The following is a 132,428-nucleotide window of genomic DNA, read 5'->3' on the forward strand; positions in this document are numbered from 1 at the left end:
GAGAAGTTAGAGGCTTTGGAGAAGTTAGTTCAGGAACAGCTAGATGCTGGACATATTGAGGAATCAACTAGTGCGTGGAATTCGCCTGTTTTTGTTGTCAAGAAGAAGTCTGGTAAGTGGAGAATGGTTACTGATCTTAGAGCCATCAACAAGGTAATTCAGCCTATGGGGTCTCTACAACCTGGGATGCCATTACCTTCTCTAATTCCTAAGGATTGGCCAATTATAGTTATAGACTTAAAAGATTGTTTCTTCACCATACCGTTACAAGAAAACGACAGAGAAAAGTTTGCCTTCACAGTACCTACCTATAATAATTCCCGTCCGGTACAGAGATTCCAGTGGAAGGTACTACCTCAAGGTATTTTAAACAGTCCAACTTTGTGTCAATATTTTGTGAATAAACCTCTAGAAATAATTCGTAAAAAATTTCCACATTCGTTAATATATCATTATATGGATGACATATTATTGTCTGATTCAAATAAGGATACTTTGGAAAAGATGTTTGAGGCAGTAAAGGAAATTTTGCCTCGCTGGGGATTACAAATTGCTCCAGAAAAAATACAAAGAGGAGATTCTATTAACTATTTAGGTTATAAAATAGATGCTCAGAAAATTAGACCACAGAAAGTACAGATCAGAAGAGATCGTTACCGGACTCTTAATGATCTTCAAAAACTATTAGGAGAAATCTCTCAATTACAGACGATTATTGGTGTAGAAGGGCATGATTTAAAACACCTGAAAATGGCTTTAAAAGGAGATAAAGACCTAAACAGCCCACGAGTACTATCAGCTGAGGCTGAAAAAGAATTAGAATGGGTAGAAAAGAGAATATTAGAAGCACATGTGGACCGTGTGGATCCAAATCTGGACTGTATTCTGGTTATTTTACCATCTAGAGAATACCCCTCAGGAATATTAATGCAGAGGGATGACATCATTCTAGAATGGGTATTTCTGCCACATAAACAGAATAAAAAATTGAAAACCTATATAGAAAAGGTCTCAGATTTGATATTAAAAGGTAAATTAAGGCTTCGTCAACTGACTGGGAAAGACCCAGCTGAAATTATTGTACCGTTAACGAATGAGGAAATTTCCTCCTTATGGAAGGATAATGAGTATTGGCAAATAGCTTGCAGTGACTTTTTGGGAAGTATTAGTAATAACTATCTCAAAACAGAGAGAATCAAATTCATAAAGAAAACAATTTGGATTCTTCCACGTATCGTGAGGCAAACACCTATTTCTGGAGTTCTTACCTTCTACACGGATGCAAACAAATCAGGTAAAGCAGGGTATAAATCAGGAAATATAAGTAAAGTAGTTCAAAGCCCTTACAACTCCGTACAAAAGGCAGAGTTATATGCCATTCTCATGGCACTTAAAGACTTTACAGAGCCTCTCAATATAGTCACGGATTCTCAGTATGCAGAAAGAGTTGTCCTGCATATTGAGACTGCAGAATTTGTTCCTGATAATACAGAATTAACCTCATTGTTTTTACAATTGCAGGAAATCATCAGAAACAGGACTCATCCTATATATATAACACACATCAGATCCCATACAGGTCTGCCAGGTCCTCTGGCACAAGGCAATGATGAAATTGATCGTTTATTAGTAGGTAATGTGTTGGAAGCTTCAGAATTTCATAAGAAACACCATGTTAACAGCAAAGGTTTAAAGAAGGATTTTTCTATCACCTGGCAACAAGCCAAAGAAATAGTAAGAAATTGTCCCAGTTGCTCATTGTACACTCAAACTCCATTACCAGCAGGTTGTAATCCTAAAGGTGTTCACAGAAATGAACTTTTGCAAATGGATGTATTTCACTTCCCAGAATTTGGCAGTTTGAAATATGTACACCATACTATAGACACGTACTCAGGCTTCCAATGGGCTACTGCCCTCAGCTCTGAAAAAGCTGACTCTGTTATTACACACCTCTTAGAGGTAATGGCTGTTATGGGTATACCTAAAACAATAAAAACTGACAATGGTCCAGCATATGTCTCCAGTAAATTGGAACAATTCTTCAAATATTATAATATAAAACATGTAACTGGTATACCTTACAATCCCACAGGACAAGCAATAATTGAAAGGTCTAACCGAACCTTAAAAGAGATGCTTCATAAACAGCCAGGGAAAACAAAGACACCTAGACACAGGTTACACAATGCTTTACTAACGTTGAATTTTCTTAATGCTGATGAAAAAGGACAAACTGCAGCGGAAAGACACTGGACTACAGAGAAGACTTCTGAACTGAACCAACCGGTGTATTTTAAGGATGTTATGACCTCAGTCTGGAAACCAGGATATGTGTTACGTTGGGGAAGGGGTTATGCTTTTGTTTCCACAGGAGAAGAAAAGATTTGGGTTCCATCAAAATTAATTAAAATTCGATCAGAACAGAAAACATCTCAGGAGGAGGAAGATAACAGCCCATCTACAAATTCATAGTCCACCATGGGTAAAGTGACCTCCTAAAAGGAAAGAGAAGTGTTTTGTTTTTGTCCTCACAGGTAAACTCAGCAAAGAATACTGGACATATGGATTCCTGTAGAAGAATGAATAGCTACCCTGAGGACCATCAAACACACACTGTGTGGTATCAAAGTCTAAATCTCTCTATATTGCTTTTTCATAGTACACCTTTATCTTTATTTCTTCACATACCTCAGTTCCCATTCATCAAACTGAAGCTGGCTTTGGAGTTGGATTGGCTCTCCTACTCTAAACCCAAGCATATTATTTAAATACAATTCAGAATTTCTGTATTATATCAAAGAGCCATTGATATAAGACAGAAGAAATAAAATGAGGGACTGTTATCTATGGATTTCTTTTTCTGAACAGTCTAATTTCCTCCAGGTTTTCCATCTTACCTATTGTCACCTCTTCTGTATGCATACATATGAAAGTTAAAATATTTCTTTGTTAACATTAATGTTTGAGTTTTCCAGAGAACAAGGGATTTCCTGACAGCAATCTTGAACTGCTTCCGAAAGAGAATGAGGATCCACTTCCTTGACTTCACCTGATTCGACTGGAGGCATCTGAACTGCCCCACATCATTGACTCCACCTGACAAGCACTATCCTGAAACTGGCTTGAAACTACATCACTCGACACAACTCCAGACCAAGGAACGGAAATAGCACATCTTCTACAATCTGACCAGAGCTTCAAGATAAGAGCTTCAATCAATACTAGAACCCCAGTCAGGAACTTCAATCAAGCATCTCCTGCCATACTGAGACTGTCTGATCTACTCAGATTTTGTTATACTAACATTTTCTTTTCACAGGTCCCCATGAGATTATCATCGTCCCATCTCAGCAGGAAGTAGTTTTGAGAATTCCACGCCCCTCTCCCTACTATTGATATTATAAGTTTACACCTGTTAGTGTTAGTTTTCAATTATTTTAGAGTTGGGATTGGAAGGAGGTGTTCATATTTGGGTGTTTCTTTAAGATAAGTTTAGGTTTAGATAGAATAGATGTTTGATACATTTTGTTCATGGACACAAGTTAGTTGTCCTTTTTTAGACTAAAAGGGGAATTGTAGGAGGAAGTCTGATGCCGCCATTAAACATGTGACTTACTAAGTCTATGCCGCCATTAAACATGTGACTTACTAGAGGCGCATACAGATGAGGTAATAAAAGGGCGGTTTACCACACTGCTAACCACACCCACTTTAGGCAGGACTAAAGACGTATACGGCTGGACGTAAAGACGTATACGTACGTAGGCGGAACTACGTCACTAGCCAAGCCCACTTTTGGGCATGGCTAGGGGCGTTACGGGGGGAAGGCATAAAAGACAGCGCACAGGAAGTCTCGCTCTCTTTTCCTGGAGTTCGGCTTCCGGTCCAGTCGCTAGCTGAGATCTGCTGGGCTTCTCGGGGTTTGGTATCTTGTGAGTAATTTTCTACATTAAATACTTAGCTTCACTTTCCGTAATTGTGTGTCGCGTATCGTTACAGCGTCCGTAAAGCCAACAGTCCTGGAACTTGCTCTGTAGACCAGGCTGGCCTCGAACTCACAGAGATCCGCCTGCCTCTGCCTCCCGAGGGCTGGGATTAAAGGCGTGCGCCACCAATGCCCAGCTCCTTAAAGTATTTTTATTATTTTAAACTATGTATGTAGCCGGGTGGTGGCAGCTGAGGCACACGCCTTTTTTTCCCAGCACTAGGGAGGCAGAGGCAGGTGGATCTCTGTGAGTTCGAGGCCAGTCTGATCTATTAGAGCTAGTTGCAAGGAAGGATACACCAAGAAACCCTGTCTTGAAAAACAAAAATTGCGCTGGGACTAATCTCTGCTTTGGTTGCTTCCTACTTCCCCAGAACTAGGCTCTTGGTCAACACTGAATCAGCTGCAAAATAAACTCCTGAATTCTCCTCTTGTAACAGGAGCCAGAAATCAGGCGCCCACTTGCCTTCTTGCAGGACTTTTTCCGAGTGCCCACCATTCCAGATTGAAGTAGAGACAGCAGTGGCAGACACTGGGGAGGCCGTAACGAAAACAGGAAGCTAATGCACCCTGGGAATAGTCTGGAAATGAAGTTTCAAAACTTGCTTCATGTTCAGCTGGACACGGGCTCACTCCCAGGTTGACTCATACATGTAAATACTCCTGACTGTGTCCACACTGCTTCTGTCTGGCCACCCCCTCTCCTTTCCAAAATGCCAAGTGTACAGTGTGAGCGAGTCACCCTTGGACTCAGAGCCCAGGGTCGTCCTCCTTAACCTGGACACTTGTCTTTCTCCAGCAGCCTCTGACACCCCCCACCCCGTTTCCTCCATCAGAAAGTCTGAGTGTACTCGCTGCTGATCCACCGCTTGTCTCCCTGAAGATCTAACTTCTGACCCGGGAAGATGGCTAAGGTTATAAAGCGTTTGGCATGAGGACAGGAACTTGGTCTTAAGAACTGGAGCAGGGGGCAAACAGAGTTGGATGTGGCAGCGTGCACCTGTAATCCCAGGGCTGGCGAGGTAGAGACGGATGGGTGCCCGGGCCTCACTGGCTAGTCAGCCAGCCTACCTGAATTGAGGAATTCCAAATCCTACCGAAAAACCTTTATCAAACAAACAAATAAAAAAAACAAAAACAAAACAATCCCACACAAGATGGGTGGCTCTAGGCTCACCCAAACCCAAAGCTTGCCAAGGCTGTTCTCTGGCCTAAATGTGTGTGTGTGGGGGGGGGACAGAGACAGAGACAGAGAGACAGAGAGAGACAGAGAAGGACATGACTTCCTGTACGGTGTGCTCTAGGCCATCAGGAACTTGCCTGTCTCTCTCTCTGTCTGGCACAGCCAGAGAGCACCAGCACCCAGCAGGTGCACACACCTCCCTCCGTGGTTCTTGAACAAACACAGGTGCATTGGTCTGTCTATTGTCTTGTAGTAAGTTCTTGCAGATGTATGCCTGAAAACAACATTGTTCTGGTTTTATTTCTACTGTTGTGATAAAGACCATGGATGGCCAGAAGCCACTGGGGAAGGGAGGGTGGATTCCATCTTAGTACCCAGGTAACACTCTGTCACCTGGGAAGTCAGGGCAGGAACTCAAGGAAGCAGCTGAGGCAGAGGCAAATGCAGGAACAGGGCCTCCTGGCTTGCTCCCATGGTTTGCTCGGCCGGCTTTCTGCAAGCCCTTCTCCTCCTGTTGGCATGCCTGACGTGAACAGCATTTGAAAGGCTCTCGAATGTTGCTTCCAAAGAAGGCTTCCGGATCTTGCTTATTAAATCGGACTATGTTTCACTGTGTATTATCTTTCTGATGTCTGTCTGTCTGTCTGCCTGCCTTCCTGCCAGCCTATCTGTCTGTCTGTCTATCTATCTATCTATCTATCTATCTATCATCTATCTATCTATTTTTGGACCTATCATTCAGTCATCTAACTAGCTATCATCTATCATTTATTTATTTGTTTGTTTACTTACTTTTTTTTTTTTTTTTTGGTTTTTCGAGACAGGGTTTCTCTGTGGCTTTGGAGGCTGTCCTGGAACTCACTCTGTAGACCAGGCTGGCCTCGAACTCACAGAGATCCGTCTGCCTCTGCCTCCCGAGTGCTGGGATTAAAGGCGTGCGCCACCAATGCCCGACTACTTTTTTTTTTTTTTTTGAGACAGGATTTCTCTGTGTAACAGCCTGGGTTGTCCTGGAAGTCATTCTGTAGACCATGCTGTCCTTGAACTCACAGAGATCCAACTGCCTCTGCCTCTCTAGTGCTGGGATTAAAGGTGTGCGCCACCAATGCTCCGCTGTATTATCTATCTATGTACTTATTATTCAATCATCTATCTGCCATCTGGCTATCCATCATCTATCTTTCTATCATCCATTCATCCATCCATCTATCATCTATTGATCATCTATCATCTATTGATAATCTATCATCTATTGATCCATCTATCATTTAATTATCTATCATCTATCCACCAGGGACAATCTTTTTATGAAGTTCAGTCTGACCACTCTGCCTTTCAAATTTGAGGATTTCAGAGTGTCACCAAGCCTGATTTATCTGCCTTGTTTTTGGTAGTTCCTCCTCCTTTTCTTTTTTGTTATGTTCCCAATAAATGTATTTAAATATAAACATTTACTTTGTTTTGTGTTTGGAGACAGGGTTTTTCTGTGTATCCCTGGCTGTCCTGGAACTCATTCTGTAGACCAGGCTAGTCTCAAACTCAGAGATCTGCCTGCCTCTGTCTTCCAAGTGGTGGGATTAAAGATGTGCACCATCACTTTCTGGCAAAAAAAAAAAAAAAAGATTGCTTTTAAGTATGTCTTTAGGTGAATCTTTGTTTTGATATGATAAAGGTTCACTTAGTCAAATGCTTGTGTGTGTACACCATGGTTCATGTATGGAGGTCAGAGGGTAATCTTGGGTGTTAGCCCTTGACCTCACTTTGTTTGAGACAGGGTCTTATTGCAGCTGCATACAGCAGGCTAGCTGGCCTGCATGCTTCCGGTGTTGTTCAGGAAGGCCTTCTGGGTAAGTTGTGAAGTCTCAGAAAAGCCTGCACCACTCAGACCCACAGTTAGCCTGAGTTGGATGGGAACGGGCTAGAACCTTTTCAACATTCCCAGGACTTGTTTTCCCACGTGTCCTCCCAGATGATTGGTCTGTGGATCTCTTTAGTTAATGTGACCCTAGTGCAGTCCTGCCTCTGTCTGCCATCTCGCTGTAGGAGTGAGGATTGCAGACACAAACTAGCTTTATGTGGGCTCTGGGTTTGCACATCAAATGCATTTTCTACCGAGCCACATGCTGTGCCCGTGAAATGGTTTCTGTTTGCCGTTGGGATTTGGTTTGAAGCTGTGAGTTTTCAGAATTATTTCCCTTCATTTCCAACTACTTGGACATCTTCTCTTCTGCTGTTGGTGTCCGGCTAATTCCACCGTGGTCAGGAAACATACCGAGTTTGTGTTTATTCTTTGAAGTTTCCTGAGGTCAAGTATACAGGGAGTTGATCCGGATTCTTCATTCTTTTCAGCTTTTGTCTTGTTACCAGTTACAGATAGTGTTGAAGAGCCTGCCACTGTGTGCGGATTTCTTGACTCTACCTTTTAGATTTGGCAGCTTCTGCTCCTTGCTTGTTGAGGCAGTGTTTCTAGGTACAAATAGAACTGATTTGTCTTTCCAGAGGGCATGATGAATTGTTTTTTTGCTATTATGAAATATTTATTTCTATTTATATTGCTTCTTTCCTTAAAATCTACTTCACTTGGTACTAAAATAGCTAAGGCAGCTTTCTTTAGGTTGATGCATTCATGTAATGTGTTTTCAAATTTAAAAAATACTTATTTTATTCTGTTTGTATGTGTGTAGGGGGGTGTACATGAACCACACCACTACGTGGACATCAGAGTATAATTTTCAGGAACTGGTTTTCTCCTTCCACCATGTGGGTCCCAGGGGTCAAGTTCAGGGGTCATGAGGGTTGGTAGCAAGTTTCTTAACCAGTTGAGTCATTTTGCAGGCTTGGGCTAGCCTCAGACTCATTTTAAAAATTAACTTATTTTTATGTGCAGTGACATTTCAGTCTGCATGAATGTCTGTGGAAGAGTGCCAGATCACAGACAGTTGTGAGCTGCCGTGGGGGTGCTGGGAATTGAACCCTGATCCTCTGGAAGAGCAACCAGTGCTGAGCCATTTCTCCAGTCCCCTGGCCTCAGGCTCGTGAGCATATCTTACTGACACATGTCAACTACCAAGAACAGTCTCATCTTTTAACTTCCATCCTTTCTGAGAGTTTTGTTCAGATGCCTCATAGACTATAGTTGGTTTTTTCCCCCTTTCAGTATGAAATCCCTTCTATTGATTGGCTGATTGATTTTTCAAGACACAGTTTCTCTGTGTAGCCCTGGATGCCCAGGAACCTGCTTTATAGACCAGGCTAGCCTCAAAACCACAGAGATTCATCTGCCTCTACCATCTAAGTGCCCCAGCATTAAAGGGTTAAAGGCATGTGGTGTGCCACCCTGCCTGGCGGATGGCGGAGGCTTCTTCTTCTTCTTCTTCTTCTTCTTCTTCTTCTTCTTCTTCTTCTTCTTCTTCTTCTTCTTCTTCTTCTTCTTCTTCTTCTTCTTCTCCTCCTCCTCCTCCTTCTCCTTCTTCTCCCTCTTCCTCCTCCTTTTCCTTCTCTTCCTCCATCTGTGTGTGTGTGTGTGTGTAATCTGTGAACATGAGTGCAGGTGTCTGAAGAAGCCTGTGGTGTCAGATCCCTTTGGAGCTGGAGTCCCAGGCAGTCACCAGTCACATGGTGTGCCCTGGGAACAGAACCCAGGTCCTCTGCAGCAGCAGCAGCAGCAGCGAGTCCTCTTTACCACTGAAGCGTCTCACCAGCCCCTGGGATGAAAGCTTTGAGCTGAAGCATCTAGTCGTTTATACCTATTGTAATTATTACTGTATTAGTTACACAATGCTAATGTATTATTAGCTGTTTTCAATTAGTTTTACTTGTTAGGAGTCCAAGTCTTGACAACACCCCCCCTCCCCTTGTGGTTACGGAGGCTCCCTATGCAGCCCAGGGTGGCTTCCAATTTTAGATCCTCTGTCTTAGTCTCCCAAGTGTTTGGATTGCAAGTGACGGCTGCTTGTTCAGCTCGGTTCCTTATTTGTTCTCTCCTTCCTTTTTAAGTTAAGGAGACTTTATTATCTCTTTTGTGGTATGTGTATTTTGATCATTCAGTGTCTCCTTTTATCTTGCTATTGCTACATTGTCTTGTCTTTCTCATTGCCTCGTGGATTGTGGTGATTATCCCTGATCATCGGAAAACTGATAAAATTAGTGCACTTACTATTTCTCCTAGATCGTGCAATGGGAGAACACATTTCACTCCATCTTTCCTATCATGTATGCATGCTATGACTGCCATACATTAATGCTGTATGTATCTTTTGATGTCCATGAGACATTATTATCTTTTTTGCAGTTTTTTTTCTTTTTTGATTTTTCAAGACAGGTTTCTTTCTTTATTTTTTAAAAAGACTTTATTTATCAGTCATATATACAGTGGTCTGCCTGCATTCATGCCTGTGCACCATAAGTCACCAGCTCTGTTTACAAATGGTTGTGAGCCACCATGTGGTTGCTGGAAATTGAACTCAAGACCTCTGGAAGAGCAGTCAGTGCTCTTATCCTCTGAGTCATCTCTCCAGCCCATAAGAAACCTTTTTGTTTTGCTTTGTTTTTTTGAGGCAGGGTTTCTCTTTATTGCTTTGGATGTTGTCCTGGAATTCGCTCTGTAGACCAGGCTGGCTTCAAACTCACAGAAATCCGCCTGCTTCTGCCTCCCAAGCACTGGGATTAAAGGTGTGCGCCACCTACGCCAGAGACGTTATTATTTTTAACCTAGTTAACACTAATTTAAATTTAGTGATACTTTAACCTTGCTGCTCTTTATCTTCCCTGCATTTATAGTGGTCTCGTCAAGATCATTGCTTCCTCTCATGTACACACGTACACACAGACACATACACACCACATACATGCACACATACACACACCCATTCATACTTACACACAAGCCACACATGCGTACATACACACACATAATACTTACACACACACACCCCTGTTGGTAGTATATTAATTTTGTTCTTGTCTTTCTGAAAGCATATTTTGTCTTCAATTCTGATAAGTGCATTATTTATGACGCAGAATTTTTCAACTGTCCTCCCCCTCCATCTTTCTCCCCTCCCTTCATGGTGTTTTGCTTTTGCTTTGAGATGGGGTCTCACTGTCTTCCCTGGGCAGTGCTCTCCAGCTCCACCAGTTCTGCTAAAAGTGCATTGTCAGACTGGTTGCTTTCCGTTGCCCTTATTACCAGGTCCTAAGATGCTTCTGACAGCTTTTGGGGTGTTTATTTTTTTATTTTTTATAGTTGTATTCAGAAGGGGAAGGGATTTTACACATTAGCTGACTTTGGTTTCCCCCAGGCCATGGCGGGGAATGGAGGATGGAGGGAAGGCTTGCGTGCAGGGTGGGGGAGGGGCTCTGCTTAAGAGGAGAGACCCTCGAGCCCAGCCTGGTAGCACACTGGCTCTAATTCCAGCACTTGGGGGTCTGACACTATAAGAGTTTTGAAACTGACAGCAGTAGGGTTACACAGCCAAGCTCCATGTTAGAACAAACCGAAGGGGGGGGGGTGACAGACTAGCAGCAGCAGGGAACTCAGGTGGGTGACACTCTCCAAGCAGCACACTTGGGAGATGGTGATCTGTGGGGGCCATGTGACTTCTTCTGGGGAGAAGGCCTGAGGACACTGTTTTTCCTGCTTGCCAGGGAGACACTTCATGAAGGAGGCAGGGAACTATCCTCTGGGACTGAAGAGAAAGGCCTGGAATGCTGACTTCTTAGGCAATAGTTTCCCGGAACTGCCACGCAAAGCTCCTCCACTGCAGACAGATTACATAAAGCTGCCCCACACTCTAGATGTCCTGTCTTGTGGTTGACTTAAACCACGCTACCACTGACCCAGCTCTTTCTCATCAAGCCTGCTGTTCGGCTCAAGCAGCCTATGCTTGCAATATCCACCATTAAACAACCCCGAGACCTTGGCACGGGACCTGGTTTTTCAAGCCCCAAATTTATGGGAACTGAAGACATCTGTCCCTCAGAAGGATTTTGTGCATGGGATTTGGGCGGAGGGCCTAATTTCCTGCTTTTGTATTCTCAGAGTCATGGCGTACTTGTGAGGACTGGCCAGCAGAGGTACCTAGATGGTGGGCAAGTGGGCGGGGCATGTGAAATGGACACTCGGGTGACTGTGGGTCAAGCCGGAGAAGCAGGGCTCTTGAGTTCCAGCTCTGACCCAACTTCCAAAAAGGAAATATTTTCGTAAAACTGTAGTCAGAGTTTCTGTCCCGCCTGGTCCTGCAGCCATTTAGTCCCAAATAAACACACAGAGGCTTATATTAATTATAAACTGTTAGGCCGATGGCTTAGGCTTCTTGCTGGCTAGCTGTCTCTTAATTATTAACCCATAACTATTTATATGTATATCTTACCAGAGAATGCCTGGCATCCTATCTTCCCAGTAGCTACATAGCGTCTCTCCAATAGTTTGTCTTCCCAAGTTCCTCACATATCACTTAATACAATGATCTTCAGTCCCAGCCATTTTCTTGAAAACGTCATAATTCCATTTTTATTACAGATGAATCGGACTATTATGTATGGACAGCATGTGCTCTTTACTTACTCCCCTGTTGATGGGCGTCTCCGCTGCTTCTGTAGCTTGTGAATAATACACTGACAAGCGTGGGTACCCAGGTATCTCTGTGGCATGGTGACATGGATTGCCTGTGCGTGTTCCCAGCACTAACTTTGCTTGTCCTAAAGATAACACATTAGGCGTGTCATCCTGACCATTTCATCCATCTTCCCTTCCTTAGACCCACATAAGGACTAGGAACCTCACTCTAGCTGCAACCAGGTCTCTGATGACGCAGTGGTGTCTCTTGGATCTCTTCCTAACCTCCTGTTCCAATTGCCTCTCCCCAATTCCATTGCCGACAGTTTCTGGGTCTGTTTGGCCAGGGAGGTCACTGATGGGTGTGTACCTTCGCCGTCTCTTCCTGCCCCAGAAAGACCACACTTGTCGAGTCACCCTGGCCCCCAGCTGTCCTTAGCAACCTCCTGGCATTGTTTCCCCCAGGCACAGCCTCTCCTACCACAGTAACACCTCCTCCATCCATCCGTCTCTAGCTTCCTTCTCTGAACCTCTCTGCTGCAGGCTAGCCTTCTCTTAGTCCTCCAGCCCATGAAAACCACTGCCCATACCCAGCTTTCAACACTGAATTATTGGCGTGGTGTCAGCCTTCCTGAGATGCCTAATATAGGCACAGTCCCTGCCACGGGAAGGCCAGAAGCTAGAGGTTTATTTGCAGAGTGATGGCGGTGGGCAATGTGTAGCCATGAGAACGCCCCTCACTACTGTGGGTACCTGCTGAGGACGCTGCAGGAATGTGAAGAGGACATCTCAAAGTTGTCCCACAGACAGATGGGAGGTTTACACACCATCCTCCCCCCCCCTCACTGGGGAGAGTTGGCCCTGGAGACAAATTCTCAGACATTTCCAGAACACTCCGAAGGTAGGTTGGCCAAGCTCTGACAGCGCCTGCAGAAGGCCACCAAGAAGAGGAGCAGAGGGTGAGGAACTTCTGAGACGGGAGGTCATTCGTACTTCCTGGGAACTCCTAGGTGGGCTGAAGAGATGGGGCTGGCTGGGCATCTGTTGCCATGGAAACCTCATATTGTTGCAACCAAGCAAAGTCAAACGCAGATAGATTTCTTCTCCCCCCAGAGAAACGGCTATATACTTCTGAATGGGATGTGACCCTGGAGCTCTCCCTCCTCCCATCCCTCTCCCCCTCCCCCTCCCCCCACCCTCTCTAGTGAGGTCGGGATGGGACAAGGCATCCCAAAGACCGAATGTGCTCTCCCCAGGCCATCTGCAATTGATAACTCTTCCTGTACGCTGGTTACCTGGCCACTGGACTTGCATGCCCTAGGTGGCTTCTCATTTGTTCTGTTCTCAACCTCCCAACCATGATCATGCAGAACAAATGGAGGAAGCTCTCCGGCTTGTCCATGCTCTCCAAGCCTTGCATTGCGGCTACGGATCACCTGGGTGAATGGCTGGTCCCGCGTCTAGTCAACATTGACACTTAGAAATGAATGTTTCAGTGGGTGTCTTTTTAATGGTTAGTCATTAAATTAATAGGTTTTATCTAAGTGAATTTTCTCATATAAAAAGATTCTATTTTTAGTTACGTGCCTATGTGTGTTTGTATATGTGTATGTGAGTACAGTGCCCCCAGAGGACAGAACAGGACTTGCAATCCCCTGGAGCTGTAGCTACAGGCAATTGTGATCCACCTGGTCCCTCCCCGCCGCCCCCTCCTGGATGTTTGGGTGCTGGAAACCAGACTCTCCTCCGCCAGAACAGTATGCACTCTTAAACATTGAACCATCTCTCCAGCCCCTAAGTGGATATTTCTTATAGTCATTGCCTAAGCTTAAAAAGAAATGATTTTGTAATATCTGCTGGATAGTCATTCATGTGGTGGATATTGGCTGAATTGTTGTATTAGGCCCTACTTGAAACCAAAATGCCAATTCAATTATGTCACTCCCTCCAACTCATGTCTCTTCTATGGCTGCCTATTGAGAGAGGGAGGGAGGGGGAGGAGGGATGGAGAGAAGGAACCAGAGGGAGAGAGGGAGGGAGGAAGGGGGAGAATGTACGTGTGTTGGGGATCAGAGTCCTGCTCATGCTAAGCACATCGTCTGCCACAGAAAGGACGCTCCCTGCTTATAGATAGCTTCAGATTCTTGCAGTGGACCCTACACACTCCGAAGATCAGTACCGAGCTGACTCCTGGCCTCTGGCCTCTGCCACAAGACAGCTGCATTGAAGTACTTATGTTCACTCTGGGAGCCTACACCCTGGCACTTCCTGTTCCTCTGGGAACCCTTGGCCAAGCCTTCCTCATTCTTCTTGCGTTAGCTCAACTGTCTCCTCTGTCAAAGGCCACCCTCCATCCAAGTGGCCTTGCAGCAGTCCTTTCTCTCAGCCCCACAAGGTCACGTCCTCAGACAATCGTCACTATCTTTTCCCTTCCCCTGTCTTCCACAGAGCTTGTCGGCAGGGCCGGGGTTGGTAGCTCAGCTGGTAGAAGGCTTTGCTGCCACGCGTGAAGCCCCACATTTGATCCTGGGTACCACACAAACCAGGTGTGGTGGTGAACACAGCAATCCCGACCTCAGGAGGCAGGGCTGGGGAGATCAGAAGTTTAAACTCATCCTTGACTACATGATGAGTTCAAGGTCAGCCCGGCACACAGGAGACCTGCCTCTAAAGCATACAATTGATAGTTTAGGTTGGGTTTCAGCCTTGGGCAACAGTGTTTTTGCTCTCTGTAGGCTCAGAGAGGTTTTCCTCCATAAAATGGGGAGTAAACAAGGCCGTTTGCATGCTGCACAGTGCCTGGTTTCTAGTGAAATTCAGATATATATATATATCTGAATTTCACTGATATATATATATCAGAACTTCTGTCTCTCTCTCTGTCTCTGTCTCTCTCTGCCTCTCTCTCTCTCCCTGTCTCTGTCTCTGTCTGTCTCTCTCTTTCTCTCTCCATATATATATATATATATATATATATATATATATATCAGAACTTCTCCCTCCCTCCCTCTCCCTCTCCCTCCCTCTCCCTCCCTCTCCCTCTCTCCCTCCCTCTTCTCCCTCCCTCCCTCCCTCCCTCCCTCCCTCCCTCCCTCTCTCTCTCTCTCTCTCTCTCTCTCTCTCTCTCTCTCTCTCTCTCTCTCTCTCTCTCTCCAGGGCCGGTCTTCGAAGCACATACTCTGCAGGTCTCTCAGGGCTTTCAGATTTCCTTCTACATTGGAATGGCCTGAAGGCTAAGGGAGGACACGGATGGCTGGGTCCCACTCTGGGAATTTCTGCTCAGAGTGTCTGCCTTAGACTGTGAGGACCCTGTATCCCTGTCAAGCTCTTAATCGATGCTGGGGCCACTGGTTCAGGGCCATCCACAGAGCGCCACTGAGCTGGCCACCTGGCAGGTAGATCTGATTAGAGCGCACACACATTTGGAGCTAATTGAAGCTCAGTCTAGACGTATGATGATCTGTTCTCAGGACTAGTGGCTGTGGAATATCTGCCCATCAATCTAGCAGCTCAAGAGACATTTACTGAGTGTCTGCCATGCCCAGGCATCATACCAGGCTGCCTGACAGTGTCCACGAAATACAAAAACCTCCTGATCTGGAGAAGCCACAGCCCAGTGACTACGCTTTGGGGGCCAGGCTTCGGCTCGAACAGGCCCTATGGATAACAGAGACTTTATTGGAGTGGGTGGTTTGGGGATGTTGACTACTGCAGTCTTTGTAGCTGCGTTCTCTAGGCTGAGTTCACTCAAACACCCAGGTGAAACTGATTGCAATAATCCTCTAATCCCCCTGCCTGCAATGGCACTTATCACCTGTCACTAGTTTTAGTGCAAAGTTAACCCACAGAACAAGGCAGAGCAAAGCCTCTCGGGACCAGAGCCAAGCTGTGGCACACCTGTTATATGTAAGGGCGTCTTTCATTATCAGCCAGAAGTTTCCAACAACCAAAGCGGAGGCTGTCTCGTAACGCCTGGTAAATATCCGTATTGCTAGTATTGGTAGGTGATGTGAGTAGGGGCTTCCGTTACTTACTGCTACAGGTTCCCACGCTGGAGAGGCTGTTGTTAAAGAGCTCTGATTGTGTGTCAGCCACTGCACTGTGGGCTGTGACGTTGCTATCCCTTTATTGCTGGAGGAAATAGAGACTGGGATCCGTTCACTCTCTAAGCTGTTGTGTCGGGGGAGGGAAGTCAGTAAGCGGGAAAGCCAAGCTGTGGAGCATGATCATGATAGACGCTACAAAGTTGTCTGAGTGCTTGGCAATCCCACGATCTTCCCGAAGCTTTCTGCGGGTGGTGCAAAAGGAAGAGAAAACCTACCCTGCTCATCTTTGTTCGGAAGGCTGTGGGGATCATGGACAGTAACTGGCCAGTTTGTTTTAATCCTTCCAGTTCTCCTAATGAAACCTGACTGTATTCTAGAAGTTAATCAACAGACTCCTAATGTTTCTTTCTTTGGTCCAATTTCCTGGGTAGGCAATAGAAGAAAGCGCCTTGATCAGTTTGCAGAACTTAGGTCCTGGAGCGCACCCGTGTGGTCGGATTAGGTAAAAGTCGCCTAAATGATAGTCGGTTTCAAAGGCAACAGTTGCCAGATGTGCAGCTGGGGCCATTTTGTCAAGACATTGCAACAAACCCATACAGGTTCCTGCCTAAGAAAACGTAACGAAGCAGTTAAATTCGAGGGGGGGGTGACACAGCTCTAAGTTAGATAATGTTTAGAAAGGCTGCGTGTGAGATCCTGTGAAGCAGCAGGGGCCACTACCCTTGTTTCTGTTAAATCACGTGGTTTGCTTCTGCTAAGCAGGTTAGGGACTTCAGGGTGCAGAGGAGCCAGGGGTAGCTTTATGGGTGGCGCCGCGAAGGCCAAAAAAGTCCAACTTCCTGAGAAGCAATCCCTAGCCCTGGCCCATGTCTCTGCCTTCAGCAAAGACCCCAGTAATCAATGTTTGGAAGTTTGCTGTCATTTTGCTTTCCTCTTCTTGTTAATGGGCAGTCATTTTTAGGGGACCATGCTGCTCCGTTTTCAACAGAGCGAACATAGTCATGACCAGGGAAGAACCCGACTCTATTCATTGTGCAAAATGCTTACTTAAAGGGTTCCCAAGAGGACTTGCCGAGGGTGGCTAAAGCGAGCCCTGCCAGCGCCCGTCCCTAATCTCGGGGTTTGCTCCGTGGGAAAGTGGGTAACATGCCCTTTCCCCTTCCCCAGGCAGGCCGGGGAAGGGTTTTCTCTCCCATCTGTGTTAATGACCACGCTGCTGCCCGCTCCACCCCCACAACGCTGGGAGCGGAGCACAAGGCCTCGTTTGTGCTGGCCCAATCCTGTGCCACGGAGCTGCACCCCAGGCTCTAATTTTATTGCTTTAGGTCCAAGACTGGTTTGGGGCTCTGGGACAGAAGAGACCACACCCGCAGGTCCTGGATGAAGAGACCTAGCCTTCCTCTGCATCTTTGATGGGGAGCCAGAGGGCATATTCTGGACTTTGGAATTTAATGAGACCTCAGCTGCCTACTGTTTGGCATGGTGTTGGGGGGATGGGGGAGGGAGGGAGGGAGGGAGAGAGGGAGGGAGGGAGGGAGGGAGGGAGGGAGAGAGAGAGAGAGAGAGAGAGAGAGAGAGAGAGAGACCTGTGTTTAAAGAGCTACAAACAACAACAGTACCCTGTCTGACTTTCTCTTTTCCCTCATATTTTTTGGCAGCTCCTTAGGTCTGTGGTTCATTCCCAGAAAGGATGAATCCAGGAGTGGCTCCGGCTGCTGGAGACAACTGCTCCTTTGAGTGAATTCTTTTATGGGTATCAGTCAAAAAGTTTCTGTCAGCAGGAACAGGAAGGCATCATCGCTTAGAGTGTGCATGCATGTGTGTGTGAGCCTGTGTATATGTGTGTGTGTACACTTGAACATGCACAGGAGTGTGTGTGTGTGTATATGTGTGTGTATATGTACACTTGAACATGCACAGGAGTGTGTGTGTGAGTGTGTGTGTGTGTGTGTATACACTTGAACACACAGTGGTGGACATTTCATCTCACTAGCTCCATTCTTGGAAAAGCCACGTCTTCTTGGCAAGGGAGAGGAGACACTTCCCTGTGCACCTACAAATAAATCAGTAAATCATTAAATGACTCATCGTGACACACCCGGCACCTTTGTCCCCTCTCCTCCCGAACGTCTTAATCTTGCTTTCTTTGGGGAGAGTATTCTGAAATGCTTTCTTTGGGGAGAGTATTCTGAAATGCTTTCTTTGGGGAGAGTATTCTGAAATGCTTTCTTTGGGAGAGTATTCTGAAATGCTTTCTTTGGGGAGAGTATTCTGAAATGCTTTCTTTGGGGAGAGTATTCTGAAATGCTTTCTTTGGGGAGAGTATTCTGAAATGCTTTCTTTGGGGAGAGTATTCTGAAATGCTTTCTTTGGGGAGAGTATTCTGAAATGCTTTCTTTGGGGAGAGTATTCTGAAATGCTTTCTTTGGGGAGAGTATTCTGAAATGCTTTCTTTGGGGAGAGTATTCTGAAATGCTTTCTTTGGGGAGAGTATTCTGAAATGCTTTCTTTGGGGAGAGTATTCTGAAATGCTTTCTTTGGGGAGAGTATTCTGAAATGCTTTCTTTGGGGAGAGTATTCTGAAATGCTTTCTTTGGGGAGAGTATTCTGAAATGCTTTCTTTGGGGAGAGTATTCTGAAATGCTTTCTTTGGGGAGAGTATTCTGAAATGCTTTCTTTGGGGAGAGTATTCTGAAATGCTTTGCTGCCTGTCAGGTTTGCTTCCCCACTCTACTTGCCAGAGCTTGGTTTGGCTCTGTGGGGTTGAGTTTGCAACTCCTTTCTGCACACATTCGTGGAGTGCCTGCTCTTTCCCTCACTACTGCAGCGTGAGGTGTGGCAGTTAGTGTCTGCTGTGAATTCATCAGAAATGGGATTACAACTGAAAACACACAACTTTCACACAAAACACAAAACTTCCTTCTCCAACTACAGCTGGGCTTGGGGTCCTGGCAGTAAATCATTGTTCTAGTTTGTGGCTTAAATTCCCTGACCTTCATAAAAACAAAAGCAAAACCACAATCTCACTTAAGAGTTCCTTCTTCTTGGGCCTAAGAGAAGGGAGGGACCAGGAATAAAGGTCAGGGAGGGGCTTTGCAGAGCTTCCATACAGAGAGCCCCTCCCCCACCCGACCTGGGTTTGGTTTCCAGGAAGTAGGAGGGTGCTATTGCCTGCCTGGTGGCTTGAGTCACTCTTCACTGCATCTGGACCTCCCTCTCCTGCCTGGAAACATTTCTCCTCTGAGCCCAGAGCGCTGGTGTCCTGTAAGGTGAAACTGGCCAAGAGACTGTCACCTTCCTCTGTGGGCTTCACTAGCTAGCGGAGAGGCTGGCCAAAGGTCACAGCGGGCAGCACCCCCAGGGCTTTGCACAGACAGCTGGCTGGTTTCCTTGGTGGCATCTTGGAGAGACTGGGTTGAGTGGCCACTTCCCTGACTCTTCCAGCTTTCCCAAGGTGTTTTTAGCCCTCCGCCCCCATCAAGGAACAGACAGTGATTTCTAACTCAGGTCAGGACAGGAGGACCCAGGAAGCAAATTTAGCTTACAGGAAACCAGTTCTGGTCCATATTTGGAACCCAGAATCCAGTCAGTCAGTTTGTTGGCAGCCCACAGGCCGTGCTCGCATTCCTCCTCCACATCTGGGGGCTTACAAACATGGCTCTTTTTCGGACACATCTACCCATGTTTTAGTCTGCCTTAGCATGGCGCCACCCACCCCATCCATGCCAGTACTGGATATTCTATGTTTATTTCTGACCCCTGTGAGATAGTTCTCATGTGCAGTGGGTACGTGTGAACCAGGGTGTAGGTGGTGGTTGTGAATGTGTGGATAGGAGTGTGTGTGTGTGTGTGTGTGTGTGTGTGTGTGTGTGTGTGTGTGTGTAAAACCTGTCTGGCTCCAGGAATCAATATATTCTAAAGGGACACCTGGGATCCTCTTTGACTATCAGACTATTAAAACAAATTAAAATTTCCCCAGGAATCTCCAGATGGAAAGGAAAAGGCTCAAGCCCTGGGGCTGCCAGAGGTGAGTGTGTGCTGGAGGAAGTCTTAGTTTGTAGGGCAGACTGGGGGCTGAGATAAACGGAGGCCTGGGAGCCACACCTGGGCTGGACTGCCTGGTCTAGCAGTTCTAGCTTCTATTTGGATCTTACCCTCTTGTCAGGACTCTGAAGATGGGCTGTAGCCCACGGAGTAAATCTCCCTCTTTTGGTTTTCACTACTAATGTGGCACTTTTAATTGCCTTATGGAGGGCTGGTGGCCAAACCTGGTTTGTTGGGGTAGCGTCTGCGACCTTAAGGTCCAGTCACATGTGTGCACCAATCTATTCCTGTATATATCAGGTTTGTAAAAAAGACTTTATGCCAGAAGAGGGCATCAGATCCCACCATAGGTGTGTGTGGGCCACCACATGGTTGCTGGGAATTGAACTCAGGACCTCTGGAAGAGCAGCCAGTGCTCTTAACCACTGAGCCAACTCTCCAGCCCCGTATATATCAATCTGTAAGTATGAATGTTCATGCAGGCAAAGGCATGTGTAAAGGGATGTCTGAACGTGTATGTGGGCGTCTCTAGTGGACGTGGTTTTTCACCTGCTTAGGAAGACTCGCTCTTGTAGAGAGCACCAGAGAGCTGCATTTAAAGTTTAGAATAAGAAGATTTTCTAAAATTAATTTTTTTATTAAATAAGAAAAAGAAAGGTACAATATACATGACCATCAGTCAATCATAAGCTACTTTGCATTCCACCTTAATGGACTCATGATTCAATTTAGTTCTCTATACAAGAATTTAAATAAAACACCTCAAGTATTTGAATAACCTCCTGCAGATTTTTATTAACTGGGTTAGGGGAAGGGTTTTTTTTTTTTATCAGAGAGCATCCTGAACACATTAGGAAATTACAGACAGGCGCGAGATGAGCGTCAGACGGAACAGATGAAGCAAGCCCCTCAACCATCTGAGAAACATTAATAACGGAATACGGCAGAGACAAACCTTTGTTAGGGTACTGGATGCAAAGGGAAAGTGGGGGTCGTGGCGCCCCTTTGTGTTGCGAAATAAATCTGCAACTTAATTTCATTTTACTCTTGGCTTTTCTTTTGAGGTTGGTAATTCAGGCCCTTGTCCCTACACCTCAGAAATAATTGTTTCCCCAAATCATTGCAACCCCTCTCCAGTCCACCGCTTCCCTTCACCAAAAACTTCCAAGGACCCTATTTGAAAACCTACTGTTACCCATTCCTCTTTACACCCCACACATTCCATTGCAGAAAGCTAACAGATGCCCAGCCTGCCCAGAGTCCTCCTTCCCCCATCTAAAACAAGTGGGTCTTCCCTTACCCACTCAGGCTTAGGGGGATGAGGCGACATTTGCTACAAAGCAGAATATTCTTTTTCTCCTTTTTCTCATGTTTGCATTTTTCCTCTGCAACTTACTGGATACTGCCATCTTTTCATAACTTAACCCAAATGCCTTCATCTGCCTCCTCCATCCCACTCTCCAGCTTCCCTGGATTAACTAGTTAACCTGCTAACCCATTTTTACAGTTACATTGCCAGGAAAGACCAGACCAGAGACGTAAATAATACACCTCGATCTACAACCACTCAGGTTGAAGTTGTAGGCAGAATTTCATTGGCTGGCCAGGAGAAAAACAAATATATACACAGAGTGAGTCTGGGTGGGAGACAGAGTGGGAGGAGGACCCGGTGGGAACTGAGTGGTTTGTTTACTTGGATTTTCCAACTGGTCCGATGGATACGGGGTCCGTTTGCACTTGAGCATCCAACATCCGTTTTGGTCCCTGGAGAAAAACATAAATCGGTCCCTATAAACCCAACAGCAGCAACGTGTACTTACAATATACTTATTCTGAGCTAGGTGGTAGGCTAAGTAAAGATGCCCTTATCACAGGTAGACGTCCAGCTTCAACACCCAGTGACATTGCTTTCTGGTTTTGTGAAATCTTAGCTACACTATGATTTCATTTCTTTGCCTTTAAGATGAGAATGTCTAAACATCGCAGAGGGCTGTTCCAGAGATAAAGTGGGCTCATACTGTGACACACTTCGGGCAGTCCTGGGGTGGGGACTTCCTATTCTGGCTCATCCTAGACGCCTCATCTCTTGTCACCATCAAACAACTCATTCGTTCACTGTCTCACAAAATGGTGCTCCAATTTATTCCTCATCACTGGGCGTGGGATGTCCTTCTGTGTATGCTGCTGATATGTGTTGCTTTTATTGGTGGATGAATAAGGCTCCTTTGGCCTATGGCAGGGCAGAATGTAGCTAGGCAGGAAATCCAGATGGAGATACAGAGAGAAAGAAAGCGGAGTCAGGGAGATACCTTGTAGCCACCAGAGGGGTAAAACTCCAGAGCACTACTGGTAAGCCACTGCCATGTGGTAATACATAGGTTAATAGAAACGGGTTAATTTAAATGTGAGAGCTAGTTAGTAATATGCCTGAGCCATTGGCCAAACAATTAAAATTAATATAAAACCTCAGAGTGATTATTCAGGAACTGGCAGGCGGGAGCAAAACTTCCAGCCACATCACAATCTGACGTGGTCTTTCAGTCTTTTATCTGGCCATCTTCCTCCTCTGTGGATTCTGTCTGCGGCATCCTCAAGGCCATGCAAGTGCCTGGTGTGTGGAGGGTGCACCTCACTACTGTACCGGTGTGGCAGGTGGACCTGTGCAGGCGGGTGCTGTTACGACTGTACTACTGTACTTTCTGTCAAGTGTAACTGAGACTCACTCAAACTAGGCCTCCCTGCATACAGTTCTATGAGCTCAGATCAATTACAAATGCTCATGTTAGCACCATCTAAATCAAAATACATACCTCCCTTGTCTCTGTCCATCTCCCAACTAATAGACCCACTAAGACCTTCATGACATCTGACCTTTCCACATCCTACAGTTTTTTTTTTCTCTAGGACCCTTCTTTTTTGTTTCATTTTCCAGATAGCATCTCAATGGGTAGCCTAGGCTTTCCTAGAACTCACTATTTAGTGAAAGTTGGCCCTGGTCTCATAGCAATCTTCCTGAGAGCTTGCACCATTACGCCTATTTTCTAGGATTTCATACCAAGGAACAACAGAATCCCTAGCCTTTGAACGCAGTTTCTTCCCTGTCATACGTGAGTCAAGATTTATACATGTTACATGGATTGAAGGCAGTTACTGCCGGCTCTTTCTTCAGTATGGAGTGGAACTTTACAACCCAGGATTGTGAACAGAGTACATAAAGGTATATAGAGCACAGTTTAGTACTATAGTGTAGTATGTCATATAAAGAGAAAAGTGTGATATACTATATATAACATAGGATAGTGTATATTACATAATATATACACACTATCTGCCACAAAGTGTAGGAAGTATTACACAGTATAGTTTTTAAGTGTGTGTGTGCATGTATGCTCACATGTGTATGAGGCACATGTGAAGGCCACAGGTGGATGCCAGGCATTTCCCCAATTGCTCTCTACCTCATATACCAAGGCAGGGTCTCTTACTTGGACCAAGAACACACACTAGCCATCTTCCACCAGAAAAATCCTGTTTCTGCCTCCTTAAGTACTGGGATTACACGGTTGTAGCCCCACCCTCTCAGCATTTACGTGGGTCTTGGGGATACCAGCTCTGATGCTTTTATGGGGTGGAGATGGAACAAATCTGGGTATCTTGGCCACTCTGCCTAAAACTGCAGTCACCCAACCAAGAATTCTGCAGTGACCCAACCAAGAATTTATTAAAGATTAAAGGCAAGCTGGTGGAGTGGCTTGGGAACACAGACTTTTGACCTCACTCTCCGCTACTGTCCCCTATGCTATTTAGATCTTCCCATCCCTGCCCGCCCAGCATCCTCATCCTTCTTGCCCCAACCTCAAGCTTGTCTGCACAGTGCAGTGCCTGGTACCCAGTAGGTGCACAAGAATCATTTATTTAGTATGTATGTATGTATGTATGTATGTATGTATGTATGTATGTGCCAGCTTTACAGCCACTTTGGGGACTAATACCTCATCCCTTTGCTAAGGACCAAGAAAGAAGACCGCATCCACTTACCAGCCCCTTCAGGAAGCCCCCGAGGGACTGTCGCCGCTTCTCGGACCTCTTTGGGGTCTTGTCCCCATTCTGCAGTGAGTTTGCCTCCACCATGGGCTGCTGCACGCATTGCACAGGTTCTCTGGCTTCCTGTTTGCTGCTCTTCTGCTTGTTGGTCTCGGCCACTGACTTCTTGTCCTTCGAGGAGTTCTCCTTGCTTTTCTGGGCTATTGCCGCGGGCTCTGGCTCTGGGGGCGCAGGTGTCTTCTCCGCGGAGTTTGACGTCTACAGTAATTTCAAACAGAGCCCTTGCTTAGTGTCTGAAAGATTATTCTAAGTAGCAGAGGGGTAAATGTGCTAAATGTTGGAAATGAGTTTGGGTAATGTGTGGAAAAATAACTTTTCAAGGTCATGCATAGCAGGGGTACATTTATTTAATAATAGCTACCCCATGAAATCTAGGCAAACTAATTCTACGCCCAGATAAGAGCATGTGGTCCAGGCCTGTGTGTGTGTGTGTGTGTGTGTGTGTGTGTGTGTGTGTGTGTGTGTGTGAGACAGGGCACTGTACAGCTATGATTGGTTCAGGAGAGCTGAAGACAGCTCTGATTGGTTCAGAATAGGTGAAGACAGCTCTGATTGGGTCAAGATAGCTGAAGATAGTTCTGATTGGTTCAAGGTAGCTGAAGACAGCTCTGATTGGCTCAGGATAACTGAAGACAGCTCTGATTGGTTTAAGATAGCTGCGGACAGAAGCTGATCTGATATTAGAGCTCTACTAGAATAATCAAGAGGTCTGGATTTACTCCACTGAATTTGAAGGTATGAACCTTCAAGAGTTTGTTTCAAGAGAAAAAATATGCCTGGATAAGAAGTCAACATGGGAAAAAGCAGAGCCGTGAACATTCATTTGAAAGAAATCAGTATGGATGTCATCATCTGTGACCTTGGATCCAGCCATTCCTGAAGCCCAGTGTTGAGAGGGTGTCCTATAATTAGCCTAAGTGACTTATTTCTTGAGGGTGCTCATTTTGAGATTCATAATTATATATGCCTTATATTTTTATGTGAAACTGACCTTTTATTTCATGAAATGGTAGTTTTTAAAAAGAAAAAAAAAACCTGGTGGCTATTTTTAGTTTTGAATCAGCACTTTTCAATGCCAAAATGAGGCACCCTACATGGTACCTACAATGAAGAGGCTGTAAAAACCCCAGTCCTAGACGGTCTGGGAAAGCTGTAGCTACACAGAAGAACAAAAAGAAACAAACAAACTTCCACACTAAAACAAACAAACAAAAAACCCCAAATCAAAATCTGGCAGGAAGTTCAAATCTTTTTGTCATCTTATTTCTTGACCTCAATTAGCTACCGGTACAGACCATAGAAAAGCAGAGAGAAGGGAGACCAAACAACCCCAGAGGGGTCTCACTCCCCAGGGGTAAGCAAACAGAGGTCCAAGTGAACTCTCTCTGCCAGACGCAGGACTCAGCAACTCTGGCTTTGGTGCAGAGGAGGCAAATGGGAGTAACAGGAGAAATTTGACAAACTCAATGTCACACGTACCGTCCCATGGACTAGCAGCTGCCCAGATCCTAGCTGGGAGACATCATGTCTATACATGGCCATCATGGGCCTCAAACTTGTCATCCTCCTGCCTCTGCCTCCCAAGTGCTAGTGGTCCCATGGCCCCACATGAGGCTTCTGAGACCTTGGACAAAGAACTCTTCTGAAGTGCGATGATCAGTAAGTATCAGCTTTGAAAGTCACAGCAAACAATGGAAGTAGAACTGCTGCCCTATGAGCCACATTTGACCCACTGACACAGGTCTCTAGACTCTGGTTCACGAAGGCTGTCATGTGTCCAGGCAGGAAGTCCCATGGCAGTGCTGACCGAGAATAAAGGCTGGCGTTGTGCAGCAGTGAACCCAGCACAGCTCTGAGAAAGAAGCCAAACCACAAGAGGACAGGCCACTCTGGTACAGAGCTCAGGGTGACTGCAGCTCTCAGGGAATTAGACGTCCCTGAGGTAGTCAACACTCTTCAAATTATTCTGCAGGCACACGTCCCTAATCCTGTCATTTCCCAACAGCCAAAGCTGCAGCAAGTGCTGAGACACGGAGAAGCCCTAAGCAGCAGAGGAAGCCCAGAGCAACTGTCTCCGCCCAATGAAGGGGACCCCACCCCGATGTTCCTTGGGAAGGCCAGGAACCTGTGATGCTGTGAGAACCCCCGAATCTCCACAAATTGTGTGGAAGATGCCAGCATCTGGCAGTGACTCAAAACAGTTCAGTGGAATCAGAGACCTGGCTTGGGTATAATTCCATCATGTCCTTGTGGTGTGGCCAGGAGTCCCTTCACACCCTCACCTGACGGTTTGCGTCACCTGAGGGTCAAATTGCCACATCTGGCCACGAGGAATGCCAAACACAGGGTGAGGATCATCTTGGGTTTTCTTAGAGGGACATAACTGACAGCTTGACATTTAGGAAAGTCCCCAGCCAACAGGCGAACAGAGGAGCCGGACACCCTCTTATCCGTGCCTGCAGTTCCTCTTTTCAAAAAAGGCGAGGCTCTGAGTGCGCAGTGCCCACGAGGCACTGGGAAACAAGGACGCAGGGTGACACACTGGTGGCCCACCGCTCGCACTGGCCAGATGCAGGGGCTCCCCCTCCCCCGCTTCCCCGGAAAAAGTCCATCTGGGAACTGAGCTTTTCCTTGTTCCTTCTGTCTACAGAAATAGAAACTTTAGACTGTATTCTGAAGTATGCTGTAGGTTCATGGGATATGATTACAGGATGGCCATTCCCTACCAACCGTTTAATAATAATGTCAGATAGCACTTGCAGGTGGCTGGGTCATGCATCCCCAACTCATGGCCGAAATGGCGACTGCCCTTTGTGGTTGAGTTTGGAGTAAATGAGGCTGTACTGATGGGGCTCTGTTCCAAAGGCTCAGCACTATTATAGGAAGAGACACGAGGGGGCACTCTTCTTCCCTCACTCCTCCTATCCCCCTATTTCCTCTGCAAGGCAAGAGACAGCCATTTGCAAGCAAGGGAGAGAGCCTCCACTGGAGACTGAACTATGTAAATACTTTGAATTTTTAGCCTTTCCGGCAAGAGAAACGTGGGAAAAGAAACTTCGGTGGTTTAAGGCACTCAGTGTACGCTGCTTTGTTGTGGGAGCCTACACTGGTATAAACCAGCTTATTGAGCCCTCCGTGCCAGCAAGGCTCTCAATGCCTCCTCAGTACTCATTCATCTAGCTGGCTGCCCTATCAAGTCTGCTTCCCCTACATCCTCCTAGGTGTGGAAACAGAGGCACTGGGAGGTTCTGCCAAAATACCTACAGCAATAAAACAATAAAAAACAAAAAGACCTTGGCTAAGCCAGGATCTGATCCAGGCCCTTTGAGTCTAAAATCCAGGCTGTTAAGTGCTCCTTTATATTATTAAAATTAATACAGGGGTATTTGATATTTTTATAGAGGTATCTATTTAAATGAAAAGAAGCGCCATATTATAACCCAGAGGGTCATTAGATGATGATGAACACCTAACTTTCCTCCCTCTGGCCCTCAAGTGCAGGGATTGCAGGCACGAGCTACCACACCTGGGCTTCTGCGGTGCTGGGATGGAATGCAGGGCTTTGTGTATGTGAGGCCAGCTTTCTACTAAGCGAGCTGCATCCCCAGCCCAGTGATCCATTTTTAAAGAGAGATCCCGTGCAGATATAAAACATTCTGTTAGGAATGAAGCAACCACCCATGTGTTTTAGGATGGTCCCTACTACTATGTGCCAGGCACCGCACACGGGGATAGAGCAACAGAGGCACCGCTTGCTCCACAGTGCTCCGGACATGCGTGGGAGAGGCGGGCAGGAGAAGCAGACAGTGTCATGGAGTGAACAAACAAGATGGCAGTGGTGACCAGGTATAGGGTCTCCTTGAGGAGGTGACATTTCTGCTAAGACTTGAAGGCTGCTAAGGAGCTTTCCACACGAAGAGAGAGGAGAGAGGCGAGACACAGCTGAAGACTTGTTTATACCATGTCTGCAGAGCCAGCAGCATACAGCAGGTGCTTAGTCAGGAAATGACTTGCGGATTGCATTGAAAATGAGGCTGGAGAGAAGTGAGAAGGCACCAGCTAAACCCACCACCAGAGTGAGGTCAAGGTCACTTACTTGGCAGGTGGCGTCTTTCCCATTACTCTCTTCCGAGCGGGTGGTCCCTCCATCCCCTTTCACTGACTACAATAACAAACAGACAGTGGCCTTTGAGTGACCGGAACACAGCAACCACAACAGACACAAGCCCTTCCAAAAACCCATGACCCCCACCGTTTATCACTGAGATTTAGGGTCAAGGCACTAAAAGAACAACCAGGAAGGGGTCCCTCACAGAGGTGTGGACCCGCGGGTCATCAGAGTCCCGACGGAATTCAAGTGTTGGCTTCCCAGAGGAGCAACATGAGCGCCCCCCCCCAGTCCCTGGGGTTATGCAATTCTGGGATGAACAGCTCGTGAGGAAAGCAACAGAAGCCTTGAGGTTGGCTCTGGTGGGAACAGCTGCTGTTGCAGAGTGTGACCCATGGAGCAGCTGTGACTGCCATGGGAGACCCTCCAAATCAGAGAGGAGGGGCGTCATTAGAGCCGCACCTGAGATCCCAGCCACTCTTTCCCCCCCCTCCCCTCCCCAGCTGTACGTGACTCTGTTTGCGGTCTCAGGAAGGACTAGGACATCCAGGTGTAGGAGGCTAATTGGGGAGAAGGGTAGCGCTCCATTAGCTAGCTCTAGCTGGCTATGGGGAAGTCATTATCCTCGCTGGGGTGAGACCTTCCAATGCTGCAGCTGCTTCGGGGTCACCGGAGTTCCTATGAGTCACCCCTCACTCGTACTCTGGAAGCAAGGCCAATAAACTCATTAGTTTACCATGTGAGACCTCGGTGGAGTTGCTACTCTGCTCAGATGCTGGCACCCTATCTGGGGTGAATAGGTATTTGTTCCTGTCTCCCAAGGAAAATGCATGGAATCCCAGCACTTACGGATTGAGGCAGCAGGAACACAGGGTAGCCTGGGCTAAATGAGATCCTTTTACAGATGGGGGAGGAGGAGAAGTCAGAAAGTAATGTTGGAAGGAGGAGGCGATTAAACATGAATGAATGAAAGAATGACCATCAGGGCGTTGTAGCCTTCCGCTGGTACCACCTGGCTGCCAGCTCTTCACTATTTTCACCCTGCGGAGCACTGGATTGGTGAGCATTCCATTCTCCATCCTTTAGCGCCCCCTAGAGCCAGTGGCTTCCCTGACAGGCTGCATCTAGTTGACTGTGCACCTTGGATTCAGTCAACCAGGTGAGCTGGCCTTGTGGTTGCAAATGTGTGGCCACAGGCTCAGAGGCATCAGCCTCACCTGGGGACTTGTTAGAGCGATGCAAATTCTTCACACCTGCTTAGATGCAGCTCGGCCGACTCAGACTCTGGGGGCTAGGGCTCAGCCACCTGTGTTTAACAAGCCCCTCAGGGGGTTCTGAGCATATTAATGCGTGAACTGGCCCCGGTCACACTCAGACTCACCCTGAGTTCTGTAGTTTAACTGTGCACACAGTAGTGCCCAGTGCTCGATGCAATCAGATATCCACAGGATGTGACGACGAGCGCTCAGGCCTCATCAGCCTCAGAAGAGCTGCTAGTCATTACCTCCCATCGTGGGCTGAAGGCGAGACTCCCACCTGCACTGTCATCAACTGGGCTGTTCTTTTAGAAGACAGCTTGCGCTCACTATGCACAGCCAAGACCAGTTGACCCTGATCACGTTAAGAGCAGGCAGGGGTCTGGCTCAGCACCTTCTGTGAAAGCAGCAGGTGTGAGGACAGACCCCGGGAAGTTGGGTGGGCCCGGTGACCATTTGTAATCCCAGTACACGGGAGGAAGAAACAGGATTCCTGAGGTATGATGCTCAAGATACTGGAGATGAGTACAAGGTCAACTCTGAGTGGCCAGGCAGCTGAGTGCAGGCACTATGCCTAAAGAGAAAAAAGTGCTTCCAGAACAACCTCAAAAGCTACACTGAGACCCTGTCTCAAAAATCCAAAAAATAAAAAAATAAAAAAAGTGCTTCCAGAATAACCTCCAAAGCTACACAGAGACCCTGTCTCAAAAATCCAAAAAATAAAAAATAAAAAATGTGCTTCCAGAACAACCTCCAAAGCTACACAGAGACCCTGTCTCAAAAAAAAAAAAAAAGTGCACGATTTATTCACCAAGCAGAACCTTAACAGAGGGGAATTGTTGCTTTTCTCATTTTACTATCCAACAAAATGAAAGCTCAGAGATGCTAGGCTGGGCTGTGGACCTAGCTGGCTAGAGACAGTGTTAACAGAGTGTGGGCATCCCTATCCTAGAGCCACATCTCCAGAGCATCCCAAGTACAGGGTACACCCTCGGTGTATGTCTCTTGATTGGCTAGGGATGGAGGGTGGGGCGCTGCCCAGTTCTATGAACTTCCTTTTCCTTTGTTCTTTGAGACAGGCAGGCCTTGAACTTGTCATCTTTTGGTCCACCACATGTGTGTTGGTATTTTGCAACTCAACATTTCCCTGGGAGGGGGTGGGTGGCTCACTTGGTGAACTGTTTGATTTCCAAGTATGAGGACCTATGCTTCACCCCTAGAGCTCATATTGAAAAGGCCAGGCATGATAGAACATGCTTGTAACCCCAGCACTCGGAAGCAGAAACAGGTAGCCCTCTGGGGTTTGCTGGTCAGCCAGCCTAGCTAAATTGGTGAATTCCAGGTTCAGTGGGAGACTCTTCTTCAAAAATAACAGGTGGGTGCTTCTAGGGGGATGTCACTCAGTGTTGACATTCACATGCACACTGCCACACAAGAACACCTCCCCACCCACAAACACACACAGTAGTCCCTCCCTCCCCAGGCTAACTGCTATGGACAGAGCTGTGTCCCGAAGGCCACTCCGAGGTGTGAGTCAGCAGAAGACTCTTGCTGCTGAACCCAGGGGGCCCAGCGAGATCCCAAAGTGTCAGTATTCCAGCAGATGGTAGGAGGGCTGGCCTCAGTAGCCAGAGAAGTTGATTCCCTTTTCTCAGCGCTCTCGGGCTTGAGCCGGAGGAAGGAAGAGCCACTCTTCATGACCTGGGGTCTAAATTCCAAGTTGAGGACACAAGGGATGGTCCCCACAGGCTTTGGCTTTTGAGCACTTGGTCCCCACTTGGTGACATTGCTTGGGGAGGCTTCCAAAGTGTGAGCTTGTGAGAGGCGGGCTTTGAGGGGTTAAAGACTTTCACCTTTGCTGTTTCTCTGCTTCCTGCTTTCTGTTCAAGACCTAACTCTCAGCTTCCGGCTCCAACCACCATAAACCCTCTTTTATACACTGCATTGGGCATGGTGCTTTATCACAGCAATAGAAAGGTAACCGCTGTAACATGCACACACGAAATGGCTTTTAATCAAAAACCAAACAACAAAAACAATGGCCCTTCACAGCCTCTTGACAAAAGAACTTTGGCGTTCTGAGAGAGTGCCCTTGAACTGGATGTTCTTTAAGTTGGTGTTCTACGGGTGCTTTTCCAGGTCAAGGGGTGGGATATGCTTTGATTCCTCTGTCTCTTTGGTAGTCTTGGAGAACTGGGTCAGATCAGCTGGCATACCACGCTGTGTTGGCATTCTGTGTGAGAGCAGAGCTCCAGGACCTCAGGAAGACCACTGTCAATTCCATCCTTCTTGAGGGAAAACGGGACAGTCTCTCGCGCCTTCTGATGGCTCTCCTCTGCTCATTTCAGCCACAAGAAGCTGTGTGTATGCCAAGCTAACTGACTTCTGGTGCCAGACAAAGGTGTCATTAAGTTCATCTGAGGCCACTTCCTTAATCAGCCCTGTCATGCATAACGACGCCTCCCACCTGCACTCCCCAGACCCTAACTCCTCCACAGAGCCAGCCCTCATCAGTGACAACTCAGATAATTGGTGTTGGGCTTGGCCATCCAAACAACTGTAACTACCGAGGCTTTATTTTTTCCAGCTGTCAAAAATAGTAACCTTATGGGCTGAGGATACTAAAATTCTTTCAGAGAGGATTCAGTGTCCTGTAGAAAAAGTTTAGAGGCTCGGAAGCAATTCTGCAGATTTTTCTGCTCTCTGCCGAGGAACTTGTTTCACCCGTGGTTTTATTCATGAGACAAAGGAGAAGCAGCTCAGGGCTCCAGCTTGCAGTTTAGAGACAGAATCTCATTGTGGTGTCTGAGCCTTGCCTGTTAACGGTGCCCGTTTTTACTGCTTGCACGGTGTCATGCATTTTGATAACTTGATACTCCGAGGAATATTGGAGCCGCTTCCAATATGGGTCTACTTAGATGGCCAACATTAGAGAAGAAACATTTGGTGGACGGTTCACATTTTGTTTGGAAAGGAAGACAAATGCCAAAACTGACAGCTAAAAGAGGTGAAATGGGTGTGGTGACTCAGGCCTTTAATTCCAGCACTGGGGAAGCAAAGGCGTGGAGGATGTATTAGTCAGGGTTCTCTAGAGTAACAGAACTATGCGATGAATCTCTCTCTCTCTCTCTGTCTCCATATATATATATACATATATATACATATATATATATATATATATAATTTATTGGAATGATTTATAGGCTGCAGTTCAGCTAATCTAACAATGACTGGCTGGGAATAGAAAATCCAAGAATCTAGTAGTTTCTTAGTCCCCAAGCCTGGATTTCTGGGTTGGTCTTCAGTATACACAGGAATCCCAAAGAAGTAAGCTCTAATGCCATTGAAGGAATGGACTGGCTAGCGCCCTGGGGGGGGGCGGCAAAGAGCAGAAGCCTCCTCGCTCGTCCTTATACAGACTTTCAGCAGAAGGCGTGGCCCTGGCTGTGTCTTCCCACCTCTGGATCCAGATCAGAGCTGTGGATCGTCCCACCTCAAAGGCCGGGACTAGAAGTGGATGCACCCAGGCAAAAATGATCTCTCATAGGTCTGCCCTCCGTTTCTGGATCCTAGTTCATTCCCGATGTAGACAAGCTGACAACCAAGAATAGCCGTCACAGTAGATCTCTGTGAGTTCAAGGCCAGCCTGATGTACATGATGAGCTCCAGGACAGCCAGGGCTACAAGGAGATACCAATCTCAAACCACAAACAAATAGACAAACAAATAAAGCACCACCTCCAAGGCGGAGAAGAAGCAGGGTGGTTATTTATTTGCTTATTTATTGGATACAGGGTCTCATGTAGCCCAGGTTGGCCTAGAACCTAATGTGTACCCAAGGATGACCTTGACTTCTGATCCTCCTGCCTCCCTGTTATGAAGGCTGGGGTTACAGATGTAGGCCACCACTCTCAGCTTGGGGGTAAAATTTTAATACAGCGTAAGAATATTAGCGTTTCCTAACTCAACTGTATTAACTTAGATCCAAGGAAATGGATCCTCATTAGGTGTCCAGGTCCACAAGGTAATAAGCCCAGTTTTCTTCTCACTGAGATGCTCATCTGAAGTAGGACTGGGTCAGCCATACAAATGAGCTATCTGAAGGAACTTCCATTATAAGAACAAGTATACTCAAGAACCTATACCCGAGCTTAACAGAAGCCATGCATTAACTTTCCTCTTTTTCCTTGCAATTTTAAGACCAATAGCCCAACATATAGACAACATTTGCAGAGAAAACTGTCAAAGAGAACCCTCAAATGGGTTCAGCTCAGCGTCATACTACCTCCATAAACTCCAGAAACCAATGGACTGCTCAGGAAGCAGCAGTAACATCCGGGTCAAAGGGCAGCTCTAGAAATGACAAAAATGGAATGAACGGGAACACCTGACTTGGACCTCTAAGTCTGCTCCAGGGTTTGGGTGAGTTGCTCAACCCCACTCCAGACTCAGTTGTGATGATCACTCGGAAGAATAATAGCATTTATTATGGCTGGGGAGGTCTGGCTTTAGGAATCTTTTTCTATTTTCACTTATTTATTTGCGTGTTTATGTGTGTGTAGGTGTTCTCAGGACCCAGAAGAGGGTGTCAGAGTCCCCGGGTTGTGAGCTGCCTGACATTCGTGCTGGGAACCAGCTTGGTGTCTTAAGGACTCTGAACCACTAAGCAGTAGCCTCACCACCCGTTATTAATATTGTACTAACCGAGGGGGAATTTGAGATCCAGAACTTTGACCTAACGACTTCTGTATTTTGTTTATAATTTTGCTTTCAAACCATCTTCCTTTCCCCCTGCAAATACTACTTTTTAAAGATTTATGAGCCTATTAGATTGAATGTAATTAACAGGGAACTAGATTTCTTGGCTGTCTCCTTTAGCTGACCTGCTATTAAACCTCAAAGTCTTCCCCTCAGCCCCAGGACATCACACTGACCAAGATTTTCTTATAAGTCCAGTGGGCCAGAGAAAGACCCCCAAGGAGGATTAAATGGGACAATGTAGTTTAAATCGGTGTGGAGGGAAAGTGGGCTTTCCGAAAGCAGGGTGTTATTATACTGACAGATTAGAAATCTGAAATCCACACATTTCCAACTCCCGCATTTCTGGTTTTGAATTTGCCTGTATTTGGTGATTAGGCACCTGAACACAGCCCTCTGTCTACGCATGCTATAAAAATACACTAGCATCTCAGTCAATTTCTTGACATTAGCTGATTAGTACATGTAAGGATCCATTTCTCTTTTCTGACGGGCTGATGTCTTAGATGTCCCTTGCAACTATTTTGGAGTCCTGAATGAGCCCGTGGGACTTTGGTGGTTTAGTCAACTATCTGTGTCGATATGTCATGGGAGGGTTTATAGAACTCTACTTTCTTTTACCTTAAATATGGTTACATTAGAAATGAAGATCTTCCAATTTGTGAAAGGTTGATTTCTGGAAACAAAAAATGGTTTCTTAAGAAATAAACTGCCAAGTGGGGCACGGAGCCGCACATCTGTAATCACAGCACTTGGTAAGGTGGGACAGGAGGATTGCCATGAGTTTGAGGCCAGATTGGGCCACGCTGTGAATTTCAAGCATTGTAGTAAAAGCCTGTCTCAAAAAGCCAAAGAAACATGATTAAAGCAATGAAATGAACAGCACAGTGCATTTGTTTGAAAAAAAAAAAGTCAACAAAGAATTCCTCTGCCACAAAGCACTAAGATGTGTCATCAGAAAGGAAGAGACAGGAAACAGAGGCTGGCAGTCACCTCTTTGGCTACTGGAGTTGGATGCTGTTGGCTCTTCCATGAAATCAATTATCTTAAATAAAATTATGATTTTCTAATTATGGAAAACTGTGTTTGAAGCTTCCAGTTACTTGGCTTTAGAAGGTTGCTCAGACCCTTAGGGGAAGTCACACGGTCTTTTTCCAATCCCTTAGGGCAGGCCCCTGCCTTGATTCAAATGTTTTTAAGTCAACTTATAGGCCAGGAATACACTACACTACAAAAAAAAAGTTTCCTGAAAGTAGCCATGGGCTCCACCTTCCAGGGATCTCCCCTGCGGGGACATTAACACACAGTCAAGTCCAGTCTAGGGTGTGGCTCAGCGGGTATAGGCGCCTGCCACCCAGTTTGACAACCTGAATTTGGTTCCTAGGACCCACAGGATGGAAGGAAGGAGCTGACTTCTTTCTCCAAGCTGCCTTCTGACCCCCACATGTGTCCACCATCCCCAGCATACAAAATAAATTGACATAAAAGGAAAAATAAAGGTTTTTTTGAGTGCATGCACATCCTTCACGAAGGCAAAAGAAGGGATCAGACTGCGTGGGGATTACTGAGCTACTCACTGGGTGTGAGCAGGTCAAGCAAGACGGTCTTGCCCCTTTCACTGGGTTTTATTCCCCGAGGGGATGGGACAATCTGTGTTAACTGTCCCCTCCCCTGGGCTGGGCCTACGGCTCCACACTCAGGGACTCTTTGTTGAACAGTAAATGAATAAAATGGAAAAATTGGACTCAACGATCATTATCAGAGAGTAGTGGCCGCTCTGAGGGTGATAAGTCATTCACTCTAAGTCAAGGAGGCCGTGAAACTGGTGAGGTGGTACTGTCTCGGGACTGTCACCTCCAATACCCACAGGGACAGGATGTAACCGGAGTGAGCCAAGATGCCTGGAGTCTCGGGGAGTGTTGCAACGCCAGAAAAGCTCATCTCCTGTATCAGAGTCCATCACAGCGGTGATCACCATGCTGATAGCATACTTTAAGGAAAACAAAACAGGAGTCTTGGGGGTGAATCCAGCAATCACCAGAGCTCGGATTGGGTTTAAACAAAAGGATAGTTGAAGTTTGTGGGTGATAAGAGCAAGGAACACACTGGTCGCTAAGGGCCGCCTGGGGAGGGCCAGCTCCAAAGGCTTCCTCTGCCTCCAGTTTTCACCAACCACTCAGAAAACAGTAGACAGCACTGAGGCATGAAGTCACACGGTGTGAACCTCTCCCTGGGTAAGGCTTTGCTGGAGGTGGACTATGGCTTTGGAGTTTGGAGTTTCTTGTCTCTTTCTCCTTTCTTCAGTGAAGTGAGCCACACTGGAGATTTGGAAGAGGAGCTAATTCTATTTGCTGGTTCTTCTGTGTTGCCCTGCTTTATCCAGAGACACGGATACATCACATTACGATGAAGAATTTGGGAATCCCATTTATCACTTAGATCAGTCACCAGCAATGGACCAAATATGTTTACTGGTGTCATGTAAAAGTCTCAGTTGTTTTTTTTCTCCAAAAATTGTTATGTAATCTATTTATTTATGTGTGTGTGTGTGTGTGTGTGTGTGGTGGGAGCAGCAGCCTCTCTCATGCAATGGCACACAATTTTTGGGAGTCTATTATCGCCATCTACTGTGCTGTCTCTGCTGCTGATGGGGCCACCAGGCCAGCCGGCTCGTGAATCTTGAATTCTGTCTCCACTTTGCATCGCCCCATAGGAGGACTAGCAAGGCAGACGTGTGGCACTGCATTGGCGTTTCACACAAATTCTGGGGCTGCAGCCGGGTCATCAGCCTTGGGCAGGAGGTGAGTTTATCTACCGAGACTGCCCCTTGGCCCAAAGCTCTCAAATCTTATTATTATTTTTTAATCACACTGGTTTTGTGTTGCATGCACATGTATGTATGCTCTCATGCACATGTATGTATACTCTCATGCACATGCATGTATGCTCTCATGCACATGTGCACGAATGCCACAGGGCACATATGGAGGTCAGAGGGCAAAGGCAGTCCTTTCCTTCCACCATGTAGGTTTGGGAACTTGACCTCAGGTTGCCAAGCCCTGTAGCTGGTGCCCTGGCCTGCTGAGCCTTCTCACTGGCCTAAAAGTCTTAAATCTTGACCCCATTTTTAGAGCAAGTGGGCAGTGAGAGGGGAGGCACTCAGCCTCAGGCTGTCCGCTGCCTCTATACCCTCCATTCTAGGAGCCACGAGAAAAGAGCGCCCCCTGCTGATAGCTTCCAAGTCTCAGTTCCCACCACAGGGCTTTAGCTGGCTTTTATTTTGTCTGCACTCTTGAGTTTTTTTTTTTTTTTTTTTTTTTTTTTTTGGTTTTCCGAGACAGGGTTTCTCTGTGTAGCTTTGGAGGCTGTCCTGGAACTCACTCTGTAGACCAGGCTGGCCTCGAACTCATAGAGATCCGCCTGCCTCTGCCTCCCGAGTGCTGGGATTAAAGGCGTGCGCCAGCCAACGCCCAGCTGCACTCTTGTTAACAGGCTTCTGAAACTGGGGAGTTTTTTTCCAAACCGATTAGACTCCCAAATATGGAAATGGAGGAGGCCAAGGATGAAAGTCTTGTTCTTCATTAAAGAGAATTAAACTGAAGACCTTTCTCTCAGGCTTTGTCTCTGTCACCCGGCTGGTGTTAGTTTTCTTGTAGTCACAGGACCCAAAGGTGTCTTCCCACATTCTTCCTGTTCCACACGGATGTAGACTGTGACCAATTCATCAACCAAACTGTGCAGCTGTATATGTCCACTGTAGGACTACTAGGCAACCATTACTGCATTTGAGTGACCTAGACTGATCATATCTCATCTGTCACCCTCAGAACTTCTGCATTTCAGTAGATAGTTCTGGCCTTTTTTGTTTTGCAGACTGAGTCTCACTGTGTAGCACAGTTTGGCTTTGAACTTGGAATCCACCCCAGCCTGTTGAGTGCTAGGATTAAAGATATAAACCTCTATGCCTGTCTATAAGTCATATTATTCAGTATTTAATCCAGGAAATGCCTTATATTGTTTTTAAAGTTCCGTTTTAATTTATCTATATGTTCTTTAAAATTATTTTTAAAATGTGTATGTGCACCCTGTGTGTGCAGTATTCTAAGAGGCCAGAAGAGGGCACTGGATCTCTGGGAACTGGAGTTACAGAGGGCTGTGAGCCACTTGAAGGGGGCACTGGGAACAGGACCCTGGCCCTCCACAAGGGCAACATGTGCTCTTAAGCAGCAAACCATCTTCATCTCCACATATTCTTATTTTCTTTACGCAAACAACTCGTTTGAAAAATGAGAAAGCACTATCATTTACCAACAACTGAAGCAAACAGCAAACGTATGATGCAAAGCCAGTGATTAAATCAACTTGTGGGTGGATACTGCTGTCAACATTTACAAGCAAAAGCCTCCTAATTTACTAAAAAGGGGATTAGCGCAAGTTGAAGGGCAGTAGCAAGAAGCAGTCCTTAGGACCAAAGGGACCCGCCTCCTACTATCAGAAGATGAGATGCTTGTCGGTTCTGTACAGACAGACGGATGGACGGAAAGTGGCTTACCATTTGTCTGAGAAACGCCATCAGAGGGGTCCTCCGGGGTTTGTTTTCTTCCTTAACTTTTCCGTCTGTGGGTTCGGGACGGGCTGCTTCTTCATTGAGATCCACAGTTTGTAAAGGCGGCTCTACTTCCTCAGACCTTACAGTCTCTACTGCTGGCTCACACACCGCCTGGATTGTTTTGCCAGGTAATAAGGAAGTAGAATAAAACAAAAACAATGCCCCCACCTAAATATTCCCCCATAGCATGTTTTATGAAGAAGTCTTGGTTCTCCCGTCTGCAGAGTTGCTGTGGGTTTGAACCTGTGACTAGATTCTATGCAGGCGAATCTTCAAGAGGTAATATTCAGGATGTATTTAATGAGCTCACAGACAGATGATTGCTGATCATTGGACAGACAGACAGGCAGACAGACAAACAGGAGTGGGGTTGGCAAATTCCTTTCCCATGAAGGTACAAGACATAGATAGAAGTCCCTTCCACTCTTCTATTCCAGTAAGTCTCTCTTTGTCCTGACCCTAGAACAATTGCACCCAGCCTGTGTAGAGATCCTGTAGTAGTTTGAATGATAATGGCCCCCAGAGGCTCAAATTTTTTAATGCTTGGCCCCCCAGTTGGTAGAACTGTTTGGGAAGGATTAGGAGGTGTGGCCTTGTTGGAGGAGGTGTGTCACTGGGGGTGGGCTGTGAGGCTCTCTTTCTGTGTCTCCAGAGTGTGGATCAGATGTGAATTCTTGGCTAAGTCCCACCACCATGCCTGCCTGCCTGTTGCCATGCTTCCTACCATGACGGTAATGTACTAATCCACTGAAATGATAAACCAGCCCCTGACTAAATGCTTTCTTTTGTAAGTTGCCTTGGTCATGGCATTTTGTCATGGCAATAAGATAGTGACTAAGGCAGATTAGTAACAATCAGGCAACACACGTCAAGTTCTTACTGTGCCAGGCACCATAACATTTAGCTAATGTTACTGGTTCTTACTGGTGTTAACATTAAACCACGAATGACCTGGAGCATCCAGTGTCTTACAGGGTCCATTTAGATGTTTATATCAGTTACGACTTCTTTCTATGTCTATTGTACAATGTACTTTTTTTGACTTATCTTTTTTTTGTTTATTTATTATGTATACAGCATCTGTCTGTATGCCCACAGGCCAGAAGAAGGCCTCAGATCTCATTACAGATGGCTGTGAGCCACCATGTGGTGCTGGGAATTGAACTCAGGACCTCTGGAAGAACAGCCAATGCTCTTAACCTCTGAGCCATCTCTCCAGCCCCCTACAATGTACTTCTTATATATGACCTTGGGACATAGGTACAAAGGTAACATAATCCCCATTTACAAATGAGGATAAATATATAAAATGGTAAATTTTAGAAGATGGTCTAAACTTTCATGGTCTCAAAGGCCCTGTTTTGCTTTTCATGAAAACTCGACGTTGATGTCACTCCTGCCTTTAGCTCAGGGAATCACAGTGGGCTGTGTATTGGCTGTCAGATAGTTTTTTGAAAAGGTGTGGGTAGAGAAATTAGACAAGACAAGGCAGTTCATCCACATTCCTCCAGATGTCACTAGTGGCAAGGCCATTGTGACAAGGTTAGTGGCTTCTAGCTGTCCTACAGCAAGGGTTTAGGGTACTGGACACTGCAGTGATTAACACTGTTGCTTCTCCAGGGAGGAAGAAATAAAGTGAACTTCTATTTTACATACTCCTTCACTCCACCTGGATGCCTAGTCACGGGGGAAAGCATAATTTCCCTTTGAACCAGCACACTCATGGTAGGACCAGGATTCACTATGCTACCCGCCACTCACCTGCTACTGGGGGCATCCAGCTTTCCCTGCAAAAGCTATTGCCTGTCTTGGTCCATTGGGCAAACACCCAGAGACAATGCAAAAAGGGATATGTGACCCGGTTCTAATAAAACTTTGTCAACACTGACATTTGAATTTATGTGATTTCTATATGTCATGATATTATTTTTCTTCCATTTGTTTGCAGCCATTTAAATATACAGAAAACCACTTTTAACTTGTGGGTCAGATTTAAAAAGGTGGTGGACTGAATTTGGTCTGTGAACTGTAGTTTACTAATGCCCAAATTACCACCTCATTTAATTCTCACCGGAGCCACAAACTGGTTCCATCAACATCCCCATGTAACAGATAAGTAAACAGGTTCAGGGGAAATGTGACCTGGAGGTAATGGTGCCCACATCATAGCTGTTTAGCTCCATTTTCTGCAAGTTATGGGAAGCTAGAAGATAAATGTGGAGTCTTAGAATTGGAAATGTAAGGTATAGGGAGGGCTAAGAAAGAAAAAAATGCAATGTATAAAACATTACTTCATTTCGTTAGAAATGTCTTACTTTCCTTCACATTCCTGCTAGCTTTGTGTTACCTTTTGATATTAGGAATATATCTATTAATTCAGCCATATTCCTGTTTTAAGCATATGGTACAAAGTGAAATGCTCTTGGCTGTTTCAGATCAATTCCATATTTTAACACTGAGCTGCAGTGAATACATGGATTCTAAAATGAATGGAAACACTAAATTTTTTCTCTGCCAAAAAGTTTCTCTTCAGAGAACTCAGAATCTCCAAGCCTACTTGAGCTTTTCAGGTTGACTGGAGAGAAGATTCTGGGTTTGTAGAAAACACCAGGTAAATTCACAAGAACTTTCTAGAATCAAGAGAGGCCTGAGCTTTGCTGAGCTATTAACTTTGACTCAAGAAAGAAAAGAAGCAAGGATACAACAAAAGACAGAGTGAATGAATGGACAAAAGAATGTATGAAGGAATGGAGGGAGCAATAAATAGCAAAACCAAAAGATTGTCAGGATTTTTCTCCTAATAAGAATAATAACACATCCAAAGGAACAATGGGAACTAACTGGACAGGGGAATGAGAAGAAAGAGGAGGGACAGGAGGATGGGGGTAACACACTCAGAGTATACCATATACTTGTATGAAAATGCCCTTATGTAATTCAATACCATGTGAAGTGATTATATGCCAACGAAAATAAAATATATAAAAGGAATCATATAGCCATGTGGTCAAAAAAAAAAGGAGTCATACACAGCTATTCCAGTGTTCACCTGCTATCATGACTAGCTAATGTTTGAATTTCCAACATCTATTTGGCTCCAATAACTAAAGAAAAATGAAAGCATCCACACCGTTCATGGTAAGTGAACAAGAGACTCCAGAGGATGCCAGCACATTTTGCTTTGGCAAAGTGATGGCATCCTTTTGTCATTTTAAGAAGCTGTGCATTCACTTATCCCTATCACAAAAATGTCCAAAGTCTGCACCGCTTTCAGCATGAGCATGATGAGCTGCTGTCTTTGGCCTGAAGCTACCAAGGCTCCCTTTATTGATCTCTTAGGATAAGATTTTCAAAAGATACATTGTGTGTGTGTGTGTGTGTGTGTGTGTGTGTGTGTGTGTGTATGAGAGAGAGTGAGAGACAGACAGACAGATAGACAGAGAGACAGAGACAGAGATCTCATGCAACACCATCCCATTGGACATGAATGAACTGTTTTAAATTTTTTGGTTATCTCTAAAATATTAAAGTCCAGAAATATCTGGCCATCAGTCTACCAGGTGCAGACCCCTGGGTCAGCTCTCTAGTGGAAACAGTCTAGATTATTGCTGCAAGTCATTCTCATCCATGACACAAATGGTTGGACCTGAGTACCACCCAGAGTTAGTGAGAATCTGGATAACCATGGAAACGAAGGTGAAGGAGCAATCAAAGCAGAATGAAGCGGAAGATGCAACCCCATCCCTTAAGGATGTGCAAAGTCATTGCTACATGCCGTAGACTCGTTCAGCCCCTAAAGGATGACAACCTAGAAAAGGGGATGCTCTGATTTTAGATCTACTTTCGCATAGATTCAATGGGAATGACAAAGAATTGATCCAATGTTGGTCCCCCATCTTGGTCCCTGATCATGAGAAGGGATGAAAGAGTCTACAGTGGATGTATAATACAGGACATGCAAAACAAGTGATCCCCAAGCTGAATGCCCAATGGCCCGGCACACCAAAGATGACAGTGGAGTGATTTAAGATGGCACTGAGTCACTTACATTCTCCTCTGCACCTGTGGAGAGTGAATCCTCTTTAACTGACTAGAGGAAGATAAAAACAAAAGCAAGAGTCAAGATGTTGCCAAAATAAGTCACGTGAAGGCAAAGGGTTATCTGGTCTACCAGTTCAATAAGGTAGTTCTCAGATACTGAATTGTTAGTGTGGACCTTGTTCAATCAAGCTTTTGATGGAAGGCTTCCACAAAGGCAAACATATAGCAAGATAATACAAGTTGTATATTTCAAAATGCAATGAGCAAAGAATAAACACAGTATCACAGATATAGTATACACGGAAGAGGAATGGTTGTCATAGAAAACACAAGCCACAGAGTTGTGGCTGTGGGAAAGAACATATCTGCTTCACATTTTCTAGTAGCCAATAAAAGCAGAACAATAATAATAACTATATGATAATATGTAACATTACTTATTATTGTTATTTTGTTGTTTTCTTTTTTTCAAGACAGGTTTTCTCTGTGGCTTTAGAGGCTGTCCTGGAACTAGCTCTTATAGACCAGGCTGGTCTCAAATTCACAGAGATCCACCTGTTTCTGCCTCCAGAGTGTTGGGATTAAAGGCGTGCGCCACCAACGCCCGGCTTAGTTATTACTATTAATATTGTTGTTGTTGGATGCCATACATTTCAGGCTAGCTTTGAATTAACTCTGTAGTCAAAGACGACTCTGAATTTCTGATCCTCCTGCCTCCACTTTCTCAGGACTGTGGTTCCAAGTGGGCACTACCTCATGCATTACTATACTCACTTATGTGGTTCTGGGGAACAAACCCGGGGCTTCCTGCATGTTGGGCAAACATTCTACCAGCTGAGCTACATTCTTAGGCCAAGAGGGAAATATAGTCCTTCAACATACAGCTACTGTTAGGCAAAAACAGGTAACTTCTTAGGGAAATTCTATAAGAGAACAGAGAGATCCATCTTCCCAGGTCTTTATGGAGCAAGCAGACACCCCCACTTCACAAGAGGATCCCCATCCTTATCTGACTGTAGGCCTTGGGCTGCTCCCTATACTAGCCCTCAGTCTGAGCCAACTCTGTCTTGCTCAAGCTCAACCTGAGTAGAGTAATCCACAAAAGGCCAGGGCTTGGGGTTCCACACATTCTAATCCAGATACTGTTTTATCCCCCCCCCCCGGAGTCACCTGGCTCTATAGTCCTGTCCTAAAGAGGAGAGGGGGCATCCCAAATCTTCCAAAGGTTAATGCTACACTCTGTCGGTTGGCTCTGACTCTGGAGGCCATCTTGACAGCTTTCCTTCAGTGGTTCTTCAGCCTTGGTGCGTGGGTACTTGTGGATACTCACTGCCTTGAGAATTGCCTAGAAGCAAAATACTTTGCAAATGATACCAGGATACTCACAGACCTTCTGTGTCTTTTTCTTGGATTCCAGGTTAAAACCACTTCCCTAGACCCATTTTAGTACTGCTTAGTAACAGCGACAAGAAGAGATGGGATATTTACACATCTGTCTCTCAGGTCCCTGCTATGCCTTATTGCCTTTAATATGTCTCAAACATCAAGTATATGACCACCATTTATAGTGTAAGAAACAACACAGGCAGGTCAAGTCACTTGCTCAGGTTATGTAGCTAGAGAGTGGAGCATACTGTTCTGAAAGCAAGTCCCAGTTTGGTGACTGTCTTCCTAGCTAGGATCATTGACTTGGACTGTTTCTTTCTGCTCATGTTATTTCCATATGGATGACATCCTGGGCACAGAAGAACCCCAACATTTCTGAAAGCTTCTGTTGATGAGGAAATGATGCCACCCTCAAAACAATTTATAAGGACTACTGCTTTCCTGGGGTGTGTGCTGCCTGGGGTTCGTCAACTTGGCAAAAAGCTAGACATATCTGGGAAGAGGGGATTTTTAACTGGGAAAATGCCTCCATAACCTTGGCCTGTAGGCAAATCTGTGGAATACTGTCTTGATTAGTGATCAATGTGGTAGGGCCCAGGCCTCTATGGGTGGTGCCACTTCTGGGCAGGAGGTCCAGGATTGTATAAGAGCATGCACTTAGCAAGCCATGGGGGGCAAGCCAGTAAGCAGCACCCTCCATGGCGTCTGCATCAGCTCCTGCCTCCAGGTTCCTACCTTGAGTTATTGCCCTGACTTTCCTCGATGATGATAGACTGTGACCCAACAGTTGTAAACTAAAACAAACTCTTTCAACCCCAGATTGCTTTTGGTCATAGTGTTTTACCACAGCAATAGAAAAGTAAGACAGAGCCAACCACTCTTTCTAGGCCACTGGGAAGCTATTCAATATTACACACAGGTAAATACTCAAGGGATTGCTGGGTAGGGGTGGTGCACGCCTTTAATTCCAACACTTGGGAGGAAGAGGCAGGCAGATTTCTGTGAGTTTGAGGCCAGTCTGGTCTACAGAATGACTTCCAGGAAAGGCTCCAAAACTACACAGAGAAACTCTGTCTCGAAAAACAAAAATAAACAAACAAAAAGACTCAAGGAATACTTTTAAAAACCAGACATCCTCAAGCCCAACCCACAATAGCTTCAGGAATCACAATACTGTTTATGTTAGGTTGAGGAACACCCACCCCTACACACACACACACACACACACACACACACACACACACACACACACACACACACACAATTTAAAAGCACAGCTCACAGGGTTTCCGGCCTCTTTCCTTTCCCAGCTCTCTGTAAAGAGACCAGTCTTATTTGGATGTTCCTGTCTGTAAAGTTCCTAGCTTGTCTGTTGCTCACTGTTCCAGAAGGCACTGTCAGCTTGGTGTAGGTGACAGACGGGGATAGAAGGGATTCATTCTGAACACCAGAGTGTTCTTTGATCTTCACTGTGGCTTTAGATTCCCAGACCCTTCTGCCTGCTGTGGGGTTTGGGGAGTAGCTCAGTTGATAGCATGCCTGCTTAGCATGCACAGACCCGAGTTCGGTCCTCAGGGCCACATGAACCAGCATGGTGTCACATGCCCGTAAGATCCCAGCACTTGGGAGGTAGAAGGGAAAGGTAAGATCAGCTACCTGGTGGGTTCATGGCCAGTCTGAGATCGCTGTGTTACACTTTTAAAACCATACTACTCAGACAAACACTCCCCCACAGACTTTTAAAGTGTTTTATTTGTGTCTCTGTGTGTGCTACAGCATGCGTAGGGAGGTCAGAGATCAACTTTCTCTCCGTTTATCGTGTGAGTCCCAGGGATAGAACTCAGGTCATCAGGCTTGGCTGCAAGCACCTTCTTCACCCACTGAGTCATCTACTTAAACTTCTTATTTTGAGAGTTCATGAGCATCCCTCGTAGTTGAGCAATGTCCACAGTGCCTTTGATTTCAAGACTGTCTTGTGCTACGTGAATTCACTTTCCATGTTTCTCTAAACCGACTACAGTCTTGCTTAGGTCAGTCAGACAGTGGGCTACCAGCATCTTTGTGTGTCAACAGCAGCACAGATGAAAGCAAAGAAAGGGAACAAAGCTCTCAAGTCTGAATGTAGTTTGTGCTCACATCTAGCTGGCTGTTGTGGTCCATGCAAACTGACTCCTGTCTCCTGCCCCAACCTCAAAGGGAAGGATGTCAAGAGACCATCTGAGGCCCTCACTCAGCTCCTCTGGAACCCCGTGTTTCCACCAATGTACTTCAGAGGCTTGGTGACTTATGACTTTCTCTGTTCTGTTAAGATGAAAACTTCATGAAACTGTTACCGTTGGGATTCAGTCTGAATCTGTGTTTCTGAGCCATGGCCACCAATAATAATTAACTTCAGAGTAAACTCTTACTCCCTTTGACATGAGAGCTGTGTTTTTAGTGTCAAGAGCAACTTAGTCAAGACCCTGACTCAAATGTAAAAACAGTCGGTGGGGGAGGGGTGGAGGAGGGAGTGGGGACATTCAGCAGTTCAGTGGTAGAGTACTTGCTTGCCTAGGTTCATGTATATATGGATTTTCTGTTTGTTTTGCTTTTTATACTAAAGTGGTGACACAGTAAAAAAAATCCTATTAACCAAGAAGAGATTTCCTCCTACTGTCACCCGAAGGGGTAGATTGAAATGGAAAAGAGAACTAGCCATGCACCGTGTAATGTTAATTGTTTTTAGGACTGTACCCAAGAACCATCAAATCTGAACTTTGTAGATGTTAACAAACTTGCCTGTAGGTGAAGCCTCCCAACAACGAGCCGCTGAAACATCCAGTTAACAAAGATTCAGAAAGGCCAAGAGGCCAGCCCCAGTCACCCTTTCACATCCAGTGTAAGAGAAAATCCACCCAGAACCTGAGTCCTGGACATTGTGACGGCGGAGGCAGGCTCAGGTTTAGTGTTCGGCTATGCAACCTTGCTCAAGTTCATGCACCCCAAGGTTGTGTGGCAAGCACGGTGGTGTTTCGAGGAATTTGTAAGATAAAGCGTGGGCTGGGAGATGGGACTGAAGCAGAGCTGAGCTCACTGAAGCTGGTGCCTAGGCTACTGTCCCCAGGGTTCCTCTGGCTAATCCTAGGAAGACCCCTGTTTTGGGGGGAGCCTGGAAGGTGGACACAGGTGGAGGAAACAAGTGGAATAAAGTCTGTAGTTAGGTCCAGTTGTCCGTAGACTCTTGGAGAAACTGGGGTATGGAAAGCAAAGCTGAGCTGGTCCCAGTCGACCTACCAGCCACCAGCAGGCTGCGTTTCTCACTTGGCAGAATGACGGATGGGCGGGAATAAGACTCCTGCGGAGTCTGCTGCCTCTGCAGTCAGTGTCCTGGCTCTACACTGCCTGCTGGTGGCTGGTAGGTCGACTCGGACCAGCTCAGCTGCCCTTAAACTGCCTATGTTCTATGGAGAGAAGAGACTTTGTGGGTGCTGAGGATAAACCATATTAAATGATTCACCCAGGAGCCCAAGACGTGACCTTGGATTCTGCCTCAGAGAGCCAATCCAGGTCGGCAGCTTTCTCCCTGGGACATTGCAAGTGGAAGATGAACTATGTGGAGTCCAAGAGTTGGGACAGGCGGAGTGAACGGCCTGGGTCTCCCTTTCAATGACTTCGGTGACAGTTCTGTGGTTTGGGTTGATCCTAGAGACATACGGAAGCCAAGAACAATTTATAATCACCTGTCTTAGCTTCCTAGAGCCACACAGACAGGCCAAGTGGGGGTGGGACATGGATTTGTTTATATAATTAGTTCAAGGTGAGTGATGCAGTTCATTTGCATATGGTGAAGTATTTAATGCAGCGATGAGCTCATGATGGGCAGGACCACATCTTGAGCAAGACAGTTTAGCTGTGCATACCGTCTTCTCTCTATTCAACCATAAACCTCAAGTCAGGTTTGGGTAGAGCTGGAGGTCAGTGAACCTCTTTATTTGTTCCTTTTCCAAATGTGGCCACATTAAGTTCCTACCCCCCTTTCTCATAATTGGTAGACTGAGCATGAGTGGCTGAGCCTAGCTTTTAAGAGTTACCAGGACCCAGGCTCTGACCCTAAAAAGTCTAGTAACAAAGAGACATTGTAAACACTGCTTCAATTGCACTGGCTCCAAAGTTGGAACGGGGGAGGCAGGGTATGTTGTGAGGCTCACTCTGTGTAGTTACGGGGTACACTGACTTTGGCAAAAGAGAGTTCTAGGTCAGATCAACCTCAGCTCGTCGTGCCCGTTTCTTGAAGCCTTTACAGTCCGCTGCTGAGACTGCATTAATGAACTCACCCAGCTGGTGAGCTCGATGAGTGTGCTTTTACGTCATTGCACACTGGTAAATAAAACAAGACTCAGACTGGATTCCAGAGGCTTCCCTGAAGAGAGCAGCCATGTGGGGTAGTTTGCACTCTCCCACTGTGTTCAAACATATCAGATGCAGTCACGGAGCTCAAAATAAGCAAGACCTACACTGATAAAAGATCCGAATTGTGCTAACAGCTCACACCACAGGGCTGCCTGTCAGGCTGTTAAGCGCTTCCTCTTGTCCTACGTCATTTGTCACTTCCGAGCATTGGCATCGTCATTTGTGAGCTTTGCTGCTGTGTAAACGCCGGGTCTTTCTACGCAGGGGTGGGGCATGCCTTGCTCTTCTCTGAAAGCCTGGCATTGCCCATGATGAAGCCAGTCTAGATCTTGTCTAGATCTGTATTTGCCCATGGCCTGGTTTCCCAGCTCGGTGCACAGGGGCAGATGAAAGTCTTAGGCAGCCGCCTGCCCACCTTCTCTATCCTTAGGAGAAGTCTATGGCTGAGAGACCGGGAGCACCAGGTGGCAGTTTGCTACCTTCCACAGCCAGTGAGGAGATGTGTCAGAGAACACGTGAACAAGGGCAGAGAAGACTTGATTACCCAGCCTGGGAATGTGTTCCGCGAGGGCACCGCAGAGGCGAGAAGGAACCCTGGACAGAGTGGCCGAGAAAGAGGCTCACTTGGAAGCAAAGGAAGAGTGTGCAGCGTTTGGAAGGAGGTGCTTAGGCATTCAGACTGAAGATGGAATAAGCAGGACCGAGACCAGACCCCAGAGGCTCCCTGAGAGGGAGCAGCAGCCTAGTGATTTAATGGCCCATTGAATTTGAATTTCAGATCAGCAAATACTAACTTTACTAGCATAAGTATGTCTCAAGTATTCCATGGAACACACTTAACGTATACTAAAATGACTTCTTTTTTAACTAATAATTTTAATAACATGAGTGTTTTTCAGTTGTCTGATCTCTTTGTCATCTGGAATGTCCAGTATGAGAGAATCTTTCAAACCTCAAGAACAGAGTCATGCTTGCCTCCTCCAGAAGCACTTGGCTCTTAACTGGTGTATCAAAGAATAGCCTGGTCCCGTTAACAACAATAAACCCTGATAAACACACCGACAGGATCCTATTCAAGATTTGTATGTTGCTAAGAGCAAGGAGCGACAAGCCAGGCCAAGTTCCAGCATGGGCAGGGGAGGTGGACAGGAAGTCCCACCCCTAGACCGGGTACTATTGGTAACTGACAGCTGCTGGGAGAGCGAGAGTTGGTTGTCTTTACAAGAGTAGCCCCTGGCAAGTTGGCCACACCCTAGTGGGAGGCCACATACCCAAGAATAAATGGGCTGCACAAATTAGACTTGATGGGTGAAGTTGAAAAAAAAAAAGAGGACATACTGGGTGAGCGGGGACGAGTGAACTGGGGAGGAGCGAGGGGAGAGATGAGCACTACCAAACACATCGCACGGAATTCTCAGGCTCTAATGAAAGCATGAAAAACCATATAAAGAGCTACGCAGCATGTAACTTAGCCATGTCAGCTCCATCTACAAGGGCTCTCTTGTTTCAGCTCTTGAAAGAGATTTTTTTCTTTAAGACAGGAGATGGCCCATTTTGATCATGTGATGACAACTGGTCTGAGCTCATAGATATCACATGTCACAAGACATCACAGAAAGTCAACCCTTTCCACAAATCCTGAACATCGTCTCTAGTTTTCTGGGAGAGTCTACTCTTTCTCGGGCTTCTTTACCTAGTTTCCACACAGAGACAGGAAAGCCGGTCAGCGAGTCAAACAGCCCAGATGGCTCAGCACGAGATGTCTTGGAGGTGGGTCAGACTTACTGCGGGGCAGATTCCACCTGTCACACCTTAAGCATGCTACTGTGCTTTCACTGATGACTCTGTCACTGGCAGAGCATGAAGGAGTCCTAGGTCATGTTTTCCTGTCCAGCGTGGGATTCTTACCATGAGCAATCTGCTGTAGCACCTCTGCCTCTCCCTCCTCTGCCTCTGCCTCTGCCTCTGCCGGCACCAGCTGCAGACCAAGCCCTTCTTCCTTTCTTCTCGTTTGTCTGTCTTCCTCTGTCTATCTGTCTGTTTGCCTCTGCCTGTCTGTCTCTCTGTCTGTCTATTTGCCTCTGTGACTGTCTGTCTGTCTGCCTGCCTCTGTCTGTCTCTCTGTGTCTGTCTGTCTGCCTCTGTCTCTCTGTCTGTCTCTCTGTGTCTGTCTGTGTGTCTGTCTGTCTGCCTCTGTCTGTCTGCCTTTCTCTGTCTGTCTGCCTCTCTCTGTCTGTCTGTCTCTCTGTGTCTGTTTTTCTGTCTCTGTCCCCCTCACACACCCGACACCGTGGCCTCAGCACTGGTTTCCGGTCTCCACTCCTTGCGGTTCACAGGAACTTCCCCCATAACCAATCCTGCATCACTTCTGTTTGGTGTGTGCGTCCTGGAGAATCCGAATTCGCCATCGCACCAGGACCACTTTTCTCACCGGATTCCTTTCTAAGCTCAATGCACTTTGCCTCACCTTGAGCAATAAATCTGCTTTCAAAAAGGGTTTGTGTGCGTGCATGCATGCGTGCATTCGTGTGTGTGTGTGTGTGTGTGTGTGTCTCGCACACATCCACAGAAGCCAGAGGTGTCAGGTCCCCTGGAGTTGGAGTTGTAGGCAGTTGTGAGCCCCCATAGGGACCCTGGAACTGAACCTGGGTTCTCCACAAGAGCAGTACTTGCTCTGAACCACTGAGCCATCTCTCCAGCCTGCAAAAATCTATTGATCTCAAGTTTCATATGTTAATATTCTTTGAAGATATGTACAACTCTTTTTTTTTTTTTGAGACCATGTGTCTCTATTTGGTCCTGCTGTCCTGGACTTGCTATATAGACCAGGCTGGTCTCCAAATGACAGAGATCCTCTTGCCTCTACCTCATGAATAGTGGGGATTAAAGGCATGCACCACCAAGCCTGGCTGAGTATATGTATAACAACCATATGTACTTGTATATATGGTATATAGCTATATAGATGACAAATATATATATATATGTATAAATAATACATGTAAGTCTCATACATATTCACAAATAAGCATTCTTTACATGTGACTATTCAAATATGGGTCACCAAAGTTATCTCCTGTACCACCTGTATGTGCACAGAAATCATTTGGAAATTGTTTCCTATACTGAACTGCTGGCAAAAGACTTCTAAATTAGTATGCAGGCAGAAAGAGAATTAAAATAGTATCAGTTAACATGTTCCAATGTGTGCATGAATGGTTGGAATCAATGTCCTGGGAAAAGTCTAGAAGAAAAACTTTCTGTACAACAAGAAACAAACCAGAAAGTGGCTCGGAGGTCCAGCTGGATTCTCGACAAAGCGTGACACCGACAGGGCCTGAGCCACTGTTTCACACAGCCTGTCTGGCGGCAGGGGTTTTGAGGAAGCCTCACAGCCAGACTTACCTTCTTCCAAAACAGCTTTCCCAGAGGCAAGGAGGTGGGCCCAGACTTCTCCTTGCCTCCTTCTTTTCCTGTGTCACTGGCTGTTGCGGGTGGCACATGACTTGGTGGGCTGCAGCCTTTTGAGCTCTTGGTGGCCCCTGGGGTCTCCTGGGCGGTGAAGTTGGCTTGGTCTGACTTGAGACTGGCTGAAGTAGCCGGTGAATTTTCAGCATCCTATAAAGTTTTGTTTGTAAAAAGAAAAGTGAAAAATTCAAAATAATTTCACGGCTTCAAGAGTAAAAGATTCTCTGTTAAAATAAGCATGGGCTAGGGTCATGCATGAGGTTAACTTTTTTCTTTCTAATTTTTTGCTTTATGCAAATTTCCACTGTGAACGTAACTTTGTATGTGTATACACACACACATACACATATATATACATATGTATATATATAATTTTCCAGATATTTTCCTTTTGGGAAAGGAAAAAAGGGGGAGACTTGTTAGTAATGATGGTTACATGTGTAACTATGTGGGGGTGGGCTTCAGGGAGAGGGGTTAAGTTATTAGAAGGTGGAGTTCTGGGCTGGCTCTTGGCTCAGTGGGTAAAGGGGCTTGCCTCTAAGTCTGATGACCTGAGTTCAATCCCTGAAGCCCACATAGTGGAAGGAGAGAACTGACTCCTGCAAGTTGTTCTCTGACCTGCACATGTGTCTACATGTATGTGCTCACATATGTATACATACATGCTTGCTTGAGCTCATGCACACCCACACAAAATCAATCAGTGTAAAAAAGAAGAAAGGAACGAAAAACAGAAGACAGAAAAAGATGTCAAGATGTTGGATTTTGTTTGTTTTTTCGGGGGGGGGTTGGTTTCTTGGTGGCTTTGGAGGCTGTCCTGGAACTAACTCTTGTAGACCAGGCTGGTCTTGAACTTACAGAGATCTGCCTGCCTCTGCCTCCCTAGTGCTGGGATTAAAGGCAGGCGCCATCACCACCTGGCTTTGTTTTTGCTTTATCCAGGCCCTTTGTCTTTAAATACTTTTGACCAGGCTCCCATCCATGGAAATATTCTGAATATGCACAATGGCTTGCATTTATTTATTTTACCAAGCCAAATTGGAAATTAAGGAAGGGTAGAGATAAATATGAAGGCCACAGGAGTTCTGAAATTCTTCTCCCACACCCTGCTTTGGAGATCCAGGCCATGGAGAAGGCAGAGAGCAGGGTACGTGCTGATGGAATCCCAAAGACCCCACTCCTACACTCTAGACAACCTCCACACCCCACACATGACCTCTTCCAACATAACCATCTGCTCCTGCCCCCCACCCCCTTCCTTCCTGTACCCCCACCCTACCCCGTCTCACTGCCCCCACAGGCTGGGCTGAAGTCCACTTCCAAAGTGTCTGATGTTTCTTACCCGTTTCTCACCGTTTCCTTTCTTTTCTCCTTCCTTTCCTCTCTATTTTTCTTTCTCTTTCCCCACCCCCAAAGGGCCTCATGTAGCCCAGGCTGGCCTCAGCAATCTAAGCAGCTGAGGACGACCTTGATCATCTTGCTTCTAACACTCTTCCCCCACACACCCCCCTCTCGCCCAAGTGCTGGGAGCACAGCTAAGCAGCAACTCACTTCCTGTAATGCATCATTTACTCCTTCGGTGAATCCCTGTCAATTCCTAGTCTGCTTTCCCCCAGCCACTGGATAAAGACTCACAAAGTCCAAATTCACCTAGGCACGAGTGAATACTGACATTCAAGTTTTAGCATCAGGCTCTTCCAACCCGATTTTGTTATCTTAAGCATCTTCGTTTTCTTTCCTTTGCTCTCTGGATGCAATGACAAATCAATCCCTTTAAATTCTCAGATGATGATCTCTGACCAAACGGAAAAAAATCTACCTGACAATAAAAATGGACCAAAATATATTAATATAAAATATTTTTGGTTCTTGGTTCTTTTTGGTTGTTGGGTTGCTTTAAAAGGTCTTTGATAATAGCGCTGACTGGGCTACAGTCTGTTAATTGCCCTCCCCGGCCTCCAGAGTTCTGGGATGGCAGGTGTGCACCAAGGCACTGTCGATGACCTGAGTCCTGCAAGCCAACGTTTACATTTTCAGATAAGGAAACTGGGGCCAGCGATCCGGCTAACCCCTAAACTGAGACGGGATGGAGAGAGAGTGTGAGAGGGGAGGCAGGACCAGATCCTGCCATGGGCGGCTTCCATCCCCTCAGTCGACTCCTGGGGCAGAATCCCAGCAAAGCTGCCCCTGCATTTCTACTCCCTGCCAGGCCACCGTCTCACTTCCCAGAGAAAGCCCACAAATGGCGCTCTGCACCCCTCCCCCGTTAGATAATTTCATATCCTTTCTCTGGATGCTGTAGTCTGACTCAGAGGCAAGCTACTCTAGAGGGTTACCAGACTGCAACGGAAAATGACGATGTAGGAAGGGTGGCTCAGTGGTTAGGGGAGCATCCTGCTTTTGCAAAGGATCGAAATTTGGCTCTGGGCATCCATAAGAGGGAGCTCAGAACCACCTGTAACTCCAGCTCCAGGGGACCGATGCCCCCTTTCTGGACTCCCCAGGCACCTGCTCTCACATGTGTACACACACACGGACATGTAATTTTTAAAACAGGAATGTCCCATTAAGTTTGAATTTCAAATTAGCAAATAATAATTTTCTAGCATAAGTATGTCCCAAATATTGCAAGAAACATACTTAAATTTATACTAAAATGAATGACGTCTTTTTCTTAATAATTTACTATACAAAGAATGGATTTCTAGACAACATACAATTATTTGTTGTGTATCTGAAGTCTGAATTTTAGTGTTCATGCTCTACTCTACCTGGTGACCCTACCCATGGGATTATAACAGTTCCGGGGACTATTGTCTTAATAAGTTTTATTTCTGGATGTGGGACACAGGAGTTCTTAGTAAGGCACAAACAAGAACCAGAACAAGAACCCAAAGCAATGGCTATGTGAAAAGTATAAGAGCCCATTGGCTGGCTTCTTATTAAAACAAACAGACAGACAGACAGACAGACAGACAAAAAAAAACCCTGAAGCTGCCTCACTGAGATGATGGGTGTTGGCCAAACCCTTCAAAGCAATGCCTGGCCTCGGGTATGTAGTGTTGTCACTGAATAAAGCTTTGTTGGAGTGGCCTTGTTGGAGGAAGTATGTCTCTATGGGGATAGGTTTTGAGGTCTCATCTATGTCCAAGCCACATTGGAATTGGTAGTTTTGGATGTGCACTGTGTCTTCATGCACAAGAGTCTGTCTCCAAAGCTGAGCTCATGTCATCCATTGGGATTGGCTCTGCCATGCACTGTGATTGGCTGTGCCATGCACTCTGATTGGCTCTGCCATCATTCACTGCTTTTCTTCTGCTTGGCATCTATGTGGGCTCCGTATAAACTCAGTCAACAGAGGGAACAGGGAAGGCAGGTGGCAGCAAGGTAATATTATTATCTTGAGGTTAGAAGAGGATTTCCCAAGGAGTCTGTGGCACACCACAACTTTACAATTAGGATACAAAGCCAAACTCAAATAGCATACTTTCATACTTTCCCTTCTCTAACTCCTGAGTCATTTAATAATGTTCAGGCCCGTCTGCTGCTGGGATGGCTTTATCAGTCTCCACCACTTAACCAATCCCTTGCTAAGAAAAGCCTGGAGGACACTGGATTCCAAGCTCTACAGACATGAGCAAGAGCGCCACTTTTAATTAGCCACATTAATGGCCATTTTTCTGTTAGGAAGACTCATTCTGGTTTCCACGTATGATGGAATTTGAAGCCTTTTTTTTTGTACAGGCACGTTTAAATAGGAATAATCAATTTTAGTATAAAATATTAAATGATTAATAGTATATTTAAAGCAGTGAAGGTGTATGCCATTGACTGCCATTTGGGAAACACTGGGCGAGCATTTCAGAACCCTGGTCCACACTTGGAAGGAACCAATCTGAAATGTTTACAGCTATGGGAACACAAATGCCTGGAGTTCAGGCCTTAGCATCATCAAATTCCCCCTTGGTGAACACAGCCACCCAAGGCTCAGGATTCCCTGACTCGGAGCTGGTGGGCACTGGACCCCAGGCATCCGAGGTGAGGAGCAGGGGTCCCTTTTCCTCCTAGCAGAGGAGATACAGACCTTATGCCTAAAGAACTTCCTAAAGGCCAGTCCCAGCCTGGGGCTGTCCAGGCGTTTCTTCTTGCTCTTAGCCTGCGTCTCCACCATCTTCTGGCCAGCGTGGCCATCGCAGACACTGTCTGCCTTGGCTGCCTTCTGGACAACAGCAGGCACAGCTTAGACATTTCCTTTTAAACAAACCCTCTTGTTCTTTTCTGTTTCAAAGGATATTCAGACACTGTGACAGCTAATTACCGGCATGTCACTCATCCCCCAACCACAAAGCACCATGGGAATACTTATCTTTTAAAGGTTCTCAAAAATGATTCACTAATCGGTATTTTCACAGTCAATTCCAGGCACACATTGGTTTTTAGCGGGGTCACCTATGCAAATGACCCAAATCAATGCATCTCAGAACCTCATCCCCAATCCAGCAAAAACAAGCCCCCTCATTCCTGTTCGCTTAAGACGGGGACAGGCCGTGTAAGCTCTGACTTTGTGACTTAAAACATGGAATGAAACATAACCAAATCCAAAAGGACAACACTGGAGTCTTGACTAACAGCTTTAAATACGTAAATACCGCCATCGCCTGGGAAAGGAAAGCAATAAACCACCTGTTGACAAGTGATGTCTCTGTGCCCTGATTTTGTTTTCTGGGCTGCATGTCACCACCAAATGACTTCCATCCTCACACCAACTTCCTTTGAATCTGAAGTTGACCCTTCACGGAAATAATATCACCCACAGCGTTTCGAGTGACTTCTATATGGGCAGATTTTCCAGACAAAGGAAGTTTCTGGTGTGAACCAATTCATTGAGCCAATGGGAGGAGATAGGAATAAAAATAACTCTACTACAATCACTACAAACTGTTGACCCAAGTTTTTCAGGAAGCGTGTAGAGCAGGAACAATCACCCAGCGTGCTGGAGAGATGGCTCAGTGGCTGAGAGCACTGGCTGCCCTTCCAGAGGACCCAGGTTCGGTTCCCAGCACCCACATGGCGGCTGATGACCTCCTATACCTCCCATTCCAGAGGATCAGATGACCTCTTCCAACCTCCATGGACACTGTATGCACGTGGTGCATTTACACACAGTAATGCAGACAAAACACCCACACACATAAAATAAATATATAAAAATAAGGAAATAAAAGTAGATATAAAAAAGACTCAGGGTCAAGTGTGATAGAGATGGAGACCTTTCAAAAGTACTTTGTAAACTTCAGGAAAAAAAAGATGCCCCAAAGACAAATATAGAACAATATTCATAACCCCTGATCTGAAACACCAGTGCCCAGTAGGGACTTCTCAGCCCACTGGATGTTTCAATGAGATTTTATCAACAAGGTATGCCCAGCGAGGACCACATCTGCTTTGGGGATGGGTCTTGGTACATGGACCAGCTAACTAGAAAGAGCGAATCAGGCCACTTGGGAAGCCACCCAACACACCCACATCCTCCACTGTTGACAGTGCAGTGTGCTGAGCATGGGGCTCCAAGAATTGAAAAACACAGAAACAAACATCTTGACCCAACCATTCACTGAAGTTGACCTTTGCTGCCTCTGTGCAAATGAGTAATTTAAGGGATCTGTATTTCAGCGGGAGAAGAAAACCCTAGAAGGCTCGGTCAATCCACTATGTGATCGAGGTAACAGGGTTGACTGCATTCAAACAGAGCTCCGCGGTTTGCAAGGCGTTACATTCCCTGCCCTCCACCCCAGTTTTACAGGCGTGGAGATTTTAAGTTAGGATCTCACAGCCACCACAGCATTGACCCGAAGCTCAAACACAAGCTCCCTGGGATGAGGTAAAGGGTGCTCCCCCGCCTCTGCTCTGCTGTCACTCCTTCAAACCTAAGCAGCAGAGGAGTGGGGCTGGTGAAGCCGTCTGTGGCACCCCCATCCCTGCCATGGCACCCCCATCCCTGCCAAAGCACTTCCAGCCGACACCTATCTCTCTCCAGCTCAAACTGTCTCAAAGTTCCCGAAGGAGATTTAAACCACGTGTCCCGTCACAGGCCATCAGTCCTGTCACGTGGAAGGAAAAGCGCCCTCAGGAAGGTGACAGTTTCATCCCAAGTATACCTGGAGGGGAGTGGTCTACACTTCTAGCCTGTAAGCCTCCAGGCTCAGCAGGGTCCACACGCCACCTAGCGTTTCCCTGGGCCATGGGTGTCCCATGGCAACCATTTTAGCTCAGCATCGCTTTGCAGGGAGATCTACTTCTCAAACGATATGAAAATGGAAAACGCATTCACACCCCCAGGGCTGCAGCTTCTGCCTCCTACTTCAGAGGAAGTCTTCCTTTTTTTTTTTATGAATTCCCTCCATTTCTTTTCAGAACACAATGAAAAAAGCCAATGATGGGGTAGCTATTAGCAATTTGTATCTATTGTATATTCAGCAACTGGGTGTTGTGACATTCTTTAGCCAGAGCTAGCAACCTTTCAAGCATAACACTGAAATGTTTATTAACACACCATAAACCAGGGCAGGGGATTGGAGCTAAGTGGGTAGAGGGATCGTCCACCAGGCAGGAGGCTCTGGATCTAGTGCCCAGCACTGCAGGATCCAACCAAACAAAACCACAATCTTAACCTAAACACCATGAGGACAATCTAACAGCACTATTAGATTTCTAAGTAGATTCATATAGTGCATATGTAACATGTGGTATTCATGATATGTACATCATTCAAGACACATATGCAAATCAAAACCAAATTCTTTGTGTAAACCCAGACATATATGCACTTCAGGGCACCTACCGTGTCTTCTGGATCCTTTTTTGTTTCAGTTTTGTTAGGCGAAACCTGAAGAGTGAGATTAATGCAAATGTTAAAAATCAACTCTATCAGGGTGGTAGTGGTGGCTTACACCTTTAATGCCAGCACTCGGGAGGCAGAGGCAGACTGATCTCTGTGAGTTTGAGGCCAACCTGGTCTACAGAGTGAGATCTAGGACAGCCAGGGTTGTTACACAGAAAAACCCTGTCTTGACACCACCCCCCCAAAGAAATCATCTCTAGAGAGTGACTTGTACTTCATTGAGACATGACTTTTATTTCACAGAGACATTTCTTTGGCGTGGTCTAGTTTATCACACCAAAAATTGAGAAATGAAAAGTACCTTTGACCAAATAGAGACATGAACACCTCTAGGTAATAAGCAATTTACGAAATCAGTATTTTATTCTGAAATATATTAGCTCTTACACATCCACCAAGAGTTTGATCACATTCAAAAGTCACCTCCCAGAAGGCCATTAGGTGTCCCCTCAAATCTATGATTACTACTTGAAACACAATACCTGTGACACATCTTATTGTTTTTTTTTTCTTCACTTTACCTGTTGAAGTCAGACTGACATTTGAACACAACCCAAACACAGTTACTGATGGATTCCATTACACCCTGGCTCATACCCCACAGTTAAGACCCCCCCATTGTTGTTATAATGGTTTCCTGCTCTGAAGCTTTGTCACTGAAGGCCAGGCAAACAGTTTCCTTAGAAAGAACATTCACATGGCCCCGATGATAATCTTGTTATCACAACATTCAAGTACCCTTGGACACCAGGGCAATGAAATTAAGGAAGAGAAACAGAGAACACTACTTACGAGGGTCTTGAAGAAGCTCATGATGGTGTTACTATTCTCTGTGGTTTCTACCACTTGGGGGTCCTCCCTCTTGGTCCCCAGCACCTCTGGTTCCCCGGGGACGGAATAACTCAGAGTGTCAACTTCTTGTCCTCTCCCCTCGCTGTCGGCTATGTCCTGGGAACAAAACAGAGTTTTCACAGTTGCAGCTCCTTGGACGTGGACTCTGAGAGTCTTCCTTTTAGTCCACACCCCTCTCTTCCTTATCCCCTAATTCCAGCCATAGCTCTTCTGCCCACGGCCTTGCAGGACAATGGGGAGTTTATGAGAGCCCCTTTTCTCCTCCCTTCCCCCTCCTGCCAGCACATTCATCGCATTTGGTAGGAGGGACATTGTTTAGGGCCAGAGGGTAACAAACCAAGCGGTGCATATCGCGTTCAAAACAAAACGGCTTTTCTCTCACATCTGCAAGGAGGTTGTCAGAGAAGCCAAGGTTTTTCCATCATCTTTATGCTCTCTGTGTGATGATCTGAGCGCTAGGCTAGCGACGGCTCTGTGGGATTTCTCAGAGCAAATCATCAACAGCAATAACAAGTCATTTCCCAGTAACTACTCTGGGAGTTTGTTGGTACCTGGGATGTGACTCGGGAACGGATTTCTTTCCTAGTCCCATTTTTACGATGACAGTCTTGATTAGGGTTTCTATTGCTGTGAAGAGATGCCATGGCCATGGAAACTCTTATAAAGGGAAACATTTGACTGTGGTGGCTTATCGTTCAGAGGTTCAGTCCATTATCATTATGGTAGGGCACAGTCACATGCAGGGAGATATGGTCCTGGAGAGGTATCTGAGAGTCCTACATCTCGTGCAGACAACAGGAAGCAGTCTGAGGCACTGGGTGGTATCTTCAACATATAAGGGACCTCAAAATCCATCTCCACAGTGACATATTTCCTCCAGCAAGATCATACCTACTACGATACGTCCACACCTCCTCGTAGCACCATTCTCTTTGAGGACCATTTTTTTTTTCAAATGAGACCACAAAAGGCATCTAATAACTCTGTACTGTTTAAATACTGAGTAGATGAACAGAGGGAAGAAAAACTTCAAATGGGAACTGGAGAGGATCTTGGTTCAGTTCCTAGCCCACACATGAGGTATCTCAAAAGAGCCTGTAACTCTAGTTGCAGGGGATCCAACACCTTTTTCTGTGGGCACCTGCATGCATGTAGTATACATAAACACACACCATCATGTACACACATGCATATAAATAAATACATAAAAATTTTTTGAAAACTGTGAGACAAGGGTATCTGTCTTAACTCACTTTTCTTGCATAAGAAGAGGACAGACAGAAGTGGTTTCTCATAACCAAGCGGCTAGACCCTGCCATTCTGTGTGCCTCCCGTGATATTTATTCTGTTTTTCCAATGTATTTTATTGTCCAGCATCCTTACTCATGGGTAACCATGGTGTTTGTGGCTTTACATTTCGTACATTATAATAAGTACCTCACATTTTCAGTTTTGAGTGTGTGTGGGCTGTGGGTCTGGGTGTGAGTGTGTTTGTGCATGTGCCTGGGTTTGCATGTGGGAGTCAGAGGACCGCTCTCAGGAAGTGGTCCTTGCATTCCACCTTGCCTTTGAGACCGGATCTCTTGCTGTTACCATGGCGGCACACTCCAGGCGGGCTAGCCCAGGAATTCGTGAGCAATTCTCCTGTCGTCCCCCCCCCCTGTCTCTCACAGGATGTGATATTACAGATGCACGCTACCCAATTCAGCTTTTACACGGATCCAGGAATTGAATTTGGTCGTTAGGCTCCCGTGGAAGGCCCTTTGTCCTCTGAGTGGTCTCTCCAGCCCACACATTTATTTTTAAGCTATCCCATGTGGCTCCTTTTCCTCTGGCAAATTACCAGAGTGAAATTTACAGGTCAAGGGTTAAGCAGATTTTATAAACTGATATTCCTGCCTGACAGAGGGGGCTATCTAGGCTCCCTGCAGCTCTGATCATGCAGGAATCTCTGTGTACCTGCCTGGTATGTTGGTAGAGTGGGCAATACCTGTTAACGGGCCCAGGACAGGTAGGGGAAGCGGATGTGGCCAGGGACTGACAGCCAGAAGCTTCGTGCACCTCGGCAAGATAAGATGAGTCCCGCTCCATACTCTCCTGGCCTTGGCATCATCTCCCTTTGCCACCATCTTTTATACACATGCACGGGCGGGCACACACACACACTGTAAATCAACCCAGGGGCTGAGAAGCCAATAGATTCACAAGGCACGTCTGTAAACGTACACTTAATTCTGAAATTCCCCAACAGCTTCCCATAGCTGAAACCCTTAAGCACTGCCCGTAGAATCTGTCTAAGTTCTTGGGTACCACTTTTTTATGCTGTAGATAGTGTCTCAGTTATCAGGACTTTCACAAACCCATCACCTCAGCCATGCAGAAATGGCCCAAAGCATTTTACATCAGAGGAGACTGAGGCCCAAGAGGCCCCTTCCTGTTCTAGGCCACACAGTGACCAAGTATTCAAACCAGCACCGTCTGGCCTGTTGGGTATCCCCGTCTCCTTGTGATGAAGGGTCCCAAACACCCCTCATGCCTTCTGTCCTCAGTTCTCTTCCGACCGCTCATGCTTTAGTATCTTCCCCTGAAGTTTCTCGTTGCAGCCTTAGCGGTCTTTTTGAAGCTCCTGGAACACAGCAGGCAGCTTCCTGACCCAGGCTGCCGCTCTTGCTTGCCGGGGGATATTCCTTCAAGTCTTGGCCAACAGTTACATTTTCACCGAAACCTTTCCTTGCTGCCCTGCTTTAAACTGCCACAGCTCCATCCAGTATGCCCCGTGTCCTAATCGCCTTCTTCATCCGGGACGTTTCACTCGAACACTGGGCCTTCCTCCTCCCACTGGGGACTTGCAGTAGTGATAGTTTCTGGAGATAGTTTTGATTTTCATGACGTAGGGTCCAACTGACATCTGGTAGGCAGACTCTGGGAATAATGCCAAGAACATCCTGCAATACACAGGACGGAGAATTTTCCAGCCTAGGCATCAAGCAAGAGCAAGGAGACGGAGGACTCCCTTGTTGTATTAAAAATATCACCCATTCATTCCTCTGTGCCTCTCTTCCCTCTAGAATGGGAAGCTTTGTTCTTTTCTCTCCAGTGTCCGTCTCTTACACCTGGACTTGTGCCCATCACAGATGCCCCAAAACAATGAATGGGTGAACAAATGAATGATTTGATCCGAGTGAGACTAGCATCGTTCGTTTTATTGAGGAGCGTGCTGGCTAGTTTCCAAAATCACAACCTATATCTCAGGCTTCACCAAGATTAAAAGAGCTCACCTTAGTTTCTTTTCCTGCAGCTGTGACAAAATATGCTGACTAAAGCAACTTAAGGGAGACAGGGCCTCTTTTAGCTGACAGTTCCTGGCCATAGTCTATCACAGCAGGGCGGTCAAGGCACCGGGAGTCTGAAGCAGCTGATTCCATTAAATGTGATGTCAGAAGAAGACAATAATGAATGCATACACACTGGAGCTCGCCTGGCTCACCTGCCTAGGGAATGGTGTCACCCATACTGGGCAGGTCTTTCCCACATGAACTAGCAAATGAAGGTAATTCCTATCAGGCATGCCCAGAGGCATATCTCCCAAGTGATTCTAACTTTTGCCACGTTGACACTGTCTTAGCCAGTGTTCAGTTGTTGCGTAGAGACACATGACCAAGTCAACTCTTACAAAAGAAAGCATTTAGTTGGAGCTTGCTTACAGTGTCAGAGGCTAGTCCATTATCATCATGGAGGGGAGCATGGTGGCATGCAGGCAGACATGGTGCTGGAGAAGGAGCTGAGAGTTCTATATCCAGATCCACAGGCAGCAGAAAGAGACACTGACTGGGTCTGGCTTGGGCTCTTGAAACCTCAAAGCCCACCTGTAGCAGGATTTTTCTTTTGGGCTTACCAACCAGCTCCTAAATCATGGCATTGAGACTTACTTGCAGTTATGAATGCTCAGCTCCTAAATCATGACACTGAGACTTACTTGTAGTTATGAATGCTCACCCTTGTCTTATGCTTGTCCACTTGGCTCTTGTAACTTAATTTAACTGATTTCTCTTCATCCACATCTTGTCTCAGGGTTTCCTCCCTTCCTTCCTTCCTTCCTTCCCCCCTCCCTTCCTTCCTTCCTCCCTCCCTTCTTTCCTCCCTTCCTTCCTCTCTTCCTCCCTCCCTTCCTTCCTTCCTTCCTTCCTTTCTTCCTTCCTTCCTTCCTCCCTCCCTCCCTCCCTTCCTTCCTCCCTCCCTCCCTTCCTGTCTGTGTGTACTACTTTCACAGCTTCCTCTGTGTCTGTCTGTCTGGCAGCTGCCTGTCTGGTCCCAGGCATCTCTCTCTTTTTCTCCCTGGTTCTCTCTCTCCTCTTTCTTCTTGAGCCTAGATTCCTCTTACTTATTCTGTCTGCCTACGAACCCTGCCTATCCCTCTGCTGCCTAGTTATTGGTCATTCAGCTTTTTATTAGATCAGTCAGGTAGGTGCCTTAGGCAGGCAAGGTAAAACATCTTTACATAGTTAAGCAAATGCAGCATAAACAAATGTAACAGATCTTTACATAGTTAAAGTAATAATATTCCACAACACCCACCCCCAGTGACATAACTTCTCCATCAAGGCCACACCCACTCCAACAAGGCCACACCTCCTAATCCTTATAATCCTTTCAAACAGCTCCGTTCTCTGGTGATCAAGATTTCAAATACACGAATCTAGGGGGAGCATCTTATTCAAACCGCCACAGACACTATCACAATTTTGTCCGATGAAATACCTAGAATACATAAGGAACTCAACATGGTTAAGAGCTCTTGCTGCTCTTCCAAAGGACCTGGATTTGGTTCCCAGCACCCATGTGATGGGTCACGGCCATCTTCAACTCCAGTTTCAGGGGATTTGATGCCCTCTTCTGGCCTCTGAGGCAAAACACTCATAGAATAAAACACATAGAATAAAAATATGAGTCAAACAAACAGATGCTTCAGCAGGTAAAAACACTTGCTGCTAAGCCCAGTGACTTTGGGACATACATGGTAGAAGGAGAGAAATGATTCCCATAAATTCACATAAATAAATGCAATTTTAAAAATAATATCTTTTATTTAGTCTTTGACAATTTCATACATCCATACATTGTATCTTGAATATATCCAGCCCAGGGCTCCCATTCACCCCCAGGCTCCCCAATACAGGCCCCTTCCATCCTCATGCCCTCTCTTTTATTTTGAGATTCACTTAGTCTAGTTGCCTGCTGGGACGTTCACTGATGGCGTGATTTGATGTCCTGAAGGTGCGCTGCTTCTGTGACAGTAATCACAGCTTCTGTGAGTTTGTGAGGGTGACAGTTGCATCATGTCCAGAACACGGCATTTCACAGGACTTCTCCCATCCCCCAGCTCCTACTTCCTCTCTGTGCCCTCTTCTTCAGCGTTCTCTGTGACTTGGGGTGGTGGTGACATAAATGTCGTGTTAGGGTTAATCACTCTCAGCATTTCCGTGAGTTGTGAGTCTCCGCCTTAACTGCTGGCTGCTGCCGAATCAAACATCTCTGACCGAGGCTGAGCGTGGTGCTAGCTGTACCCCTGATCATTTCTCCTAAGAAACAAATCCCATAGCCACAAAACCCCATACATTAATGCCCGGCGTATCTTTATTAATAACTGCTCCAAACTGGGGGGACATTGAATGATTAAACGATTTTTTTAAATGGATAAACAAACTGATAAATTCACAGCATGGAGTATTACTCAGCAATGACATGGGAGGAAAAGGCAGTATCTACTACCACAGGCAATGGTCTGGACCAATCTGTAGTCCTAGCATCTGACCCTGCTTATGTAACAGCCTTGAAATGGGAAATCAACAGGGATGGAGGGCACATTGGTTAGCGGTTGCTGAGAGTGAGGGAATGGAGGGGACCTGAGGCACAGGCCAGCAATCCCAACTCATCATTGGCTTGTGGAGGTTTGTGGTCTGAAGCCAGCCTGCGCTACATAATAGTCTAGCCTGAGCTACATAATAGTTGCAGTCTAGCCTGAGCTATGCAGTGAGACACTGTCTTGGGAGTTGGGAGGGGAGGTGGGATGGCTGTGGATCTTTGGGGAGATTGACATATTCTCTGTGTCCACACCAATGACAACACCTGGCTGTGACACTACAATGTCAGTTTGTAAGATGCCACTGTGGGGTAGTACTAGGTTAGAGGAGTTCTCTGTCTAATCCTTCCACTGCCTGTGAAACTGTTTCAAGGGTCAGAAGAGAAAGCAGCTTCATGGGATAGTGCTGGAGGAGTGACAAAGACCCTCTCCCGCATCCTGACGAGTCCAGGAAAATCAAATGAATTAGCATGTTGTATTAACATGTGAAGTTAGACTACAGTCATATGACAGCTAGTCTGTAGACACAGATTTTACTGTGTCTACAGTAAAACACCCTGGTCCAGCTTGATGCCACACTAGTTCTCATGAGGACTGATGAAGGATGCTCTACTTACAATTCCAATTTTGCAGATGAAGAAGTGGATGCATGAAAAGAATAAGTACTTGTCTTTGATCAAAGAGTAAGAGTTGGGATTGAACCCTGTCCCAAGTGACTCCTGAGTGAAAGGCTTGCAGAACCATACTGCCTTAACTGGCTCGGCTCCCCACTCCAGGTGTGCCCAAGTATCTTCTCAGCAATGGAGGTGATCTTAAGTCCACTGCATCCTACCATTCTTCGCTGCTGGATATTTTCCCATGTATCCAAAAGCCATGCATCTATCTTACCTAAAGATGTATGGTACTCCAGTCTAAAACACGAATGACAGTGCAGACCCACGAAGGTGAAGAAGGACATCTGGATGAAAAGTGTAGGGACAAACAACAGTCAACGGGGGTGGGGGGGTGGGGGGGCATTTAACTTGGTGTCACAGCCCCTCCCCCCGCTCAGGGGAATAATCCAATGGGGAAAGACACTAGAAGAAAGCATGAGGGAAATCGCGCGATTCTAGACTTAAAGGTTTTTGTGACTGTGACAGGAAAGCTACAAGTCATGAAAAGAAAGAGTGGAAAGAATCCAGATGTTTGCAAAACAACCTTCACCAGGCAGGCTGTGCTAACAGGTGCCCAGGCATTGCTGATTAAAATATAAATTAATTCAGTCTGGATAGGGTAAGTTTGGGAAATTTTTTAGTAAGTCCTTGGTAGTTTTCTGTAATTGCTTACCAAATTTAAAAATAATTGCCTAGCAATTCCATGTCTTAGAGTTTATTCTAAACCTAACATCACACGGGCTAAATGACAGAAGGGTTAGGTGTGTGTGCTGTAGGAAGGTTGACAAAAAACAAAAATAAAGTCAGGGAGACAGGCAAAGATCTCGAATAGCATATGGCTAAATACATCCTGGCATGTCGGTCTTACAGTAGAGCACTTCTTAGGCATGACGAGTGGGGAAGTTCCTTATGTGTTGACAAGGAAAATGATAACTGCTTAAAAAGCATGGATCAGAGAGTGGGTATATTGTATCACCGTTTCCAGAAGGGGGAAGAAATAAGAATTCAGATTTTATTTCTGTCCAAAGAAATGATAGGAAGATCCATTAAAATACAAATGCTATCTAGCCAGTGACACGACAGACAAAGGCATCAGTTGTAATTTCTTGTTTTGAGCCAGGAGAGCGCGTTAGTGTGTTGGTTGGTTTTAACTGTCATGGTTTCAGTGACAAGGCACGGATGTGACTGCCATCCTTCCTCCCTCTGAGAAGCCCTCCGGTCCTCCACCTGCTTCACAGCAGGGTCTTGGCAACAGGACTGCGGCAGCCTAAAGCAGAGCTAGAGTTGACTTCATTTGGAATCTTTACACCAAGAACCAGGGCTGGAATTCCGCACAGGAGCTCAGAAGGAAGAGAGGAAATACAGAAGGGGCCTCGCTCCTGTTTCCATCCCTAAGAAACTGGAGCCGGGCGCTGCCTGGGATCAAAGGGAAGCCAGGGACCCGGCTTTCCTCTCCCCAGACGCCGCCACAGCACTGAGGGGATCATCTGCCAGGCAGCCAGTGTCTCTCAATCACTTTTCTTCCTCCCAGAGCAGGGGCCCCTACACGGAGCCTTTAGATTCAGGAAGAAAAAGACGTTTGGATCATTCTCAGGGATACAATTAGACGCTAATTTGCCTAAAAGGGAAGTGAATTAGCGGCTGGGAAGAAGCCACTAATAGCATTTTGTGTGGCTTCATTAGCGGACTGCCATTCTTCCAAACAGAATCTTTGTTTTGCTTGTTTGCTTACCACAAAGCTCATAGTTACTGAGGGGACAATCGAAGACGTCTTATCAGTGTAGGGAAACATCGCTTTAATTTTTCTCACGATCCCTACTCCGATTCACACTGGCTAAAACAACCCATTCTTATCTCTTAAGCTCGGGGAGAGGCTTGGAAAGGATGCCATGGAAGCAACCTAGGAAATGTCCATCTGGAAAGGGCGTCAAGCGCGACCGCTGTCGGGAGGCGCTGGAGATAGGTTTATCTGAAAAACCGGCGTTGTTTCAGAGCAAGGAGCTGCCACACAAGGATCGCCCGAGTTTGGGAACTGAGGAGAGAGAAAAATCATCTCTGGGCGCCAGCTACTGTAGGGAGGGAGGGATCCAGATGTCCAATGTGACTTGGGATGGTCCTGCCCCGTAGCGCCACCTACTGGGAGATCCGGGGAAATGCTGGAAGTGTGGGTTTCGTTTTGTGTTTTTCTTGGGGGATTCACTACGTGGTTCATTCTGTGAAACTCATGCCTGTAACCCGAGTACTCGAGAGGATGGTGCAGGAGGATTGCCTCGAGTTTGGGGCTAATTTAGGCTATATTTAAAAACCCTGTCTCAATCCCCCTCCCCAAATTAAACAACCTAAATAGAAAACAGAGAAATAGACAAATTGGAAAACTACATTCATTAAGCCAATCTGGAAAATAAATCACTACTAATAATTTCAATATTTTTCATTCTCCTTTTCTCTGTGGAAGAGCTAGTGCGCACAGAGGCTGGTGGAGAGTTAAGATGTTGTGGGTCTTTCCCGATTCTGAACTTCTCTCTTGCAAAGGACCCTAGAATTTAAGAAAAAATCTTTGTGCTGGGGATTGAGTGCTCAGCTGGTAAAGTGTTTGCCTAGCATTCACAACACCCCGGGTTCCATCCCCCAGCACGGCAATAAATAAAAAGCAAATAATCCTGTGGATAAAATGCTGCTAAATGCCTCAACAAATACTTAACTATAAAGGTGAGTGTGCTTGGAAAAAATATTTTAAGTTTGTGTTGTTACTGTACAGGGTTGAAGCACGCTACATACAGACCCATGTATTTAACTGGGAAATGACCAGACTTCAAATGGAAATAAAATAAACCTGAAAATATAAGAATCTAAGGGCTGGAGAGTGACTCAGCAGTTAGGAGCCCTTGCTGCTCTTAAGGGAGGGTGTAGCACCCCCATGATTGCTCACAAATGTCAGTAACTCCAGCTCCAGGGGTTCAGGTGCTCCCTTGTGGCCCCTGAGGACACTGCATGCACGTAGTACACACACACACACACACACACACACACACACACACACACACACACACACACCGGAGCTGGCAAAATACCCATATATATAAAATATATGTTTCCACTATCTTCTGTCCTGTTTGCTGAGAGAGAAAGCTAAGAATTACTTTCCCGCTTCCTTCCTCTTTAGGGGAAAAAAGAGGCAACTCTGTCGGTTTTATTAGCTTTTTCTAATTGGGCAGAGTAGCACAAGCACAGAAAATGACCGCCTGTTATTGCTCCTCTGCAGACAAACCTTAGTGTGTGTAAAGCTAGTCTGTGTCTCCCCAGGAAGAGATCATGAGCTCCAAACCCTGGCTTCACATCACCCAAAGTCATGGGCTCACTGGGGAACATAATCCTTACATTTACCATGCTGGCTGTGTGTGACTGGAAGGTAGAAAGAACTCAGACGAGACCATGGGTTCCCCCTTGCTTCCTGTAGGCAAAAGTCTTCTTCCTTCCTTCCTTCCTTCCTTCCTTCCTTCCTTCCTTCCTTCCTTCCCTCCCTCCCTCCTTCTTTTTCCTTCTTATTTTGTCTCAGTGTATCTCCTCTGACCAGAAGGCTAGTTTGGCAGCTTGATTCCAATCAGCTCAGACAGGTGAATAGATTTTTAGCTCAACGGACTATACTTCCAGCTTGTGCTTTTGTTTTGAATCAAGGGCTCTTGTAGCCCAGGCTGGACTCAAACTCACTACATAGCTGAGAATGACCTTGAATTTCTGATCCTCTGCCTTACATCTTCCTGGTGCTAGTAGGGTTACAGGCTTGTGCCACCAAGGCTAATTTATGCAGTGTTGGGACTGCAACCAAGGGTGTCTGGTACACTGAGCAAACACTTTACCTGCTGAGCTACATTCGCAGGATCTGACTTTTGTTTTGGGGCATTGGTAATTACTTTGGGGTTGCACCTAGGGACACAAACGTGAGCTCACTCTTACTTAGGGCTTGAAATGGAATACCAGTTTTGCTGCTGGCAAGGTGTGGCCCTCATGCTCACAGGGAGAGGGCAATGAGGGCTTGCAGAAGGCTCCTCTGTCACACGTGTTCCTCCAGACTGACAATTGTGCTTGCATTTATTGGAGGTGAAAACCCCAGCATTAACAACTGCCTCAAACTACCACAAACTCATAGCCCACTGTCCAGGGTGGATATGTTGTGTGCTCAACACACTTTCCCAACAGTGAGAAGTGCTTTTAGTGCTGCCAAAATAGGGCTGTCAACTTTCTAAGTATAGCCTGGTAGAGAGAGAGAGAGAGAGAGAGAGAGAGAGAGAGAGAGAGAGAGAGAGAGAGAGAGAGAAAGAGAGAGGGTTGGAGAAGGAAGGAAAGAAGGGAGGAAAACAAATAATGCTTCCAAACTGTCCTCCCATCCATTTTAATCACACTCTCCTCTCTACTTCCTGTCCCAATGTGTATCCAGTTCTGACATTCTGGAACTGATTGCTCATTCATTTGCTGTTTCACTTGTTTGTTTGTTTGCTTTGAGACAGGATCTTGTGCAGTTGAAGCTGGCCTTCTGCTCACTATGTAGCAAAGGATGACCTTGAACATCTGATTTTCTTGCCTCTGCCTCTCAGGCGCTGGATTACAGACCTCACATCCAGTTTATTCTCTGGTTTTAGAGTTAGTCTTTTCACTCCATGAGCATGTCTGAGTCCATTGCTGGGAGAAAGGAGAGCAGGAAGCGGAAACGGCAAGCTTGCTCTTCAGATGTGTGGTCTGAGTGACCCAAGGCTTCAGGCTTGGCATCCCTTAAGAAAATCCACAAGGGCTGAGATGGCTCAGTAGGTAAAGGTGCTTGCTGCCGAAACTGATGAGCAGGGACTGAACTCAAGAACCAACGATGGAAAAAGGGTATCGATTTCTACAGGTTGTCCTCTGATATGTGTGCATGCATGCACACAGGATAAATAAACAAACAAATACATAAATGTAACAAAAAGCTTAGAGGACACAAAGAAACTCATTAGATGAGATGCTAGCAATGGGAAAGCCGACCAGCCTTCTCCTGTTGTACAAGGCTTGTGTTTAAACAATGGGTGCAGAGCTTGAATACATTTATAAGCAAAAAGAAGTTTTTAAGTCTGAAGGAACCATCCCTGGCAGCCATCTGTCATCCTTGTTCCCACCCCCCACCCTCACCACAAAGATACCCCTGGAAGGACCACGGGGGAAACAGAAACCCAGTGTCTTCTTTTATAAACAGTAAGGCCAGATTCCCATTATAGGATCATTTTGTGCACGTGCGATGAAATCTATTAAATGTTTATCTTAGAACCCCGGTTCAGTTGCGGGGGGGAGCCGAAGCCCTGCCAACCAGTTGGTCTGTGTGAATCACAGCTCAGTCAGACTTTCAGGTCTATAATTTATCTTTTCTTTGGCCTCTGTGCTAAATGCTCCATTTGTCCATGAATTCTTGCCTTGTTTTAATTATGCTATGGTCTGAATGTAGTTTTATAAGGCGCACAAATAAGATTGTCATTCCGAAAACACAGATTTGTGTGTTTATCCCTCCCCCCCCCCCAAGATGAGCCGGGGGTCAGTTATCTCTGTCCTAATTCGAATCTTGGTGGGTCTGTGGCTGGAATTCCAAACCCAGCATGCAGTGACTGTGGGGGGAGGAGGCGCAGAGCTGTGGGGGATGGGAGCTGGGCAGACAGCTGACTCGGCAGAACCCAGTGCGTAATTTACCCTAAAAATTGTGCATCGATACAACCCATGTTCAACTTTGCATTGTGGCGCTACTGGCTCCAAAACTGCTATTGACTGGGATGGTTTTGTTCATGTTGTTTTCTAAGGGCTGTATTTTCTCACTATACTGAAGAAACGATTGGTTTTCCCCTAAACTCACAAGTAGGCCACAGGGGCCAGATGAGAAAATTGAACAATCAGAACCCTAGGCTTTTTGCTGTTCAGTTGTTTTTTTTTTAAAGAAACCTTGCACATATACACATTCAAATATCCATGTGCTTGCCGGCCGAAGGAGAAATGGCTTTCTCATACTCTGTAAAAAGATGTTTTACATGTGCAGAGTACACGACAGACACTCAATATTTCAAATTTCAGTGAAATTGCCAATCCAAAAAGAAAAAAAAAAGGAAATTTGAAGTGTAACACAATTAAGCACACACATTTCCTTGGCAAATGTAATGAGAGAGGTCTTTCATCAAGGAAAGAAAGCATGTTTATAATTGGGGGTGGGCTACTCTGAAAGACATTTCAACTCCAAACGTCACTCTGGGCTGGGTCGCACCCATACTTGCTGTGCTGCTACCACAGATTGCATCTTGAAGCCCATCCCACCTGAGAACTCGCTGCAAATAAATCCAGCTGTCGTCTAGGAGGGAGGATGTCCCCCATCTCAGCCCAATAGAGGAGGCTGATTTTGCAAAGTACCACTTCACAACTTTACCAACAAGTTCTTTGAGAGCAAGAGTGGATTGGGTATGCCCAGGCTTTTGTGACTAAAGACCTTCAAGAACTGGCTGGTGGGATGCTGGTTTGATTTGTCTAATTAAGGAGGATTTGGCTGAGTCACTAGGCAACCGAGCAAAGATGGGGAGCTCTTCATTCTCTCCTTATAAATAATTCAGGCAATGCTCTGACCTTGGGTCCCTACACCTTAAAAACTTATGACTGTTTAAAAGTCACCACCTCTGAATGGCTCTAGGAGCCCAGGGACAATGATGCAAAGCCAGTCAGAGTCTCTCTGCCCAGGCGATGTGTGTGAACAGTTGCCCCAGTCCATGAATACTAGTGACTAGTTCCTAGCCCTCAGAGAAGCAGCTCAGGGCTCTTGGCTTGTGCGTATAAGACACTTTCTGCTGCCAGGCTGACATCCGAGAGTCTAGACCCCTCCCCGCACGCTGCTCATTGGACTGTTTGCCAAACTAGCTCAGTTTGGGAGTAGACAAGCAATAGAATATCTGAAAACAAACCCTGAGTCCAAACGTATGGGTGTAGTGAAAATATTGACAGCAGGAGGCTTCAATGCCTTTGTCTTCTTGACTTTTTCCAATTTCAGCTGTCCAGAAATGTTGTCTGCAGACCAACAGTCACCGTGTAATTCTTTGTTTTTGTTTTTCTCTTTTATGTATCTCAGGCTGGCTTTAAGTAGTCAAGGATGACCTCGAACTTCAGATTTTCTTGCCTCCACCTCCCAAGTGGTGGGATTAGAAGCCAGAGCCCCCATGCCTGGTGTATGCAGGACTGGGGATCAAACCCAGGGCTTCAAGTACGCTAGGTGAACGATCACAGTCCACATCCCCAGCCAGGCACTTAAGTTTGTTAGAAGTCACTTTCTTCCCCCGGTGCCTTTCAGTCTGGGCCCCGAGCCGCAGCCTTGGGTAAGGAGGCTAGAGTCTCTCTATGTATGCCACCTACCGCCTCTTTTTCTTTACATAAAACAGAGGATACAGAAACTTTGCTCTTTGGATGTTTCTGCCCACACAAACATAGAGGAGAGGTTAAGCTTACCTTGTCTGGGACCTTGGATGACTGACTCTAAGGGTGGCATGTGTAGTGCCCATTCAGCGTCCTCCACAGAAGCACCCACGGGAGAGGAACTAGGTAAACTTTCACACACTTACCTCCTCAGCAGGGACACCATGGGGACTCCCTGGCACGGCAGGAGCCTCCTCGGCCTGGTCTTGGTCTCTCACCGCTTTGGCTTCTTCAGGCTGGTGGCCAGCTGGTGCCCTTTCTCTTGCCCTGTCTAGTTTAAATAATCTGTCGAAGAAGCTGAAGTCCTTGGGCTTGGAGGTGTCTTCCGCGCTGGACTCAGGTGGTGAAGGTGCTGGCGGGCAGGTGGCAGGGAAGGCCTGCTGCTTGGCCTCAGGGCACCCTGGCGTTTTATCTGCAGCCGGCCCTGGTGCAGCTGCCACCGGAAGTGCCCCGTGCTCACTTGGGTCTTTGTTCGCAGGCGCTGTGCCGGGGCTGACATCAAGCTTGCCCGATGCAGCCGATGAATCCGTGCCTTGGTCCCCGGGACGTCCTGGTACAGGCCGAGAGAGCGTCAAGAAAAAGCTCGATCTAGCAGCTGGTGCCCGGGGCTTGGCTTCTTTCCCAAGACTCTTTCCGCTGGTGTTGGCCACAGCTTGGGCCTCCGTTGTCTTGGGGGAAGAAGCAGCCACATTATCCTTGGAGATGCTTATTCCCAAATCGACTGTAAACACAAACATAAACAATGGTCATTCAACAAGCCAGGAAATCCAAGGGTGAATAATGGACTCCAACTTTTGATAAAGGAAGTCTCCTCCGCAGACAGGCCGCCTTGTGCCCTGCTGTTAGCCCAGCAGACATCTCCTGACCCTGCTCTTCCTGAGAGACCCCCGAGACTGATGAGGCAGAAAAGTCAATGACCAGGAAGCGAGTACCCACCAGGCACCATGTGTGTGAGACCCAGTGTCTACTGTCATCTTTTATCTCCCTGGAAGTGGAAAGTTAAGGCTTTCCTGTGGGAAATCACACTAGGTTAGAGTTTGGGCTCTGGAGCTGGGAGGTCGGTCAACTCTCATCATTCTAGACATCTGGCCTTGAGCATGTCTTTATCATGGATCTGTCCTGTGTAGTACGCTTAGCGCCTCCATTGGTCCCTTGAATGCCTCTCACACCCCAATGCTGTGGTGATCAAATGTATTTTACAAATGTCCCCTAGGGGAGAGAAAGCGCTCATATTTGAGGCCCACCTTCTGGGGACACACGCCTTTAGTCCCAGCATTGCAGAGGCAGAAGCAGATAGATTTCTGTGAGTTCAACACAATGAGACCTTGTCTCGAAAATAGACCAACAAAAAAGATCTTTTTGAATCCAAGTCATTTAATCTTTTCTCAGCCTTTACTCTGCAGTAAAAATGAAGAAACAATAGACCTACCTTACCATTTCCTTAGGGAATGACACTTGTTAGTATATTTAAAGTATGCAGAAAAGTAGTTGAGTGAGATGCACAAGCTTCTCAGCACACATGAAACTCAGCTTTTGTCACCACCGGGGAGGGAGAACGCTGGCACCAGAGGTCAAGACATCGTCCCCCTAGTCCCCAGTGAGAGGGCTCCACAGAAGCCAACTCCTGAGCTCATGTCCTTTCTGTCTTAATGTAAGATCTATTAGCATGGGCTCTCGGGGATATCTACGCTAAAACAGTAATACTCAGAAAGTAGACATTCTGTAGCCTTGAAGAGCAGGTGTGTACCCGCAGGAAGGCTGGGCCAGCTCATGCATTGTGTGTGTGTGTGTGTGTGTAGGTAGCAGCTTCCCAACTTCCTGGGAGCTGCAGTCCCAAACACCCACCCCTTCCTGCCTTGAACCAGTTGAATTGCCTTCTTTTCAAGGCCCCATGAGATGGGGGAGGTCCTTCTCTGTATATGTTATTCTATTGGTTGATAAATAAAGCACTGTTGACCAATAGGGGAGCAAGATAGGTGGGACTAGGAGTCGAGGAGGGTTCTGGGAAATGTAGTCAAGAGTAGAGAGCGCCACATGATCACGGAAAGAGAGGATGCATTAGGCTGCGTCCTTGATAAGACCTTATAAAAATATAACCGGGGGCCGGGCATTGGTGGCGTATGCCTTTAATCCCAGCACTCGGGAGGCAGAGGCAGGCGGATCTCTGTGAGTTCGAGGCCAGCCTGGTCTACAAGAGCTAGTTCCAGGACAGCCTCCAAAGCCACAGAGAAACCCTGTCTTGAAAAACCAAATATATATATATATATATATATATATATATACACATATATATGTATATTAGTAATTATTAAGTCAGAGCTAGCAGATAAGAAACCATAGCAAACAACCAACAGCTTCATAATTAATATAGTGTCTCGTGTGTTATTTGGGGGCTGAGATAGCGGTGGGACCCAGGCAGCTGCAACGAAAGAATACATTGTACCCATGGTAGTGAAACAGTGAGGAAGAATTTTGGGATCTTAATTGATTTTCTATGGCACCCAAACCCATATGAACATCTGCATACACACAAACCTGTGTGAGTGCACACCCATGCATGCATGAAACAGAATAAAATAAATACAACAAACAGGAAATGTGCATAGCTCCCTGGTATGGCCAGTAAAGCTTGGAAGGAAACTCACCCAGGGTCTGGGCTGCTGCTACCATCCCCCAACAGGTACTTCATGACTGACAGATACTACGATAATGTCGAAGACTGCTTTCCATCCTGTATACACTTGGACAGACAAACAGACACTGTTTGCAGGAGGTCAAGGAGCAGGATAAAGCAGGGAGAGGATAGGGAGGTCTTTGTTGTATTTCCATTACACATTAACATGGGACAGTAGACACATGCCCACACATGCATGCATTCATAGTCACTCTGTCAAACCCTCGTATCTGGAGTCAGGAACCTGAGGAGAGAGCTGCCTTTCTGTTTGTCTCAGTGACCTCTTAGTCACACAGAAGACAGAGAAGTGACTCAAGATGAGGCCAGTGAGGAAGCCAGGGAGGTTTCACAAGGAAGCCCCCAGTCAGGGCGCTAGCTAACCCATCTAGTGCTCTTTCAGCTTTAGCCTGTGCTCCGGGAACTCCTGGAGACAAATACACCGAAAGGGGTAGGGTAGGGGGGAGGGAGAAGAGAGAAGCAGGCAAAGCAGGGACCAAATGAGCAAGGGAGACCCGAACTTGTCAGAGGGAACAGAAACGGATTGTGGATCAGGTCCAGAGGGAGAGGAACCTGTTGACAGAAGGGACAGGCTGGGATTGAAAGCCAGGCGAGGCTTTTGCAAATCCCAGAGAACATGTGCTGATTTCCCTGCTTCACGTCCTGGCTGGGAACCAAAGGAGCTAAATGGGGTTACAGCCAGAGCAGCAGACAACACTCTCCATGGCAAAACAAACAAACAAACAAACAAAAATGCCACTGTTTGGCTTTGAAAAGGTTCAATACTGAACGCGTAGAGCCCACAGCCAAAAGAAACAAGAGGCCTTGCTGTGGGAGACCAGGGAGAACCACTCGGTGGCCGGTGGCTTGTCAGAACTTGGGGAGTTCTGAGTGGGCTCCCTTCATGACAGCTCATAGTGTTAGTGGAGTGTTAGGGACAGGGCCTGGGCTCTGGAAGCCCTGACAAGCCGAGCTTGCCCCCCTGCCCCCGCACCATCCTCAATAGTTTGATTAAAAGACAACAAATATCAAAGAACAGAGAAAAATGTGATTTAGCCAACATGTCACATTGGGAATAAGAACAAATAAAGAGATTTAGTGACCCCCACCCTTCCCCAAGTGCATCTTAGGGGTCCAACTTCTTATGATCACTAGTGTTTGTTTTATATAATTGTTACATGTATGTTTATATCTTCTTGGTGAACTGATTTATTAATATGTAGTGGTCTTTTAAAACCTCTTCTGACTATGTTTGGGTTAGAGATGACTGTAACAGATACCAGATTATCTGTGGCACTTAGTCTGGTTCCCATTTGCTGTATAGGCGGTTTTCATCCTTTGCCTCTCAGTCCATGGGAGTCTTTTCCAGCACAACATCCTCTCCTCCTCCTCCTCCTCCTCCTCCTCCTCCTCCTCCTCCTCCTCCTCCTCCTCCTCCTCCTCCTCCTCCTCCTCCTCCTCCTCCTCCTCCTCCTCCTCCTCCTCCTCCTCCTCTTCTTCTTCTTCTTCTTCTTCTTCTTCTTCTTCTTCTTCTTCCCTCTCTCTCTCTCTCTCTCTCTCTCTCTCTCTCTCTCTCTCTCTCTCTCTCTCTCTCTCTCTCTCTCTCTCTCTCTCTCTCTCTCTCTCTCTCTCTCTCTCTCTCTCTCTCTCTCTCTCTCTCTCTCTCTCTCTCTCTCTCTCTCTCCACAAATGGCCAGATGTCTTGTCTTTCATTTAAATCTCCAGGCTTTTGCCCAATACATGGACTTGCTTGTGGCACAGGCGTCACAATTATTGATGCAGGGGTGGGAGGCAAGTGCCATGACATCTGTGTAGAGGTCAAAGGACAACCAAAAGGACTCTCCCCCCTTCCACCATGTGGGGTCTCAGGTCATCAGCTTGGTGGCAAGCACTTTTACCTGCTATGCCATCACATATACGGCATCATCACAGGATGAGAAACAACGCGGTGTATCCCGAGCTCAGTACTGTCAAGAGAATCAGGCAGCCACTAGGGGGGTGTGGTCCTGGAGTATGTCCCCAGTGAAAAGAGAGAGCGATTGAAATTCCTTGTTTCCTCCCCACTATATATACAGCCCCAAGTAAACAGAGCCTTGGGATGTCTAGTCACAGCCCCAAACGTCTTTCTTCAGGAGTGTCTGGCAGTAGGGCTAACCCAGGTGACATGGGTGAGTCCCAGAGCAGAGGCCCTGGGTGAAGTCTTGCACTCAGGGGAAGACGCTGATGGTCACAGAGAATAGCCGCCTTTGTAAACGAGCTGCTGGGGACAGGCTGCTCTCTTTCTGAGGTTTATTGACCTGTTCTCCCAGGAGTTTTTACAGGGAAAGAAAGCTGAGACGGCTCATCTTGGCTCTCCCAATGAAGCTCTGAGAGCCTATCCCATCGGTTCATGGTGCCTGTTCTCCTGATGTGCGTGTGCCTGTGCTGCATGTGTGTGCAAGGGCACATGCGTGTGCCTGTGCATATGTGTGCAAGGGCACATGCGTATGGGGATACATGCACATGCGTGTACACGTGCTATGGAGGCCAGAGGTCAGCTTCAGCTGGCCCCCTCCATCATCACCTCATTTCCTTGCTTTCTAAGGCAGGCTCTTTCACCAAGCCAGGAGCATACTGATTCGGCTAGACCAAGTGCTCCCTTGGTCCCAGAGGTCCTTCCTCCTGTCTCAACACTGGAATTACAGATGTGCTGCTGGGCTTTCTTGTTTTGGATTTTGTAATGTATGCGCCGGGGATCCAAACACAGGTCCCCGTGGCAAGCACTTTACCATCCATCTCTCCAGCTCCTTCATCCCTTCCTTGGCACCCCTGCCTCACACACTGCTGTCCCGATCTATCACAGTAAGCCACAAGGTGGATACCTAATGTTTGGTAATCACGAAGGGAACTGTTACAAATCCTGCAGATGCTGTGGGAGTGTGTCGAATTATGGGCGTTAACATGGATAAAACACTTGGATCAGACACACAGCTCTTGTCGTATCAGGATTCAAAAGCAGACACAGGGCACAGCAGTTGATTGCAGAGGCAGGGAAGGAGATGCTGAGTTCTTCAAAAGAGAATTCTATTTAAATATCAAAGGGCTGTGGGAAGCCTTTGGGAGGGAAAACCCAATGAAGACCTTGGAGAGTTTGCAACCTGAGAGGGTCGTGTTGCAAGCGTCAAATGACCACTTCAAACAACTGTGGCTTTCAGCCCTGGGCAGACGCATTTGTTGTTCTGAAGTGTTAGAGTCAGGCTTCGTGGGGCAGATGCTTATGGCTTGGAGGAAGATGGCAGATTTGGAAATTTCACTGAATGATCACATTTCAGGCTTTTCATCTCAGTTCTGAAGAGCCAGGATGTCTTGGCAGGAAATCCTAGCGCAAATAACAGAGGGGGCTTTTGCACTGGGGAATGGAGCCTTGATTATCAGCTTGATTTGCCCGGACACTGAGTGATGTCATGGGTCCCATTAACCCTGTGCTGCCCAGAGCACATTTTCAAGCCTGGCTGCAGATCAGTTCCCGAAGAGAGAGACTGGGGCAGCAACTCCTGCCTTTTCCTCACCATCTTCCTACTGCTCATGCGCTTTGCAAATGTGTGGACCATGCAGGGTTACTTCAAGTGCAAAGCCAGCTATTCCAACAGGAGCAAACACAGCAGATGTTTGCACTGGTCTTGTGGGGTTTTGTTTGCTTTTCCTTCTTAAGGCAGGTGATAATATGCATCTGACATGCCTTTGCCTCCAAAATTGGCGATTCTCTCTAATCCTTTTCCTTCCTATCTGCCCTCCACCCCTTCTGCAACCAACAGTCGCCTCAGAGTTCTGCATATTTGTATATGGTGACTGTGTTTGTCATTGTGAGTAGGTATGGAGGTCAGAATACAATGTCAGGTACTGGTCTCCAAGTGACATCATCCACCTTTTTTTTTTTTTCTTTTGACAGGGTCTCTCACTGGCTTGGAACTCTCTAAGTAAGGTTAACAAATCAGCAAGCCCCAGGGATCTGTTATTTCTGTCCCCACCATGCTGGGATTACAAACTTAAGCCATCATTCCCTGTTTTTTTTTTTTTTTTTTTTTTTAGTCATGGTGGCATTGTTTAGCCCTGGCTAGCCTAGAACTGGCTGTGTAGCCCAGGCTGGCCTTGAACTCACGGAGATCCACCCTCCTCTGCTGGGATTAAAGTGATACACACTACACCTACACCCATTTTTTTGGAGGGGGTATCAAATCCAGGTCCTCTTGTTTACAACGAAAGCTATCTCACCAACTCTATATTAGAAATATTTTTAATGATTTTTATATAAAAACGCTGTCTCTCATAGCCAAAATATCCAAATCTGTCTTCTCTCTTTTTTAGATGTTACACAATATTTCTTAATATAGATACTTCGAAAGATATGTAAACCATCGCCTAATTCATGAACATTGTGGTAGTTTCCATATTGTTTCTTTCATCTTCCCTACAAACAATTCCAGAGTAAACTTCCATGTTTAACAGTCATTCTTTTGTAGACCAGAAGAGCAAATGTGGACTTACTGCCCCCAAAACAATGAATATGTAAAAAAAAAAAAAAAAAAAAGATGCTGCCAGATTGCTTTCCGAAAACAGTCTGGAGATTCAGAGTGGCATGTGATCCAGTGATGTCCCCCTCACCATGGAGGGAAGCTGATCAGGTACAATGTTAAGCAGATTTTAATGTTAAGTAGCTTGCTAAAGAAGGCGGTACCTTGCTGTCCTTGTGCACATGGCTGTTAGGGTGAGCTCTGGAGACGGAGGTGGTGTAAGAAGGCAAGTTCTCGACACACAGGAGACTGCCAAAGGCTTACCACTGTTAGCCTGGGATTCTGGGAAAATTATTGAGAGATGGTATGAGGCAAGGGACCCAGGGAAGCAGAAGGCAGAAAAGCAGTCAGGCTAGGATGGCATCACTGTTCCAAACATAGACATGTAAATGGTCATTGGGAACATCCGAAGATGCTTTGTGTCATTGCCACTGTGGGAATGCAGTCAAAATTACAGCACAGCTCAACTCCACACCCGCTGGGATGGCTGTAACAAAACAGGCAGACAGTAGCCAGCACGGACAAGGATGCTGAGCTGCTGGAATCTCCGTGCATCACTGGGGAGTGTGTGTGAAATGTGCAGTCGCTTTGGAAAGCAGTTAGGAAGTCCTCGGAGAGGTGCAGTCGCTTTGGAAAGCAGTTAGGAAGTCCTCGGAGAGGTGGCCATTGAGCCAGTATATGACCCACAGCTCTGTTCCGAGACAGACATCCCCCAAGAGAACTGAAATATGTATCTATTCAAAAACAAGCTCACAAAAGCAAGGGATACGTTAGTTACAAGCACTGGAGTTTAAACAACCATAACCAAAATGTCCATTCACCTACGAGCGAATCAAGAAAATGTGGCCTCTGTGCAATGGAACGCTATTTACCTTAAAGGAGAGCAATGCAACACAGATACATGCCACAACCTAGGTGAACTTTGAAAACAGTCTGTGACTTGAAATTATCCAGGCACTCTGAAAAAGGGCATTTGGGACAGGGCCCAAGAATCCATGAAGTTAGATTGGAGACAGCATCTCCCAGCACAACCTTGACCTTGTTACGTACACTGTGCAAAATGTTTACTGTGTCTATACGGTAGATCCACTCACCTTATGCCACTAGGACGTTCAGAGAGGGCCCAGAATTTAAAGTGCTCGACTGCATGCAGAGGGCTTGATGCCGACCCTGAGAGCCCACATGAATGCGGGGTGAGCAGGGCAGCCTGCCTGGGTTCAATGGTAGAGACTGGGGGAGTCTTTGGAACAAACTAGCTAACAGTGCCAGCCATCCTGGTGAGGTCAGGGTTTGAAGAATAGTATGGAAGAGAAATGAAGGACAACTATTGACGTCAACCCTTAGCTTCCATACTCACTCACACACACACACACACACACACTCACACACACTCACACACACACACACGTGCTAACATAGATGCAAATGTGTATGTTGCATATACATGAAAAGAAGAAAAAGCAAAAACAAAATAAATGTACAAACAATGAAAAGAAAGAGAAAATGGAAGGAAAAGAGGGATATAAAAAGGAGACACAGGATTCAAAGCAGATGAAAGAAATATTTGATAATGGTGATGATTATTGTGATGACGTGATGATGATGTTGGCTGACGAAGATGGTGACGCTGGTGATTATGGTAATGACGGCTGATGATGATGGCTGCTGCTTCTGCTGCTGTTGATGGTGATGCTGGCTGATGGTTACAGAGATGATAATGATTAGGATGACGGCTGTCATTTCTTCAAAAGCTATCTCTTGAGAAGTATGAAAGAGCGAGGCAAACACAATGACAGAGGTGGCCAGCTCTGGAGTCTGCTGCGTAGTGTTTGGTCAGAACACTGTTAACTTCAGGCTGTCACTGGAGTCCCTCGGATCTCTTATTGGCTTCTTATCAGGAGCCACACGTAGAGCTGTGGAGACAGGGGTCATTTCTGGCTCTTTGCATCTTCCGTGCCTCAGAGAGTCCCCGACTGCTTCTTAGCCATCTTCACATTCCCAGAGCATCAGGATCTCCCAGAAGACTGGAGAAAACTGGGCTGGTCTTGGCCTTCAGTACAGTGTATGTACTGAGCTCTGGTATGTTGTAACACATGGCAAAGAGCCCTTTGCTCTCAGGGGCTTCTAACATTTAAATTAGTTGACGAACCTTATGTGTGTGTTCATGCATACCCAGGAGTAGGTGAGGTGATACATGGACACGGGTGTGCACGTGCATGGACGCTAACTAGAGGACAGCCGTGGGTATCGTTACCCTAGCGTTACCTAGCTGGCTATTTTGAGACAGGATCTCCCTTGCTAAGCAGGCTAGACTGGCTGGGATCTATGTCTCTCCACCTTCCTAGTACTGTGATTATAATCATATGACACCATGCCAGCCTTAAAACATAAATAAACAAAATTTGAAAACAAACTTGCATTCTGGGAATCAACTCAGGTCCCCAGTACTTTCCTGACTGAGCCCCAATCCCCTACCAGACTTTTACTCAACTCATGCAGGCATTTTTAAACAGTAGTAGTATCCTGGCACTGTGTTAAGGCCTGCAACCCCAGGTACTGTAGGATGACTTAGGGGGATTGTGACTTCAAGGTCAGAATGAGCAGCGAGCATAAAACCACCACAGGCAACAACAACAAAACCCAAAGCAAACGTGGACAGAGCAGCTGGAAATCACGGCTGCTAGGAGAAAACATATATTAACGTCTGCCCAGGCCCCGGAGTTTTCCCGCTGTCAGGCAGCTGTGATTTGGGGCACTGTCTGGGAGAATTCCTCTAAGGATCAAAACTGGCAAATTCTCACTCATTGTCTTATCAGCAGAAGCCTTTTTTACTTGATTAGGGAATTTTCCCTTCACTAAACTGATCCCGTATACGCGCATACAGACAGACACACACATGTATTTTAAAGATGCAAAATTGGACAGTTCCTTCTTTAAGAACAATTGATGAGGGATGAAAAGGAAGATATTAATTCTAAGAAACGTCTTATCCGTGTGTGACAGAGACAGGTATCAGCTTCTGAGAAATGATGCATTCCAGCAGATCAGTCACATGACCGACGCTGCCATCCATCAGCCGTGACGATAGACACTTTTTCCTTTTAAAGAGGATACATTGACTAGAACAGAATCAAAGAAAGAGAGAAATGGGGCGTTTTTATTTTCCCCAAAGATCTGTGAAGTTTTGGGAATAAATACTCAAGAGGGAAAATCTTGTCAGGTAAGATTGATTCATCTGGGCTGGAGAGATGGCTCAGTGGTTAAGAGCACTGGCTGCTCTTCCAGAGGACCTGGGTTCAATTCCCAACATCCACATGGCAGCTCACAGCTGTGAAGATATTTTATTTATGATCTAGCAAATACAGTTTGCCTGAAGATCAGAGCGCAAAGCTAGCCATACTAGTTAGCCATAGAGGCCAGGCAGTGGTAGCACACACCTTTAATCCCAGTAATCTGGAGACAGGATCTCTGTTAATTCAAGGCTACCCTGGGCTGCATGAAGTTGCTCCAGTCTAAAAGAGAACCAGCTCACACAAAGGTGATCCCAGCACTTGGAGTGACACGCCTTTAATCCCAGCACTAGGGAGGTGGAGACAGGAAGGGATATGAATGGACAGGAAGAGGAGTATAACGCGGGAGGAGACAGAGGCTCATGGCCGTCTGAGGCAGCAGCCTGAAGCGTTCAGTCTGGGGATTCGTAGAGACAGGATCACCCCTTCAGTCTGAGGATTCGGCAGAGGTAAAAGTTCTCCCTAGAGACTGGCTGCTCTGCTTCTCTGATCTCTCTGCTTTCACCTCCTACTATCCGACTCCAGGATTTTATTATTAAGACCTATGAGAATTCGCGCAACGCACAACTATTAAATAAATTTTAAAAAAGATTGATCATCGGGGGAGCCAGTGACAAACGCTGGCACTGCAGTCTGCTTTGCCTGTGGCGGGCTCCTCCTCCTTTGCGTCCTCAAGCCCATGCTTCATAGCTGCTGTCCTTACAGCCCCCTGTGGCTGGAGAGAAGGGCGTGACTCCCACCTTACAGGTGAGTCTTGGACAGTTCCAGCTGCATCCCACCATTTTCCAGGTAGCAAGCGACAGAGTTGACACCTGCACCCCTCCCTCGCCCCTGAGTCAAGTTAGCTAGACTATAGTGCTTGCATGCCCTGTGGCACCAAACGACTACCAGGTTGGGGCCTTAACACAACTCAGGTGTCTTACAGTTCAGAAGGTCACACGTTAAGAGTGGGCCAGCTTCTGGAGATTCCCACACCTATTCTGAGGCTGTGTACTACCTCAGCACGTGGTCACCACGGTCAAGTCTATCAGTGCCCATCTTCAAACCCTTCCCTCCCTCCCCCCCTCCCCCTTCCCTCTAACATCCGTTCCCAGTGTCACCTCTTCCTCTCCAGCTCTGTCCCTCTGGCTCCTTTCTTTACAGTGACCCCTCAGGTGCCATTAGACCCCCCCAGGGATATCTCAAGACCACCTCTCCATCTCACCCACTCACAAAGCCTGCTTTTGGCCACCCACAGGCAAGGTCACATGCTCCCAGGTTCCAGGGTGACACCGTCTGGGGGAGGAAGAATTCTGATTTGCACGTGGCCAGCCCCTCACTTGCAATGCTTGCAATGCTCTGTGGTTTCATAAGTTCACGCCTTGCAGACCAGGATGCTGTGGGCCTCAAAGTTCCCCAAACTGCTCCCAGGTGAGGGGATGAGAACCCTTATTCTTTTCACATGAAACAGGCACAAGCCACACGTGTGTACGAGTTAACATCTCTGTGACAGGACAACACAGATGATGGGGGTCCTGTGGGTCCAGGGAATCCCCCCCTCCCCCTAGTCCTTCAATGTCCCCAGTACTCACTCCCTGCCTCCTTTTCAAGTCTGTTTCCGTGTGGAGGTGACCCCGTCGCCTCTCTGGAGAACAGAGGTGTCTTTTTAAAGCACATTTTTGTGATTAAGGAACCAAATGTTAATTAAACAGCAGTAGCATTAACTCTGCTCAGAGAGTGTGGCTTTATGGGAACCCTCATCTAACGGTCCCTGAGGGGAGGCGTGCGGTGGCTTTGCAAAAACAAAACAAAACAAAAGCAAACCCAGAGAACAGCTGTCTTCCAGGGTGGTTAAAAGCCCCGTCGACGCTCCATCCTGGGATCTCTGGGCTTAGTGCCGTCTCCTCCTTGCTTTCAGTGACAAAGGTAGGCTGGGAAGGATTGTCAAATGTCGGTGGGGCTGTGGCATTTCTGTAGCCAACAATTTATGACGTGTAAAGTACAACAAATCACTTTTTAAAATGTGTGCGTGTGTGCGTGTGTGTGTGTGTGTGTGTGCGTGCGCGCGTGTGTGTGTGCACGCCTGCATGAGTGTGTATACTGTAGGCATGCGGGAGTCCATGGAGGCCAGAACAGGGCATCAGATTCTTGGAACTGGCATCATAGATGGCTGTGAACCACCGTGTGAGCGCTGGACCTCGGACCCATAGCCTATGGAAGAGCAGCAGGCATTCCTAGCCACTGAGCCATCTCTCCAGCCCTGGAAGAGCTCATCTTCCTATAAGGGTTATTGATTAGTTTGGCCTGGACGTAGGCGGGAGGGTTGTGGGTTCATCCCCTTTAACTCTGTGATCTCTGTAACTTTTGGTTCTTCCAGTTCTCCAGAGTCACCCAGAGAAGGAACCCTTCCTGGGGCAGGGAGGTGAGGCCGCCTCAGTCATCAAATGTCATCAACTGCACATCTTGCTGTGCCACGTGACGTAGCCAACGAGCTGCCAAGTGGGGGTTCTAAGCCAGGTGTGTTGACCCCCAACGCCAGGCCCTGGGGCTCCCATTCTGTTGCTTTTTCTTATTTTTTTATTTTTTATTTTTATTTTTTGGTTTTTCGAGACAGGGTTTCTCTGTGGCTTTGGAGGCTGTCCTGGAACTCGCTCTGTAGACCAGGCTGGTCTCGAACTCACAGAGATCCGCCTGCCTCTGCCTCCCGAGTGCTGGGACTAAAGGCGTGAGCCACCAACGCCCGGCTCTGTTGCTTTTTCTTAACTGCTGTGAAGCCATGTATTCAGAGGTGCTGTGGGGATCCAGGGAGAGACCATCCACCCTTGAGTCAGGACGGGCTGGATCAGGCCCTCTCCCGAGCTCAGAGGAGAGCAAACTGATGGTGCTCAACATCCTAGGGCAGGCAGCTTCCAATGTGTAACCACCCAGTGTGGGCCCAGGGTCTCTGCCAGCCTGGGGAATAAATAGGCGCGCTTTCAAGGAAAACCTACGGCTCCACCCTTGTTCTGTTCACTGTAAATAGGGTCAGAGGTGACCTTGCTCTCTGGCAGAGCGGTCTGCCTACACGGCACTGACCTTCATCACTGCGCTGAATCACCTGAGTGGACACCATCACTGGGTTCCCATTCTGAACGTGCTCGTTGTCTGCTATCACCTGCAAGAGAACAGAAGGTTTTGGTGGTCAGGTCTTGGAAGGGGAAACTCATGGAAGACCCTCAAGGCTACAGGAGCCCCTTCCAATGCCCAGCTTAAAGGCTGTGTTTGTACAGAGTGCCAGCTTTCTATCCAGCCTCGGAGTAGCAAAACGACTCACTTAGGCCAGATTCCTGACAGAAAAACACTCTGGGGCTCATGTGTCACCTCAGCAACCTCACAAAGGCAGCCACACCCCACAGCAAGCGTGGGGTGCCGAGGCCCCAAAGGCACATTGTCTAATAAGGAACCGAGCCAGAATCTAAAATGTGGTTCAGTGACCTGAAAGGCTCCTCCTCCTGTCTGTCTTGGCCACACAAATGCAATCATTAGCCGTGCCTTTAATGAGCACACCTGCCAAATAATGAAAGTTCACCGTGTATTGATAGGAAAACTTCAGGAGTTGTCCCTCTGGCCACATCCACCTGTTTTGAGACAGTGGCTTGGGCTTGCAAAGTAATCTATAGCCTAATCTACACTAGCTAGCCTAATCTACACTAGCTAGCCTAATCTACACTAGCTAGCCTAATCTACATTAGCTAGCCTAATCTACACTAGCTAGCCTAATCTACACTAGCTAGCCTAATCTACACTAGCTAGCCTAATCTACATTAGCTAGCCTAATCTACACTAGTCTACATTAGCTAACCTAATCTACACTAGCTAGCCTAATCTACACTAGCTAGCCTAATCTACATTAGCTAGCCTAATCTACATTAGTCTACATTAGCTGGCCTAATCTACACCAGCTAGCCTAATCTACACTAGCTAGCCTAATCTACACCAGCTAGCCTAATCTACACTAGCTAGCCTAATCTACACTAGCTAGCCTATAAACTCCAAGGATCTGCTGCCTGTTTCCATCTCCTCAGGGACAGTATATACTAGTCTGCTTTTTTTTTTTTTAATGTGGGCTCTGGGAATCGAACTCATGTCCTTGTGTTTGGAAGGCAAGCACTTCACCAACTGATCAAGCCCCTAGGTCCTTGGCCTCAGCTCTTGACAGGCATCTTTTAGGGGAGAGCCCTAGTGGTAACTCTCCACCAGTGCTGTACGTGCTATTATCCACGAGCTTTGAGAGCACTCCCATCCACTCTGATTCCACATAATTTTGGGTTAAACTCTGCAGTAGGAATTTGTTTCTGCCAATAGTTTCAGAGTCTTAGGGCATGGCGTCGGTGTGTGGACGAGATCCCTTCTAAGGAAGAGGAGGGGTCGTGCTGGCTCTTTCTTGGGGTGACGGGCTGAGATCTGACCATGGTCCTGCATCGTCTGAGCCTCCAAGGGAGGAAGACCAAGGTGGCGCTTTACTTATAGTGTGCGAGTGCTCCCTAAAGAAAAATATTTGTTATTCGTTTCCTCGGGCGTTTGTGGACTTCCTTAATCCGCCCACAAAGTGGTTCTATGGAGAAAGCCAGATGCTGTGATTTCTTTTCTTTTCTTTCTTTTTTTTTTTAAGATTTATTTATTTATTAAGTGTACAGCATTCTGTCTGCATGTACGCCTGCAGGCCAGAAGAGGGCACCAGATCTCATTACAGACGGTTGTGAGCCACCATGTGTTTGCTGGGAATTAAACTTAGGACTTCTGGAAGTGCAGCCAGTGCTCTTAACCACTGAGCCATCTCTCCAGCACTGATGCTGTGATTTTTGACATTTTCCAGAGGTTCAATGTACAGCTAAAGTCTTGCATCACTGAAATATACCTAGGGTTGCCAACTTCAGCACTATGGGCATTTGAGCTAGGTAATTCTTCTCTCTCTCTCTCTCTCTCTCTCTCTCTCTCTCTCTCTCTCTCTCTCTCTCTCTCTGTGTGTGTGTGTGTGTGTGTGTGTGTGTGCATGTGTGTCCCGTGCGTTGTAGGATGAAGCATTAATATAATTAATTTTTATTGAAAGTCATCCATCAGGTTAAGAACCTGAAAGATCAGAGAAGCAGGGAGCAGCCTCCAGTTGCCTCCTACATCTTCCATCCTTCTGTCCAAAAGGGCGGAGAGCCTCTCTCAGCCCTGCCTTATTATTTCCTGTCTCCTCTCTATCTACAGTCCTCCAAACCTCTATGGTTAATTTTGGTCAGCTAGTGGCTAACTCTGTCCTCTGACTCCAAGCAATCTTTACTTGTCAGAACACAATCAAAACATCACACCACAGTAGGACTGTCAGCGGCAATTGTGGCCTCTATGCACCAGATGTCAGAAAGAGCCCCTTCCTAAGATAACAGAAGCACATCCAGACCCTGTCCAGTGTCCCTCGGGGAAGCACCGAGAAACAAGTCTGCATTTGGAAACCGACCTTGAACTAGCTACTAAACTGGCTCCCTGGCCACCTCCCATGGAGGTCGTTGAAGACCATCATTTCTTCAAATTGCTTGCCATACATGGCATCACAGAGCTTGCATTTTGTGGTAGAGGTGTACTCATACATGCCCATGCATGTGTGTAATGTCCATGCATGTGTGTACAGAGGTCAGAGGTCACATCGGGATCCTCATCTCTCTGGGCTACCACACCCAGCTCTTTCTGTGGGTGCTGGGGGCAGGTTCTCATGTTTGCACGGCAGGCACATTACCCACTGAGCCCCTCACCCCCAACAGGACCTGCCTTTTTCACTAACCCCTTGGTAGATTCTAGGACGCCAGCTACCACTGACCAACAGTGTGAACAGTGGCCTGTACACGCCTTCTCCTCAGTGAGCCCTGGGAAGGCAGAGTTGCAGAGTCTACTTTCTGGTATCCATGTACCAGCGATTGAGAGTGTGTTACCTTGTAAGTGTTTGCTTCCGGTTGCTTCTCCTGGACTTCAGTTCTCAGCGGGACGCTCATTTGGTTGCCCATTGTTCCTTTAATAGAAAAAAGGGAGGAAAAAAATCAAAACGCAAACTTACGTCTTAGCGCCTGCGTGTGAAGTCAAGACATAGTGAAAAGCTCCCTGCACTGGCTGGCACTCATTGACTCCTTGTAACATATCAAGAGGACCATGAGAATACTGTCCTGAATTTGTAGATGGGGAAACTGAGGCATGTAGGCTGAATATCTTGGAAAAGGTTATGCATAACTATATGCACACATGTAATGGCTATATCCAATATTCAAATTTAACTTTATACAAGTCTAAACACCGTTATTTAATAATTCAACAATGGGGGTGTGCAAACTCATAAGCCCCCAGTTATTCAATCCAAGCTAGCTCTTATTTAGTGGCTATTTTGGGGGCCTGTCTGTGTGTGCATGTGAGTAGCTCAGAGGCCCACACCTGGGTGCCTTTCTCAATTGTCCCCATCTTATTTTTGACAGAGTCTTTCACTGAGCTTGGAACTCCCCAGACCAGCTATACTGGCGAACAGGCCCCAGCAATCTTCCTGCAGCTCCTGTCCTGTGCTGGGATGGTAGGCATGTGCTCTCCCTTTTGCTTGGGTATGGAAATCTGAACTCAAATCCTCACGCTGGTGTACAAACACTTGGCCTACTGAGCCAACTCCCCAGCCCCTTGGCGACTACTTTCAATGCACACTTAAGGTTAGAGATGTCTTGGGCTGGGAGATGTGTGCTACCCACAGTCAGGAGACACGCCTTTTCATCTCATAGAGCTGAGGTTCCCTGGCTCTTTTATTGCATACTCTGGTTTTTCTGCAACTTCAGGGCCATGGGGAGCAAACAGTGGGAAATGCAGGCCTGTGTTTTGCTAAGATCACCTGGAATCAGACCACACTTTTCTCCAGCAATCACAATGTCCCCTAAAGCTGTCCTAGCCTGTCCATCAGCTGTTTTAAAACAGCGGTATTTAAATCAAACCAAAAGCAAAAGGTTTACTGCCACCTACTGGCAGACATAAGTACAGCAGAACCGAATCCTTGCGCCTAGGGGTTGAAGAGAGCATTTAGATGGCTGGAAATGAACTAACAGCTGTCAGGAACTAAGGCTTCCAGGGATCAACAGAGCTGTGACCAGTAAATCAAGAATGACAGCCATGCCTCACGGGTCTGGAGAGCTCACCCAGAGGCTGCAGACGGCTCTAGATGAACACAGTGGGACATAGGATTGCCAAGTGGGCTCTAGAGTTTACATTCCGCTCCTGCTCACCGCACAGTGAGAAACTTGACCCTGGGCCACTCCCGAAGCCTCCCTGATTCCCATTCTCCTCATCCGTGTGACCAGCGTAGTGAAGAGCTTTTCATTCCGAGATGCTCAGGCTATGGAACACTTTTTTTTTTAATGTGCGTGTGAGTGTTTGGTTCACGTGTATGTATGTGCTTCACCGGTATGCCTGGTGCCCAAGGAGAGAGATCAGAGGAGGGTACTGAATCCTTTGGAACTGAAGTTATGGACAGTTGTGAGCTGCCATGTGGGAACTGGGAACCAAACCCAGGTCTTCTACAAGAGCAGCAACAGCTCTTAACCCTGAGTAACCTCTTCAGCCCTGAACACTTTTTTTGTTTTTCGTTTGTTTGTTTTCGAGACAGGTTTTCTCTCTGGCTTTGGAGGCTGTCCTGGAACCAGCTCTTGTAGGACAGGCTGGTCTCAAACTCACAGAGATCCGCCTGCCTCTACCTCTGCCTCTGCCTCCCGAGTGCTGGGATTAAAGGCGTGGGCCACCAGCGCCCAGCAAGCCCTGAACATTTTCAAAAATGTTTGTGTTTCTTCTTTTGAGAGCTCTCTGTTTATCTCACTAGCTCATTTATAGATCGTCAGTATTTTTATGTGCGAGATTTTGTTTTGGTGTTTAATTTGTGCACATTTTTATATAGAGCTGGCCAAGGAGAGAGATCAGAAGAGGGCACGGAATCCTTTGGAACTGAAGTTGTGGACAGTTGTGAGCTGCCATGTGGGAACTGGGAACCAAGGTTTTGGTCCTATTCTGTCCAGGCTGTCTGCCTGCCCTGAACGGTAGTTCCCTTTGCTACGTAGTGATCTTTAAGCTTCATATAGAATGATTTGGAAATTTGCAGGACTATTTCCTGTGCTACTGGAGCCCAGTTCAGAGAGTTCTTGCTCACAGCGTAGAATCAGACAGGAAACTACTGAGAGTGGAAGTATTTGAGGGGTAACGGGACTGGGGGCATGGGGAGAAAGCAGGAGAATTAACAACAAGAAATCTATGCTAATTTAAGAATCAATTAATTGATTAAGGACAATAGGTCCCATCTCAAGAGGTCATTGTGAGAGTTAAGCGAGTTAATGTATCCAAGGTGCTCCCCCCAGGGCCTGGCAGGTGATAGTGCCGCCCAAATGCCAGCCACAAACAGGGTCATTTTTGTTACTGCCCTTGCTATTTCTGGTCGGTTTCCCTCAGAGCTGCCGAGTGATGAGACCCTGTTGGTGGTTCTGCGCTTGTCTCCTAACCGCGTGACCCGTTATAAGGTAAGTGTCTGTCATTGAGGCCCTTCACTCCTGCCTGTGGTATCTCTGTTTCTGCAGCCTGAGCGGGCAAAAGGGCTGGGGGCACGTCTCTGGAGGTAAAATGCTTGCCGCCCAATCATGAGGCCTGAGCGCCATCTCCAGTACTTCCGCATGTAGCCGCTGCAGTGGTATGCACCCCTAATTCCAGCACCGAGGAGGCAGAGTCGACAGGCGTATGTCTGGGCTCACTGGTCAGCCTGTCTAGCCTGCTTTGTGAGCTCCAGACTAGTGAGAGCCCCTTCTAAAAGCTCTCTCACAGAGGACCTTGGTTCAATTCCCAGCACCCACGTGGTGGCTCACAACTGTCTGTAATTTTAGTTACCGTGAATACTATCCATTTCTCATCATGACACCTTGAGCTCAGCCGCTCTGGGCTCTGATTCTTGCGAACGTGTCACTCTTTAGTGTTGCTAAGAAACTCCTTTTGATTGACAGCCGAGGCTGTACCCTTGACCCTCATTTCAACTGTGGATTAGCAGGGATTCCCTGCTCCTGGGATGGGGATAAATGCACACACCATTCAAGTCTGCCATAGCAAAAGACTATCTCTGAGAACTGCCCAGCAGGCAGCTAAATGACTGTTGAGAGCAAGGGGAGGGCCCAGGAGGGTGGAATGATGACAGAATTAGTCACCCAGCAAACAGGAAATCACCTTTGATCAATGCACTGGAATGCAGACAAACCACAAGCCATCCACCACTCCACCGAGAGGGGTGCCAACACGGCCAGGCTGGCAAATCGGGCCGCACCACGCTCTCTCCCAGTCCTCAAAGCAAGGTCAGGATTGCTGTCAATCATGCGAACAGACCTACCATCTAGATCCACCCCCTGGGTGCCTGGCACAGAGCTGAGCTCCAGTGGCTAACACCAGGGGGCCGTGCTCAGTGGTGCAGGTTGCTTCCTGTATGGGGGCTCAAGCTAGAAGTCCCTCCTCTCTGAACTCCTCACCCCCCCCTGCATGGGATGCCTGGAGTCCAGGAGAAGGGCTTCCTGCTGGGTGTCTAGGAGTGTTTGGTGACATGTGTATTGCTTCTGTGACACACCGTTGTTTTCCCCTATATAGTGACTGGTTCTAGAAGATGGATAGCTTATTATTTTGTTTTTGTTTTGTCTCTGTCTCTGTCTGTCTCTCTGTCTCTCTCTCTCAGTACTGGGGATTGGATTCAGGGTCTCATGAATATTAGGCAAGTGCTATACCACTGAGCTGTACCCCAGTCCCCAGTTTGTTTTTATCTGAGGACTGACCCAAACATCTTTAAATGAAGGACAGGGGCAGCGCCATGATCGGGTAGCATTTGGTGCCCTGTGCAGGGCCAGCACTAGCCCACCTGGGTGCCCTCATATGCAGACATCCTTCTTAGGGCCCGGGTGGCCACAGCATGAGTGAGTTAGGGAGTGTCTCCCTGCAGCTTGCTACAGGTGTCTGCTCATCTCACGGAGCCCCAAGTCCAGACATTTGTTCCCCTTCCAAAGCTCTAGTCCCCTGTTCTGTAGAGTATGACATCGAGCTTGGTCCTGCAGTCCCTTCCCATAGGCAGGTGACCACCAAGAAGGCTTCACCTTGTCTGTCCTTCCTGCATCCTTCCGTGTGTCACTTCCTGCTTGTCGGTTACATGGAGGAGGAAGAAGAAAGCTCAGGGAGGCATAGCTGGGTCTGCGAGAAGTCAGCAGACTTCAGCCGCTTGACTGCCCAAGGTTGGGTTGAAATAAAGAAGCCACTGCCACTGCCAGGTACTACTGTGCAGGACACCCGCAGGAGCAGAGCGGGAGCGAGGGAGGTGCCCCCCTGAGAGCTGTCTGTCCCTCTCCCCTATATCCCTAGCCACAAAGCATCCAGGGTCAGCCTGGGCTCACCCACTGCTTCCTAGAGTACATTGCCCTTCTCCTTAACACACAACCAGGAAGCCTGGCTCCGTGGTGCCTGCCTGTGAACCCAGCACCCAGGAAGCTACGGCAGGAGGATTCTGAGTTTGGAACCAGCCTGGGCTTCATAGTGAGGATCTGCCAAAGCACACAAGCCAAACCAAACCAGGTGTGCTCCTGAGGGGGTGGGGTTTCAGAAAAATAAAGTAAAAAAGAATTTTCTGTGGTTCAGTGTGTGGCTCTTCCTTCCACTCCACCTCAGTTTTAGCCACTGAGTGCACACACCTTCTCCTGTTAGGGAATCACTGAGTGCACACACCTTCTCCTGTTAGGGAATCACTGAGACACACACCTTCTCCTGCTAGGGAGTCACTGAGACACACACCTTCTCCTGCTAGGGAGTCACTGAGACACACACCTTCTCCTGCTAGGGAGCAGCACACACACCCAAGGGCTCAGGTCACAGCAGGGCTGGAACCAGGGTGAGCCAGCAAGGCAGCTTCAGGTGTGAGGAAAGGCAGGAATCCCAGGCATCAGGAGGAACCAGGGTTAACAGCTTTGTTCTCTCTCCTCTCCTCTCCTCTCCTCTCCTCTCCTCTCCTCTCCTCTCCTCTCCTCTCCTCTCCTCTCCTCTCCTCTCCTCTCCTCTCCTCTCCCCTTCCCCTCCCCTTCCTTCCCCTCCCCTCCCCTCCTCTGCAGTCTCACACTGCAGTGCAGGCTGGAATACACTCTGACTCAGCCTGGCTTCCAACTCACTGCAATCCTCTGCCTCAGCCTCCCAAGCGTTAGGTCACAGGTATGTGCCTTCTGTTCATTTGTTTTTTTTCTGGAGTGCTGAGGATCGAACCCAGGACCTTGTGTTTGCTACCCAGGGCAAGTTTTCTACTGTCAAGCTACATCTCCGACACCTTTAACACGATTTTTAAAAATCAAGATTAATGCTGCCATGGATCTTATATTTACTGACTTGAGTTGAGATTTTGTGAATCATGGATGTCTTCAACTAATTTTCACTTTGAGAATTTTGTCTTAAGATGTAATGGATCTTTTTATAGGTTTCAATTTTTTAAAAAATTATTTATTTTTATCTTATGTGTATGAGTGTTTGCCTGTGCCTGTGTGTGTATGTATGTATACATGTGTGTATGTGTGTGCAGTGCTCACAGAGGCCAGAAGGAGGCATCATATCATAGAGATGATTGTGAGCTGTCACATGGGTGCTTCAAACAGGACCCAGGTCATCTGCAAGAACAACGAGAATTCTGAACTACCGAGCCACCTCTCCAGCCCTTATTTAATATTTATTTATGACAAGGGCTCACTATATTCTACTGGTTGGTCTAGACTTCCCATGTAGACCAGGCTGGCCTCAAATGTGTTGTGATCCTCCTGCCTCTGCCTCCTGAGTGCCACCACTCCTGGTGTGGGCTGATCTTGATGGCCGAGTCTTTTGATGTCCCTTGTGAACAGTTTCCCTCCTCCTGGCTGTCACTTGGATCCGTCAGCACCTACTGCTACGGTTTCATGACCAGTCCCCATCTCTCTCCACAGTCTCGTTCTCTCCATTGGGAAGTAGATACAACACTGACACCCGGAGCAGACCCATGGCTATGCCCATTCGTGTGCATTTATCCTCTGAGTTCAGAGTTGTGGTGATGCCCATTTTACAGATGAGGAAACCGAGGCCCACAAGGCTGAAGGAACCTGCTCTCAGGGTGGCCAGCTTGTGGTTGGGTTGAGACCACCCTCTGGGCATCATGGCTCTGCCATGCAGGAGAGTAGTTCAGAGGATGATGCAAACTCCCAGGGATTTGAACTCAGCACTTGCCTCACTGTGTCACCACGATCATAGACAGAGAGAGCCAGATTCACAGACAACACTTTAAGAGTCCCTTTCCCCGTCTCCTCAGGTCCTCAGACAATGCGCTGAGCCACAGATTCGAAGTCTGCTCGGCCGCGAGATTCTTGCCTTGACCCTGGTCCCCAGTCTTCGATGATCCTCCAGGGTCCACACAGACTGGAGGGACTTATGTTGCTCCATAACCAACACAGCCCTCATAAGCCCCCGACGCTATTTAGGAAGAGCAGTCTCTAAGTCCATCTCACAGACGGTAAAGTCAACGCCCTCGCAAACGAGACTGCACAGCGGTTGAGTGAGAGATGCGGTCAAATTCAACCCTGGGGTCCCCAGCCTCCGTCTCACCCCCACCACCAGCAGCAATAGACACCCCTGCAAAGCTTCACGGCCCTGGAGGCGGTTACCTGATGAGCTGGTGGCAGTATCTTGGGTCCCGTGGCGTTTGCAGCAGTGGTTTCTGCTCAGGATCCTGTGTCTCCAGCTGTTGCTGCCCGGTACCAGACTGTGTGCGGAGCCTGGCCCCCTGCCCTCTGCTTCCTTGTCAGGCCTGCCGGCTGAATACACAGAGCAGGGCAAACACGCTGGGAGGAGCCCTCCCCTGCCCTGCCTGCCCCATGGAAACGCTCTCTTCCTGGATTCGGGTGCCTCCCCTCTCAGCGAAGACCAGAGCAGCTGAATTCTCTAACATTCACGCCTCCTGGGCACTTTCAGCATCTCAGTGTCCTTTGCCCTGTGGGGCTGTGCAGGTAGACCTGGACCAGTCAAAGCAGGACGATGCTCCGTGAGAGTTTGCTGCGCTGTCAGGCCTTTTGCCTGCACTGATTCCAGGGTGCCGCCTGTGCTGCAACCTGGCCACCTAGCTAGAAGATGACATCCCCACCCCCACCCCAATGTCTAGTCCTCTAAAAGCTCCGAGCACCAGAAAGCAGTCAGACAAAGAGAGGCTTATTGCTGTGACAAAAGCGTGTGGCATTGTTGAGTGTTCTTTCTTGTCCTCTGCTGGCCAGAAGTTCAGGACAGGGATTTTTATTTGTTTACTTGTTTGAGGCAGGGTCTCATGTAGCCCAGGCTGGCCTTGATCTGATTATGCAGCTTAAAGACATCATCTGATCCTCCTGCCTCCGCCTCCTCGGTGCGGGGATTCCAGGCATGCACGCGTGCACCCCCACAACCAAGTTATGTGACTCAGGAGATGGAACTCACGGCTTTGTGCCCACTGGGTAAGCTGCTCTACCAACGGAGTTACAGCCTCGAGCCAAGACAGCTAAAGTGTGCAACAAGTTAAAGTGTCTCGCAAGGACTTATGCAGTATACGTTGAGAGCCTAAAAATCAAGTCAGCCAGGAGGACACGAAAGGATGGGAAGGGAGAAAAAAGTAAGTGTGCATGCTATTTATAGACTTGTTGAGAAGTCTTCAAAACTGTGACTCTGAGTCTCCCGACAGCCAGTGCAAAAGGGAAGCATGCTAAGGACACTCCTGGGAAAACATTCCAGAGAAGCACAAACCAGCAATTACCAAGGCTTCCGTCAATAAGGCACTCACCCAGGTCCTCAGTGTAACTATTTGCTGAGCATCAGGCTGTATATAGGCTGGTGGGTGGGGCTTCCCCACCCTCCTGGGCTTATTGTTACTGGACCTGGAGTCCTAACAACATAAACACTGGACTCACAGAACACGAGTCTTGCTGGCCAAAAATACCCGCAGCAGCTGAGAGCCTGGAGTCAGGGTCAGAAAGCAGCAGAAAAGTCAACAAGGATTGAAATAAACTCAATTTCTAGATGGGAGTGCTCAGCTCTGGGCTATGCCCCTAGGCATGCAAAGAAACCCAACTGCAGAGCACCCATCGAGGCACAGTGCGCAAGGCAAGCCTCCACCCTGGTACTGACTCGGACCTCGATTCATACGGGCCAGCTGGTTGACTGTGAGTGAGTCACCAGCCCCTCCTGGCTGTGAGATCCCCGCGTTCGTTTTGAATCTCACTTCGTATTCCTGGTCTGCTGGAAAGGGCAGGCGGTGGATGAGACTCCAAGAACAAGGCTCCAAAGCTAAGAGCTGCCTCACATTATCCTCCGCAGCCACCCACCGCCCTTTTCTTTGGACCTCTGTGTGTTCACAGTGGAGTAGGATTTGGGCTGCGGACACTTGCTGAGGCGAGGCTCTCGGGAAGGGCCAGCAGGCTGTAGACTCGCACTCAGTGCCCAATGTTTCATCGGCAACCGTACTGTGGACTTCACCGGTGTGTTACCAGCCTCAAGAGACTATAGGAGAATGCCTGAGGCGGTTTGCTTGTAGAGAGAAAAGGCTCAGTTTGCATCATGACTTGGTTCCGGTCCACGACCAGCTGGCCTTAGTGCTTCGAGGGGCGTGTCACAGTGGGAAAGGAGTTGTTGAGCAAAGCTGCTTATCCCCTGGGAGCAGGAAGGGAAGAGCAAGAGGAAGAGACGGGGCACCCCGCAATCCCCTTGCAATGGGTTCCCAAAGATTGAAGGACCAGTAAGCCCCCCCCATGGACCTACCTATTCAAGGCCATGTTACCTCCAGTAGCACCAGACTGGGGAACACGCTTGTATCTCGTGACTTTCTAGGGGACCCTTATCCAAACCATAGCAGCTGGCTATGGAGTTTTCAGCGTGAAGAGAGAACAATGCAGGCTTGTTCTAAAAACAGGGAGAAGCACCGTGGAAGGGATGAGAACAGGATCTCCCCTTCCTTCTGCATTCCCTCACTCCACTACTCATGAATTACATTGGTTGTTCAAGTCATTGCAAGTTAAAAAGGAATTAGAAGCTCAAGCCATTAGTATGGATCCTGCCTTCTTTACACTGTGTAGAGCTGGCTTGAAATGTAAGGGACTCTGGTGTGGAACCCTGGAAACTTCACGACTGCTCTCTCAGCAGCGTGTGTGTGTGTGTGTGTGTGTGTGTGTGTGTGTGTGTGTGTGTGTAACCCTGAACATGTGTGTTTGTATGTATGCAGCTGCACATGTACACATGTGTGCACTTATGCAGAGACCAGAGGTCAGCCTTGGCTCCTGTTTCTCAAAAGCTGTTCATCTTCTCCCTCTGAGAGAGTCTCTCACTAACCTGAAGTTTCCTGATTAGGTTGACCCCCTAACCAGGTGACCCAGGAGCCCCAGGGACCCACCTGTCTCCGCCTCACAGCACTGGGTCTGCGAGGGTGTAGCGCCATGCTTGGCTGCCCAACATAGGCGGGGTTACAAGTGTGCAGCACTGGCTTTTTCGCACAGCCTCTGGGGATTGAATTCCCTTTGCCAACTGAATTATCTCTCTAGTCCGTGTTTGTGGTTTTCAGAATGTGTGTCCCCCCCACTTTCTGTGTTTGGCATCATGCCAACACGAATAGCAAGCAGGTCAGCACTCAGATCACGCACACTCTCTTGCAGATGCCAGGCTTGCTCAGCACCCCACGTGGATGGTGGCGCCCTGAGCGGTAGGTGTGAAAGTGCGTAAGAGCGGCCATCATGCGTGCGCCCCACGGACACCCTTTGTACACCACCAGCTTCACTCATACGACGCGGACTCACAGATCACACTATCAAGAATATCAATCGGGTACTTGGTGAGGTTGCTCAGTGGTTAAGGGCACTTGGGACTCTTTCAAAGGATCCAAGTTCAGCTTCCATCACCCACATTAGGAGACTCAGTACTGCCTGTAACTCCAGCTCCAGGGGATCGGACCCCTCTTCACCCTGTGCTCAGGTGCACAGACAAAAACACATGCGCAATTAAAAGTAAAATCAATAGTTTAAAAGAAGGAAGGCTTTTAAGGGGGCTAGGGGGCTAGTTCAGCCATGCAAGGGTGAGGGTTGGAGTTGAGGTCCCCACGTCACATGTAAAAGCCAGGTGGGTATGGTGGCCCACCTGCAATCCTAGTGTGTGGGAGGCAGAGGCAAGGGGTCTCCAGAGCCAGTCTGAAACAGTGCGCCCTGGACCCCTGCCTCAATGTGCGAGGTGAGAGCTACCAAGGAACATGCCCAGTGTCAGCCTTGGATCTTGTCTCGCGGTCACTCTTGCTGTGATAGGACACCGTGACCAAAGCTGGGGGACAGGGTCTATTCTGCTTACCCTTCCACAGCACTGTTTATCACTGAGGGAAGTCAGGACAGGAACACAAACAGGGCAGGAACCTGGAGGCAGGAGCTGATGCAGAGGCCATGGAGGGGTGCTGCTCACTGGCTTGCTCACCACGGCTTGCTCAGCCTGCTTTCTTACAGAACCCAGGACCACCAGCCCAGGATGGCCCCACCCACAGTGGGCTGGGCCCTCCCCCATCCACTACTAATGAAGAAAATGTTTTGGCGGCTTATCTACAGCTCGGGCTTATAGCGGCGTATTCTCAATTGAGCTTCCCTCCTACCGAGTGACTCTAGCTTGGGACTGATTGACATGAAACTAGCCAGCACAGACCTCTGCATACACGAGCACACACGTGCACATGCCCCTATGTATGTGCATCCACATACATGCAAATGCTTGGATACACATGCATACACTCTACCTACACAAACACATGAGACAAAAGTTACTTCAAGATGGTGGCCACGGAACAGTAATCAGAGTGGAACGCCCTGGGTGGAGATCGCCGTGAGCCCCCGAGTGAGGACTTCCTGGTGAAGACTGTCCCCAGTGGGGGCAAGCCGGACACTGAGCAGAACCACTCCACATACAGACCTGAGGTGCTCACACACCCCTGACATGATTCACCTCTTAATCTTCCCTCCCTAGGATCTCCACCCCTCTTCAAATATTGACCGACCCACACTGCTGTCAACTCCTGTCTCCATGATCTGGATGGAGCTGGTTGCAGAATGGCCGCTGGTAAGCCAACATATCCTGGCGCCTTTCTCCAAGCCAGTCCTGAACAACCCTGCACACATGTTACAGCCCTGCACACATGTTACAACCCTGCACGCATGTAACAACCCTACACTCATGTTACAACCCTGCACGCATGACAACCCTGCACACGTTACAACCCTGCACACATGCTACAACCCTGCACATATGCTACAACCCTACACGCATGCTACAACCCTGCACACATGTTACAACCCTGCATGCATGCTACAACCCTGCACACATGCTGCCCTCTTCCATATAGAGCTTTGCTTATGCTCACTGGGGCAATGCCCCTCCCCCTCTGTGTGTGTGTGTGTGTGTGAGTGTGTGTATGTGTATGTGTGTGTGTGTGTGTGTGTGTGTGTGTGTGTGTGTGTAGGCCAGAGAACAACCTTGATCAGCTCCTCAGGTGTCACTCACCATTTTTGTTGTTGTTGTTTGTTTTTGAGGCAGGGTCTCTGACTAGCCTGAACTTACCAAGTAGGCTGGGCTGCCAGCAAGCCCCAGATACCCACTAGTCAGAATCTCCTCAGTGCTGGTTTTGCAAGTGTGGGCTACACTATGGCCCAGTTTTTTTTTGTGTGTGTTTTGTTGTTTTTTTTTTTCACATTGTTCCTGGGGATCAAACTCGGGTCTTTGTGTCCTTGCTCTCCCAAAGCAAGCACTTTCCTGGCCCAGCCAGCTCTCCAGCCCCTCTGCTGTGCTTTAAGGATCTGACTCTGTTACGTGGGCGTGAACCATTACAGCGTGATCATATGGACTGGACCTGCTGGTGACAGTCATCCTCCTGTCTGGGAGATCAGGTCAGTCTGCCCCAGCGGAGAGAGGAAACCCAGCGTCACCTTTGCCTTTTTGTTCCACTTCTGGAATTTTCCTGATCACCCCACCCCACACCATACCTGCCACTCCCCTTTCCACGATTGTGGGATGTGTTTGGGAAGCTGGGAATGGAAGCTCAGAGAAGACCGAACGATGCCTTTGGCTTGGCCTGTGCTCTGATACTGACTTCAGAGAGTTCACGGCCAGATCCGGGGCTCACTCTGTGTGGAAACTTGGGGTCTTGGGTTTCTGCACGTGACAGAAATTCTAGCTCTGCTAGGCGACTAACTCCATGACTGGGGGGGGGGTTGCTGCCCTCTCCTTCTGTGGTTTTCACACGTATGAGGTCAGTAGAGTGGTAGCCACCCACTGCAGAGTTCCTGCAGGGCACAATTCACAGAGAATGCTTGACAAAATCACATCGTCACACACACCATCTGTTTTTAGAAGGGGCTTTTTTTTTTTAAGCAACTGAAGGTCCGGTACATACGTAAAGGTAGACAATATGTGAACATCTGAATAAACAAAAGCCTGACAAACAGCAAAAGGAAAACAGATAGGAAACTCACCTTCTAAAAGCCATGCGCAGACTGCACTGGGCTCTGGTGGTTCACAATCTGCAGGGGGATACGGCCACAGGGAGAGAGCCCTGGCCTCCGAGAGGGATGCATTAATCTCGGACGAGGGCAATGTAAGAATGAGGATGGGAACCAGCCCCTGCTGTTTTCCCATATGGTTCTAAGACATGGTTTTGGAGAATACAGGGCAAAATAAGGCTGTACGGGTACTGCCATGTGGTTTGCACACGCCCGGGAAGACAAAGAAAGCTGTCGTTCACGCTTCTCTCCCGAGACAGAGTCACGCTATATAACCCAGGCTCGGCATTGAAGTCACTGCCCTCCGGCTTCAGGCTCCTGGAGTGACAGGTACGAGCCACCACATCCAATCAGAAACCGGCTTCGACTTAGATACATCTGTAAACACTTTAAATGGAATTAAAAATACATTACTTCAAGGTCCTACTAATAATTCTCCTCGTCAAATGAATCCCTGGGTGGCTTTTGATCTGTAACACAACGAGCAAGAGGCAGAAAATAATAGAGTTGCCTGGAGAAATGGCTCAGTGGGGAAGGGCACTTGCTGTGCAAGCATGAGGACCTGAGTTCAAATCCCCAACACCCATGTAAGAGGCATGATGTAGCAATCCCAGCCCTGTGGGAGGCAGAGGCAGGAGGGTGGGTTGGGGCTTTCTGGCTGTCAACCTCGCTCCAGTTTTGACGAGACATCCTGTCTCAGGGAACAAGGCAGAGGGTAATGGAGCAGGACTCCTGATGTCCTCTTCTGGCTTTCGTACGTGCGTACTCCAGCACGAACTCCCCCCTTCCCCGCCACATGCACAGGCATACACGACACATGCACTGCACACATCGGCGCATGCATGTCTGTATATACACACATGCAAAAAAGGAGAAAGAACTTCCCGAAAAGATTATAATCAAACTTTGTTTCATTTGGAAAATTTTTACACTTCTATAGTATCAGGTGTTTTTGTTTAGGATATAATATCAGGTATTTTTAAGAGCAATTTGTAAGTTTCCATTTTTCCATAAACTGTTTTTTCTTTTTCAAAAAGGTTTAAGTTTTAAAATTTTTAAAGAATTTTAAAAAATATCATATTAAAAAAGAAGTACCTTCATCCAGGAAACAGTGAATATTAGAATGAGTGAATAGGAAAAAATGAAAGTAAAAAATATTTTATTTTTATTTATGTGTGAGTGCCTGTGTGTACATATGACACATGTGTGCAAGTGCCCACAGTGGCTAGATGGGGGCGTGGGATCCCTGGAGCGGGACTCAATGGCCATGGTGAGCCTCCTGGCATGGGTGCTGGGAACTGAGCTGTGGTTCCGACAGCAGGACACTCTCAACTGCTGGCTGTCCCACCAGACCCTTGTTTTCTCTTCTAAAATAAGATGACATAAAATAAGATGAGACACGACCACTCTTCAGGTTTGGCATGGTGCTCATAGTTAGCTGAAAACAATTGTTAGACTATGTCTGTCTCATCTGCACGCTTGTGGAACTTTGAGGTTGAGGTTTTCACCTTAACTGAAGAAGCAGAGGCAGAGGCAGGAGAGAACTCCGGTGTCTTCCTTCAGGGCAGACTCCCAAGAACTTGCAAAAATCTGAAATCACACTTTCAGTTTTTGCTTTTTTAAAATTTTGGTGCATAGCAAGTAATTTTGTTGGAAGATTATTGAAAAAACTAGTTATATTTTATACTAATGTCTTCATTAACATCAAATGAGCTAATTATACTTTTAAATGAGCTTATGGATATTTAAAACTTGTTAGCTCTGATTTCCAACATGACAAATATTGTTAGATCTCATCCAAATAAAACAAAACATCCTGGGGCTGGGGAGATGGCTGAGTGGTTAAGAGGACCAGCTGCTCTTCTGCTCTTCCAGAGGTCCTGAGTTCAATTCCCAGCAACCACGTGGTGGCTCACAGCCATCTAACACCCTCTTCTGGCATGTAGGTGTGAACATGAACACTCATACATAAAACAGAAATTAACTAATTAATTAAAAGGCAAAAGCAAAAAGTCCCTTCTGTCCTCAACTGTTTCTGATGGTGTCATGGGTCATGTTCTGCTCATGTTCACAGCTGGCAGTGGTACTCTGGAGGTAGAGGTACAGGGTCCAGCTGAAGGAAGCCAGTCACTAGGGGGCTGGCCTTCGAAGATAGTAGCCACTCCTGGTTTGTTCCTGTGTCCTCGGATTCCTTTATGGCGCCACGAGGTGGGAAACCCTGCACACGCTTGCCCACCGCAACCTCACGGGTGTCTTTTCCCACTGGGATGCATTAACACTTCTGACACGGGACCCCAGCCCTCCTGCATCTCTTACATTGTTTCTGTCTCAACGAGAAAGGCAGCCAATGCAGCGCCAGAGAACAACATTTCTAAGCTGATTTTTTCCACGACTCAGGGTGTAGCTCTATGGCAGGGAGAATCTGGCAAGCCCTGGGTTCAAACCCCATTATGACTCAGAAAAACAAATTCGAACAGAATTATGCAAAGACATATGCAAAACCAAAACCAAAATCCAACAAGTCTGCCTTGAGCAGATTCTCTTTGACAGTTGTCCTGTTCCATATCAATGTTACACACATAGTCCTCATTCCAAAACACAGCCTCCGTTTTGTTTAGAGACAAGGTCTCCTTAGTCATGGGCACTCCATGCTTTTAAAGTTCCCTTTTGGGTTAAACAATGACAATTGCTAGAACCGAAGTAATTAAGTCCCTGGAACTAAAGTAACTTGTTCTTCTAAATTCTTCCCTCCCTGCTCTATTGATGCCCCAGAAATGGCTGTCCAGGAAAAGTGTTCATTAATGACCCAATGTTCTTTAACTGGCTCATTGCTTACACCCAGGCGATGAGCAGCTGCGGCCACAAAAGGAAACTCCTCAATCTCCCTCCATACCCCTGTCTTCCCATAAGTCTCCCAGCTGTGAGCAGGCATCAGGCCCTGGTTCTCACACCAGGGAGCCCCTATGAAGGTTTTCCTCCCTAATGAAATGCTTGTCATGTCTGTCTTCCTTTTTATCAACCTTCTTGGTGACCCCCATGGGGAGTCAGGGAGTGTGGGATTCAATAGGGTTCCTCTCCCTGGTGGAGTCCCCTCCACTCCCTTCTTACTGGCTGACCCCTTGTGTCCCTGCTCCTTGAGCAGTTTAGACAAGGAGTATTTCCATTACTCTTGTTGTGCCCGCCCGCCACTGGCTGAGTTCACTTGACATGACTTTTGAGATCTTCTCCCAGCTTCCCAAGCTACCAGACACCAGGCAGGGAGTTTGTCTGTGTGAAACCTGGTGGAAAGGACCCTCTTCCTCTCAGTGGGCTCCTACTAACAGTCACTGGCTTCAGGGACATCCCTTCCCTTTGACCTCATTTCTGTTGGATCCTCCTCCTCCTCCTCCTCCTCCCTTTCCTCCTCCTCCAGACTCTGCTGAGCAGCCATGGGCCACCAATCATCTAGAAAGGGCTCCGTTTAAGCCAAGACTTCTCATGTTCTACTGTAGCATGGCCTGCCCTAAATACCCCTTCAATAATCCCCGAGAGTGGCCCATCTAGTTTCCAAATTCATTAAAACTCTAAGGACTCTGTCCAGAGCGAAGGAAGATGGGCAGGGGTTGAATGCTCTCAAATCTGCTCTTTCTCTCCACCCCATCACCCTTCCCCCTGCTCTCCCTGCTTCAGCTTCCAGGCTCCAGGTCTTCACTCTCAAACCTGACCCTCCTCCTAACTTGTCGCGTTACCTCTCGCTCACTATTAAACTGCCCCCTTCCCTGTCAATTCTGTGCCACTTCCCAAGTTAGTAAAATTCTACTCCAGAAAAATGTCTTTCCTTCTGCTGGCTGGAGCGCAACCGCTGCCAAGCCAACCGTGCAAGCCCAAGTCCATGCTTTAGTCGGGTAACCCTGTCCAGCTCCTCCTCTGGTTAGGTTCAGATCCCATGTGCTCACGCTGCCGCCCTCCTCCTCTGTCAGATCTTCTGAGTATGTCTTCCCACATCTGTCTGCTCCTCACGCCCACCTCCACCTGGACCAGAAGTTGACATTTGCCAAGAGGCTGGTCCCCTCCGTGTGAGTGCACTGCCCAGATCTGCCTCCAGGGCCCTGGCCATAGCTAGTCCTGGTTTCTTCCACAATGCCTGCCTCCACCTGTATTAACTCAGCCCCTCTGGAATGGTTAAGTCTTTCCACCCACCCCCATCACTGACTTGTAGCTAACATAAGACGAGGTTTCACTCCCCATAATAGAAATAGAACACAAAATCCCCCATTCCTTAGGGTCCAACCCCATCCGACTCACACCTTGAGTTTACAGGCGTTTAAAAAAGCTACTCTATGTGTAGTCCACAGGCTCGCAAACTGCTTCTCCAGTCTGCAAAAATTCCCCCTGCTCCACCCCTTCCTCTTCCTCTCCCCACCCTGGGGAGCCACATACCCTAGCCCTAATCCCCACCTCTACCCTCTGCCAGCGGTGGGCAAATGACAAGACGTTCGTTTAAAAGGTGGAGCAGGGAGAGGCAGGTATAAAGGTACCCAGGCAGCAAAATTTCTTTACCCTGCTAAACCAAAACAGAACAGACAAACTTATTTTAAAACCTTCATAAAGGGAATTCAGAAACATTTGTTCAATCCTTGACTCCTCTCAATGGTTAAATGCAGTAGTTTCATGGGATTTAATGTGCTGGCCTGAGTGTCATGTGTGTCCCTAAGGGTTTTATGCAATCTGTCATCTGCAGCCTCCATGTTTTTGTACTAGTTAGCTTTAGCTGTCAACTCGATACAAGCCTGGCGTCCCCTGGAAAAGGGAGCCTCAGCTGAAGAACTTGCCCCAAGAATGTGAGCAGTGCCAGCCACATGCCGAGAAGCTCTCCAGACTGCACACAGGGTGAAGAAAGGAGCAGTTTGAGAACACAGGCTCCCCTCCCTCCCCCTCCCTCCCCCTCCTCCTTCTCCTTCCTGGACGCCATGATTTGTTAATCATTCTGTTCTGTCCACCATGGTGGAATAAACCCCACTGAAACAGAGAGTCAAGGGAAATCCTCCCTTTTCTCTGAGGTCTTTATCACCACAGCCAGTCTGGCTAAGTCACCTGGCCACGATCCACATCCAGGAGGAACTCTCTGGAGAGATGCTAAAGACATCATGGCCTCTGGAGACATCATGGCCTCATCAAACTGAGGCTTGGGCTTTGGTGCGGCTGGAAGAGTCAGCTGGTAACTAAAAGAAAACAACAAAGGGAATGACTCCCTGTCTTCCTCCTGGGCGCCTCGATGTCACTTAAGATGGACTTCACATAAAACCCTCTTCACTGTTGGCAGGTACCTCAGGGTTTGCAGAACGCTGGCCCTGCTGCTAGTCTTCACCAACTGGACCGGAAACGTTTTAGTGACTGTTTGATCATTACACCTACCAGCTACCGTACCCATGTTTTACTGGCTGATCAGCTACCAGCTACCGTACCCATGTTTTACTGGCTGATCAGCCACCAAGCCTCTTCATTTTGTTGCCTCTTAATACAACTCTTTGCACCGGTTATTGAAAAGTTAAGATTTGTTTGCTTTATTTTATGTATATGAGTTTTTACCTGCATGCATGTATGCATGCGATTTCCAAGGAGGCCAGCGGGAGGCATCAGAACCCTTGGAACTGGAGTTACAGGTGATTATGAACCTGCATGTGGGTGCTGGGAACTGAACCAGGTCCTCTAGAAGAACAGATCGTGCTCTTGACCACCGAGCAGCAACCTTCCCAGCTTCTATATTTCTATTTGAAAATATTTCCTCATGTTTTAATAAAAATAGTCAAGGCTTAGAGACGTGAAGAAACTGTCTTTCCTCAACGAGTACACGACAGAGCTAAAATTCAAACTCAGATGTGACATTATTTTAGACCAGTTACCACAGCCACTCTGATCTTGTGTCTAGACCTCCTGAGCTTCCATAACGTAAGAAACAGACAGGACTTGACCTCAAGTCTCCTCTCAGGATTTTAGTGTAGAACATTTTTTTCTTTAAAAGAGGTTCAAGTCAACATGCTTAGATTGAATCATAGGGGGGCCCTGCACCTGACTGGATTTTTATCAAGGAGAAATCTGGTTGGTTGGCAAAGAGATGATATTGGAGGGCAGCAAATGTCCTGAAATGAGACAATCTGCATTCTGAGTTGAGAATACGCTTATTCTCCAGTGATGGAGTCTTACAATTACATGGACCAGTTCCAGTCAGAGGAGAACAGTTTCTTCAAATTCTAGAATAGCGAAGCTCCTGCCGCTGTTCATCGATCGTCTCGTGGAAGAATCCTTTAACACATTACAGTAGTGGTTCTCAGCCCGTGGGTCACGGCCCCTTTGAGGTTCATATATCAGACATCCTGCATAGCAAATATTTACGTTATGACTCATAACAGTAACAAACTTGCAGCTACGAAGCAGCAAGAAAATAATTTTATGCTTGGGCTCACCACAGCTTGAGGAACTGTACTAAGAGGTTGCAGTGTTACGAAGGCTGAGACCCACTGCTCACACCATTCATTCTCAGCCATTCACCTACCATTATTATTCAGATATCCTTCTATTCATCTCCCCATTCTTCTACTCATCTACCCGCCCACCCCTGCATCCACCCCTGCATCCACCCACGCACCCCCCCTCCACGCACCCATCTCCTCCAGCATCAATTAAGCAGTCACTACGTGACAGACACTGAGGGCTAAGCTTCCAAAGGAAAGACATTGACTAAGAGTTGCTTCTGTCTGACTCACAAGGGGACACTATCTAGAGAGGCGTGCATAGACACCTGGAATGTTCAAAGACTAACTAACGGGACGAGGAGGGTGTCTGAGTCTGAGAAGAGACGCTCCACGTCAGTCTGGGGTGGAAGCACTTTGTAAATTGAGAGCTGAATTTCAAAACCACTGGCTGGCATTGGTCGGGGGAGGCACACACACAGGGAGGGAGGGGCGGAGAGTCTGGGTCTAGCACACCACGCATCTGTGCAAATGGTATTTCTGGTGGTCCAGTGTTAGGTCCTGGGGGAACGCCTCCATCCTTGATCGGTCCTCCTGGGCGTCCAGGCTCTTTTGGCCCTTCCCTGCCCAAGAGGTTGGGTTTACATTTGCGTTTGCATTCCGATGTTGGCTGGGTCTGCATCAATATTGGTCAAGTTTGTCTGGCACCAGGATCTTATGCCAGAGTCTCCCTTAGAGCAACTAACCTTTAGTGTTCAGCCCAGAGAGCCAGCATAAGGGCCCGGGCTCTCCTCTGACCACTTCTTCAGTTATTTTGTTCACAAAGGGGTGAAGTCTGAGGTTAGACCAGGGCAGGGTTTGCTTTATGAATTTTCTTGATGTTCCCAAGGAGGCCATTATCAACCCTCATATTTATTTTTATTTTACAGTATGGTTGATGGCCAAGAACCAGTATCTACTTATTCAGTTTTTGGAATCTCACAGTGTGACAGCCTTCATTTCTGTCAACAATGGTGTGGGCAGTTCAGTCCTGTCTGTCTTAAAATGTTGCAACCCGAATGTCAATCTGAGCAAATCTGGGCTTGGATTTGGAAATGCTGTGCGACCTTGGGATATTTCTTAACATATCTGGCCCTGAGTATTCTTGTTTGTGTGTTGGGGCAATATTGGGAATTTTTATGGAGTATGTAGAATTAATATTTGAAGTGTCCAGAACAGTGTTGTTTTTTTTTTTTTTGCACAAAGCAAAGAGGGTAGGAATGTTAGTAAAACACCACACATAGACACAAAACAGTGACCAAGTACAGGGCAGTGGTTAGCAGTGATTGCGGGGACCAGGCAGACATGGGACATTCTGCTTTGTCCTGCCTGTGTAGCCTTGGGGGAGTTAGCATCTGTGATACGCCATTTGCTCTCTGCTGAGGGGGGGCATAGACTGAGGAAATGGCTCAGTCTGTAAAGTGTTTGCTGCATCAGCATGAGGACCTGGGTTTGAATCCCTGGCACCCAAATAAAAAGCTGCTGCGTGCCTGAAACTCTAACAATGAGGGAAGGAAGCAAAGACAGGTGGGGGCTTGAAGCTCACTGCCAGTCAGTCAGTCAGTCAGTCCAGTCAGTCAGTGAGTCCTCTCAGTCCAGTCAGTCAGTCAGTCAGTCAGTGAGTCAGTCAGTGAGTCAGTCAGTCAGTCAGTGAGTCAGTGAGTCAGTGAGTCGTCAGTGAATCCTCTCAGTCCAATCAGTCAGTCAGTCAGTCAGTCAGTCAGTCAGTCAGTCAGTCCTCTCAGTCCAATCAGTCCAATCAGTCCAGTCATGTCCATGAGCTTTGGGTTCATTGAGAGACAGTGCTTCACAAAACAAGGCAAACAGGCGCGCGCACGCACACACACACACACACACACACACACACACTATTTTTCTGTCGGTTTGGTGGTTGCACATGAACCAACTGATATTTTAATTAGCATCTGTGGCCCTGTGGCCCCACAGTCAATGCCCCACTGGCCACTCAGGCCGAGGTCTGAAGGGCTTCTCTGTGGCCAGTTCTGGTCAGCTTGTCTCTATTTCCACCCCTGAATCATGGAAGACTTTATCTAACAGTCTCTGAGTGTCACAGTGTGATCAAAAATCCTGAAATACACACACACACACATGCACACACACACACGTACACACATTTACACACACACGTATACACAGAACCACACAAACCCGTATCCACATGAACACGCATGCACACAGATACCACACACTACATAAAAAAGTAAGGGAGGGATCACCATGGTTCACTTTCTCCAGGGTGGCTTGATGTGGAGATCCGGTAACCTGTGCCCTGCTCCTGGTCACTGCTTTGTTCATGGTTTTCCTTCTTCAACTTCTCCAGCTGAGGTGGCAAAAACATAAAATTACATAGCCAGGGCTGCAGAGGTGGCTCACCAGTTAAGGGCGCTGGTTGCTCTCCCAGAGGACCTGGATTTGGTTCCCAGCACCCACATGGGAGCTCACAGCCGTCAGTAACTCCAGTTTTTGGAGAGCCAATGCCCTCTTCTGGTTTCCGTGGATGCTGTACCCACGTGGCACACATACATGCAGGTAGGCAAACACTCACAGCCATACAGTAAAAATAAACCTTGAAAAGAGAATTATGTAGCCAGATATGCAAGAGAGAAGGGAGCCCCTGCACCCTGGCAATTCCCCGCTTCCTGAAAATACTTGAACGCCCATTAATTGACGGGGTCGCGCAGGGGAAAGGGCCTTCAGTTAATGCTGGTGCCACCTGTGATAAAGATCGTATCTGCTTCTTTTGACCAGTGTGGGATGCTGCCTGGGGACCTGCCCAAGGTGACACAGACGCAAAGGGACGAAGACAGCAATCTAGATTCTTTTCTTGATTCTTTTGTGAGTTTCATACGTGTGTACAATGAAACATGATCGTATTTACCCCGACTCCCTAACTTACCCCATCGCTTCTCCAACATGTTCTGCTTTCAACTTCACGCCATTTTTAAAACAACACTTCTCATTTGTGCACGGGAGTCCAACCAGCAGCCGCATCTTCAAAAACACAGTGACTCTCCACCCCTCAGCACCGGCCATTTTCCTGTAGCTCCTCGGCAAGGGGTGGGTCCTGGAGATCTTCTATCCACGCTGCACCGGGACTCTGGCTGACTTGATCGTGTGCAAAGAACCACAGATCTTGGGAGTTCTCGAGTGCAACAGCCATTTCACCACACCCCTCCCCATCCTCCAGTTTTCACCCCCCACCCCCCGGACATTTCCCCGAGCCTTGGTGATGCTGGAGTGATCAACATGTCCCCGGCGGGGCTGAACACTCAGTCTCTTGGGCACTCAGCACTGTGACAGCTGTGAATCTCCACCCTGACTGTTGTCCGCTCTCTGACCAAGGCTGAGCATATCCCAGGGCTGTGGGTAAAAGCATTAATATTTAGAAGGTAATTTGGCAGCATGCCCTTCAGCAAGGCAACATTAGCAGGCTCTGCCCTAGGCTTATGACCCTCGGAGCCACGGGCTTCTGCTCAGGGTTACAGTGGCAGGCGTGACAATCCCTCCCGTAGAGTGTAGACATCAAATCCAGTCAGCAAGTGGTTAGTTAGCCCACAACGGTCGCGCTGCGATTACACCAGGGGTCACATCTCATCTCTCAGGTCAGCATTACAGCATGTGCGGTCTAGCGCTGGCTAAGATCATGAACACACCTCGCCCCCCCCAACCTGCGGAACACCTACCTGCTCTAGGAAAGCTAGCCAGCATCAGGGGCGTCTCCCGGTTGGTTTGGTATTGCTCTCTCTATGACGAGGACAGTATGTGGACCCTTGGTTCCTCCCTTTTCCCATCCCCAAGCAGGCTGGGAGCCATGGATGTAAGGCTGGGTGTTAGTTCTCTTCCTCGCTGGCTGGGTAACGGATTGTGAGTCGTTTACCCCGGTTGACTACAGAGCTCTTAGCTACAGAATGAGGACCATCATAGCCAGCCTGAAGGTCTTCCTGAAGGAAGGTCAAGTGAGGCAAGAGCTGGCCCACAGTAGGTGCTTTATTGGTGTCTGTGAGTCTCTGCTCACTCGTAGGATCCAGCGGGGCCATTTTCAACACGCCCTCCTTTAGGCTTCTGAAAAAAGGGTTTTTAACAAGCAGACCCTGGCGATTCTTGGCCCTGCCAGCTCTCCACAGCTTCCTGGGAACTGTGTGTTTGTCTTGTCTGAGCTACAGTGTGCAAACTTGCTAGAGGGCCCGGCCTGTGGAAACAGCTGTTCGGGTACGTGTGTGGTAAGGAGTTTTGCAAACAGTAGCACGCCCTCACCACCAGGTTTGCTTCCTGAAGGGGGGTGGCCTTGGATTCCTGACACCTACCGCTAAAAGGAATGCATCTCCTTCAGTAGCTGGCTCACCCTGCCCACTCGGCTCCACCTACGACTCACAGCCCCGAGTCAGCCAAGAGATCCTTGGACCCCTCCATGGTAAGGGTCGAAAGGAAGTGGGTGACATGTTCCAACACGCAGACGATTCACGCAAGGGCTCTCTCCAGAGAGACTCATTGCAAGGTGTGAGGGCACCAGGACAGGGCGGCTTGGGAGACCGTGGGTAGCAGCGATGTCCCAAGGAGAGAGGGTTGGTTGGAGCAGGTTGCTTTAAGAACAGCGACTTTGCTTTTGAAACCTGGTCTCACGCCGTAGCACAGGCTGGACTGCACCTCACGATGTAGCCTGGGCTTGACTCGAAGTCTCAGTTCTTCAGCTTCCTAAGTTCTGAACCGTAGGCGTGAGCTATTCTGCCCTGCATACGAACAGTAACGTTTTCTTGTTGTTGTTGTTGAAGGATGCTTCAACTGGAGGTCCCCGCTCTCACTCCCCATCTCTAGTGTTTTGTTTGGTATCTACCTCAGCCCAGGCAAGGCAGGAGCCCAAGGGTGTGGAAGCTTATCACTGGGTGTGGGCACCGTTCATCTGGGGCGTTCACGGGAGGCGGGAGCTGGGAGAAACCCAGATGGACAGACCGACCGACTAGAGCAAGAAGGCGGAGACCAAGGAGCTGCCTGGATTACCCCCCCCTTCCCCAGATGCTGGTCCTGCTGCCAATCCCGTGGTCAGTCAGCACTCCTGTCCAGCCAGCAGCTCAACTACCAGGCAGCGCTGAGCAAAGTCTCAAAGCAACGTGAGGATCACGTGTGAGGATCACGTGTGAGGATCACGTGTGAGGATCACGCTGCCCCGTAATCCAAGAAACAAGGCGTTAGTGGGGAAGCCAGTCACAGAGGCCAGGGAAGAGAAGTTAAATAGGCCTTGTTGGTCTTGTTTGTTGTAGAGTCATGGGCTCACATTTCCTCGTTAGCTCTGTAAATAGGCAAGCCTTTTGTTGGGGACAGTCGCCTGTAAAACACCCAGGCTGTCCCCAGCAGATGACAGCATCTGGAGTTGGCGAGGTCTCGACTTGTTTGTTCTCATCTACTGAACTGTTTTGTGTATTAGGATGAGGTCGTTCATTCCAGGTTTGCTTACATTGGAAGGGCTTGCTAGGGATCGTATAAAATATGACCTCAAGAAAATATCAAACACCCTAAGAGAGTGAAATCAACTTGGTATGTCAATTAAATTTCCCGAGGGCAAGGGAAAAAATCAACAGAGGCCAACTATTAAAACATAATTGCAGCCATGCTGTGGTGGCGCACATCTTTAACCCCAGCACTCCAGAGGCAGAGGCAGGTGGATCTCTCTGAGTTCGAGACCAGCCTGGTCTACAAAAGCTAGTTCCAGGACAGCCTCCAAAGCTACAGAGAAACTCTGTCTCAAAAAACCAACCAACCAACCAACCAACCAACCAACCGACTGACCGACCGACCGACCAAACAAACAAACAAAATAATTGCATAGGGCTGGGGAGACATCTTACTTGCCAGGTAAGCATGAGGGCCTGAGTTCAGATCCCCAGAACTCCTGTAAGACTGGCCTGGGTAGCAGCCATCTATGATGCCAGCAAGATGGGAGAAGAAGGCACGAGAACCCTGAAAACTCAGGAGCTGGGCGCAGCAGAGAAGATGAGAGACCCTGCCTCAAAAAAGGTGGGGGATGAGGACCATCACCCAGACTGTCTTCTGGCCTCTGCATATGTGCTGTGGCATGCACATGCCCATACTCACATGCACGCGCGTGCGCGAGCGCATGCACACACACACACACACACATTCCTAAGATGGTAGGAGAATGTATATCTGTTACACCAACACTTGGGAGACAGAGGCAAAAGGATTGTGGGTTCAAGACCAGCCTGAGCTCCGAACTGAGACCCGATCTAAACTCAAACCAAACCATAAAAGTCACTATCGGGTTTGCTGTGACACTAAAGGATTTCAAACATTGTAAAGCTCTGGGGATTCTGTTTATTCTCCACAGCTGTCAATCATGCATAGCGCTCTGAGTCGCTGGCATCTGCAGCAGCCCTTGAACATCTCTGGGGCTTTTCCAGGACAGGAGAAGCTGTTTGGAGGGTGATCGTGGAAACCAAGTAGAGAATGCCCAGTTTTGTTACAGTCATCTGGAAACTTCCCCATCCCTCCTTTCATCCTAAGATTTATTCCTCTTCCCCCTTGGTGCCTCAGGGGTACCTGGGACAGTTTTCCCATTGGCCCTTTAGTGTTCCAACGGTGGGACACACCCTTGACTTCGCCTGCCTGTCTGTTCTGTGCCCCATTTCCCAGAGGCAATTGAGAGAGCACTGAGCAAGTGGCCCTACTCTCTGTTCTCTTGGGAATTCCCTCACTTGCTCTCCTGTCTTTGAGGCTGGTCTCTCTCTCTCTGAAACAGCATGTCTGTGAGCGCTTGGAACACACCACATGCATCTTGGTCCCCTAGAAGCCTTTGCTGCATTCGAAGCCACCAAAAAAGGCTGTGCATTCTTTGGGAGTTTCGAAGCATCCCTCAGATGTGCCCCTTTGATCACTATTCAAACCCTTCAGATGAGAAAGAGTTGGTTTGGGGGCTAAGCTTGTTGAAGGCATGATTGAGTAAGCAAATCATCAGAGACAGAAGGCATGCGATGTTTTTAGGGGGACTGCAGAGATAGTCCAGAGGTTAGGAAAGCTTACTGCTCTTCCACAGGACCCAAGTTCAGTGCTGACCGACATTAGTGGCTCACAAAGGCCTGTAACCCCGGTGGAGCTGGTGCCCTCTGCTGGCTACCACATGTAACTGCACTCACATGCACAGACACATAAATTAAAAAATGAATCTTTTTTAATGATTCTATGAGTTTTGTTCTTAATTTTTGTTTTTAATCTCTTATTTCTCCTCTTCAGCAAACCTATGCATTTTAAGTGAATTCTTTTGACTCCAAGCAGCAGAATGCCAGAACATGGTGGGGTGGTGGTTCAAACTGTAAATCCACTTACTTGTTTCTTGACTCAGTGGCTTGTTCGCATCAGCAGAGGAAGGACATCTTCCCATGTCTCCACGGACTCATGTTCTGAGCACAGGCGTTTGCTTCCAGTCCTGTCATGTCCCATGGCGGGCACTGGAAGGGGAAGGATGGCAGAGAAGGGTCTCCCCCAGGTGGCCCATCTGGATATGAGCAGGGAACTGTTCTTAGAAACCCTAACCAGATTTCCTTCTTGCTCAGGTCCTGCCTGCGCCCATAGAATTAACTGTTCACCGGCAGACAGCTCGCCGGCGATGTAGCACCTCCCCATGTCACTCCGTGCCCGCACTGACTTGAGGCAAGCTCCAGCAACCCCTATAGCAGATGCATCATGGCCAGGGAAAATGTGCAGGTTCTACTTGCGAAGAGGCAGAGAGTCAAATGCCTGCTGCCACAAGACCTTTACCTCAGTGAGGACGTGCGCTGAGGCACTTGATTTAATGTAAGAATTCTGAATTAGGAACGCTTTGTCAGGAAAGCACCCAGGTTCTCTGTGTCCAGAGTTCACCTTTCCCTGGATAAAGTTTTACATCTTGAGAACCCAAACAAGTTTCTTTTTCTTTTTGGGGGGCATAAAAAGGGAAAAGGGGAGGGGGATACTGGCCTCCAGGGACAGGAGCAGTGGGTAAGAGGAGAAAGGGGGGAGAGAGGGGGGACTTCTTAATATCTCAAAGACAACAGTAACGCTTTTCATGGCAGACAGAGGAGCTTTGACTCAGTGGTTTACGACGCCACTGTGTGGAACAGCGAGCCATCCTCCCAGGTATCAAATCCAAATCCGGGCAGCCATTACCTCATGCTACTTAAAGTGTGCTGGGGCTTTCTGTGTGTGTCCAAGGCTGAGACTCTCTGGACGAAGGGGGCTTATCAGTTCTTCCGTCTTCCTCTGTCGGCTAGTTCCGGGATGAGATTGCAGAGCAGGCTGGCTAATCTGCAGGAGGCGGGTGTTAGCCCAGGTTCGATGGTATGCACAAACAGGACACTGGGTGTGTTACTAAAGTGATCACGGTGTAAACCACCATATGCCTTCGATGGCAGCACTGGGTCTCCCTCCCTCAGCGGGCTCGTGGGCACACAACCTCATGGTGAAACTAGCCAGAGAGAAAAAAGCATTCAACTGCCATTTCTAGATATGAGCTGGATTCGTTTCTAGATATGAGCTGGATTCCTTCTACGTTTGCTCCTCCACCTTCCCAGGAGGAGGGAACAATGCTCCAGTGAGCAGATTCATGGCTTGGATATGAGCTGGTCTTAATAACCCCCGCTTTCTGTTTGTGCGTAGTTATTAAAAAAAAAACACACAACCCGGGGCCATGAAGTCTGCCTTGAAATTAGGCGTTCCTCCTCATATCCAAGGCATTAAAAGCCCAAAGAACATACCTGAGTTGAAATCCCTCTCTTGATAGGCGGAAGAATTGTGAATTCTAAGCAGTTTCTCTACACGGACGATGCATTCTTGGAGCCAGGGGGCTGCCCCTTCGTGAGTGATGGGGAAAGGGTCCCCAGGAGCTGTGCCTGCACCATAGGAAACAGGGTTGTGATGTCACAGTCTGTCTGTCCCTCGACGTGGGAGGAAATATTCACTTTCCAGAACTGGCTCCCCAGTCAGGTAAAAGAAATCAGAGTGGCTGTTGCTACCTGACTTTTAGGCGTGGTGCAGTGTCACAGCGTGCTTTGCAGAGAAATGGGCAGAAAAGGTTTGCACATTAAGACATTTTTCAGAGCCAGCCTTCCCTGGGGGGCTGAGTTAGTCACGTAAAAAATTACCTAGTGGCCACTTTTTACAGCTACTTTTTTTTTTTTTTTTTTGGAACAGCACAGAAATGTAGAGCAGGGTTTCTGGGCCAGATTACTTGATTGGAAGCTCGTCCTCGACACTTTTTGCTGTGTTTCTTTAAACAAGTTACCAGGAAGCTGGTTTGTTTGTTTATGTGCTCATTTATTCAGTGTGTGTGTGTGTGTGTGTGTGTGTGTGTGTGTGTGTGTGTGTGTGTACACGCGCGCGCGCGCATGGCATGGGTTGGGAGGTCAGAGGACAACTGTGAATGTCAGTTCTCTCCCTCCACCAGGCGGGTTCTGGGATTCAGGTTTGGAGGCAAAGCGCCTTATCCACTCGCTGATCCATGTCACTGGCTCAAGAAGATTTTTTTTTTAACTACCCAGGAATTTCCTCAGGAAATGCAAGTGAGCAACCGGATGGAACCAGACGCTACATGTATTTTCTGATATTGCCAACAGGTGGCGCAGTTAGATCACATTTTTTAGATTGGCCTGGGCTGGGGAGTCCTGCCCTGGGTTTAATGAACAACAAATCCCTCCCAACTGTGAGCTCTGGAATAAACAGACGATGCACGTGTCAGTTAAAGTGACAGAAACAGCCCAAGGAAACGTCCTGGCTACTGCCCTGGTTTTAAGATGTCAGCGTCCTGCATCTTTAACCTCACCTGCCTGGAGGTACAAATCCCGACTTCACACTTCAGATAATAAGCATCCCAGGAGTTTAAACGTCTGGGAGTCTGTTAAATAGTTGCCAGTGTCTGTGATGAGCAAGCCTGTGTCTTGTCATCGGTGTTGAGAAAAGCAGGGTAATAGCTGACTCCTGGCCTCACCTCAAAGGAGACGTCTACTTTCTTGATGCCTCCGATGTATTGGCAGGCTTCCAGCAGGCTACAGACACGAATGCTGTATGTGGGACCCTCCCTGAGTGCGGGAAGGTGGGGGTGCTGCCTGGGTGGATTGGAGCTAGGTGTGTATGTGGGCAGGGGCGGGGTGTTACAAGACGGGGCCATGTCTTATGCAAGCTTATGAAGAAACAAAGCTCATGAGGGTGGAGAAACATCCCGGTCCATACAGTGTGAAGACTTGACCTCAGGTTCCCCAGAACTTGTGTAGGAAGCTGTTGGTGACGGTGAGTGCCCATAACCCTCCCCTATCCCCGGGGTTTAAGATAGGAAGGGCAGGCCGGGCGGTGGTGGTGCATGCCTTTAATCCCAGCACTCGGGAGGCAGAGGCAGGCAGATCTCTGTGAGTTCGAGGCCGGGCTGGACCGACAGCCTCCAAAACAATACAGAGAAACCCTGTCTCATAAAACCAAAAAAAAAAAAAAAAAAAAAAAAAAAGATAGGAAGGGCAGAATAAGGGTCTGGAAGCCAATGGGCTGGGCCAACAGAAGGCCATTTGTCAAGGACCAACACATGAGGTTGTTAGCTAACTTGGACACGCTCCCTGCACACACAAACCCCTGAGTGCACCCCTGTGTACTCCCCCCCCCCCTGCAAGCAAGCCAGAGTATGGGCCAAGAAGAACTTTCTTTGCCAGGTGGTGGCGCACGCCTTTAATCCCAGCACTTGGGAGGCAGAGGCAGGCGGATCTCTGAGTTTGAGACCAGTCTGGTCTACAGAGTGAGTTCCAGGACAGCCTCCAGAGAAATCCTGTCTTGAAAAAAGTGATTAATAATAATAATTTTAATAATAATATTACAAAAAGAAGACCTCACCCCAATCCCTGTGCTGATTGCTGGACTTCCTGGGCCTTAGTTTAACTTCACCTGTGATAAGGGAGCAGGGGATCAGCCCACGTGAGGTGTAGATGTGTAAGTCTTCTAAACGTAGACACTTGTCCAGCATGTGGCTTGTCATCATCCCTGTACCCACCCAACTGCTCTCAGATCAGCCCCTGGCCCCTCCCCCCTGTGCCAGCATCCTCTTCTCCAAACAGGTGTCAGGTGTGAGGCAGAACTCAGCTCCTCTCCTCCCTGATGGAAGCACTGAGGTCCTTGGCTTCCCTCCTTCCCTCTGGGTCCCCAGTGGTCCCTCTCTTACACTCATAGAGACTGATTAGAGCTGAGGTGTGCACCCGGACAGAGCTGCACAGTCCTAACCTCAAACACGCTCCCCAAACCAAAGCTATGCTGTGGGGAAATCTTTCCCTACGTTGTATGTTATTACTTACTGGTTAGTAAGGAGCTGGCGGGCCAATAGCTGGACAGGTAGAGGTTAGGCAGGACACGCGGACAAAAAAAAAAAAAGAGCATAGGAAGAAGGAGGTTGGAGTCACTGGGAGATTTGGAGAGAAGCAAGACGACCACGCAGTGCTGAGAAAAGGTACTGCCGCATGAAAAAGGTACTGCCGCGTGGTAGAGCGTAGATAAGAAACATGGGTTCATTTAAGCGTAAGAGCTACTTAGTAACAAGCCTAAGCTATCAGCTTAGCATTTGTAACTATTATTGTCTGTTTGTGGTTCTTGGGGAGCTGGAACTCCCAACCTACAAAGCAACTCCTGGCCTCCCTGTCTGTTCAAGTTCTCTCTGAGAGCCCATACCATTCCCAGTTCTCTCTCTCTGCCTCCTGGTTGTTGTCTCAAGACGTCTCTCAGCCGCTACTCTAGTGCCATGCCTGTCCACTTACAGCCATGCTTCCTGTCACAATGATCATGGACTCACCCTCTGATACTAGAGCCCCTAATAAACTTCCTTTTTTTTTTTAAAGATTTATTTATTTATTATACATACAGTGTTCTGTCAGCATGCATGCCTGCAGGCCAGAAGAGGACACCAAATCTCCACCATGTGGTTGCTGGGAATTGAACTCAGGACCCCTTGAAGAACAGTCAGTGCTCTTAACCGCTGAGCTATCTCTCCAGCTTCCCCCCCACCTTTTTTTTTTTTTTTTTTTTTTTTTTTTTTGAGGCAGGTTTCTCTGTGGCTTTGGAGGATGTCCTGGAACTATCTCTTGTAGACCAGGCTGGTCTGAACTCACAGAGATCCACTGTGGGAACAATAGACCTTGGCCGGAAACCCACTCCTCCATCAGCCTGGGAGCAGGCAGCTGTGAGACAATGTTTATTGAAAACATGTTTACTAAAAACAATCCAGTGCCCTAAGAAATGTTTACCGGAGCTATAAGTTCCCAATAAGAGCTCGCTCACTGAAACACCCTGACTTTGATCTTTCCAATGGCTAGCCGCCTCTTCCTGCCCCCTGCTGCTGCTACCGATTCTGGTGTCAGGGATTTAACCACCAGCCAGGAGGAGGAAGGTGGGTGTGCGTGTGTGGGTATATGTATGGCAGAAGTTTTTCTGAAGGGAAGCATTTCTTGGGAAGTTCTCTTGAGCCTTCTTGGGGAGCATACAGTTTTCTTAACGCAACCGACTGGTCTCTGTGTCATCAATCCTGACACCCTCGCCACATTCTCGGATACAGGCTGCGCAGCGGGCGGGGCAATCCACCTGCCTCTGCCTTCCGAGTGCTGGGATTAAAGGTGTGCACCACCACTGTCTGGCAAATTTACTTCTATAAATTGCCTGGACCATGAGGTTTTCTCTCAGTAATTGAAAAGTAACCAAGACAAGGCTCAAGTCTCAAAGAAAGAGTTGTAACCTACAGTATGCATGTCACTGTGTGTGTGTGTGTGTGTGTGTGTGTGTGTGTGTGTGTGTGTGTGTGTGTAGGGCCACCTATGGGAAAATGTTGAAGTTTAAAGAGATATTTTGAAATGACAGATTTTGTACTATGCTCAGGGGCTTCCTGGGACCAAAGCTCTCAGGACTTGCTCAACTATCTTCGTCAGGGATGAAATGTCTCAGTTTGGAGGAAGCTGCTACACAACAACCTGCACACACATGCACAAACACACACGCGTCATGATGCCGTGGCTTGCAAGCATTGGCCCTATCACAGTGGTCTCCACTCTCTCCTCTGGTAAGATGTGGACCCACTGTTGGCTGTCCTGGGGCACATCTCTGCACCCTCATTCATTAGCCAGTTCCTCTTGTCAGTTTACTGAGTCCTGTGAGAAAGACACGATACTTGAGCTGTCTGAGACCACATGTGGGTCAACCATATAGAACCCATGCTAGCACAAAGACCCATTGGCTTTGCTATCCAGTGAAAGCTTTCACACCTCAGATCTTACATATGGAGAGAAAGAATTCGAGGGACAAGGGACACAGTTCAATATTTATTTAGCAAAACAGAGAGAGAGACAGACAGACAGACAGACAGACTGACTGACCCCCTCACTCCAAGAGGTATGGCAGCCCGCTAGAACTGGGTTCCTCATTGCAGATTTTAAAGAAGTTTTAAATAATGACTATTTCCAAGGTAGGCATCTATGAATGGGTGTAAGGTGACTCCTTCTCCCTTCTCCCTCCTAACCCGTGATGGTGCAGACACCCCCACACTGACACACATACACCTTCAGGGAATTTCTCTCCATGATTCCTTTACACTCTGAAAGTGGGAACGGTGGGGATTATACGGTTAATGGTGAATGGCTGAGAGAAGAAATTATTAGCTCATGAGTCACAGAAACTGGAAAAGCATCCCGCATTTCATTACTTAGTTTTACACTTTTCATCTTTGATTTTTGGTACAAGGTAACTTTGTGTAACATCCACGACTGTCCTAGAATTCCCAGGATGGCCTCAAACTCACAGACGCCCCTCTGTCTCTGTCTCCCGAGTGCTAGGATTAAAGGCCTATTATCCTTGGGCATCTTTCTTTTGACATGCTGGGGCACACCCAGCTGCATAGTGAGGGACACATAACTGCACAGGTGTCCCCTTCCTCAGGAGACTCCTGGACTGAGACTCATTTCCCTCCTGTTTCACTCACTACATCTGTGGTCTCAGAACACTCACTAATTATCATCCCCCTTGGTGTCACCCCCACCAATGTCCTTCCCACTGAAGCCGCAGCAAAGCCCCATCCCTGACCTGAGGGACTATGCAACTCAGGAGATGAACAGCCCAGGAGACCAATGTGTCACATCCATGGTGGCCTTGATCTGAGTGACAGTTCAAGGGACAAATGGGACCAGTCGTACAGTGTGGTCTTACTTTTGGGTTCAATCAATGCATCATGGAGAGGAGATGCCACTGAATATTCTAGTAGGTGACTGTGGAGAAGGAGCACTTGACCTTTGACCCGCAGCAACAGTGTGTGTTGGCTGGGCAGGCTCACTGTCCAGAGTCAGCTCGGGTTCATCAGTCATGGGTGTGCCTCAGCAAGCGGGGAGCGGGGAGCATCCCCAGGCAGGGTCACTGAGGCTTTGGGGCAATTGCTTTCCCCAGGTCATTGTGGTCACTGAGGGCAGAGAGTGTCCTTTCCTGTGACCAGCATAGACTGATAGTGCTACAAGTTTCCCTCGTCAGTGTGTGTCTGCTGTGCGGAAAGTGCCAGGTGTCAGGTCACTGAGTGCAAATTCAGGGGCAGGGCACAGGCAGACAAGGGTTAACAGGTGCACAGGAGGAGAAGCAAATGCTTGTCAGGGACCAATTGTGCAGGCCAACATGATGTCATGGGTGTCTTTGCCAGGTGAGGAAACTGAGTCATGGGGATTGTGTAGCACACCCCGGGTCAAACCATCATAACAGAGAAACAGCCAGAACTCTTTCTACTGTTTGAGACAAGGTCTATGTACCCCATGCTGACCTCACACTGTCTCATGTGGGATGACTTTGGTTTTCTGATCCTCCTGTCTCCACATTCCACACCCTTGAATTACAAATGTAGCCATCAAACCTGGGTTCATGCAGTACTAGGGACATACCCAGGCTTTCATGCATGGTAGCCAAGGACCTCAGAAACAGAGCTCCCTCCCAGTCCAAGCCTGCATTGCTGAATGATGTGTGAATGCAATGGACGCCTGTCTTAGGCCCTGAGGCTACAACATCAGGGAGAGACCAAGAGGAGCTGGACTCAAGAGCCCAGAGAACAGACAAGGAATGACCTAAGTGAGCTTCACAATGACAGAGGAAGGGACATCAGTCTGGGGAGTGACAGAGGATGCTGGAGCCACAACAGGCGAGGGGGAACCTGAACATTCTAGAGAGTTTCCATAAAGGTCCAGAAACAGGAGAGCGGGAACCCAGAAGGAGAAAGGGAGGAGTTCAAAGCAAACACTGTGACCACACAGTGAGCAGAGCCTGAGGAGAAACCGTGAAGTACACGGATATATGAATATGCGTACTTAATTTATGATTTTACGGAAATGGGTGTTTTCCCTGGATGATATCCGTGCACGGTGTGTGTTAGCAGTGACTGTAGAGTCCAGAAGACAGCTTCAGATCCCCTGGCAGTTACACTGCAGATGGTTGTGAGCTGCCATGTGGTGATGGGTAAGAAACCCTGTCCACTGCAAGAGCAGCAGGTGCTGTTAACCACATGAAATTTTACCCAGTGAAGGTTTTCTCACCTCCATTGTTACCTTATGGAAGGAAAGAATTTCCAAGTTTACTTAGAAAAACAAAGGGAGAGAGAAAAGCAGAGATAGAGATAGACAGACTATTGAGGAATATTATTTTAAGATTTTATATTCATTTATCATGTGAAATATTTATTTAATGATTCAAATATATCTTGCATTCTTATATTGCCTTTGTTTAACTCTGTGAAGCTGTGTTACTTTGCCTACCTGAAACACCTGGTTGGTCTAATAAGGAGTTGATGACCAATTGTTAGAGTGGAGAGGGATAGTCACATAGTCAGGGCCCCCCAGGCAGACAGAATAAATAGAAAGGAGAGAGAGAGAGAGAGAGAGAGAGAGAGAGAGAGAGAGAGAGAGAGAGAGAGAGAGAGAGAGAGAAGGAGGAGAGATAACACCCAGCGGTAGCCACCCTGCCAGTTACAGAGTAAGCAGTAAAAAATAGTATATAGAATAGAGAAAGGCATAAGGTAGACAGGAAAATTTAAATTAGGAAAAGCTGACTAGAAACAAGGGAAACTAATGTCTGGCATTCATAAGTAAGAATAAGTATCTGTGATTAGTTGGGTGTTGACTGGTGGTCCCCCAAAGAGCAAAGAGTAAGAATAAAACACAACCAACTACAGAAAGGAGAAAGTTACACACACACACACACACACACACACACACACACACAGACTCAGACACAGAGTGGTGCAGAATATTGATATTTTCAAGGTGTATTTAGAGGAATTTCAATGAGGAATTATGAAGTGTGTGGCACATCATGGGGGGGGCTAAAGTAATACTTTCCTGCTCCTGAATCCTGATGGATCCAATCTCACTTCTTGGAAATTCCAATACCCACTGAAAGGTGTGCAGGCAGCTTTGTGAGAAACTACAAAGCAAATCCTATCCCAAGGGAAAACACACTCACAGATAGTGCGCCACGGCAGTTGGGAAAGTCCCTGCATTTTTATTTGGTATTGTGGGGCACACACAGCTGCATAGTGAGGGATTGTACAGGTGTCGCCATCCTCAGGAGACTCCTGGACTGAGACTCATTTCCCTCCTGTTTCACTCACTGCATCTGTGGTCTCAGGACACTCACTAATTATCACCCCCTTGGTGTCACCCCCACCAATGTCCTTCCCACTGAAGCCGCAGCAAAGCCCCATCCCTGACCTGAGGGACTATGCAACTCAGGAGATGAACAGCCCAGGAGACCAATGTGTCACATCCATGGTGGCCTTGATCTGAGTGACAGTTCAAGGGACAAATGGGACCAGTCGTACAGTGTGGTCTTACTTTTGGGTTCAATCAATGCATCATGGAGAGGAGATGCCACTGAATATTCTAGTAGGTGACTGTGGAGAAGGAGCACTTGACCTTTGACCCGCAGCAACAGTGTGTGTTGGTTGGGCAGGCTCACTGTCCAGAGTCAGCTCGGGTTCATCAGTCATGGGTGTGCCTCAGCAAGCGGGGAGGGGGAGCATCCCCAGGCAGGGTCACTGAGGCTTTGGGGCAATTGCTTTCCCAGGTCATTGTGGTCACTGAGGGCAGAGAGTGTCCTTTCCTGTGACCAGTATAGACTGATAGTGCTACAAGTTTCCCTCGTCAGTGTGTGTCTGCTGTGCTGAAAGTGTCAGGTGTCAGGTCACTGAGTGCAAATTCAGGTGCAGGGTCAATCGGTCCATAGATGAGAAGCAATGTTTGTAGAGGACCAAGTGTGCAGGCCAACATGGAGTTAGGACCAGGTAAGGAAACTGAGTCACGGGGGTTCTGTAGCTCACCCTCGGACACACCATCATGATATACGTAGAGATGTAACACCAGAACTCTTTACATTCCTGAGGCAGGGTCTCTTTTTTTGTTGTTTGTTTTTTTGTTTTTTTGTTTTACGAGACAAGGTTTCTCTGTATTGTTTTGGAGGCTGTTGGTCCAGCCTGGCCTCGAACTCACAGAGATCCGCCTGCCTCTGCCTCCCGAGTGCTGGGGTTAAAGGCATGTGCCACCACCGCCCGGCCGGCAGGGTCTCTTTTGCCCTCACTGACCTCTAACTTCCTGGTTAATGTAGAATGCCTTCGAACCTCTGAACCTCCTGCCTTTACCTCCCTGGTCCTAGGATTCAGGGGTGTCCCACCCATGCCCAGTTTGTGTGGAGTGGAGGAGGGAACTCAGGACTTTTAAGTCTCCAAGAAATACAGTTCCAGTGTAGATACTGTGGCGATAACATCATAGAATACTGACGGGGACATCCAATGCTGTGGCCCTGATGAAGAGCCATCTGATGAGCTCTTGCAAAGGCCTTGTGTGCCTGTGACCTGCAGTTCCCTAATGACCTGACTGGGTACTCACCGGCATGCACGAGGGACACGGGTAGGAATAGATATGATAAGACAATGTGAGATAGAAAACAGAAACCACAGAACATCCGGCAACAAGATAGAGGCTATATAAGATAGTGGAAATCAGTCAGGCAGTCTATATTATGTTCAAATTAAAATCAAATGAGTCTCAGGGACATACCAGCAAGGTCACAATATCAAAGCAAGATACTGGATTTAAAAGCAAAAGAAGACACACCAAATGAAGCCCACAGACGACGCCAGCAGCTAGTCAGATCATGAACTCATTGACATAAAGTTGTATGCAGAAGTACCAGTTTGGGATTAGGGTGGGTGTGGCTTCTGGTAGAGAGGCAGGTGGAGGGGCTTGCTTGGTGGTGGTGGTGGTGGTGGTGGTGGGAGTATATGCCCTTGGAGCTGAGAAAGAAGGACTTGAATTTTACGGAGTTTCCAGGAGTTACAATGGCTGTGATCCTGCCACGGGTCTTGCAAGCATACTCAGTCGTCTGGAGGAGCAGTAGATGCTCTTAACTAACCATATCTCCAGTCACTTCCCTCTGTTGATGTGTGTGTGTGTGTGTGTGTGTGTGTGTGTGTGTGTGTTAAAAAAGATTTACTTTGTGGCTAGAGAGATGGCTCAGCAGTTGAGAGCACTGGCTGCTCTTCTAGAGGACAGGGGTTCAATTCCCAGCACCCACACGGCAGCTCACAACTGTCTGTAACTCCAGTTCGAGGGGATCTGACACCCTCACACATACTCACATGTAGGCAAAACACCAATGGATATAAAATAAATAATTAGAAAGGCAGATTTATGTTTTTATATGTGCACACATGTATGAGGGGCTCTAGAAGATGACATCCATCTCTGTCACTCTCCACTGATTGGTTGTGACAGGGTCTGAGTGATCCTCCTGTCTCCGGGCCCCTCAGACCTGAGGTTTCAGATGTGTAGGAGACACCAGGCTTGTCAGTGGGTGCTGAGATCTGAACTCTGGTCTTCATGATTATCTACAAGCTCTCTTAACATATGAGCCATGTCTCCATGACTCTTGTTTTGTTTTTTGCTTTTTTTTTTTTTTTTTTTGAGATAGATTCTCTCTGTGCACCTCAGGCAGGCCTTGGACATGCAGGAATGAATACTCCTGCTTTGGTATGTTCAGTGCTGGAATTAAATTCACGCACTTCACCCATCTCTGCACCTTCTGGAGCATTCTGGGGACAGTTCTAGGCCTTTTACAAAATGTCCTGTTTTTACAGATTCCAGTTTGGAATGCTGAGCCTTAATTTCTGGGTTCGGAAGTGAGGGCTGTCACAGGAGCTGAAATGGGTGGCAGGAGTTATCTCCTCATCTCCCGCCTGTCCCTGCATTTTGGGAGCCCCTTTGCCAGACAGTGCATGCATTTCAGAGCCCAGGGGAGCATCCTGTAGCAGAGCTCAGAGACCACGCCCACAGCCTTCCCCCATTGCCAGTCACTTGCCACTCACTGGCACGTTGCAGTCCTCTTCAATGAATGAATCAGCAGCGGCTGATTCTCCCTTGGAGGAAGTGAAGTGTGTACAGAGATCACTGACCTACTGAGAGAGGGGTCAGAGAGGCCAGGAGACCGTGACTTCCCAGTTAAAGTGTGACTTCAGCATAGGAGGACACCGGGCATTGAGTTTATGGGCTCAGGTCAACAGGAGCAAATCCCATGTGGTGATTCGGCGGGCGGCGGCGTGTGCATAAGTCATCCTTAGGCAAGCAGCTTTGGGTAGAGGATTGCAAAAACCTCAGGCTCAGCGGGTTGTGAAGTGTTTATACTCGGGTACTTAGCAGGCAAAGACTCATTTCGGGTGCCCCTTAAGGAAGCCAGGAGGGATCAAGCAATTATTCCCTCTAATGGGTTTGTGGTGATTAATTCATTGCATTCTGATCTTGTAAATTTAAAGTTGTATGTTACTGTAGTGAGAATGCTTATGGAAGGATCCATGCTCTGGGCAGATTTGTTTGTCTTAAGACAGGGTCTCCCTATGTAGCCCAGGCTGGCCTGGAGCTCTTTCTTCCTCTACCTTAGCCTCCCGAGTGCTGAGATTTTAGACAAGCATTACCCACCCTACTCTCAACAGCCCTTTAAGTGAGTCACAACATTGCATACAGGCACGGTGCACAGAGGCAAATGTTGTCAAGCTTTGGTGTGCCCATCACTCCCTGACTCTGGCCAGTCTGTTCAGATGCAGAACCCTGGGCCCATGTCTTGGAGATGTACCACATGTGCATTTCACAAGTTACATTTTAAGACAATTAGGGTGTGTGTGTGTGTGTGTGTATGTGTGTGGTGTGTGAATGCACGCATGCGTGCATGCCCATACTCACACAATGCTTCACTCAGGAAGATCTGCCTGCATCTGCTTCCCAAACCCTGGACTGAATGGTTTGCACCACCATGCCTAGCATAATCCATATTTTAAAGTGTTACCCCAACTTTGTAGAGAAATCAATGAGGTGGGAAAGAAGCAGGGAGGTCAAGATCCAGGATGTTCCAGGGAATAGTGACTCTGTTTTGGTCACCAGTGTTTCCCAGTGCTCAACCATGGCCACTTGGTGTTTGTGGAGTGACTGAGTGCATGGCTGCATGGGAGAATGCAACAGTACAACCCTCCAGACGCCTGCATGCTCAAGTGCAGAAACCCCTTTCGTGGATGGCAAATTTGCCCTGGGCTAATATGGACACAATGGGACCACTGTGTTCCTCTGAATTAACTCTCTTCTGGATTTCCTGACCAGGGTAGTCCACAGAGCCTGTGGGCTGGCTATGTGTGCAGGGGCGGGGGTGGGGGTGGGGGGAGGGGGAGGGAGGTGGGGAACGACTCTCGTTCAAATCCTGGTCCGTGCAGGTCACTGTCTAACTTCACGGACAGGGGCACATCTCTCACACACATCGGCTTCGTGGAGAGACGGTGAGGAGACACACAGCTTCAGCGCATCTGGGAGGAGGTTTGGGATTGTCCCCATCTCATGCTGCATACCCTGCTGACCTCAGGAGCCAGCTCCAATAAGGACATATGTCTCATCTCACAATTCACTCACCCAACAATGTCCCCACCAACAATGTCCGCCTACCCCACAATGTTCCTCTCCTCCTGCTATGCTTCCGAACATACCTTGCGTATAGGAACAGAATTTTTGTTCTTATTAACCCCGCAGTTTCTTGTGCTCTTCTATGCTGACGTTTATTTTTTTTTTTAGAAGAATGCTAAAATAGTAAGGAGAGATAACCGTTAACCTCTTGGCTGTCCTGGTACCAATGAAGCTCAGTAGCCATCAAGAAGAATGGTCTGGTGGATGGGTGTCTCTCTCTCCCCCTGGGGGTCTCACCAAGGTGCGCCGCTTGCTTCCCCAAGGATGCAAGGCAGCATCTCAGGCCTGGTTTTGCAGTATGTGAACCCGGTGACTCCCGGATGAACCACAAGGGTGATGTGGTTCAGCAGGCAATCATTGGCAGAGCTGCCCCCTGCAGGGCTCCGTTTGGAAGCTGCTGCCTTTAGCCGCCTTCCTGAGACTAAAGTTCAGTCCTCACTTGAAGCCAGATAGAACAGATCCTAATTATCTTGGATGAGTGAGGGGGGGGCGGGGAATGGAGTTTCAGAGTCAAGCAGAAACGTGCAGGTCAGATACCAGTGTTTTCTAAGACTAGAAGAGTGAGACCCATGGACAGATGGGCCACAGGGGACCTGGGGTAGCTGGCTGCACTTAGGTCTGCCCCGCAGGAGCTACCGTTCTGCCACACCCGTTCCCGCATCCGGCTCTCCCACACGCAAGGCAAGTGTCTGCCACTGAGTCCCACAGCCAGTCACGGAACACAGTTGGCCCTGGAAACTGAATGTAGCCTTTGACACGCACTGCACAGTGTTCTACTCTGGAATGGTATCCCCAGTTCTGCTTGTCCTTCAGCGTTGAGGCTGGGCCTCACAAAGTTGCTCAGGCTGACCTTGAACTCTGTCACTCAGGCAAGACTTGAGTTTGCAATCTGCCTCCTACACTGGCCTGAGTCTCCCCAGTAGTGGGATTACAGATTTAGAGACCAGAGAGTTCAGACCAGCAAATTCTAGCACCCCGTAGACTCCCAGGTAGGCGCTCTGATCTCTTTACCTTCTCCACTTGTTATGGGGAGCACATCAGACACAGCCAACTTCAAGTCTTTATTCCTGCTGGTTGGGACTACACACGGGTATTCGGGACCCAAGTGTAGCATCCTTCACTTTTTTGTTTTTTTCCCCCTTTGTTTCTAAGGCAAATAAGATGATGAGAATAACAACAAACTAATAAAACAAAACAAAAAGCCCAGCTTGCTCACGGCCTGTAGCATTTGCTGCTTCCCCAGCATACAGAGGTCAGGCCGAGCAGTTGGAGAAGGAGGACCAGGGAGGACATGGGCCCTGTGAAACTGGCGCGGCCTGCCAAAGGAAGCCGTTCTTACCCAGCAGTGAGCAGGAAGAGGGCTCATACCTACATGGACAGATAAAGCTTCGAACACAAAAAGCAAAACTCAAATTTGAAGATGTAATTCCTCAGTTTTTAGAACTTTTGGTGAATTTAGCCATGTAATACACGTCGTGTGAGCCAAGCAAAGGATTTCTGAGGTTCACGTGTGGCTGGGAACCTCTGTTAGTTTCTCCTGTTGAAGAACCTTCTAGTACCTTTCTCAGTTCCAAAACAGGGCACACACGCTTCCTTCCTCCCCCTTCTCCCTCCCCTCCTCCCCTCCTCTTCCTTCTTCCCCTTTCTCCCTCTCCTCCCCTCCTCTTCCTTCTTCCCCTTTCTCCCTCTTCCTCCTCCTCTCCCCTTCTCTCCTCCTCCTCCCCCTCTGTCCCCCCACTCCCGGCCCCTCCCCTTCCTGTCATGTGCTTGCCCAGCCAGTGGCCCTGGTGTGCACGCTTTCTTCACCCCGATTCAGGCCAGGAATAAAGATAATGCTTCACTTCTGTTTCCTCCCTGCCATTCACTAGCTTCTGCTTGTTCAGCCAGGAATTCAGGAGCAGTGAAGAACCAGAGGACATTTTAAACTCTCATGCCAGCACTATTTTTTTTTAAATTAAAGCATTTTCCTTTTATAGTAAACGAGTTGGAGGATGTTCAGAGCTGGGGTTCAGAAAGTACAGAGGCTTTTTGCTCAGCAGAACCCCGAAAATAGATTAGGAAAAAAAAACGCAGCTTGGCAAGTCTTTAATCCCCCAGTGCTATTCATTCTCTTGACTTCTGAGGCTACCTTAGTGGCTTCTCCCTCTGCACCGGGAGTGCAATGCCGACTGGGGGGG

The 132,428-nt window shown here is 47.5% G+C and overlaps 1 protein-coding gene and 2 long non-coding RNA genes across 12 annotated transcripts; 2 read left to right on the forward strand and 1 right to left on the reverse strand.

Moving 5' to 3' along the window:
• Positions 1–17,425: 17,425 nt before the first annotated feature.
• On the reverse strand, positions 17,426–97,263 carry Bcas1 (brain enriched myelin associated protein 1). Of its 10 annotated transcripts, none has more exons than XM_040732632.1 (14): positions 96,858–97,252; positions 90,099–90,175; positions 87,223–87,301; positions 73,804–74,378; positions 59,627–59,782; positions 58,775–58,819; positions 56,018–56,149; positions 51,871–52,083; positions 42,698–42,739; positions 38,593–38,760; positions 28,015–28,080; positions 23,853–24,116; positions 21,508–21,578; positions 17,426–17,823 (listed from the first exon to the last, which is right to left on the reverse strand). In XM_040732632.1, the coding sequence occupies exons 2-14, from the start codon at positions 90,168–90,170 to the stop codon at positions 17,760–17,762; spliced, it is 1,947 nt and encodes a 648-aa protein (XP_040588566.1). In that variant the 5' UTR covers positions 90,171–90,175; positions 96,858–97,252; the 3' UTR covers positions 17,426–17,759. The 10 variants fall into 10 exon arrangements, with proteins under 10 accessions (XP_040588566.1, XP_040588565.1, XP_040588569.1 ...); XM_040732631.1 differs by having other exon boundaries at positions 56,018–56,152; positions 96,858–97,245; XM_040732635.1 differs by lacking the exon at positions 56,018–56,149 and having other exon boundaries at positions 96,858–97,257.
• Positions 18,963–23,937, forward strand: LOC121134434. Its single transcript, XR_005871514.1, has 3 exons — positions 18,963–19,039; positions 19,750–19,797; positions 23,824–23,937. It is a non-coding gene; the product is annotated as an uncharacterized LOC121134434 (long non-coding RNA).
• Positions 97,264–113,440: 16,177 nt separating the features above from the next.
• On the forward strand, positions 113,441–117,144 carry LOC121134529. Its single transcript, XR_005871620.1, has 2 exons — positions 113,441–113,648; positions 116,800–117,144. It is a non-coding gene; the product is annotated as an uncharacterized LOC121134529 (long non-coding RNA).
• The last annotated feature ends 15,284 nt before the right edge of the window (positions 117,145–132,428 follow it).

The sequence above is a fragment of the Mesocricetus auratus genome, unplaced genomic scaffold, assembly GCF_017639785.1.
Source record: "Mesocricetus auratus isolate SY011 unplaced genomic scaffold, BCM_Maur_2.0 Super-Scaffold_100028, whole genome shotgun sequence".
Taxonomy (NCBI): Eukaryota; Metazoa; Chordata; class Mammalia; order Rodentia; family Cricetidae; genus Mesocricetus; species Mesocricetus auratus.

Coding starts and splice junctions, on each gene's coding strand:
- Bcas1 (XM_040732631.1), bottom strand. CDS start 90,170: ATGGGCAACCAAATGAGCGTCCCGCTGAGAACTGAAGTCCAGGAGAAG. Junction 87,302..90,098: donor CGGAAGCAAACACTTACAAG/GTAACACACTCT, acceptor GTTCTCTTGCAG/GTGATAGCAGACAACGAGCA. Junction 42,740..51,870: donor GAAAGCTGTTTTGGAAGAAG/GTAAGTCTGGCT, acceptor ATCTTCCTCTAG/TCAGTTAAAGAGGATTCACT.